At 49.6% G+C, this 144,179-nt stretch overlaps 1 protein-coding gene across 1 annotated transcript; it reads left to right on the plus strand.

The window, feature by feature from the left end:
• The first annotated feature begins 39,661 nt into the window (after positions 1–39,661).
• LOC144269695 (antigen WC1.1-like) lies at positions 39,662–96,623 on the plus strand. Its single transcript, XM_077825508.1, has 18 exons — positions 39,662–39,667; positions 45,553–45,631; positions 51,053–51,367; positions 58,349–58,663; positions 73,429–73,748; positions 73,984–74,293; positions 80,127–80,444; positions 80,524–80,838; positions 83,402–83,716; positions 84,271–84,333; positions 84,409–84,723; positions 85,147–85,177; positions 85,546–85,688; positions 87,977–88,072; positions 89,532–89,615; positions 94,298–94,387; positions 95,026–95,163; positions 96,382–96,623. The coding sequence occupies exons 1-18, from the start codon at positions 39,662–39,664 to the stop codon at positions 96,528–96,530; spliced, it is 3,402 nt and encodes a 1,133-aa protein (XP_077681634.1). The 3' UTR covers positions 96,531–96,623.
• Positions 96,624–144,179: the final 47,556 nt, after the last annotated feature.

Consider the following 144,179-nt stretch of genomic DNA (forward strand, 5'->3'; position numbering starts at 1 on the left):
TTCCTAAACTGAATTCAGATTTGAAACTTTCATTGAATCCAAGGAGATCAATGGGAAATTCTCCCTGGGTAATTCACACCTGAAATTAAACAAATGCTGAAAAGAATTACACATTAGCGATAAATACAGAGGATGAATATTTCTGCTCTGATGATAAATTAATTTTATAGACAATAGTGACAAGGGGAAGGTTAATCAGAGTCTGGATTTCCACTGAACCAATAAGGCTACAACAAGTAACAAGTTACTGAGTTCTCACAAGAAACCCCATTAAAACTAATCATCTTCGCACAGTGGCATGTTCATTTCCAGCACAATCTACAAATACAGTTTAAAATCAATGCTGAGCCGAGTACTGACCAGTGCAGAAGCCAAAAGTGTTTGAATTAATCCTCAGTGAAATAAATACCAGAATGCTTGCAGAGTACATCGCTATTTCAAAGAGGTGTCTGTCTCTCCCTCAGCACAGATCCTGCATTCAGCTTGGACACCTCATCTGTACACGGACACAATGGAAATAGAAAAGGTCCAGTTGAGAGTCAGGGCTGTTCAGGCCGAGTGTCTGGGGTGCCTCTCCAGTCCAATCTCTAGTCAAGCAGGAGGAAGACTTGTCTGTGCCTGCCATGGCTCAGATCCCACCTCCACTGGCCCTGGGCAACACAAGTCCTCCCCTCTGTGCCTCACAGGCCCTGCTGTTACCACACAGCTTAGAGGTAGGTGTACACCAAGCCTTGTGCTCTCCAAGCCTCTCCCTGCAGTGTCCAGCTCAGTGGCAGATTTAGAGTTAGTGGGGGCCCCCACCCTGTGTTCAGCTTCATTTTGGGGGCCCCTCCTTGGGACCCAGCCAAGAAAAAGGACATTCTCTCTTATCTCCCTCCCATCCCCTTTTTTCTTCATCCTCCTCCTATAAGTAACAGGAAGTAAATGAAAATAAAGTGAGGTACCTTGATTGTTTTTGTAGTCTAACTTATTTTTCCACAGGCCACTTTAAAATTGCAGAGGGTCTCAACGGACCACTTAATGATCTTTCTAAATATTGTTTGTACCGTTAGCTATTGTAAAGCGCTTTGGATAAGAGCGCTTTATAAAAAATAATGTAAAAAAACATTGGGGTGCGGGGTCTGGCCAGGACTTAGGGTGCAGGAGGAGGCTCAGGGCTAGGGCAGGCGGTTGGGGTGTGGAGCACTTACCTGGGACAGCTGTTGTTTGGTGCAAGGGGTACAGGTGGGGATGTGGGGAGGGTGCAGGAGTCAGGGTGGGCAGGGGGCTGGGGCTGTGGGGGGCAGGTGTGTGGGGGGGTTGCAGGAGTCAGGGAGGGTAGGGGGAAGCGCTGGCAGGGAGAGGGAGGGGCGGGACCGCAGCATGCTCAGGGGAGGAGGTGAGAAAGAGGCGGGGGAGGCGGGAGCTTGGCTGCCGGTGCCTACAGAGTCTGCAGCAGGAGTCGGCAGGACCAAGTTTCTGCCCCCACAGCTGCCTGGCCCTGGGGCCCCCTGTCATTGGGGGGCACCCTGTGTTTTACTGTATATCTTCCTCTTATTCTGTTATTTACCTGCCCTTTAGCAGACTCTGAATTCAGCCGGCTGGGCTGGAAAGCTGCACAGCAGCAAGGAGATTGATTCAGGTCACTGGGATCAGGCAGGTGTTGAGATGCTAATGGCTCATGCTGCTGAAACTCATGCAGGAGGCTCTAGCTGTCTGCCACATCAGCCATCTCTCCTGCAGGGAGCTGAGACCCTGCATTCACTGTGGCACTAACCAGCTGTTGGCATTAGCACATCGGTGACACTGGACTAACACTGTGAACTTCCTGAGCCCAGCCGGGCTCTGTGCTGTTGGTCACATGCACGGGAGGGGAGGAGTTCTCCAAATGCAGCCAGAGAGAGAAAATCATGATAAAAAAGGCTCACAAATGCTGAACCCCTTGTGGGAATTAGGCAGGCAGTGATGTAGTGGTAAAAAAAGGAGGTGGGTGAACTCCCAAACTAAACTCCATATTCTCCAAATGAGACGTGGATAAACGCTGTTTACCCTCGTTTACTCCCAACTACACGACTGCAGGCCGGTGCCGAAGGATCAACTTGGACGCCTAATTCAGGCTGCTGGTTTTGAAAACCAGGCACTGAGCGTCTTCCTCACAGAGTTTGCAGGCCAGGGACTCTCTTTTATTATGTATTTGTTCAGCCCACAATGTACAATGGGGCCCGAATCCTGACTGGGGCTGTTGCCCCTTTTCCACCCGAGCAGCTCATCAGTGTTTGGGGCTCTGGGGCTGTTCCAGCTGAAAGCAGAAATTGTTGGTGTCTGGTATTTTCCTTGGTGCAATCTTGGTTGTTTCCAAGGAATGTACAAAGTCTGAACACAGGAGGGACTAAGAACAGAAGGAGCCGTTTTTTAGTTTACTAGCCCTCAACTTCCTTAGCTGACAGACCCAAATGCTCTCCTTAGCACAGGGGTCTGCTCTACGAAGGGCCTGTCCAGCCAGGGAGCAGGAGGCTCTGGCCTAAGGAGAAGCTCAGCAGGCAAGTGTAGGGAGCCAGCTGATCCAGCTAAGCAGCAGCTAATGAGTGGCTCCAGTTCCCAGCTGGAAGAGGTAAGGGAGGACCCAGGCCTGGGGGGAACAAAAGACAAACGCTTCCCTGAGGAGGAGGCTGTAATACTGCAAGGCCCTGTAGCCCCCTGAGGCTAAGGGAGGGCTGTGACCCTTGAGCTATTGGGGCTAGAGGACCCTGAAGTATCAGCGCAGGTCAGGACTATCACTTGTGTTACTTTTCCATGTGCCTTGTCTTTGTGTGGCAGAGGAATAACAGAGGTGACTAAAGCAGAGTTGGGTGGGGCTGGTTGTTTTGCCCCCAGGCCGGTGGACAGGCCCAGCGGAAGGGTGGAGAATGCAGGCTGTGTCTGCCACTGCCCAGGAAACCATGGATCTTGAATCCTCTTTACAATGGAGGGGGGAGCAACTGTAGCTACAGCATCAGCAGCTGCAGCAGATTGTGACCCAGCAGCAGCAGTTACACCAGAAGCTTCAGTTACAACAACAACAGTGCCAGCAAAAGCAGCAGGGAGCAACAGTGATTTATGCTTCATCTGGAGAACTGGAGCCCACAGGTGAGTGCAGGGCTGTGGTTTCCTGTGTGGGAGGGAGAAGCCCTCACCAAAATGGGGACAGAAGATGTTCTTGAGGCCTTCCTAGGGACTTTTGAACAACTGGCCAGGTCATACTATTGGACCTGGGAGGAGTGGGCCACTAAGATTGCTCCCTACACAGCAGGAGAGGCCTAAGCAGCGTGTCATGACCTGGGGGTTGAGATGGCAAAGGACAATGGGACACTGCAGCAACCCTACTAGCCTGTCTAGGACTTAGTGGAGAGGGCTATCATCATCCATTCAAACATGAACCCATTGGCTCTAGATTCCCACCGAGGGCTGCAGCCCAACGCTTCCAGGATTTGTGTTCTCTCTGGCTGAAATCAGAGACTTATTTGCCAGTGGAAATGGTGAGGTTAGAACAGTTTTGCCAAACTATCCTGGGGTGGCCCAAGTTGTGGGTTGGCTGCCACCGGGTGACTTGCCTGGAGGAGGCAGTCTGCCTCGTAGAGAACTTTCTGGAGACTGAATTGGAGTGTGAACCTCTGGGAAAACCTTGGCAATCAAATGCCCACAGATGTCTAAAGGGGCCAAATTGGTCTATGTAGAGTGTATTCATCGGGATGTTTGGTCCTACCCTGTGGCTAAAGTCAGGTTAATGGTCTGGAGCAGCAGATTGAAATGTCAGTGGCGGTGGCCTGACTCCTAGCCTACCTGATGGTACTGGGCTGGGACAGGGGACCTGTGGGGACCTGTAACCAGTCTTGTGAGGGTAGCTGGGAAGGCGGAGTTGGCACTTAACCTCCTCTTGGCATCCCAAGTTAAGCTTAAAGAAATGTTCCCCTTTTCTGACCCTGAGCTGTTCGGTTCCAAACCAACGTGCTGCTGGGAGCAGTGTCAGGCCTGAAGGGTCAGGGTGCAGTGTAGTTTGGAGCTCCCTGAAGAGCAGCCACAGGCAAAGCCTCCTCCTAGGGACAACCCACTGGCCTGAGAGGAAGGGCCCAACTTCATCCAGAGTCAGAGGGAGGAGCCAGTCTTGAGTCTTCCGTATGGCCGGTTCACTTGGTCACATGTATTGTTGGTTGCTCCTGACCAGGATGCCCAGTACCCCCATTTTGAACTAAAAGGGGATCTCTTGGTGTGTGTGATCCGGGACAAAAAAACCAGGGCCTGCCAAACCCAACTCCTGGTCCTTAAGTTGTATTGGAACTAAGTGTTAAAACTGGCCCAAGATGTACCGTGGTCCTGTCACTTGGGAGTGGAAAAGACCCAAGGGAGGATTCTGGCCCAGTTCTTTTGGCCCTTGGATTATTGCAACCTGAAAAATTATTGTTCATCCTGTCCAGAATGCCAACTGGTGGTCCCACAGCCAGCCCACAGGGCCCCTCAGTCCTCTTCTATTGCTGAGCAGCCCTTTTGCCACCATTGGGGTCGACCTCTTGTGGTCCCTGGAACCAAGTTCAATCTGATGTCAGTTTATGTTGGTGACTGTTCATTATGCCACTTGGTAACCCGAGCCATAGCCCTGTGCTCGGCAGTGTCCCAGACACAATAGCTACCCAATTAATGGATGTGTTTGCAAGGGGCGGGTTTCTAAGAGTTCTCCTGACAGACCAGGGCACAGCGTTCATGTCCCAGTTAATACCTCAGTTTTGTGGTCTCCTGAAAATGTACTCAGTTAAAACCTCTGTTGCCCGCAAACAGACGCTTTGGTCGAGCAGCTTAACCCTACATTAAAAAAGATGTTTCAAAAATTTATAACTAAGGTGTAACACTCTGCACCCTATAGTCACCACAGTAATATCATTATGAATATGGTTATGATACGATTGTGATATGTTTTGGACAAAGTATGGCTTGCGAGATATTTAAAAAGTCTTCATCGGTTACAATTTAACAGGATATTAATGTTTCTGTGCTATCATTATATCTAGAGTTATGAAGTTTTGCTCAGCATCTGTCACTGAAATATGTTGTGAAGTTAAAAACACCCAAAACCAGCCTTTCAAGTACAACAATGAAAAGGCCAAACAGCGTTAATGGCCTATTGAGGGAAATACACTCACAAGAATTACCCCAGGGACCAGGTACAATAGAAACCTCTCAGAGATAGCACTACGCAATGAGGACTGTTTCAGTCAGGTCACAGCAAAAGATCTTTCCAGGAAGATGGAAGAAGCTGTAAAAGGGGGAAGTGATATCACTATGGGGCCTAACTCTCCCCCTACAGCACAACACCTGGAAACACCTGAGGAACAAAGACTGCACTGGGGAAGGGGGGTCCCAGGCAGGAAAGAAGGAAGCCTGCCTGTGTATGGAAGCTTGGTGCACTACTTGTACTATCCAACAGGGTGAGACGCAGCTTGATTCAAATCCTTTCCAGTTTAGAGAACTTAGATTGTGTTTTTTGTTTGATTTCCTATGGTAATCTACTTTGATCTGTACGCTATTACTTATAACCACTTAAAATCTATCTTTCTGTAGTTCATACATCAATTTTAAACTTTACCTAAAAACTGCGTGGTTTGAATGAAGTGCTTGGGGGAAGATCTCAGCTCAGTTAACAAAGGTGTGTGCATTGTCCTTTCCACATCGAGGGAGGGGTGGATTGGGTAATAAACTCATATACTGATCAGGCTTCTGCCCAGATCAGGACAGTGTAGTTCAGGGGTTCTCAAACTGGGGGTTGTGACCCCTCAGGGGGTTATGAGGTTATTACATGGGGGGGGTCACGAGCTGTCAGCCTCCATCCCAAGACCCCCTTCACCTCCAGCATTTATAATAGTGTTAAATATTAAAGAAATGTTTTTAATTTAGAAAGGTGGTCACATTCAGAGGCTTGGTAGGTGAAAGGGGTCACTAATAGAAAAGTTTGATAACCACTGGTGTAGTTCATGGGGCAAGGCTGGGGAGCTGGGGGTATTCTGGCTGGAGTTTCTCGCTATTGTTAATTCATGAGTGTCTCTGGGAGCATTTATGCAATCTAGCTGGGTATGGGGCTCCACATGTTGTTGTGCCGAGTGATAGTAGCACCTGGAGGGGTCTACTGCTTGTCACTAGCAAGGCATTATGAGAGATAGTCCAGGCTGGAGAGTTAAGGGAGCACAGCGGTACCCCAGTTCCAGGCTGCACCATGGGAAAGCCCATCACAGAAGTAATCCCAGAATTGGGATAAAATGTCCCTTTATACGTAGTTTGCAATTCAGGAGGTCCCACAATCCTCTACCAGCTTTTCACCCTTTCAATTGCTGTACAGCAGACAACCCTGCGGGGGGGGAGGGGTAGTCGATCTTTCACAGGAGTCTTGTCAGGAGCCAGAGAGTAATCCAGCGTGTCCTCAAGTTGAGAGAGAGATTGGATCTGGTCGGGGGCTTTACCAGGGAGAAGCTGAGAGTGTCGCAGCACTCCCAGGAACAAGAGTGCAATAGAAACAGCAGCCTCTGGGTTTAGCAGCCAGGGGATGGGGTTCCCCTGCTGCTGCCTCTGCAGAATGCAAACTGCTGGGAAAGGGGCAAGGGCCTTTTGAGATAGTGTGGGGTGAGCTACAAGTTTCAATTGGTGGGCAAGCACCAGGGTCCCAGATATATCATGCCACGCTGCTGAAATCCTGGAGGGCCCAGAATGAATGTCTTGCCCACATCCCAACAGCAGAGGCAAAATTGGGTCCCTAGGGGTTTTAATAAAATAAAACTGGGTCTTGCACAGAGATGCCTATCGGGGAAAACCTGTTCCTGGCACACCAGGAGGAGGCCAGAGAACTGGCCAAGCGTTTCACAAATGTCCTTACTACTAAACCAGGGTGGACCCACCTAATCAAACACCCATACATCTGAAATCTGAGAGCTATGTCCACAAGGACTGCTTCCAGGAACAGGAGAGGTTAAAGGACACAGCCAAGAAGGAATTACAAATTGTGTTGCAATTGGGTGTATCTGAGGAATCAAAGAGCGAGTGGTGCAGCCTAGTTGTGCTGGTCCCTAAGCCAGACCACAGCATTCGCCTTCACATTAATTTTCACAAATTAAATGGAGTGTCAAAGTTTGATGCCATCCTATACCCCGGATCAGCGAGATGCCTGAAGGCCTGGGGAAGGCTCATTACATCACCGCTCTCAGCCTTACAAAGGGCTATTGGGAAATCCCCTTGTCACCTGACTCCAAGGAGTTAACTGAATTCACCACGCCCTGTGGACTGTACCACTTTCAGACCTTCCCATTCAGGCTCTATGGAGCTCTTGTGACACTTCACAGACTCATGGATAAAGTACTTCAGCCCCACAAAGCATATGGCACTGCATACGTAGGCCATGTCTGCACTTACAAGCTTACAGCAGCACAGTTGTACCGATTCAGCTGTGGTGCTGTAAAAGCATCCGTGTAGCCTTGTTATGCTGATCAGAGAGAGCTCTCCTATCGACTCAATAAAACCAGCTCAAGAAGCTGTGGTAGCTGTGTTGGAGGGAGACACGAGTGACATGAGGGCTTATGCAGGCTAAACTTTTTTCACTCGGAGGGGTGAGGGAGGGAGAGTGTGTTTTCACATCCCTGAGCAACAAAATTTTTGCCAACAAAACATGTAGACATGGCCTTACATGATGTAATGATCTATTTCACCGCGTGGGCAGTGCACCCACATGGTGTCAGTGCAATACAGTAACTCCACACTTAATATCCTCTCACTTAACATTATTTCGATCTTACATCCCTGCTCCATTACAGAACATGCTCCATTTTAAAGTTTGTGCAATGCTTTGCTATAACGTCGTTTGGCCGCCTGCTTTGTCCACAGCTGGCAGCCCCCCATCACCTCCCATATGCCCCCCCACAGCACCTCCCACCTGCTGTCAGACCCTGTGGATCAGCACCTTCCCCCACCTCCTGCCCATGGCAATCGGCTGGCTTGCGGCATTCAGGAGGGAGAGGAGGAGGAGCAAGGACTCGGTGCGCAGGCTTCCCCCCCTCCCCTGCCTGCTGAACACCGCAAACCAGCTGATTGTCGTGGGCAGGAGGCTGCGGAGGGAGGGGGGAGGCTGCGCACTGGGTCCTTGCTCCTCCCTTCCCTGCCCCCTGAGCTCTGCAAGCCAGATGATTGCCATGGGCAGGAGGGAGGGGGCAGGAGCGAGGATGCGGTGCTCCTCCCCCCTCCCTCCTCTGCCTCCTGCCCGTGGCAATCAACTGGCTTGCAGTGTTCAGGAGGCAGGGGAGGGAGGGGGAGCCTGCGCGCCATGTCCTCACTCTTCCCCACTCCCTCCTGCAAGCCGCAAGCCAGCTAATTGCCCCAGGCAGGAGGCAGGGGAGGGAGGGAGGAGGAGCAAGGACGCGGCGTGAGGAATGAAGAGGCGGGTTAATGGTGGAGGTTTGGGGGTAGGGGTGGACTGGGTGGGCCAAGGGTTGAGCTGCCCGCCACTGGGGCTTGCAGAGATGGGGAAGCTGCTGCTGTTCAACATGCTTCTCCTAGCCTACAGCACCTTCAGCCTCCTTGTCTGCCTCATCTCCATTGCCAGGGGGCTGTGCCTGTGTGGAGTAAGGTGGGGGACCTCCCAATTATAGTACTGTACTGTATGGCAAAAAAAATTCCCTGGAACTTAACCCCCCAATTCACATTCATTTTTATGGGGAAATTGGATTCGCTTAACATTGTTTCACTTAAAGTCGCATTTTTCAGGAACGTAACTAAAAGGTTAAGTGAGGAGTTCCTGTACTCCCGTCCCTTTGAGCTGTGAGTCTCACAGCCAACCCGACCAAGTGCCAGACTGGCTGCACGGAGATGAAGTACCTCAGCTATACACTGGGGAATGGGAGGATCTAACCCTTAATAGGGAAGGTAAAGGCCCTCATAGAATATCCCCTCCCCACCACAAAGTGGCAAATAAAATCTTTCCAGGGGTTGGCTAGGAGCCATCAGTGCTTCATACCCCACATTGCTATGATTATAGCCCAACTGGCATAGCTATTGTGCAGCCAGGCACCCCAAAAGATGCTGGGAACCTCTGCGTGTGCGGCTGCGTATGGTGAAATAAAGCCAATTCTCTGCAGTGCCCTGGTACTTCACAGCCTAGACTTTAATAAAGAGTTCATCTCACAAATGGGTGCATTGGAATGGGACCTGGGGGCTGCACTCTCACAGGAATTGGAGGACAGAGACCACCCCATTTTGCACTTGAGAAAGAAGTTGCTGCCCCAACAACAAAAATACACAGTGATAGAGAAATAATGCCTTGTGGTAAAGTGGGCCACCCAGGACCTTCGATACTGTTTATTTGACTCTCATCATAGACCATTCACCTTGAAAATGGCTGCATGCCAGGAGAGACACAAACCCCAGGTTGCCCCGTGGTACTTGGCTCCGCATCCTGATGTGTTTACACTTCGCCATCGAGCCGGTGCCACACATATGAATGAGAATTTTTTTCATGAGATAGGGGAGGGACTGGTAAGATCAAGAGAAGTCTCCAAGTCCATTCCAGGGGGAGGCATGTAGCAGGGCAGTCTGCCCTTTAAGGGGCTGAGGAGCCAGGGAGCAGCGAGCCCTGGCCTAAGCAGAAGCCGAGCAGCAGATGTTGGGAACCAGCTGATCTAGATAAGCAGTAGTTAATGAGTGTCTTCCATGTCCAGCTGGAAGATATAAGTGAGGAGCCAGGTCTGTAAGACGGGGGCACCAGGACAGACAAACACTTTCCTAAACAACAGCAGGGCAGGCTGGCAGGCCAGCTCTGTGGTCCCCCTGAGGCTAAGGGAGGGCTGTGAGCCGTGAGCTACTGGAGAGTAAAAAGAAAAGGAGTACTTGTGGCACCTTAGAGACTAACCAATTTATTTGAGCATAAGCTTTCCTGAGCTACAGCTCACTTCATCGGATGCATCCGATGAAGTGAGCTGTAGCTCACGAAAGCTTATGCTCAAATAAATTGGTTAGTCTCTAAAGTGCCACAAGTCCTCCTTTTCTTTTTGCAAATACAGACTAACATGGCTGTTACTCTGAAAACTGGAGAGTAGAGGACCCTGCAGTATCAGTCAAGGTCAGGACTATCACTCTTGTTACTTTTCCATTTACCTTGTGTTTGCGGGGCAGAAGAATAACAGAGCCTGTGCAGAAAGCTAAAACAAAGTTGGGTGTGGGTGACTGTTTTGCCCTCCACCTGATAGACAGACACACCAGACTACACACTCTCTTTGGATTTTGCCAGGGTCACATTCTTCTCATTCACAGACTACTGCTTGGCGCTCTTGCGTTTTCTTTCTGCCTATCCCACTCTTCTTGTCTGTTCTCAGTTTCTAAGTGAACTCTCTTCCCCCACTGCCCTTTATAAAACACTACTCAGCCAAAAGCTACTGGGTGGTGTGATGATGCACTCCATATGCTTTATGACAATATTCTTATGAATGTGAATATGATATAACTGGAATATGCTTCATGCAAAAGGTCTCTTGTAAGGTATCATTACAAAGCTTATAATCTACTGAGTGTGGTCATCCTATGTGTATGCATGTATCCTTCTTGTATCTGAAGCTAGAAATATGAAGTATAACTCTGAGTTCCTATTGTAATTATGCAAAGTGTGGACCATTAATGGTGGTTTAGAATCTTGATGGCTTCCATTGACTAGGACAATTGGTTCCCAATGGCTCTGTTTACTTGCAGACCTTCCTGGGGATGTGCAGGCCAGCCCAGGAAGAATCTAGGCTGGGGTCTCACAGCATATGTGATCATGCCACCTGATACTGGAATCCATCTTAAATCTGGTACTTTTCCATTTAGAAGGAGCGGTGGGGACCCAGAGAGATAAAAGATTCCCGCCTTGTGCCAAAGCTATAAAAAGGGGTAGAGCAGGACAGAGGGAGCTGCCAGTCATGAGAAAGCCCATGCTTTCCACCTAAGATGTTTGTGGGAACTAACAAAGACTGTAGCAGGGGAAAGGATTGGGCCCAGACTAGAAAGGAGTCTAGTCTGTGATAGAAGCTTATTGGAGCATCCCTGAGGGTGAGACCGAACACATGACAGGTGGATTCACAGACACCTTTTGTCTGAGATGGGGGCTTACGCTGACATTTATGTTAACTGAAACATGAGTTCATACTTATCAGTGTCCAGGGGGATTTAACTCAACCCATGATAAGGTTTCATGCAGTTCATATGAAGGGCTTTCTGAACACTACACTAGTACAAATAATGATAAATAGAATGCCTCATTTTAAAGAGCTAGGGATAGTCTACAGCTCCGACTGTCTGGCCTATCTCAGTGCAATGGGTTTTGCACATTTTCATAATTTATACATCAAATACAATAGAGCCCCCCCTCCAACACTGCAATATCTTGGGTTGCAACATCTGTCACATCCATTCTGTGAATTCCCAGAACTAGGCAAAATCCAGACATTTTCTCTGTGCTGTCTAAGAGCACATCTGCAACCAACATCTGCTAAACATCTAGTGTCTGCACTATATCCCAGAAGTACTGTTGGTGGTGAGGATAAGGTGGTTTGCGGGTTGTTTTTTGTTTGTTTTGGGTTGTTTAATAATGGTATAAATATATCATTTCTTTTTGTGCTCACAAACGGCTGACTCATTTTCACTAACAACAAATGTAAAACACCTTAAGTAGAGACCAATTGTGGAAGAATTCAGCCTGAAACATAAAAAGCTATAAGGAGCTGAAAAGGGACGCTTTCAAATGGAAATGCTCAGGCAACATTGACCATAGCCTGCAGCTCAGGGGTTGCTCGGTGCTCCATCTACAATACACACAGCATGACAGCTATCCCACCATACAGTTGGATGTGGCTATCAAAGGTCAGCTCTTGGAGTGAATTCACTCAGTTTTGGCAATTCCTGGGATAAATTTGATTCACTAGATTTGGTGACCTCAGTGACCTTAATTTCTCCCAAGTGGAGGCTGCATAGTGGAACTGTTTGAATAAGGAAAAAGATTTACATATCATCTCAGACAAACAGCTCCAACTCCATTTGCTGTTATTCATGAGGTCAGGCCACTATTCAGGTGACTGCTTGGGACTCTCTCAATTACTTTCCAATCTCACGTATATCATGAATTTGTCCTGGAAATACATTATTGGCAGGGCCATTCTCAGAATTTATTGGGCCCCTACGCAGTATTATTAAACTGGTGCCCCTATGCCTGAGGGTAACCCAGGCTCAAAACCCCACAGGGGGGCGGGAGGAACGAGGCAACAAAGGATATCGAGCTGCCCAGCCCGCCTTACGGGGGAAGAGAGTCACATTTCCCCGCAGAGACGCCAGTACCCTCTCCCTCATGCAGAATGTGCAGCACCGACGCATACCGCTCTGTGAATATGGTCCCTGCCGAAGGAGACTACAGTGAGCACTGGGTGTGCGGGAGCCGACCTGCTCTTACCTGCTGTCATAGGTGGTGGGTGAAGCTGCCGCTTGGGGAGGCTAGCTCCCCAGCCCACCTCTTCTGCCCATGGCCCCGCCCATACTCCACCCCTGCTCTGCCCAAGGTCGCACCCAAGCTCTGCCCAGGCCCCGCCCTCTCCCCACTGTCTCCCGCCTCTCTTCCCTCCCCATCCCTGTTCACCCCCTTCCAGCCAAACCCCTGAAAAACCCAAATGAAGCAAATGACATTTGAAAAAAAACACTCTTCTGCAATTTCTTTTAAAAGAAAATGAAGCATGTTTGCCACTGCATGCCAGAAGGTGAAGCCTGGACATGCAGAAGGTACTAATTAAAAGCACTAAATTTGGGAGTAAAAAATGTCAGTACTGAGCATTTTGGTATACTCTGAAGTTTGTCAGAGATTTATCTGCAAAAACTGTGTAGTAAGGGCGAGTCAGCTGCCCTGCTGAATACAACATTAAATATTATGGAATACGTGATGCAGCTCTTCTCTGTTTTACATTTTCTTAATCAGTATTTCTAAAATGATTTTATATTTTAAATGTACTCTTAAGCCTTCATAAAGTAATCATTCCAGATTGCTACATATTTAACTCACTGAAACAAAGAGATTATTTTAAATTAATCAGTCAGAGAGGTTTAGTGTGTTCATAACAAGGTTCATTGCTTTTAGAAAAAGGGAACACTAATGTACTTTGTGTGATCTCCATAACGATAGACATGTTTATGAAATGTCACCAACTTTAAAAAATATGTTTCCAAAGATTTTTGGCATAACGAAGGATTTTATATCTTACTAAGGTACTGATTTTGCTGGAGGGTTCTCTTAAAACTAGTTCAACAAATAGTCCGAAGTAAAGAAAGGGAGACTCATTTGTCCAGCTATCTGTCAGGAAAGGGGTGTTGTCCCTTTAAGGGCTCTCTTCAACAGGAGGGTGAAGGGAGAAAGGTATGGACAGAAAGGACAGTGTTACAGGGAGGCCCAAGTTTCCTTCTCCTTGTCCCTGTGCTTGGGCTGGCCAAAGAAAGGGTCTCAGACATCTCTTGCAGGTGCTTCACCCGTGTTCTTTTATTTACAGTGGCGGTACAGTCCCACTCCCCCCAACACCTGTCCCCGCTCCAACCTCTCACTGGGTCATCTGGCCTTTGAGGCTTGTGTCAGCCAGCAGAGTCAGAGCCTCAACCTTCCTATCCTCCTTCCTGGCTATCCCCCTCCCTGAGCTTTTCCCTGGGTTTATACGCCTGCCCACTCATCAACCTAGCTGGTTCCACTCAGCTCAGCAGATCACCCTGAGCCTGCCCTCATTAGGGCCTGCAGCTGGGCTCCCTGCTAAGGGTCTTGGCCCACACACCCGGCCACCCTACAGGAAACAGGGAGAAGCCGGGTCTTTAGCAGGGCACCCAAAGGCTTTATACCTCTCCCCTGCGACAGACAGAATTACTTCTCTTGTCTTGCTTACAATACTCCTGCTAATACAGCCCAGAATGATGTTTGCTTTTTATGCAATAGCATGACACTGTTGACTCCTATTTAGCTTGTGATCCACTATGACCTCCGGATCCCTTTCTGCAGTACTCCTTCCTCAGCAGTCATTTCCCATCCCATTTTGTATGTATGCAACTGATTGTTCCTTCCTAAGAGGAGTGCTTTGCATTTGTCCTGATTGAATTTCATCCTAAATACTTTGTTACCAGATTTGCCTGTTACTTTGGGGTATGCTCATTTATTAGGGTTACTCTTCTTGGAGGGGCAGGGGGGTGTTTCTATAATTCTATTAATGTCCTGTTTGTGTCACTTGTGTTTTTATATGGAGCTGTATCTTTTCCTTCTGCAAGTCCCCTCCCAATGGAGCCATCTCGCAGGACCTAGGTTCCCCAGGGCTGGGTTCCTCCAGCCCCAGAACCGGATGAACACACACACACACACACGTATTAACAGAGTAAATCTGAGCGGACCGGGTCAATCAGCACTTTCAAGCTGTCACCCTTATATGTCCCTGGACTCAATGGGACCACCAGGTCACTGTGCTCTGGAACTACCCTCCGGCCCTCAAGAGAAACTTAATCCAGGACATGCAAGTCCTCCCCCCACTTCCAAGTACAAATAGTTACATGCCACGGATAGGGCCAAGCTGATTGCCTCCCAGTGGGCTCTGATCAATTCCAAGGCTACTGATAACTTCATAGATGCTAAAGTTGCTCAAGTGCTACAAATCCCTCTCTGTTTAAAGCTTACAGCATTTCTCGTAGAAACAATATACGTGCCCCTCCTGTCTTCAGGGCCAGTGATACAGGAACAGTACTGCTAGAGACCATAATTCAGAGCCATTGGGAAGTGCTACAGTTCAATGTGATCTATTCTCCACTCCTCCCCCTAATTCTCTGCATCACCTGACTGGAGCAGCATAAGCCTTGCATCTCCTGGTGAGAAAAGAGGATCAGCTTCCTCTCTGAATACTGCCAAAGGGTCTGACTGCATGCACCTAGCCCCAGCCTTCTGGTCTGGGTCTCCTGCAGCCAATTTGAAGCATCTGTGTGGGAACTCCAGTTCATGGTGTCTAGACTGAAGTGGTCACTTCCAAGCCTCAGTCCCCATATCCCTGAAAAGAACTGGGATTATGCAGAGATTTTTAAAAGAAGAATACAGACATGCTACCTCTGAGCTGGGACTATGACGGCCTCATAGACCTGCATCCCACGGCAAATGTCCCTTATGGACAAATCTATGCGATGTCTGAGCCAGAATTAGCAGCCCTTCATGTGTACATCCAGGACAAACTGGCTAATGGCTTCATCTGGTGCTCCACCTCCCGAGAAGGGGGGCCAGAACTTTGTGTTAAGAAAAAGGACCAAAAGTGACATCTTTGCATCGTCTATCAGGCCCTAAACTGAGTGACAGTCTGAAACCTGTATCTCCTGCCCTTAATCTCGGAGTGTGCAGTGTGCAGATAGTATGCAGCATGCCTGAATTTTCACCAGACTGGACCTCTGTGGCACGTAGAAACTAGTTTGCATCAGGGCAGGAGACGAATGGAAGACTGCCTTTTGATCCCTTTATGGGCACTTTGAATATTTAGTAATGCCATTTGGGCTGACCAACAATCCCACGACCTTTCAATACTTCATGAATGACATATTTAGAGACGTCTTAGACCGGTGGGTAGTCATCTATCTCAATGACAACTTTGTGTTTTCACATAATCCTGAGCAGCATTGTTACCATGTTTGTTCCATCCTGGAAAGACTACAGAAGTATGGCCTCGGAGAAGGGATCCAGATGGACCCCCAGAAAGTAGAGGTCATCCACAGCTGGGCCATGCCCAGGTCCCACAGGGAGTTACAGCACATCCTGGGCTTTATGAATTTTTACGAATGGCTCATTCCAGGCTTCTCAGCGCAAATAGACCCCTGGACGAACATCCTCCTCTAGGCAGATACGTTTGTTTGACTACCAAAAGCTTACAATGCTTTTGAACAGCTCAAGACTGCTTTCACCACCGCTCCCATTCTAGCATACCTGGACCCGGGCCAGGCATTCATAGTAGAAGCCGATGCCTCTAATGTAGCCATTGGGGCCATAGTCTCTCAGAGCCATGGTGCACAGCAAGTATTGCATCCGTTTGTCTACTACTCCTGAAAACTCATCCCTGCTGAGTAGAATTAGGATCTATAAGGAACTACTCACAATTAAATTGGCCGTCAAAGAGTAAGAAAATTACCTCAAGGGAGCCCAACACACAGTGCAAGTCTTTTCTGACTGTAAGAACCTTGAATATCTGCATAAGGCTCAAGCCTTGAACTAAAGACAGCTCAGGTGGGCATTATTCTTCTCTTGGTTTGATTTCATCATCACCTATCACCGGGAACCAAGAATGGGAAAGCCAATGCCTTATCCTGAAAGGGGGAGTGCTACCAAGAGGGTGAGGAGCCTAACAAAGAACAACCCTGTCTCTTAAAACCTCACAACTTCCTTAGTGCCACAATATACTAAGACCTGTGTCAAGGTTCCTTCCCCACTCTGAACTCTAGGGTACAGATGTGGGGACCTGCATGAAAACCTCCTAAGCTTACTTTTACCAGCTTATGTTAAAACTTCCCCAAGGTACAAACTATTTTACCCTTTGCCCTTGGACTTCCACTACCAAACTTTATCTGGGTTCCTGAAAAAACATAGTTTGGAAACGTCTTTCCCCCCAAAATCCTCCCAACCCTTGCACCCCACTTCCTGGGGAAGGTTTGGTAAAAATCCTCACCAATTTGCATCGGTGACCACAGACCCAAACCCTTGGATCTTAGAACAATGAAAAAGCATTCAGTTTCCTTACAAGAAGACTTTTAATAGAAGTAAAAAAGAATCACCTCTGTAAAATCAGGATGGTAAATACCTTACAGGATAATTAGATTCAAAACATAGAGAATCCCTCTAGGCAAAACCTTAAGTTACAAAAAAGACACACAGACAGGAATATTCATTCTATTCAGCACAGTTCTTTTCTGAGCCATTTAAAGAAATCATAATCTAACACATACGTAGCTAGATTACTTACTAAATTCTAAGACTCCATTCCTGTTCTGTCTCCGGCAAAAGCATCACACAGACAGACACAGACCCTTTGTTTTTCTCCCTCCTCCCAGCTTTTGAAAGTATCTTGTCTCCTCATTGGTCATTTTGGTCAGGTGCCAGCGAGGTTACCTTTAGCTTCTTAACCCTTTACAGATGAGAGGACTTTTCCTCTGGCCAGAAGGGATTTTAAAGGGATTTACCCTTCCCTTTATATTTATGACAACCTGCTTGATCTAATCTGATCTGCTTCGTGGGGAAGTCCATTATCGCAGGAGGTGACAGAATCAAAATGCAATATTCCACACATGATGGGATCACTTATCTTGATGGGTGCATATTCATTCCACCAGGATGCCCCTGGCTAGAAGTGCTCCATCTCTGCTCTGACATTTCATTGGCAGGCCACTTTGGCTATCTTAAGACTTTCCACCCAGCTTTTCATTTCTTCTGGTGGCCCCAGAATCTGCAGGTCATATTGTGAGCTGAAATCCGTGATGACATTGATTTTTGTGACCTGTGTATGCACTCCCAGCTCAGTCAAAGAGGAGCTGCTGGGAGCCCAGAAAGCAAAAGAACTCAGCTAGCGCACAGCCCCTAGAAAGAGGGCCGTGAAACCCTAATCTAAAGGGGTGAAATTACAGGCTGGAGAGGATTTGAACCACACAACCCCAGAAGGCAGACTGTGGAAACTCTGACCCAAGGGGCTCAGAGACCCAAAGAGAGGAGGACTACTGCTTTGAAGACTTCTTGCTGTGAGTGGATTATTTTGGGGAATCACAAAGGAAAACTGAAGGGCCACTCGAGACCACAAAAGGGTGCCCTGGGACAGCACCTGTCTGTAATCCAAATTTGAGATGGGATATATATTCTACATTTTGAAAATTTGCAGGATGGGAAAGCTGTTCCCCACCCACCAGCTCTACTATTTAGATTTGCTTGTTTCCTGTGTCCCTGTAACAGGGTCGCTGCTTCTGAGCACCCATCATGGCTTGGGATGGTTCTGCAGGTGCCTCTGCCTCAGTTTCTCCTCATCAGGTTTTTCCTTCTCTCCCAGGAATTCACATTGCTCAGTCCTCTGGCCAGGTCACTCTCAGAGTTCAGCCCCATTCAGGATACTCCAAAGTTCAAAATAAACACCACCTTCTGCAATAGTCTCAAGTTTTTCTCACTTTCATGGGAGCACTGACTCTCTGGGCTTTTCCCCACCGGGAGTCCAAGTACAAAACAAACAGAAACAGTCTCCTGTGCTCTCCTGGGCTTCACACTCTACTTAAACAAACATTTTCTTACTCCTTACCACAGCCTGACTCCCAGGGCTTCTCCTGGAGCCTGGCCTCTTCTCTGCCTTGGCAGGTCACTCCCAGCATGACCTAGCAAGAGTTCTTTTCAGGGCCTCCTGCAGGAACCTTTTTGCTTTCTGCAGTTCCTGCAGCTGTTTACTACTGCCATTCCCCCTTTCTGCTCATGCTGCTGAGCTAAATGAGGCCAGATTGTGTCATGTGACCCTCTGTCATTGTCCCCACCTGGAGAGTGTCACAGGTGGGGCTGGGCCCATTTCCCTTTTAAGGGGCTAGTCATTCTGTGACAATCCCATTTTCTTGTCACCTGTTGTTTTCATGGAGAAGAGGTGGGAAATATGACCTGCAGATTCATCCCTGGAACTTCACTGATTATAGACATTTGCCTCCTGTACACAATTCATAGATTCAGAGATTATAAAGCCAGAAGGGTCCATTGTGATCATCTAGCCTGACCAACCTAACACAGGCCACTGGAATTCCCTGAATGAATTCCTGTCTGAATAGAGCTTAACTTTTAGAAAAACATCCAATCATGGTTTAAAAATTTCTTATGATGGAGAATTCACCACTGAACTTTGTAGGTCGTTCCAATGGTTAATTGTCCTCATTATTGAAAAATAGTGCCTTATTTCTAGCCTGAATTTATCTCCCTTCAACTTCCAGCCACTGGATCTTGTTAAACCTTTGTCTGCAAGATTTAAGAGCCCCTTATCATAGAACCATAGAGAGACCTTAGGCGTTCATCTAGCCCAACCTATTCTGCAGACTAAATAACCCAGTTCCCTCAGCCTCTCCTCGTAAGTCATGTGCCCCAGCCCCCTCATAATTTTGTTGCCCTCCGCTGGACTCTCTCCAATTTTTCCACGTCCTTTCTGTAGTGGGGGTCCCAAAACTGGATGCAATACCTGAGATGTGGCCTCACCAGTGCCAAATAGAGGGGAATAATCACTTCCCTTGATCTGTTGGCAATGTAGGTTCTTTGATATTTCTTCTTAAATATTGGGCACCAGAATGAGACAGTTTCTCCAGTAGTGGTCGAATCAGTGCAAACGACAGAAGTAATTTAACCTCCCTGCTCCTGCTCATTGTTTCCCTCTTTATACATCTGAGCAATAATTCTTTTAGCCCGAGCATCACACTGGGAGGTCATGTTCAGCTGATTATCCACCATGAGCCCTACGTCTTTCTAGGGTTGCCAAATGTCTTATCATACAAACCCAAACAGCCCTGCCCCTTCCCCGAGGCCATGCCCCTGCCTTGCCCCTTCTCTAAGGTCCCACCCCTGCTAAATCCATTTCCCCTCCCTCTGTCACTCGCTTTCCCTCACCCTCGCTCACTTTCCCCGGGCTAGAGAAGGCGGTTGGGGTATGGGAGCGGATGCAGGCTATGGGCTGGGGAGTGGGGCCGAGGAGTTTTGAGTGTGGGAGGGGCTCTGGGCTGAGTCTGGAGCAGAAGGGAGTGAGTCATGTGGGCGCCAGGAGGGAGCTTGGATGCAGGAGGGGGCTCAGGGCTGGGACTGGCGGTTGGGGTACAGGGGGGATGTGGGTCTGGGATGGAATTTGGGTGAGGGAAGGAGCTCGGGGCTGGGGCAGGGGTTTGTGGTGCATGAGGGGGCGAGGGGTGCAGGCTCCGGTAGGGAGTTTGGGTGCTGGAGGGGGCTTAGGGCTGGGGCAGGGGGTTGGGGTGCAGGAGGCGGTGAGGGGTGCAGGCTCTAGCTGGGCAGCGCTTAAATCAGGTGGCTCCCGGAAGTGGCTGGCATGTCTGGCTCCTAGGCTCACGGACGGCCAGGTGGTTCTGCGCGCTATCCCTGCCTGTTAGGCGCTGCCCCCAACACTCCCATTGGCCGCAGTTCCCGGCCAATGGGAGCTGTGGAGTTGGTGCCCCAGGCTGGGGCAGCATGCAGAACCCCCTGGCCGTGCCCCTGTCTACGAGACTGCCTGCCCCGCTGCACTGATGGACTTTTAGCCACCTAAAATCTCCTGGATTGGCTTCAGTAGCCTCCAGGAAATCGAGCCCACTTCTGGGAGACTCCTGGCCAATCCAGAAGGGTTGGCAACCCTAAGTCTTTCTCAGTGTCACTGCTTCCCAGCAAAGGTCCCCCATCCTATAAGCATGGTTTACATTCTTTGTTCCTAGAAAAATAACTTCACATATAGCCATATTAAAATAATATTATATGCTTTACCGGTTTACCAAGTGATCCAGATCATTCTGTATCAATTACCTGTCCTTTTCATTGTTTAGTACTCCCCCAGTCTTTTGTCATCTTCAAACCTTATCAGAGATGACTTTATTTTTTCCCAGGTCTTTGATAAAAAAGGTTAAATAACATAAGGCCAAGAACTGATCCCTGTGGGACCCCACTGGAAACACTCCCACTCAATGATAAATCCCAGTATACAGTTACATTTTGAGACCTGTGTTGACCTGTAACACTGACCTAATCTGAGTGTGCAAGATTTGATTATATATCACATGTTAAAGCATATTCAAATGCTTGAAGATCGTAAAATAGAAGCTATTAGAGCTGTAATGCAAGACTTGCTAGTAGGTTTACATAGGAATCTGTGTAACAACTAAGGAGGGCTTAACAATAAGCTGAGGCCTAGGGGGTCTCTTCGTAGTCATGACAGCCTATGTAGGAAAGGAGTTAGCATGACAGCGTAACCTAACGTTATAAGATTTAACAATAGTTCACAATACGTAGCTTGGGATACACAAGGACACCACAGAAGCTGGAAGTAATGGATTTCTAGGGAATGTATGGTGATTTGTAACATGGAGAAACCACATTTATGTATTGCAACCACTGAAAAAAGAATGACACCAAAAGCGCTAATGCTAGCAACCAGAATCTAAATTGTGGGACCCGCAATGACAAATATGGACAGTGGGTGGAGACCTAAATCAAAGATGTGTGGGGGATGTGAGGAAAATGGTATAAAAAGATATTTGCAGATAAAGATATTATCTCACCTATCTCACTCCTTTTATAAACAGATGGTCAAACCAACCCTTGAGACATCGGGATGACAGTATGGTGGAAACAGACTGTCTCTGCCAACTTTGGGGGCTCTCCACTTACTGTTCTCTTCATATTTATCTCTAATGGTCTCCATAAGATTTCAAGAATGTGAGCTGTGGGGGTGTTGTGTTATATGTATTTGTTTTCATATAATTATGCTTGGATTTAATTGGATTTTAAATAAATGTAAATAAAATCTTCCTATTTCTATTTGTCTGATTCACCAATATCACTTGATAATAATCTTAGATAGGTCCCTGAGTAAGGAATCTGTTATTAGTGACCTGTGCAATTTGCACCTTAAACTTATCAATGGCTCCACTTGTCAGGTAGCCAGTTTTTAATCCTTAACCACGATGATGCTATTTATCAACAAAACTTGTAGTGTCACCAAAAAGAGATATCAAGTTAATTTGACAGGATCCATTTTCCATAAACCCACGTTGATTCACATTAATTATATTACGCTCATTTAATTGTGTCTTAAATGAGTTCCATATTAGAAGTTCCATTATTTTGCCTGCAGTCGATGTAAGTCTCACAGGCCTACAATTACCTAGGTCATGCTGTTCAGCCTTTTTAAATATTAGCAAAACATTAGCTTTATTCTAGTCTTGTGAAGCTTCCCCAATGTTCCAAGAGTTCCTGAAAACCAATATTTATGATTCAGACAGCTTCTTGGCCACTTCTTCTAAAACTCTTGGTTAAAAGTTATCCAGACCTGCTGATTCTAAAATGTCTAATGGTAGCTGCTGTTTAACATTCTCCTGAGTTGTTTCTTCATCATCATCCTTATCTTCATGTGATATGACCACATCATCTGACTTTGTCCCAAATATGGAATAAAAATATATAGTGAAGACTTCTGGTTTTTTTCTGCATTGCTACTGATAATTCTACCATTTCTGTCTAGTAAATAGACTGATACCATTTTTAATATTCTTTTTGTTGCTAGTATACTTTACAAATTGCTTCCAATTGTCCTTAATTCTGCTGGCTATAGATTTCTCCTTGTATGCCTTTGCTTCTCTTATCAATTTTCTACAGTTCCTGACTGCTCATATATACTCATTCTTACCATATACATAATTTTAATAAAAGCCTTCAATTCCCCTCTAAGAGTATTTATACACTTCAAAATTAGTTAGATTTTATAGAAGTTGGTTTTTAGACAGGTTGGTTTATTTTTAACTAGTGCAGCCTTCTTCTTCTTTCAACCTCTTGGTAATAAAGCAGGAGGTATATTAATTATTATTAATAATCAAATAGTTATTTCATATATATTATTGTAGCACCCAAAGGCCCATTCAGGTCACAGATATAGACACACTCCAAGATCCAGAAAGCTGACAGTTTAAAACACTCAAGAAGAGATGTAGGATTAGATATGGGAGAAATAACAAACGATCAAATTCACATGGTGATGATTGGTGAGTAGTATAAGGGCCCTACCCCCAATGAAATGTTAGCCCCGCCCCTTGACCCCTTAACTCCCGCCCACCTGTCACAGGAAGTCCTGCCCCTAGGGGTATTACTTCTGGGGTCAAGCTGGAAGCAAGGTGTGTCATGTGAACCCTCTAAGAACTCCTCCCACTGCCCTCTACCAATCAAGAGGGTTTTCAACCACTGGGGACCACCCCTGAGAGGAGATTTGACCAATCAGGGGGAGTTCCAGGGTGGGGTGACCCATTTGGAAGTGGTTCATGTGACCCCTCTAAGAATTCCTCCCACTGCCCTCTACCAGTCAGGATGGGTTTCAGCTGCAGAGGACCGCCTGAGAGCAGATTTTACCAAAATAGGGCAGGTTGTGGGGCAGGATGAACCACCCAGAAAAGGGTCGTGTGACCCCTCTAAGAACTCCTCCCACCACCCTCTGCCAATCAAAGGGCGTCAACACCACCCCATAAGTCCCAGAGCCTGGCAGAAGAGACCATCCCTTATCTAGAATGCGTGTTTTAGAAATCATGGAAATGGGATTTCTGAGAGGAAACATGGACTCCTTCACCACCCCATGAGAACTTCAGACTTTGTTTTAGCCCCGAGCACTTTTGGACTTGCGTGGAGAAAGCGCTACATCAGCGAAAGTTCCAATGAGGGCCCTTTGACTCAACTGTTGATGGATATGCCGGAACCCAACCCCAAAACCCTACCCCTAAACCCAACGGCTCGTGAGGAAGACCGACGAGCATGACGGCGTCTCATTGTCCACCCCTATGGAGGAAGGCGACCCCGGCTCGGGGGCGTCACTGGTGGACAAGGTGAATGGAAAAGATGTCACTCAGGTAAATGAACAATTAAGAAGTAATGTTAGAGGATTTGTGAGTGTAATGGGGTTAGGAACCACGGTTACGTAAATCTAAAACAAACAGTGGGAACTTACACTGTTTCTTGTCTGAAAATCTCTTGAGAGCTCGACTATGCCTTTCTAGAGGCCTTTGCGAACTTACACATCGGTAGCTCTGTGGGGGTAAATTTATCCTGTGTCAGCTGTTTTTGCTCCTGCCTGAGACAGGGACCTGGACAATCCCAAAAAGAACAAAATGGAGGAATGAACCAGCTCAGACTCCCTAATGGTAGAGGTCATGGCATCCATTTTTGCAGGTGGCTGTGAAAGGTCGTGTTAAACGAAGCGATTAACAAAATTTATTTCAATGTGTCAATGTGAATGTGTCTCCGCTCCACACTCGTGTTAGTAAAAGGTGACACAAGTAACAGTCATACCTACGCATACGGCTCTGTGAAAGAAAATATATTACACCCCCAAAAGAAGTTGGGAGCTTCAATGGGGTGAACCCTCTTTTTCAAGTGGCCAAAAAGCATATTAAAAGTTTAAATAGAAGACAGGTAACAGCTTGGCTTTCAGACCAGGATGCTTACACTCTACACAAATCGGCTTGAATACGTTTTAAAAGAAACAAGACCATTGTTTCAGATGTGGACGTGCAGTAGTAGGCAGATTTGGCGGACTTGCACCGGTTCTCCAAACACAACAGTGGTTTTAAGTACATCTTAATAGTGATAGACATTCTATCCAAATATGACTGGGCCTTAGGCCTTAAAGACAAAACGAGTGGTGAGGTATCCAAGGCTTTAAAACTATTTTCAGTGAAAGTCGTGTGCCTCAAAAATTACAAACCGATCGGGGGAAAGAATTTTTCAACAAACATTTAAGCAGACTGATAAAACAGCATGGCATTCCCCATTTTGTTACTAATAACAAAGTCAAAGCAGGGGTTGTGGAGCGATTTAACAGAACTTTTAAAATGTGGATGTGGTTATTTTACAGCCCATCACACCTTTTGCTACATTGACATGTTACCTGACTTTATAAAGAGTTACAACCAGAGCTTTGACAGAACTTGTACGAACCAGACCCACTGATGTTAACCCTTCAAATTCTCTGAAGGTATGGAAAACAGTTTATGGAATCGGTTTTAAAATCAAACTGGTTGTTGCCCCTTTTAGAAAAGGCGATGACGTGAGAAAGGTTATGAACAGATGTTTACTGATGAGATATTCATAGTGGATGAAGCCTTAACCAGGGGCCAGAGACTTGTTTACCGATTAAAAGATTACAAGGGTGAGACAGTTACTGGATCTTTTACCCTGAAGAATTACAAAAAGTAAACCCCAAATGAGACAGGATTTACAGGATTGAAAAGTTTCTCGCAGAGAAAGGAAAAGGGAGAAAAAAGCAGCTACTGGTGAAATGGTTGGGATGGCCTGGTAAGTTCAACATCTGGGTGGAAGCGTCTCAACGCTGTGACATTTAGACACGAATAAAAAAGATTCCTCCTGCAAAGACAGAGAGGGAGAGAAGTGAGCGATGGTGGGTTTTACATCACTTTGCCCAGCAATACCAGCTCTGAAACTTTTCCCCAAAACACCAGCTCAAACTTTACAATGCAGCTAATTAAGCCCTTTGATCTCCCAGGTGCCTGGGAGGTGTGGTTAGTGGAAATACAATACCCGCACAGCTGGAACACGATCAATGAAGACACCCCTTTCGAAATCACCTTTGGAGATATGACGTGGAGTTTCATCCTGTGACGAGGTTATTACTCATCCATACCCAAATTACTGGATCATGTGAACAATACCGTGGCTTGTCACCCAGGATCGCCTGAGGTAATCATGAACTATGACCCTGTGGGTAGAAAAGTTCAACTTAAATCCATCGATTTTACTGATATGTTTTGTACCGGCGATAAACCTCATTACGTCCCTGTCAGTAAACACCACAATGACACCATCACCATTGAAATAAAGACAGATCAGGAGAAACACGTCTCATTTCCCTTCGGCAAGGTGATCATCAAGCTGCACCTGCATCCACGGATTTTTCTAAAAAGTAAAACACTATTTTGGTAATCCTAAAAAATATGGTGACCCCACCAACTACAGAAACTATTCCAGAGTTCAGGCTGGATATGCTCTACCTGGATATCATGGGGCCCCTGTGATGTACAGGGCTTGCATGGGCGGAATATTCCATAACGTCTTTCGAAAAGCCTTACCGCTTTTGAGGAGGGGGATAGAGATTATTAATCCCTATGTAAAAACCGCCACTCAAAACATAGCTAGAGACGGGGTAGGCCATGTCTCCCGTGCTGTTCTGGAGAAGGTGGGAAATCCAGCTTCACAGGAGGGATCGGGGCTGATGTACATTAAAAGGGGGAAGAGAAAGAGAAATGTGTCATACCCACGACGCATAGGTCCCCCAAAACCCTTTAAAAGAAGTGCTTTGACGCGCAGGGCCAGCCATAAGCGAAAGTCCAAGAGGCAGCCTGGTAAAGAGGAGACGCTCTCCTCCTGGTAAAAGAGAGATATTTTAATCAACATGGCTTTTGTTCACTGCAGGTCTGAAGAGTGCACCAAATCTGAACTAGACTTGTTTCAAATAGCCCCTACACAGACCAGCATTGAGAAAAGCATCTACATCGAGATGCCACCTCTATCGGCCGTTATGGACAGTGGAGTAGCTGGTGGGGGAGCGGGGCAGCGGCCGCTCCCCCGCTGAGCACAAGTGGCGCCTTGTGAATGTCTTGGCGCCTTTTCAGTTTTCCCCTGTTGAGGGAACAGGGGGAGCGATCCATCTTACCCACCAGTCGGCGCTCTGGGTCTTCGGCGGCGGGACATTCACTCACTCCGGGTCTTCAGCGGCACCTGAGTGCCGCCGAAGACACCCGGAGCGAGTGAGGGCCTGCCCCCGGAGCACCACTGGGTGAGTAAACGCGCTGTAGCGGGTGGCCCCTTTTTTTGGATCGCTCCCCCTGTTCCCTCCACCTGGCTACACGGCTGGTTACGGAGTCTGCCCCCATTGACGTTTTATAGCAGGGAATGGCATCGATTTAAACAACATGCTGTTGTACCTGTGTTGCAAGATTGTAGAAGGAGACGGAACTGGACTTGCCAGGGACGCCGAGGTGGGGCCTGGTGAATTACCCAGTGTCCTCTATTTTTAGCCAGTTGGACGTTCCACTGGGAGACCCCCTAGTAAGCCAAAGCAACAACTGTCACCCTGTAACGATGCGGCCTCTGGTAGGACGCAACTGAGAGTATCAGTTCAGGACAAATTGCTTGGAGTAGGGCAGTTACAGCCCAAGGCTGGGTTTCCTTTATTATCAAGGCACACCAAACCAGCCAAACAGAGAGGACTTCGCTCTCACCACACTGGCTAACCATAAGTCATACAAGCAATTCCCTTCGACACTCCAGTTTCCCAGTATCGCCAAATCTACTCTTTATGGGGACGAATGGTTGTGAAAACCAATACCCCAGTAAAAGAAAAAAGGTTCTCCCGATCCCAAAGGACCAAGCCCCAGACCCAGGTCAATATACAAGTCGGATCTGACCCACAAATCATGCTGTTGCCAATCCTTTAGAGTCTAAAATCTAAAGGTTTATTCATAAAAAGAAAGAAATTTAGATGAGAGCTAAAACTGGTTAAAGGAATCAATTACATACAGTCATGGCAAAGTTCTTGGTTCAGGCTTGTAGCAGTGATGGAATTAACTGCAGGCTCAAATCAAGTCTCTGGAGAACATCCACAGCTGGGATGGGTCATTCAGTCCTTTGTTCAGAGCTTCAGTGTAGCAAAGTTCCTCCAGAGGTTAGAAGCAGGACTGAAGACGAGATGGAGGAGATGCAGCAGCCTTTTATAGTCTCTTGCCATTTGGCCTCTGCTTCCTTTGTTCCAAAAACAAGCTATCCAGCTCATGGCATGGAAAAACCTTAGAGTTCTGTCCATAGGCATGTCCCTACATGCCTTGCTGAGTCACAAGGTGTATCTGCCTTCTCTCAGTGGGTCACTTGTATAGCTGATGGTCCTTAATAGGCCATCAAGCAGGCTAGCCAGTGCTGACGCCAACTTGTCTGGGCTGTCACCCAGAAGCATAGCACAAGTTTGAAATACAGACAGTTTAGAGCCAATACTTATAACTTTAAATACAAAAATGATACATGCATACAGATAGCATAATCATAACCAGGAAACCATAACCTTGTCTTAGATACCTTATTTGACCCCCTTTATACAAGATTTGGTGCCACTACAGGACCTTGATTGCAACAGTGATTTATATATTCCCAGTTTTTGTCAATAATGTCACATACCCTTACAGGGCCTTTATGGAATCGGTGCTTAATTACAGTTACGACACCGTCGCCACGCAATTTTCTGCCAGCCTGTTTTACAAAGACACTCCTGGACAAAGAAAGAAAGGGAGTTGGATGGCGGGACTCTAAGGTTTGTGAGGCGTGGAAAGCTGATGGCCCAGAGCAGGATGGTGGAGCTATTGGGTCATTTACACAGTGACCTGTTTTTTCAAGAAAAACTTTTGTTGAACAGAGTGTATGTAAAAATTAAACTGACGCATAGCAAAGACGCCTTCTGTTTAATGGTTGATGTGGCCGAAGGCTTTAAACTGCCCATTTTATCAGCGTCCCTTTTTTTTGTGAAGAAATGGCCCAGGGCATCCGTCTGGGGCACACAGAGGCACTGCTTACCGCTAATGCTAAATATCCCACGGACCGTGTGGGAATGAAAGTGTTTAGCATCCCCACGGGCAGCAGGGTCAGTAACCAGGAGAATCTGTTTTGGGACAGTTACCCAAAATGCTTGTTCTAGGTTTTGTGGATAATGATGCCTTTAGCGGAAGTTACACTAAATCCCCTTTCATTTTAAACGTTACGATATTAATTTTGTGGCCTTGTACGTGGATGGTGAAGAGATACCAGCCAAACCTCTGCAACCAGACTTCGAGGCCAGAGGCTGTGTGAGAGAATACATGAATCTGGTACAGACGGCTGGTAAACACATGAAAGATCATTTTCTGTTAATCAACCATGAGGAGTTTGCACAGGGTGACACCTTGTTTGCCTTTGAGCTGTCTCCAGACCAGGAATGCGCCAATCACTATTCCCTGATTAAAAGCGGGAACCTGAGAGCAGAAATACGTTTTGGGACAGCTTTGACGGTCACTGTCAAGATGATCGTATATGGGGTTTTTGATAACGTCATAGAGATAAATCAGAGGAGAAACGTTCTATTTGAGTACAGGTGAATATGGACACCATGCAGCTCTCACGTGTCTTATCAGTGGACTCTTACACAAAAAAGAATTTCTTAGATGTGTTCCCTTGTGATTGACTCCCTTGTGGCAAACTGTCTCAGAGACCCCGAGGTTTGGTGGTCAACACGCATCTGCACAACCAACTGGCTAAACACTGGCTCACCTTGTATCTGGCGGAGCGCAACCATGGAGAGCTTTAGACTCATACAGGCATCCCCCAAACAGTGTGTTGTTTCCTAGAAGCATTATGTATTTTTTAAACAAAAATGCCACTGACGTGTTTCACAATAGACAATTACAAGACCCCTGCTTCATCGCCTGTGGCTATCACTGGGTGTTTTTCTTTCATCATTGTAGCAAGCGTTAATCTTTTGATCCGATTTTAAAATTGTATTCTAACGATTTAGTGCAAAACAACCAGATGGTGGTGAATTGTGTAAAAAATATAAAATGTAAATTCTCGGGCATGCCTAGCCTTGCTCAAAACATGTTTCAACAAATCCAGACGTGTGTATCCTGCAAGGATTTTCATAGTCATGTTACCCAATAAAGCACCCCAGGTGAGGGGTTTAAAGACAATTAATGTTTGGTGGGGTTTTGTTCTTTTTTTTTTTTTTTAAAGAATATCCAGTTCAGAAAATTACACGTATATTTTTTTTAAAAAAAAGTATAGAAATGTTTTATTTAAAGCAAAACATTACCAGTTTTAAATATATATTTTTTAGAACATGAAAAACATTACACACTGAGCCATTTGGGTCTTTTCGCAAATTTTTGTTGTTTAGATCGCAAAAAAGGGGTCACTGTTTCTCGATCCACCCCCGGTGTTGGCAGTCAAGGCCTCTGAGCATTCCAAAAGATCTCTGTTGGCCATGTTGCCCATGATGGAAGATGATACATTCAGTTCTGCCATGGCATTCATAAGCACATCGCATCCTTTAGGTACATGTCTGCTCGGAACAGAGTGCATCTGGGTAATGGCCCGAAGTCGAGCATGTTAGAACCATTAACCATAGAGCCTTTGCACACAAAAGCCCCTTTATCGTTCCATGAAGAGATATTTTTATCCTGGCCCATTTTATTTAGCAATACTAATGCATTTTTTCTTATTCACATTATCCAGCACCTCCTGAGCAACAGAGTCTGAGGACTTTGGTGTTTCTGGGGGTTTGGCAGTCACACTCTGTTCCTGTTCCCATAGAAACAGACTTATTTTCCCTTTGTCCACATCACTCTGCTTCACATATGTTAGGTACCTTTGAAGCACGGCGCTGTAAAGTTTAGCCTTTTTGCATTCGGCTAAGTCAGTTCTTTGAAGAACAGATTTCATTTCAGCATCCAGGAAGTGAGTTGCGGTTGTTCTGATATTTTCCTCCACAGGAAGGGGAGCCCTTAATTGCGCCAACTGGTGGCTGGGCACCAGGTAAATTTTTTTTCCATACTCCATGATCGATTAGTCAAAAGCCCCGTTCTCAGAGAGGTAGCAAAACTTAACAGAGGTCCAATAAACCCCCCACACTACTTCACCAGATGCTTCTTTCTTTTAAGTGAAACCCTTTGATTACACAGAGTTTTTATAAGCATACTTGATCTTGTGTCAAAGGTACATTTCCTTTTAAGGTATTGAGTGCTCTTTCTGAGATGGCCTCCACTAAATCGACAGAGGCCGAACACAGTATAGCCCTCCTTTGCTGCGGGGACGATTTGCTAAGTAATTTTCAAAGGACCAGGTTTCTCTTCACACAGCTAGACATGTTTTCGGTCAGCAACCCTGGCTGTTAAAAAGGGGCCTGCTTATAATTCATCTCTTTTTATACCTGGCTGTTGTTCTTTACAAAGTACAAGCCTCCGGCCAGTCTGGAAGGAAAACACCGGTTCTTAGTCTCTACGCTTCTGGTGTGGAAGCGTTTAAATCCACCACCAGGTAGCCATAAGGTCTTTTGGTAGCATCCTCAAAAGCTTCCAGAAAGAACTGAGCTTTACCGGGGTACAATTACCGAGCTAGCAAAGCAATTTGTAATTCATCCCTGGGGTTTTTGAACAGAACCATGTACTTTGTGTTTAGGTTAATCGTACGACTCTTTTTTCCCTGACAAAATACGTTCTGGACTAAATACATAATGCTCAGGTTCCTGTGTTGCATGTACTTGGTAAAGACTTTCTCGATTTCATTGCTTTCACAAGCAGAGTTAATCAGATCATCCATGATAATCATATTTACTTTATTGGTAGGAAACAAACGGTCATCCTCAAAAGCATCAGGTAGCCCCTCCACAAAATTGATAAAGGGATATTTACAGAGCAGTTCTTTATACAGAGGTTGCCAACAACTGTAACATCGCACAGTAGTCTGGAGGGAGAAGAGCTACCGTGTTAGGCTTCAAAAACATAAACCTGTACATAGCCATGCAGACAGTTGCCAGCATTATGTACCGGAAAGGATCTAGACACAGTTTTATCTCGGTGAATTTACCAGGGCCTCTCTCTACTATATTTCCCATCTCCATCATTTTCATAATCTCTTTTCTGAATGTAATCCTTCTGCCTGTCAGAGTTGGCAGCAACAAGGGCAAGGTTCAGTATCTAGGGGTTCTATTCCAATAACACAATGCAAAACCGGCTCGAACCCCCACCCAGTGACCTGGGACAAATATATACCACCCCCGCTGGGCGCCTCCAAGAGGCAATACTTCCCCTCTCGGAAGCACATAGTCTGAGTGTAGCAAAAAGCCTTTTAATAACAGAGAGAAACAATGTGGCATTATGTTTCAGAAACACCACCAACAGGATTCATAACAAAACCCATGAGCAAAAAACCCACCACGAGCAAATTGGGGAATGTCCTTTCCCTTTGGTTCTTGAGTCCAGCAACCCCAAATCACCCAAAGTCCCAAAAGTCCAACGACCCAAAAGTCTCTGTCCCTGGTCAGGGCAGCCCCAGAGTTTGAAAGTTTATCTACAGAGTTTTAAGTCCCAACCTGGGTGGAGATTGGGGCGGGGGTGGTTTAAGGGGCACTTCATGTTGTCCAAAGCTGATGGCCCCACCTCTCCATGGGGCTCCGCTCTACCAACCACCCCATGAGCTGCTCTAGGCTTCCAACAAACTGCTCTGCTCCACAAACCGCTCTGCTCGCCATCCCACAAACTGCTCTACCATATATTTTCAGGCTCCCCCACTACTTAACACAACACTCAGTGATTTCAGCTCTTAGGTGAATTCAGCTTGTAGGAGGGGAGTCTCAGTGCTGCTTCACCATTAACCCAAAGTGAATTCAGCTCAGCAACCTGTAACTAAACTTCTAATACAATCAAAATTAGCTCTAATATTCCACAGTAAAGAGAGAAGGAAGCACAATTAGCATACAAGGCTCTCACAAGAAGGCACATGCCAGCAAATATTAATACCTGTCCCCAGCTTTTCTCCATTCACAGAGAATTAGAACCCATGTCCCTTGCCTAGCGAGTGCTACTTAGTTGATGGCGAGTCCCTCCATCATAACAAAAGGCCAAGTACAGTTCCACTGTCCTTGATTCCCATAATCAGGTTAATAACAATTTATTCTTCCTGCACCAATAACAGAGACACTGGGGATCCCACTGCAGCCAAAGTGACCATTTGGGCAGATATGGGCTAATTCTAGGCGGGGTGGGTGTGCCTATGCAAATAAGATCAGCCCCTGAAGTTCTTTTCCACAACTTGCCACACCTCACCACCAGATGTCAGGGTGGAGCTCATCCTGACTCTGCTTACATGTATAGGATACAGGCCTGTCTCAAAATTTTGACATCCTGCTGACAAGAATACATGGGCTCTTTCTGCAAGTCAAATGTCTCATATCTGTGGTCCTGATACCAGTCGAGAAACTCTGCTTTCTCCCTTGGCATTATGCTTTCTATACCATAGTGCTCAACACTGGGCATAGGCGTAATTTTGATTTTCTAAAGTGCTAAAAAAAGTGGAAAATACCCTTTACACCCTTCAAACGCCATCGCCTGCGGGAGCTTGCTAAGCTTCATGGGCAAGAAGTTTATAGAGTCTATAAAACCAGTGCCCAGTGCCTTAACTTCTACAGACGTTAGTTTACTACCCTGAGTGATGAGTTCTATGCACATCTTTTCCTTCAGTAACTGTCTAACGACAAAGTACACATCATAAACTTTGGAACTGTGCGCTAGGAATGTGTAGTCCCGGAACTCTTTGCCAATAAAGGTCTTAACAAAGATAGAAAGACACTCACAGCCCTTAAATTCCCAGGATTTTTTCGGCTTTAGGGACATAGCAAAAATGTAATTGGGCACATGCAACTCCGTCTCCTGCATGCATTCAAAATCGTAAAAAATATACTTTTGGGCTTTCTAATGCGATCCATAAAACAGAGGTGGCTGTGTACATCACCAGTGATCAAACCCTGACACTGCTTACAGCGCCTCCCTTTACACCCGTGCCGCTTGTCCACGTAAGACTGACACTTATCACACAAAGTTTTAGACAGGCATTCGACTGGTTTTTTCGATGTACAGTCAACGTGTCCGTCTAAACTCTCCTTGGACCGACAATACAGTCGCCAGCTAGGACACCTCAGCGGCATACCAACGCTGTCCGAGCATGTTACACTCAAGCAGAGGCGGCAACGATACCTGCAAGAGTAGTCGTGACTGTACACTGTGTGGGAAAACTCACAATAACTTATTGCACCCAACAACTTTTTCACGCCCAGAACCCCATAGTAATGCTCATCGTACAACAGGATCAAAAAAGTCTTGGGGTACACAGGGCCCCCCGGTTTAAAAAAGCCCCATCCCCCTTTTGCCGCATAAAGCACCACCTGTATGTTGACTCCTAAATGCTGTTCAAACATTGCTACGTCACTGAGCAGAACCCTTTTTTGATGTGACCGCCCCAGTTTCTCGTGCAACTTTCTCGGCCCCGCTAACAATTCCGTGTCCATAGGTTTATGGTCAGACATGACTGCCAAGAGCCCGCCCACAAAACACAGGTTGGTACCGGTGTAAGTCAGGTCTACTAAACATTGTCTCTTTTTATGGACGATTTGAGTACTGAGGATAGAATTTAAAACTCTACGAGCACCCCCGCCATGTTTTTACAACTGTCACAACGAGATGCAATGTCCCATCGACATGCAACTCTCTATTGCTCTGTAGCAGCTTTGAGGTCTCATTGGAGAAATCCTCAGCAGACAGCTCATCCCTAGTTCTGACCAAGAACAAAGGGTTAGTTAAATTACGGCTGTAAACATAACTGAACATAATCATCTGGGCCTACCCGACCATTAACGTCATCGAGAACTAACTGTATCCTCCTGTGTATGGCTTCAACAACCTGCTGAGCTGAATTTATTCGCTCAAGATTGACAGAACGAAATTCCTCACAATACACTGACCCCCCAAATCTAGGTCATTCACGTTGCCAACTTCTCACTCTCTCCCTATATACCTCTGCATTTTCAGGGTTACTTGGGGGTTCCTCTACAGGACCGTCAGTGGCATCTTATACATCACATGCTATTTGAGAGTCAGATACCTAGGGGCCTCCATGAGGGTCATCAGGAGTAGACGGGGACCCATCTAGAGAGCCTTCTGGGGAATTTTCTAAATCAGACTCTGTGTGAGAGTCACCACCACCCCGCAGGTCAGATTCCATCTCCCCATTTTCAGACAAGCCAGTCTGAGAGCCTCCAGTAGGGGACATCTCTTTGTTTTGTATTTTTCCTCATTACCTCTTTAGCCTTTTTAAAATTTTTACAGTGACCCTGGCCTGGAACTTTTTGGCAGCCATCTGTTTATCCCCCCAGCACTGTGCCCCCTTTTGGTCACACCTTAGCTGATGTGTACCCTTGAGGGTGCCTCTTTTACCCAAGCCCCTTTCCACGAATAGTCAGGCCTGCTCAGAGCCACGCTTTGGAAAAATCGAAGTATTTTTCAAAAAGTCACTCACAAGAGCTTTCGGATTTTTGATGTAGTTTCCAGCCCTCCCTTCTTTTAGAACCCCCAAGGATACAGCGTCCACCAGTTTTCTGAATGAAGCGTCATATTTTCCCCAAATCTTTTTAGAATGCCGTTCTTTTAGAACCCCTGAGGATACAGCGTGTCACCAGTTTTCTGAATGAAGCATCAAACTTTTCCCAGATACTAGAAAATGGGGGAGCTTATGGTGTTGGGAGAATGGATTGTCTGTCCTTGGTTTTTTATTCACAACCCCTAGAGTGTGTGCTCCATGTTTGTGAATGTGGGTGCTTTCGCTCACAGTTTTCTGAGGCTTGGTGTGATGGTGATCACTGAGGAACTGGAGTTGTGTTTGCATGGTTGCAATACCTCAGCATCGCAGCTTTCAGTCCTTGTTTTTTTAATTCACAACCCCTAGAGCGCGTGCTGAAGGTTTGTGAATGTGGGCGTTTTCACTCACGATTTTCTCAGGGCTTGGTGTGGTGGTGGCCACTGAGGAACTGGAGTTGTGTTTGCGTGGTTGTTTTTTACCCAAGTCTTTTGTTTTGTCCTTGGGTTTGACGTATATGAGGTTTGGACTGCCCTGATGCTTCATCTGCACTCTTGTGCTGTTTTGTGTTGGTGTTGGTAAAGGTCTCAAAGCAGATTCCTGGTTCTTTGTCAGTTCTGCAGGAGGAGTCCCTCTAGCTCTGACTACAGCATTGTCAGGAGAGCTGCACATTCCTGACTGGGGGAAAAAAACTTAACTTTACCATCTTTCTCACCCACCCCTATGTATTTACTTAAAATACACAACCTCATAAAACAACCAAACCAATAAGCAAACTATATTTACTGGGCTTCATCCATCCATCAGTCACTGATGTTGGTGAATTTTCCTTTTCAGCTGGCTCTTCCCTTTTTCTTTTGAGCTTGTTTACCCTCTGGTCTAAGGATCTTTCATGTTTTGACCGTACTGTGGAGCAGACAACATGATTATTATAAAACACATGAAACTGTCTTGTAAACTTAAAAAATAAAATACTCATTAGGGTGTTTTTCTATTTAAAAAAAGTCATAGCTTTAAAACAAAATAATCCATTTCAGGCTGTACAACAAACACAGGTTTTGAGTTTATTTCTACCACTTTAAAATACATCTCATTTTGGAGAAAAAAACCCAAACTGCTTTAAAAACCAATTTTTAAAATCTATTTTAAAACACATTTTGCACAGAAACTCCTGTTAGTTTGAAACACACCAAACCAATACTTTGCAGCCATATGCTTTTTTTAAAAAAAAACACCTACATTTTGCACAAACTCAGACACACACACACACCCCAGCAGTTCAAAACACCAAACCAAATACCTTTTTAAACACCCACACTTATCTCTAGCTTAGGCCCCTGAATCCCTAACAATTTAAACATTAAAGCCAACTCTTTTAAGATGACAAACAACCCCATTTAAAAAAAATCTTATTTTTTTGCAGAATAAAAACCAAACTGCTTTTAAAAACCAACTTTTAAAAACCATTTTGCACAGAAAAACACTCTGTTAATTTGAAACACACCATACCATCAGCTTGCAGCCATAAAACCCCAGCAGTTTAAAACCAACAGTTTGCAACAATATACTTTTCAATAAACTCATATGCATTTAAAAGCCAATTGCAAAAAAATTACCTTCTACCACAGGATGAAGGGTTGCTAGCACATGGTTGTTCTGTTTTCCCCCATGTGTCTTTGGGCCTTTGGGTTAAAGAACAAGTAAAAATTTTAGTTCGTATTATTCCCGAAATGCATCAACCCCCCATAAAATCTGTGTAATACCTGAAGTTTTTTAATTTAACAGTATTAAGCACAACTTTTGTTAAAAATGGTTTTTGGCTTTTACCACCTTGGCCTGGTGGTGAAATCAGCTTAAAGTTACTAGTTCTATGCTAAACAGATCACACTGCAATTAAGATAGGTACCATTTTTTAGTAAGGACAGCATGGCCAAAGAGTGACATTATATATGTAACCCTTCTGCCCACCTGATTTGGCAGCAACAAGGACCAGATTCAGTATCTAGGGGTTCTGTTTCAATGACACGATGCAAAACCAGCTTGAGCCCCCCCCCCCTGCCCCCCAGGGACCTGGGACAATTACATACCACCCACCCACTGCACCTCTAAGAGGCAATACTTCCCCTCTCACAAGCACAGAGTCTGAATGTAGCAAAAGCCTTTTAATAAAGGAGGGAAACAATGTGGCATTATGTTGGGGTAACATCACAAACAGGATTCATACCACAAATCATGAGCAAGAGACCCACCCCCAAGTATGTTTGGCAGCATCCTTTTCCCCTCAGGGTCTTAAGTCCAGCAACCCAAAAGTCACCCCACCCACAGTTTCTGTCCTTGGTCAGTGCAGCCTCCAGAGTTCAGAAGTTCATCTGCAGAGTTACCTCCCAGCCTGGGTGCAAGTGGAGGGAGGTAGGGGGGGCATCTTACATGTTCCGCTGCTCAGGTCAATGGCCAAGTACCACGCCTCTCCATGGGGTCCTGATGCAGTCTTCACCTCTCTGCTGCTATCCGCTCTGCACGCCTCTCCACCACCCATCCTGCTGTCCACTCTACTCTGTGTGTCTCTCCACCAACCAGCCTGCTGTCCACTCCTCTCTGCCAGCCACCCTACTATCCGCTCTGCATGCCTCTTCACCAGCCGCCCTGCTTTCTGCTAGCCACTCTCTAACTTGTCCTCACACCACCCCGTTTAACACAGTTCTCAACAAATTTAGCTAATAGCAGGAAAGCCTCAATGCCCGTGCACCACTAGACTAAAATCAATCTAAAGCTTAGACCTAGGTATTAGTGGTTTCAGCTCTACAGCATATAACAGGACTTCTAATGGACTCAAAATTAACTCTCTTATTACACCGCAGAAAAGAAAGTTACAATAGTGTTTGAGGACCTCAAAAAGGCACCCACACTATCCATTACACTTACTTATCCACAATATTTCTCAAGTCATTTGGCTTTGGAACCCAGGTCCCTTGCCTAGTGAGTACTACTTAGTGGAGGGCGAGTCCCTCCATCACATAATGCCAAGTACAGTTCTACTGTCCCTGATTCACATAACCAGGATAACAACCCTCTATTACTCCTGCCCCAATAACAAAGAGATTGGGGATCCCACAGCAGCCAAAGTGACCATTTGGGCAGGCAGTCCATCGTGCTAGGCAGGGTGGGTGTGCCCATGCAAACGATATCAGCCCCTGAAGTCCTTTTCCACAGCTCACCACCAGATGTCAGGGTACAGCTCATTCTGACTCTGCTTACATATAATATATATTTTCAGAGTTAAAAACAGGCAACATACCTCCTCTTGCAGTCCAGCAGCAATTCAATTCAAGATAGTTTCTATTGAAAGAGGACAGTCTCCAAAAAAATTACTGTTTTTATACCATCCTAACTCTTTGTTTCAAACAGACTTCAAAAGTCTGCAGTTAGCAGGTTGATTTGATCACCACAACTCTGAATTAATAGATACTTAAGGACTTTAGGCCTCCCCCCGGCCCCAAACATTCCCTTTTGTGATCTGGTGTGGGGGAATTAAGTTCTCTACACAACTGGGCTGCTTTTGGCTATTTTTTTTCTTTTAGTTAAAATACATTTTTTTGTTTCAATGAAAAAAACAGTAAATCACCACATACAACAATCCTTAATGTTACTGTACCCCATTCCCAAGTTGAGGCCCCTTGCAGATATCAGTGAATATCTTAGGGCTTGTTTGTTTTTTAAACATGTTTCTTTCATGCTTAAAGTTTGGGGGTTGTTTTTGAAATAAAATGGCTGTATCACAACCATAGTAAGCACCCTACAAATACCCAGAGCTTTTAAATGTTTGATTGTCTTTAGAGCACATGCTTGTTCTAAAGGATGGTGGAGGTTTGTGAGCCCTTGAAACATTTCAGTTTTGGGTTAGACCCTTGTTTATTTTTGTGAATATATTATTTTAATGACTTTGAGTTGCTAGAAAGAGTGACCCATAGAGTTCAACTAACTCCTGGGTTATATTTAAGCTGTCCAATAGCATCTGTGAATTTCTGAGGTTTTATTTAATTTCATATTAATCAGAGCTCTCCATCCTCACCCACCTACCTCCCTTACTGTGTGTATACACCCGTCAAATTTAATTACTGATCACTAATATGATTAACCCTGATGGCAACAAGGGTGGGTAATCTCAGTCACCCTGACTATTCCGTGGGGGGTTGGTTAAAACCATTCAGTTCAGTGCGGTGTGTCAGCTCTATTGTACTCAAACACATGTCTGAACCATCCCTGTTTTTTTTTAAATTGGAAATATTACCCAAAACTGAGCCAGCTAGTAAGCTTAGGGAGGACTAATGACCCACCAGAGTTTAGCAGAAAGCAGCACGTTTATTATACTGGTTTCAGAGTAACAGCCGTGTTAGTCTGTATTCGCAAAAAGAAAAGGAGTACTTGTGGCACCTTAGAGACTAACCAATTTATTTGAGCATGAGCTTTCGTGAGCTACTGCTTTCGTGAGCGATGAAGTGAGCCGTAGCTCACGAAAGCTCATGCTCAAATAAATTGGTTAGTCTCTAAGGTGCCACAAGTCCTCCTTTTCTTTTTGTTTATTATACTGATAGCTAAGCTCAAAAGAAGGGATGGGGGGTGGGGTGTCACACTCACACTCGCATACTCATGCTCCCAGGACAGGCACGGCACTGGAGATGTCAGGATCCTTCAAGGTAAGTGTCCCACAGTGCAGCGATGGACGGTGCGATGAAGGTAAGTCTTCCCGAGGCATGATGCAATGCAACACGGTGAACCACTGGCCAGGCGGTCTGGGTGAAGGGCCTTCACGGGAGGTCCAAGCTTGTGAGTGCACTCCTGAGCACATGAGCCCTTCCCATTTCAAGGACCTGCTCCTCATGGCCTGCGACTAGAGATGACTTGGCTGCATCTGGTTGGTCACACTCCACCCAAGCCATTGTCCATGTAGCGTCCATGCATTGGGTGTGAGAGCGCTGCCTAATTAGAGTCCCAGACACCTTGTCTACCTGGGAGCTCTTCTGATCCTCCAGCTGTTCAACCAGCCCATTCATCCCACAAGCATTCCAGGAGGGACGGGGAGGGGGAAAGCCACTTCACAGGTATTCAAAGAGGGAGAGGAGACAAAGGGGCCGGGGGGAGTGTAACAGACCTTTTGAGCATACAGGTTATATGTAGCATAGCCATACAGAGCATACAGATCACTGCTGCCCCTACAACAGTAAACACATTTTTAGGGTCCCCCTCCCACACACAAGATTCTACAACATACATTTCAGCTTTTTGCTGTAAATGGGTCTCTTTTACACAAAGACACAAGAGCTAAGTTCTCACAAACTATTTTTTTTTTATTTAAAAGACATACAACTCCTTGAAAACAAACCAAGATGCTCCATTAAAACTATTAGCTCACGCAAGGGCCACAGAGACCTTCTAACAGAAACACAGATAGCCCCAAAGCCCTTTTCAATAGATTTTTTTAAAATTTACAGCTACCAAGTTTTATATGGCATGTTTGTCCTCTCACCATTCTCTAACTTAATGCTTTTAGATTTCTTAAGCAGGGTTCTGTAACTTTTTGTGTGGACCAGATGATCAATATATATATAAAACACATCTTCCGGTTTGGTCATTGTCTTTAAAACACTTCAGGGTCTCCACTGAATTGCACAGCATTTATCAAGGTCACCCCTTGCACTAAATATTCTTGAGTTCAGCACAGACAGACATGTTGGCAACAAGAAGAAAGCCAAGGAAAGTGTGGGCCCCTTAATGAATGAGGGAGGCAACCTAGTGACAGAGGATGTGGAAAAAGCTAATGTACTCAATGCTTTTTTTGCCTCTGTCTTCACAAACAAGGTCAGCTCCCAGACTGCTGCGCTGGGCATCACAACATGGGGAATAGATGGCCAGCCCTCTGTGGAGAAAGAAGTGGTTAGGGACTATTTAGAAAAGCTGGACGTGCACAAGTCCACGGGGCCGGACGAGTTGCATCCGAGAGTGCTAAAGGAACTGGCGGCTGTGATTGCAGAGCCATTGGCCATTATCTTTGAAAACTCGTGGCGAACGGGGGAAGTCCTGGATGACTGGAAAAAGGCTAATGTAGTGCCCATCTTTAAAAAAGGGAAGAAGGAAGATCCTGGGAACTACAGGCCAGTCAGCCTCACTTCAGTCCCCGGAAAAATCATGGAGCAGGTCCTCAAAAAATCAATCCTGAAGCACTTACATGAGAGGAAAGTGATCAGGAACAGTCAGCATGGATTCACCAAAGGAAGGTCATGCCTGACTCATCTAATCGCCTTCTATGATGAGATTACTGGTTCTGTGGATGAAGGGAAAGCAGTGGATGTATTGTTTCTTGACTTTAGCAAAGCTTTTGACACGGTCTCCCACAGTATTCTTGTCAGCAAGTTAAAGAAGTATGGGCTGGATGAATGCACTATAAGGTGGGTAGAAAGTTGGCTAGATTGTCAGGCTCAACGGGTAGTGATCAATGGCTCCATGTCTAGTTGGCAGCTAGTGTCAAGTGGAGTGCCCCAGGGGTCGGTCCTGGGGCAGGTTTTGTTCAATAGCTTCATAAATGATCTGGAGGATGGTGTGGATTGCACTCTCAGCAAATTTGCGGATGATACTAAACTGGGAGGAGTGGTAGATATGCTGGAGGGCAGGGATAGGATACAGAGGGACCTAGACAAATTGGAGGATTGGGCCAAAAGAAATCTGATGAGGTTCAATAAGGATAAGTGCAGGGTCCTGCACTTAGGATGGAAGAACCCAATGCACAGCTACAGACTAGGGACCGAATGGCTAGGCAGCAGCTCTGCAGAAAAGGACCTAAGGGTGACAGTGGAAGAGAAGCTGGATATGAGTCAGCAGTGTGCCCTTGTTGCCAAGAAGGCCAATGGCATTTTGGGATGTATAAGTAGGGGCATAGCGAGCAGATCGAGGGACGTGATCGTCCCCCTCTATTCGACATTGGTGAGGCCTCATCTGGAGTACTGTGTCCAGTTTTGGGCCCCACACTATAAGAAGGATGTGGATAAATTGGAAAGAGTCCAGCGAAGGGCAACAAAAATGATTAGGGTTCTGGAACACATGAGTTATGAGGAGAGGCTGAGGGAACTGGGATTGTTTAGTCTGCAGAAGAGAAGAATGAGGGGGGATTTGATAGCTGCTTTCAACTACCTGCGAGGTGGTTCCAGAGAGGATGGTTCTAGACTATTCTCAGTGGTAGAAGAGGACAGGACAAGGAGTAATGGTCTCAAGTTGCAGTGGGGGAGGTTTAGGTTGGATATTAGGAAAAACTTTTTCACTAGGAGGGTGGTGAAACACTGGAATGCGTTGCCTAAGGAGGTGGTGGAATCTCCTTCCTTAGAAGTTTTTAAGGTCAGGCTTGACAAAGCCCTGGCTGGGATGATTTAATTGGGGATTGGTCCTGCTTTTGAGCAGGAGGTTGGACTAGATGACCTCCTGAGGTCCCTTCCAACCCTGATATTCTATGATTCTATGATTCTATTGCATAGCACCACCTATGGCAATAACAGTGTTTAAGAAGCTTTCCAAACACAGTTCAGCACACAAGCCCCAGAGCTTGCAGTTGATATCCATTGAAGTCCAGGCTACACAGTCCTGATGCCGCTGGCCTCGCATGTCTATGACAAAGCTCTCACAATCTTCGAAAATCTTTCCCTAAAACAGTGATTAAGGACAGCATAAACTGCAATGCGTACATTAAAAGTATGTCTTTTTTATGCTCACGACGTGGCACTGGCTCAATTAGTTCCATGCAAAGCCTCCTCTTAAACTCCTCATAGCCGTCATCCTCGGAGTCCTCTTCAACAATTTGTACTGTTGTTGAGCAAAAACAAGGTGGGCCTGGTTCATCTTCATTGTTTGATGCAACACTGTCGAGGGCCTCCAGGGCCTCTAGAAAGGCATCGTCAAGCTGTCGAGAGACTTTCAGAAAAGAAACAAGTTTAAGTTCCCACTGCTTGTTTTTAGATTTACACAACACCAGTTTCTAACACCTTTACACACATACACACACACAAATCCTCTAATGTTACTTCTAAATTGTTCATTTACCTGAGTGATGCATTTTCTGTTCACCTTGTCCTCCAGTGACTCCCACCAGCTGCGTTCGTCTTCCTCCTCCAGCGGGTGGACGACAAGAGGCCAGCACACTTATCGGGGTGTCTCATGAGCAACTAGGTTTCAGGGTCAGGTTCCGGCATATCCATCAACAGCTGAGCCAAAGGGCTCCCCTTGGCTGCTCCCTTCTCCTCCTCGGAACTCTTGCTGATGTAGCTCTTTCTTTGAGGATGCTCGAAGGCCCTCAGTGCTAAAACAAAGTCCAAAGTTTTCATGGGGGTGGTGAAGGAGTCCATGTTTCCTCTCATCATGTCCACGATTTCTACAACACGCATTCTTAGTAAGAGATGGCCTCTTCTGCCCACTGCTGGGACTTATGGGGTGGTGGTGCTGCACTCTGATTGGCAGAGGGTCGTGGGAGGAGTTCTTAGAGAGGTCACATGACCCTCTGCTGGGCAGTTCATTCTGCCCCAGAACCTGCACTATTTTGATCAAATCTGTTCTTGTGGTGGTCCTCTGTGGACAAAACCCATCCCAATTGGTAGAGGGTGGTGGGGGGAGTTCTTAGAGGGGTCACACGAACCACTTCCGGATGGGTCACCCTGCCCCAGAACTCCCCCGATAGGTAAAATATCCTCTCAGGGGTGGTCCCCAGCAGCTGAAACCCATCTTGATTGGTAGAGGGTGGTGGGCGGAGTTGTCAGAGGGGGTCACACAACCCACTTCTGTATGGGTCAACCCTCCCTGGAACTCCCCCTGATTGGTCAAATCACATCTTGGGGAAGTCCTACCAGGGCAAAACCCATCCTGATTGGTAGAGGGCAGTGGGAGGAGTTCTTAGAGGGGTCACATGACAGACCTGGCTTCTGGTCATTTGTCCAGATTCACCCCGGAGGTAATACCACATAGGCGGGACCTTTGGTGACAGGTGGGTGGGATTTAAGGGTAAAGGGGTGGGGTTAAAGTTTGATTGATGGTAGGCCCCTTATACTACTTTGGTGCCATTTCCTTTTTGTCATTACTGTTTGTTTAAGTAGTGGGAAGGGAGAGTGAGGTGGAATGGAAGGGTTGGGGCTCAGTGTTTCTTAAAAATAAGGAGACAGAAGGAAGGGGAAGAGTCACATAAACACCGCCCAAGCAAGTCACTCACTGTCAAGTGTTTTTCCGGAATCACAACAGAGCAGAGTCTCAAAGAGGGATTCAAAGGAGGATTAGGTGTTGGTTGCACAGATTTTCTCAGGGAGTTTTCTCCATACAGATAGGGCAGCATGGGAGAAAAAGTTAAAAAGTTAAAGATGTTTCCCTTAATCCAAGTATTTGTAACTGTTCTCTTGAGGAAGAGCAGGAGTTAGGTGTGGTGCCAGCCAGTCATTATTCTGTGCTATTCCCTTGCCTTGTGCCTGTTCCTTGAATTGTCTGTGTCCCATGAATCAAGTAAACTTGTTTCCAAGGAGCCCTCCTGCTGCTAATAGCACTGATGGGCATGGTGTGTGCAGGACCTCCTGCTACTGCAAGAGAGGGTCCTGGCCTACTCAGGAAGCCCTATGCTCTGCCTCTACCACTACGAATCATGGTCTAGACAGGAAATCCCAAGGCCGGGGTGAAAGTAACATAAAGCCCTTACCGATACAGGGGCCTTACTTTGGGTCCCTGGAAAGGGCGGGGCCTTGGGCAGAAGGGGCGGGGCTGAGGGGTCAGCCTCCCCCAGCCAGCCCATCTGCGCTCCCTGGCCTGTACTGCCCGGGGCTCTGTCGGTGATTTAAATTGTAAATTGCTGGCCCCGGGGCAGCTGCCCCTTTTGTGCCCCCTTTGGCAGCCTGGGTGTGGGGGCAATGATGTTAAAGCGCTGCCCTGGCTGTGTACGGGCCGCTACCAGCAGCCACTTTTTACTGGTATGTTGTAGTGGCCCACTTTCACCCCTGCCCCAAGGCCTCTTAGTGGAAGAACTGTCAATATTTCAGATGCTGCTGAGTAATTCTTCTTCTATAAAGCTGATCTGAGTGACACAACCTGGTTCTAGTGAGTTGTCCTTGTCTGTAATTGGCCATGTCCTACACTGGGAATTGGTCTTGTAATGATCACCTTTGGCACAAGAGATTTCTTTCCTAGTTTATAAAATAGCCTGCCTCTAATGTCTCCCAGTTCATGTTTAATATGATATAGAATCTATCAGGGTGAGAAACAGCATGGATACAGTTTGTGCAGAACTTTTCCTTCCGGCACCAGGGATTGGGGGTTACCCAATGATCTGAGGCTGTGGTAAACCTGACATCAGTAGGGGGCTCATCACTCATATATGGTGATGTTTGTTGCTTTCAAGTTTTATTGGACGTTTTAGCTGCATAAAGTCACAGATAAAACCACTGATAATAACTAAAAAGGCAGATGGGTTTGCTATTGGTTCCTTCCCACAGCTGATGCCAGTCTCTGAATCTATATATTTCCCTTCCACTGCTTTGTTGTCACTTGTCAGACACAGAGGAGCTCTGGCAGGTGTTTAGAGGCAGCCAGTGCCGTGAGTGGGGGGACAGCAAGTCAGGCTGGCAATGAAGGGCCATCTCTCCACTCTGGTGCTGTGGCTTCTTCTCCTCACAATTCAGGACAGTGCAGGTAAGTCTCCTCTGTGCTTCACCAGGGGAGCTGGGTTAACTGGAAAGAGGGTGGTAACTTTTATAGTCCGCTTTTTACCATCCATGTCTGGCTTGGAGGTTGTGACTTTTCCTTTCGGGATTGGACCTTGCCACTGTTATCAAGGTGTTTGTAACCTTGAGATTGGACTATTCAAATGACCCTAATGTGGGGCTGTACCTTAGAACCATTCAGAGAACGAAGTTGGTGCAAATAGCAACGACTCACTGATCAGCACATCTCGCTGGGAGCATGTTACAGCCGTGCTGGAGGGTCTGCACTAGCTGCCCATCTCTGGGTGGAGGTTAAGGTGTTGGTGATGATTTATAAAGTCCTGAATGGTCTGGGATCAGCCTCCCTGAGAGATCCCCTCTCTCCCCGTGATGTACTGCCACAGCTCTGGTTAGCGGGGGCACCTGAGCTGGTTCCCCCTTTTTATAAAGGAGAGGGGTGGCTGGCAGGGTGCTGTCTGTGAGGCCTCCAGGACTCTGAAACTTCTTGTCCCCTTTGGGCCAAAATAGCCCAAAGCTGGTGACTTTCTGGGCACACTGCAAGAGACAGTTGTTTGGGGGTGCGGGTGGGAAGGACCCAGGCTGTGCATCACATAATGAGAAAAGGGTGGGAAGGAGTTTCTGTGGGTGTCTGTCTGGCTGAGTTCCTGTTGAAATGGTCACTTCATGCTGCAGGGATTTGAGTGTTATCCATGCCGTCCGCATGCCTAGAGCCTTGGCTGGTCATCGCTTTAGTAAATTCAATCCCGATAAATACATCAATAATTTGGGATCCAACAGAAATGTCTGTTTGGTCCAGAATCCAACAGCTCCAAGGGCCAAGTCCTGGCTCCTCACTCCCCCATTCACTCACTGAATCCAGAAGAAGTTTTGCAATTTTGAAGTGAGCAGGATTTATCCAAATAAACCCAGAGCTGATTCCTCCCAGAGAAGGGGTGTGTGCATGTGTTGGGGTGGAGTGTGCAATGCCCTGTTCCCATGGGGGGTATCGGAAGCTCTGCCAGCAGGAAGATTTATCCTGCAGGAGCCCTGCCTACCTCCCCCAGGGTTTCTGCCGGAGCAGAGAAGGTTTGAATCCTAGTTGGAGACAAGAGAAGCTCAACCAGCACAAGCTGCATGGCAGAGGTGCTGCATCAGGGCCTCTCACGGACACATGGGTTTCATTCCCTCAAGGCCGCCCCTGCCCAGTTTCAGGGCTGCTCTCATTCCTCCAGCACAGAGGGGGCTGCAGGCTCCTTGCCATCCAGTGTCCCAGCTCCAGGAAGACTTCACAGCAATGAGGGAGGGGGGAGCAGATCATGAGGTACATCAGCATGTGCTGGTGCGTCTTAGGGAGTGAATCTGGCCCAAAGACTCCAAAACTGATCAGCAATAGGATTCAAATTGAAGGTGGGACCCAGATATGATTCAAATAATGCAGTGATTGGAACCTGTTGGGCTGGTGTTAGCAGCACAAGAATGATCCATGTGTCTGGCAGGGCAGTGAACTGCTCAGCAGTAGCTGGTTCATGGGAACCCGATGTGCTGCTGCGCCAGCCTGAGAAACTGACCCTGACCTTAATAATCAGCAAGGTCAGTCTAAATTATTGTCTTCGAGAAAAACCTGCCCTGATGTATATTTCACAGCTCAGTAACTGTGCGGTGAGTAGGGGGCTGGTACCCAGAAAATCCTGACAAAACCAACCATCTACCAGGTGACTTGGACTTTATATTTCAGATTCCCAAGAAGTTCCTATATAATGTGCTGGGATTAGAGCCCATAACACAGCTGTACATGACCGGAAAGCATGGAATTCTGTAGTGACTTCTGCTGATCAGACTGACATTACAGGGGATGGACAATTATTACCACGTGAGGGATAAATTACTGCATGATTGTGGGATGGTGTCATATAGTGATGCCAAGCACATGTTCAGCTCAGTGTATTTTTGTTGGATTTATGAGCAAATGTGCATCATCCCCTGAATATTTTTTATTTTCTATGGGAAATTTGACTGCTTCACATGATGCAGACACAGTGACATGGGGAGCATAAAATACTCTCCAGCTATTTGTGGGATAACGTCATATAGTGATGCCAAGCACATGCTCAGCTCAAAGTATTTTTGTTTGATTGCTGAGGAAATGTGCATCATCTCTTTCATATTTTATTATTTTCTATTGGAAATCTGAGTTTGCTTCACATGACACAGACACAGTGATGTGGGGGAGTTTACAATATAGGGGATATGACCATGTAGCTACTCTTCTGTTTCCCTCAGTGTCCCAATTCTCCTCCTTGAGCTCTAAGAAGAGGCCAGGTCAATCTTTGCCAGAAGATCGTGTTTCATAATTATTGACCTCTTTACATTGTGCAGGAAAACAAATTTGTAAAATTCAGTGGGGTTCAGGCCAACAAATGAGAATATATCAGGGATGGGCCAAAGCTGCAGGTTTCACTCCCAAACCCAGATCTGAACTTCCCCAATGTTCAGAGTGCCGGGTAGGGTCATTATTCGAAGTTGGGTCACAGAAGTGGAGCCAGCATATGAGAGGTGCAGTATGTAAATGTGATTGTTATCCTGAAAGGTGCTGATGGCTGCCATTGGGGAGTCTTCGATCCTAAGACAATCACAGACCTCATGAAAGCCAATGGCAGGGCGAGAACTCTCTTTTAGGCTCAACAGACGGAGCAATCAAGATCCTTTAGGTAGTAAAAACAGCTGCAGACAGTGGGGGCTACTGCCAAAGGCACTGGGCACATGGGCAGGGCAGAGCTAAGCCAAGGGTTTCCATTGTTGCCAATGCAGGGGCTAGGATACTGGTCTCAGACTGTGTCTGGTGAGGGGAGAAGCCAGTAGAAGGAGTTGTGACCGGGATCTTGGAAGCAGAAAGGAAACAAAGCCAGGTGGAGCTCACTGGAGGAGCAGGCTGGGGGATTTCTGAGCAAGGAAACTGCCGGCTGTTCTTAGTTTCTACTGAGTGCAGGGAAACAGAACTGTGTGTGCACTTAGCTAGAGCAGAGTTGCAGCCTTGGGTCCTGTCACAAGTGAACATCACGGAGTTAATTCCAATGAAAAAAATCCCCTATTTTTCTCAGTGCGGATCAGGCCCCATGTGTTGCCTGTGGGACTGCACTGAAGTGAGCCGTACCTGAATAAATGCCCCTGTGGATAGCAGCAAAGTGAGTGTTTTGTATTTCCTTGGCATTAAATGAGGAGGATGGTCTGGCCACGTACTGGTGTGAACTGCACTGTTCTCTGAGCTCCATGGAGGCTCCATAAACATGGTGTCCCTGGCTCAGCCATCCACCGCTGCAACCAGCCTGTTCCAGGGGTCACACTGGAACTCTGCATGTAGCTGTAACTCCTGGGCGTTGTAACGAAGCCTGCACCTTGCTCCCAGTCTCAGTGACAGTCCTGGCTTTTCACACGCTGTCCTGTGGGCCAGTTCTCCCAGGCAATATCCCAGGATTGTGTGGCAGGCAGTGGCCCCTCCTCAAATTCCCTGTTAACTGCCTCCCTCCCAGCAGCCAGCTTTGCCTTTTCACAACCCCCAGAAATGCAAACAGCTGTAGAGACAACTTAGGGCAGGGGTGGAGCTCAGAGCTACTGGGAGAAAAGACAGTGTCGGGGAGTCAGGGCAGAGTCTGCTTCTCATGTGGGGAAAGAGCAGCCTGTACATGCAGGGCAGAGAGGCCAGATAGAAAGGGGAGAAGAGGAGGGGGAAGACCCCAGGGGAGGCGGGTGGGAAGAGACCAGTGGAAGATGGAAATGTGTGGGGAGGTGGGGAGAGGAAACTCCTGTGGGGAGCACAAGACTGTAATGCCAAGCGCCACAGAACAAAAATTACGAGGTTATAAAAACCATCCGGTCATGATACTCAGGCTGTCTCTGAACGGTCAAACCCCCCTCTATTCCTCTGCCAGCTTGGGAGTGAGAACTGCAGACTGAAAAGTCACCATTTAATGCACCCAAACGGCACAACGCCCCCTGGCTGCCCAGCTGGAGACTGTGCTTACCCTCCCCTCACCCCTGAGACACGAACTGCCGGCCATTGCCCAGCACTGCCTTCGCTCTCCCCTCCTGGTTCAGTTCCTCTGAGAGACCAAGGGCTGACTGGGAAATAGCTTGACAGCCACTGAGCTAATTCATGCAGCTTAGTTCACACTCACACACAGAACTTCTGTTACTGTTCAGGGGCGAGTTACAGATATTGGAGACCGTCACACTGACATCAGCCATTCACATCTGCTATAATGTCACCGTAACAGGGCAGGGTTGATTTAGCCATTTGCAAACAGCAACACTTCCAGGCTTCCCCCACCCCACCCCTGCAACTTCTCTGCCTGAGGCGGGAAAGCACTGCCCCCGTTCTAGAGCCCCCTCCCCTTCTCTCTTTTGCTCCTGCCCCCTCCCACTCCTGACGCCATCCCCTGCCTACTCCAGACTCCATTCCCCTCCCCAATACTCCCTCCTGTCCCCCTGCTCCAGAACCCCTCCCCTCCCTCCTGTCTACCAGCACCAGACTCCCCACACTCCATCCCGATTCCTCCATCCTCCCCAATTCTCCCTCATCTCCCCCTGCTCCAGGCTACCTCCCCTCCCTCCCATCCTCTGCTCCACTCCCCTCCCCTCCTCACCCTCTTGTTACCCTGCTTCAGAGTCCCTCCCTCCCCTACACATGATTACCCTTCCCCACCCCTACCTCCTTCTTTCCCCCTTTTTAGAACCCCCTCTTCTCCCCATGCCTCCTTCTGCCCCCTCTCTGCTCCATCCCCCTCCCCCTCTCTCCCTCCTGCCCGATTCCTCACCCCCTCCTCACTTCTCACTCCTGTCCCCCACTCCAGACCCCTCCTCTCTCCACCTCTCCATGCAGACCCACTTCTCTAAACCCCCTTCTCCTCCCTCCTGCTCAATAACTACTCCAGCCCAATGCTCCCTGCTCCCCCATCCAGACCACCCTGTGCTCCATCTCCACTGTTCCCTCCTGCCCCACTTTCAGATCCCTGTCCCCTCCCTTCTGACTTTCTCTCCTGCCTCCCTGTTACCCCACTGCAGACCATCTCCCCACCATCTCGCTGGCTTCAGCCCCAGTGACAGTGACAGGAGATGGCACCATTTGGAGTAAGGGAAACTCCATGAGTTGGCGCCTTCCATCATGTTCTCACGAGACAGGTAAAAACTCCCCAAACTACCAGAGTGGGGATAAATGGTGAGAGCTGCAGCAGTGACAGCCCAGAGTGCGAGGCCCTGAGACGTGAGAAGGTGGCGCCATGAGGCAGCTCTGGGCAGGTCCCATTCTCCTGGCTCTGGGCGCGGATCCCCTGCTGTCGAGCGCGGACTCTGCTGTGATAATGCTGAGGAGGGGGCTCCCTGCTGCTCTGACCCTGTTCTGTGTCTGTCTTTGAAGGTGCTGAGGAGCTGAGGCTGGCGGATGGAGGCAGCCCCTGTGCCGGGAGAGTGGAGGTTACACACCAGGATCAGTGGGGGACGGTGTGTAGTGATTGCTGGGACATGACAGATGCTGGGGTTGTCTGTAAGCAGTTGGAATGTGGAGCTGCTGTCAGTGTCCATCGTAATGCTCATTTTGGAGCAGGATCTGGACCAATTTGGCTTGATGACGTTGCCTGTGCTGGTACTGAGCCTGCTCTCTGGCAGTGCGGGAACAGGGGATGGGAAGTGCATAACTGTTATCATGGCCTGGATGCTGGAGTGACCTGTTCAGGTAAGAATCAGCCACCTCTGTCCTGAAAAGCAAATGGGCTTGAACCCACAGCGTGTTGTGTGCCTGTGACCCTAATGAGAAATGAACAAAAAGCAGAGCAAGTCCTGTAATTATTGTTATTACTGAACTGTAATTATTACTGTTCATGTCTCTGGCCACTGGGGAGCCCCCTGTGTGACTGTGAAGTGTTTTCATTATCTCATTTCCAGTTGCTTCAGTGCCACATTGTTCCTTTCCCTCTGAATGGGTCTAAAAATGCAGATAGGAGAGAAAATGGAAAAGGAAAATGTCACGTAGGCTCCTAAGTCACTGAGGCACTTTTGAAAATGTTACACTCATGCTAAAATCCAGACCCAGACACCCAACCGCAGAAGAACAGAGGCTGGGGCATGTATGTAGCCCCTTTGCCACCCTCATAGGGTGACCAAGGAAGGGGCAGATTCTCCCAGCTTGGCCAGAATTAGATTTTGCCGAAATCACTCCCCTGTCTGCTCTGTTACTTCTCACATTTTGGACCAAACAGTAACAGAAAATTTCACAATCTCTGATACCCTGTAGATCTAGAGTAGAATAGAGAGCTCAGCCAAAAATATACCTCAACCCTACACAGCACAGGAATATGATATTATGGAGGCATTTGTTGTAACTGAATAGTTAACATTACAGCTACAGACCCATTATAAGTTTTATTTTTAAGTTCTCTCTTCTTAACATTTAGTAGGAATAATATCTTCCCCTGAAATAGCACAAGGAAGAGTAGAATATTTTCCTATAGTTCCAAAAGTTTTAGCAGCTCTCCCTGGAAATGGGAGCTCAGGGGAGGGTTTAATCTCAACCCTTTCCTGGATTTTGAGTGTTTCAGTGACACACCTCAACATTCTCTTCACATGGTTAGCGGGGGAGTGGAGGGGGGGCGGTGCGGTGTTATATGTATCACCCTTCTGCCAGGTGGAGCCAGCAGCAACCAGGGCTTGGTTCAATATCCAGGGGTTCCTTTTCAACAATATGGCACAGAACCAGTTTGAGCCCCCTCCCAGTAATCTGGAAAATTACACACCACCCTGGGTGCCTTAGAGAGGCAATACTTCCCCACTTGCAAGCAGAGTCTGCGTGTAGAAAAGAAACTTTTAATGAAAGGAGGGAAATCACGTGACATTAATTAGGGAAAATGCTGCAAGCAGGATTCATAAACATAAAACTGTGAGCAGGGCACCCACCCCAGCGTGCGTGGGGCAGCACCTTCCACCTCATGTTCTTGAGTTCTACAACCAAAAGTTCCTTTTCTGTGTCCCTCTCCGCTCCTTCATCACACCCCACTTCACACCATCTGTGAAACCCCACTCACAGTGGTTGTCCTTGGTCAGTGAGGACCCAGAGTCCAGAGGTGCATCTGTGAAAGTTCACCTTCTACCCGGGGAAGAAGACACCTTGCTTGCTATACCATCTGAGCACTTGCTCTGGCTGGTTAACTCACCAGCCACTGTTCCTCTTTGCTGGCCACCTAGCCTCTCTACCAGCCTTGTTACTGAGACCTATACATATCAGTCTCTTGAGAGTCCACGCAGCTTCTAGTGATTGTCAGCTCTCAATAAACCAGGCTGGACAGAAATACTATCCCACCACAAGTGTTTTCAGTTCTAATAAGCACTTAACATGGTTAAAAGACTACCAATACAACCTATTTAGCTCTATTTTTGAACAGTGGGGAGAAAGAGATTAAACCAGACCGAGAACCCTTAGGAAGAATCCACACCTTCTCGCTAACATACCCATCTTAGATTTACAGAGGTCTAGCATTCAAGTCCCTGACTTAACAAGCTCTTTTCAGCTGAGGATGACCCCCTCATTTGGGACAGGTTAAGCACAGTTCTGCTCCCCTTTACTCATACAGTAAAGACAACAACACTGATAACATTTCACTACCTCTGCATTCAGTACCAAGGTGATTTGTAACCCAACACTTGCCAAGTTGATCACTTTGGGCAACACGGATCTATCTGCTGATATCTAGGCAGAGGAGTTGTGTTCAAGTAAATACAGTTTGCTCCCAAAGTATCTCCTCCTCCCAGCAGCTGTCAGGGGAGAACTCATTCAGACCCTGCTTACAGCTGCCATTTCCTAGTATTTTTAAACAATAAAAAGATGGGTTGGGCAGGAACTTTACAAAAATGAGCTTCATTGTCAGGACTTTGCAACTCTGCAGAAAACAGATCGACCTTCACCAATGTAACCCCCCTAACCTGGAAATAACAACGGCACAATGCCTTGTGCTGCCCACCTAGCAAGTGCCCAACAGAGAGTTTTTCTTCTCTGAACTTCACTGGGAGGAGGGAGCTGTACACAAACAAAGGGGTAACAGAGCAAAAGTTCTTTCTGTATAACTGCACCTGTATCTCAGCTAGAGCTACATGTTTGTAGTGAGAATAAAGTTCAGGTTTGTAACAGGGCCCCTGAAAGGCTAGGCTGCCTAGTGGTTGGTGCTCCTGATCTCCAGTTCCTTGTTTAGAAGATCAATTTCCCTCAATCTTTTAGGCAATGGGGTAGGGAAACCCAGGCCTTCTTTCTCTACCAAGTCCCAGCCCAGGACTCTGAATGCATCAACCCCTGAATAGGGGTGGTCTCTTAGCAGGGAGTCTAAATTCTCTGCTCTGGGCTGCTTCCTACCAGTGTCCTTTTTGTTTGGAGCCTGGTGCCTCTAGTCCCATTTGCTGGGTGGCTTGCATCCAATAGCACCCTTTTGTGGATCTTGGGTAGCATCATGCTTCAGTCTCAGGCTCCTTCAGATGGGGAAGCTGTAAGTTTGGTGAGACTGAACCCCACCACATCTCTGGGCTTCAGGGACCCAGTTACCTTAGTTGCTGGAGGCTCCTAGGTCTCCTCCACAGTCCCCCTTGGCTGGGGAGACAGAGATTATGCCCTGATGGCTGCCCTGGCTGGCAGGTTAGTGACCCTTCCCCTCAGGTAGGGATGGGAATAGCTCCTGCCTCTTCTCCAGTCAGCCCTCAACTGAGCCAGGCTCTCTCCTTTTCTAACCCCCAAGCCCTGGCATTGGCTGCAGGGTACAGCAGGGTGGGGCTAGCTGGGTCCAAAGGCTCCCTTTAACCCCTGCCGTGCTGGCAGGGTAGTTCCACAGGGGCTTATATAGTCTTTCTCTTGTGGCTGGAAACCCCCTTGTCCTCCTGTGTAAAATCCCCTCCACAAGATGGAGTTTGCAGTCACCTGGGCAAGTCATGTCTATGAATGATTCAGCTTTTTGCAGGCAGACTGCCATTGTTTACATGTTAGTTTGAATGTTCCCAGGAAAGCTCAGATGTGGATTGATGTCTCCCAAAGTCCATTGTCAGTTAAGTGTTTCTTGATTGGGCACTTACTGAGAATAGTCGTTTCTCCAGAAGCCGACCAAATGCTTCGCTGAGGCTACTTAACATCAAATAAGTACATAGCCAATATTCATAACTTCGAATACAAAAATGTCATATAGTGATGCCAAGCACATGTTCAGCTCAGTGTATTTTTGTTGGATTTATGAGCAAATGTGCATCATCCCCTGAATATTTTTTATTTTCTATGGGAAATTTGACTGCTTCACATGATGCAGACACAGTGACATGGGGAGCATAAAATACTCTCCAGCTATTTGTGGGATAACGTCATATAGTGATGCCAAGCACATGCTCAGCTCAAAGTATTTTTGTTTGATTGCTGAGGAAATGTGCATCATCTCTTTCATATTTTATTATTTTCTATTGGAAATCTGAGTTTGCTTCACATGACACAGACACAGTGATGTGGGGGAGTTTACAATATAGGGGATATGACCATGTAGCTACTCTTCTGTTTCCCTCAGTGTCCCAATTCTCCTCCTTGAGCTCTAAGAAGAGGCCAGGTCAATCTTTGCCAGAAGATCGTGTTTCATAATTATTGACCTCTTTACATTGTGCAGGAAAACAAATTTGTAAAATTCAGTGGGGTTCAGGCCAACAAATGAGAATATATCAGGGATGGGCCAAAGCTGCAGGTTTCACTCCCAAACCCAGATCTGAACTTCCCCAATGTTCAGAGTGCCGGGTAGGGTCATTATTCGAAGTTGGGTCACAGAAGTGGAGCCAGCATATGAGAGGTGCAGTATGTAAATGTGATTGTTATCCTGAAAGGTGCTGATGGCTGCCATTGGGGAGTCTTCGATCCTAAGACAATCACAGACCTCATGAAAGCCAATGGCAGGGCGAGAACTCTCTTTTAGGCTCAACAGACGGAGCAATCAAGATCCTTTAGGTAGTAAAAACAGCTGCAGACAGTGGGGGCTACTGCCAAAGGCACTGGGCACATGGGCAGGGCAAAGCTAAGCCAGGAATTTCCATTGTTGACAATGCAGGGGCTAAGATACTGGTCTCAGACTGTGTCTGTTGCGGGGAGAAGCCAGTAGAAGGAGTTGTGACCGGGATTTTGGAAGCAGAAAAGAAACAAAGCCAGTTGGAGCTCACTGGAGGGGCAGGCTGGGGGATTTCTGAGCAAGAAAACTGCCGGCTGTTCTTAGTTTCTACTGGGTGCAGGGAAACAGAACTGTGTGTGCACTTAGCTAGAGCAGTGTTGCAGCCTTGGGTCCTGCCACGAGTGAACATCACGGAGTGAACTCCATTGAAAAAAAAGCCCCTATTTATCTTAGTGCAGACCAGGCCCCATGGGTTCCCTGTGGGACTGCACTGAAGTGAGCTGTACCTAAATAAACAACCCTGTGGACTGCAGCAAAGTGAGTGTTTTGTATTTCCTTGGCATTAAAGGAGCAGGATGGTCTGGCCATGTACCTGTGTGAACTGCACTCTTCTCTGAGCTCCACGGAGGCTCCGTAAACACGGTGTCCCTGGCTCAGCCATCCACCGTGGCAACCAGCCTGTTCCAGGGGTCACAGTGGAACTCTGCATGTAGCCGTAACTCCTGGGCGTTGTAATGATGCCCATACTTGCTCCAAGTCTCAGGGACAGTCCTGGCTCTTCACACCCTGTCCTGCGGATTAGTTCTGCCAGCCAATATCCCAGGATTGTGTGGCAGGCAGTGGCCCCTCCTCCCATTCCCTGTTAACTGCCTCCCTCCCAGCAGCCAGCTTTGCCTCTCCACAACCCCCAGAAATGCAAACAGCTGTAGAGACAACTGGGGGCAGGGGTGGAGCTCAGAGCTACTGGGAGAAAAGCCAGTGTCAGGGAGTGGGGGCAGAGTCTGCTTCTCATGTGGGGAAGCAGCAGCCTGTACATGCAGGGTGGAGAGGCCAGGTAGAAAGGGGAGAAGAGAAGGGGGAAGAGCCTAGGGGAGGTGGGTGGGAAGAGACCAGTGGAAGAGGGAAATGTGTGGGGAGGTGGGGAGAGGAAACTCCTTTGGGGAGCACAAAACTGTAATGCCAAGCTCCACAGAACAAAAATTATGGGATTATAAAAACCATCCAGTCATGTTACTCAGTCTGTCTTTGGACTGTAGAACCCCTCTCTATTCCTCGGCCAGTGTGGGGGTGAGAACTGCAGACTGAAAAGTGACCATTTAATGCACCCAAACTGCACGACTCCCCCTGGCTGCTCAGCTGGAGACTGCGCTTACCCTCTCCTCACCCCGCAGACAGGAACTGCCGGCCATTGCCCAGCACTGCCTTCGCTCTCCCTCCTGGTTCAGTTCCTCCGACAGACGAAGGGCTGACTGGGAAATAGCTTGACAGCCACTGAGCTAATTCATGCAGCGTAGTTCACACTCGCACACAGAACTTCTGTTACTGTTCAGGGGCGAGTTACAGACAGAGATACTGGAGACCTTCACACTGACATCAACCATTCATATCCGCTATAATGTCACCGTAACAGGGAAGGGTTGATTTAGCCATTTGCAAACAGGAACACTTCCCAGGCTTCCCCCACCCCACCCCTGCAACTTCTCTGCCTGAGGCGGGAAAGCACTGCCCCCATTCTAGAGCCCCCTCCCCTTCTCTCTTTTGCTCCTGCCCCCTCACACTCCTGACCCCATCCCATGCCTACTCCAGACTCCAATACTCCCTCCTGTTCCCCTGCTCCAGAACCCCTCCCCTCCCTCCTGTCTACCAGCACCAGACTCCCCACACTCCATCCCGATTCCTCCATCCTCCCCAGTTCTCCCTCATCTCCCCCTGATCCAGGTTACCTCCCCTCCCTCCCATCCTCTGCTCCACACCCCTCCCCTCCTCAGCCTCTTGCTGCCCTGCTTCAGAGTCCCTCCCTCCTCTCTTACACATGATCACCCCTCCCCACCCCTACCTCCTTCTTGCCCCCTTTTTAGAACCCCTCTTTTCCCCATGCCTCCTTCTGCCCCCTCTCTGCTCTCTCCCACTCCCCCTCTCTCCCTCTTGCCCAATTCCTCACCCCCTCCTCACTTCTCACTCCTGACCCCCACTCCAGACGCCTCCTCTCTCCACCTCTCCATGCAGACCCGCTTCTCTAAACCCCCTTCTCCTCCCTTCTGCCCCCTGCTTAATAACCACTCCAGCCCAATGCTCCCTGCTCCCCCATCCAGATCACCCTGTGCTCCATCTCCACTGCTCCCTCCTGTCCCAATTTCAGATCCCTGTCCCCTCCCTTCCGACTTTCTCTCCTGCCTCCCTGTTACCCCACTGCAGACCATCTCCCCACCATCTTGCTGGCTTCAGCCCCAGTGACAGTGACAGGAGATGGTGCCGTTTGGAATATGGAAAACTCCATGAGTTTGCGCCTTCCATCGTGTTCTCAAGAGACAGGTAAAAACTCCCCAAACCACCAGAGTGGGGATAAAATGGGGAGAGCTGCAGCAGTGACAGCCCCAAGTGCAAGGCCCTGAGATGTGAGAAGGTGGCGCCATGAGGCAGCTCTGGGCATGTCCCATTCTCCTGGTTCTGGGCGCGGATCCCCTGCTGTCGAGTGCGGACTCTGCTGTGATAATGCTGAGGAGGGGGCTCCCTGCTGCTCTGACCCTGCTCCGTGTATCTCTTTGTAGGTGCTGATGAGCTGAGGCTGGCGGATGGAGGCAGCCCCTGTGCCGGGAGAGTGGAGGTTAAACACCAGGAGCAGTGGGGGACGGTGTGTGATGACGGCTGGGACATTACAGATGCTGAGGTTGTCTGTAAGCAGTTGGGATGTGGAGCTGCTGTCAGTGTCCATCTTAATGCTCATTTTGGAGCAGGATCTGGACCAATTTGGCTTGATGACGTTGCCTGTGCTGGTACCGAGTCTGCTCTCTGGCATTGCAGGAACAGGGGATGGGAAGTGCAGAATTGTGGTCACACAGAGGATGCTGGAGTGACCTGTTCAGGTAAGAATCAGCCAACTCTGTCCTGAAAGACAAATCCCCTGAGACAAAAGGGCTTGAACCCAGAGGGCATCGTGTGCCTGTGACCCTATTGAGAAATGAATACAAAGCAGAGTAAGTCCTGTAATTATTGTTATTACTGAACTGTAATTATGACTGTTCATGTCTCTGGCCACTGAGGAGCCCCCTGTGTGACTGTGAAGCATTTTCATTATCTCATTTCCAGTTGCTTCAGTGCCACATCGTTCCTTTCCCTTTCCCTCTGAATGGGTCTAAAAATGCAGATAGGAGAGAAAATGGAAAAGGAAAATGTCACGTAGGCTCCTAAGTCACTGAGGCACTTTTGAAAATGTTACACTCATGCTAAAATCCAGACCCAGACACCCAACCGCAGAGCTACAGAGGCTGGGGGCATGTATGTAGCCCCTTTGCCACCCTCATAGGGTGACCAAGGAATGGGCAGATTCTCCCAGCTTGGCCAGAATTAGATTTTGCTGAAAGCACTCCCCGCTCTGCTCTGTGACTTTTCACATTTTGGACCAACCAGTAACAGAAAATTTCACACTCTCTGATACCCTGTAGATCTAGAGTAGAATAGAGAGCTCAGCCAAAAATATACCTCAACCCTACACAGCACAAGAATATCATATTATGGAGGCATTTGTTGTAACTGAATAGTTAACATTACAGTTACAGACCCATTATAAGTTTTATTTTTTAAGTTCTCTCTTCTGAACATTTAGTAGGAATAATATCTTCCCCTGAAATAGCACAAGGAAGAGTAGAATATTTTCCTATAATTCCAGAAGTTTTAGCAGCTCCCCCTTGCAATGGGAGGTCAGGGCAGGGTTTAATCTCAACCCTTTCCTGGATTTTGAGCGTTTCAGTGACACACCTCAACATTCTCTTCACAGGGTTAGCGGGCGGGTGTGTGTGTGTGTGTGTGTGTGTGTGTGTAAGCAGTGTCAGGATGAGCTCCACCCTGACATCTGGTGGTGAGGTGTGGCAAGTTGTGGAAAAGAACTTCAGGGGCCGATCTCATTTGCATAGGCACACCCACCCTGCCTAGAATGAGGCCATAGCTGCCCAAATGGTCACTTTGGCTGCTGTGGGATCCCCAGTGTCTCTGTTATTGGGGCAGGAAGAATAAATTGTTATTAACCTGATTATGGGAACTGTGCTTGGAACTGTACTTGGCCTTTTGTTATGATTGAGGGACTCACCATCAACTAAGTAGCACTCGCTAGGCAAGGGTCATGGGTTTTAAAACTCTGCAAATGGGGAGAGGCTGGGGATAAGTATTAATACTTGGTGGTATGGGCCTCTGGGTGAGGGTTTTGCATGCTAATTGCACTTTTTTTGCTCTCCACTGTGGAATATCAGAGCTAGTTTTCATTCCCTTAGAAGTCTAGTTACAGGCTGCTGAGTTCACTTTGGGCTAATGGTGCACCAGCACTGAGGCTCTCCTCCTACAAGCTGACTTCACCTCAGAGCTGAAATCACTGAGTGTTGTGTTAAGTAGTGGGGGAGCCTGAAAATATACTGTGGAGCAGTTTGTGGGATAGCTGGAGTGCCTTGTGGACATGCTGGTGGAGTAGTTCATAGGATGGTGGGAGCTGCTGGTGGGATGCGGAGCGGAGCTGAGTGAAGGAGTTCATGGGGCGGCTGGCAGAGCGAAGCGAAGGCCTATGGAGCTGTGGGGCGGTCAGCTTCAGATCATGTAAGGTGCCTCTTACCCTCGTCCCATCTCCACCCAGGTTGGGAGGTAAAGCTCCGCAGATAAACTTTCAAACTCTGGGCTGCCCTGACCAGGGACAGAGACTTTTGGGTCATTGGACTTTTGGGACTTTGGTTCTTGAGTCCAGCAACCCCAAATCACCCAAAGGGAAAGGGGCATGCCCCAATTTGCTTGGGGTGGGTTTTTTTGCTCATGGGTTGTGTTATGAATCCTGTTGGTGGAGTTTCCCCAACATAATGCCACATTGTTTCTCTCTGTTATTAAAAGGCTTTTTGCTACACTCAGACTATGTGCTTGTGAGAGGGGAAGTATTGCCTCTTGGAAGTGCCCAGCGGGGGTGGTATATATTTGTCCCAGGTCACTGGGTGGGGGCTTGAGTCAGTTTGCATTGTGTTATTGGAATGGATCCCCTAGATATTGAACCCGGCCCTTGTTGCTGCCAACTCTGACGGGTAGAAGGGTTAAATGTGCATGTGTCACCCTTCTGCCAGGTGGAGCCAGCAGCAACCAGGGCTTGGTTCAATATCTAGGGGTTTCTTTTCAACAATAGGACACAGAACCTGTTTGAGGCCCCACCCAGTAATCTGGAAAATTACACACCACCCCTGATAGGTTTCAGAGTCACCACCCCTGGGTGACTTAGAGAGGCAATACTTCCCCACTGGCAAGCAGAGTCTGCGTGTAGAAAAGAAACTTTTAATGAAAGGAGGGAAATCAGCTGAGATTCATTAGTGAAAATGCTGCAAGCAGGATTCATAAACATAAAATTGAGCAGGGCACCCACCCCAGCGTGCGTGGGGCAGCGCCTTCCACCTCATGTTCTTGAGTTCTACAACCAAAAGTTTCTTTTCTGTGCCCCTCTCTGCTCCCTCATCACACCCCAGTCATAGTGGTTGTCTTTGGTCAGTGAGGACCCAGAGTTCAGAGGTGCATCTGTGAAAGTTCGCCTTCTACCCAGGGAAGAAGGCACCTTACTTGCTCTGCCATCTGAGCACTTGCTCTTGCTGGTTAACTCACAAGCCACTGTTCCTCCCTGCCAGCCTCATTACTGAGACTTCTGTATATAAGTCTCTTGAGAGTCCACCCAGCTCCTAATCATTGTCAGCTCTCCATAAAGCAGGCTGGACAAAAATACTACCCCACCACAAGTGTTTTCAGCTCTAATAAGCACTTAACATAGTAAAGAACTTTTAAGAGAACCTAGTTAGCTCTTTGAACAGGAAGAAAAGAATAGGTTAAACCAGACCAGGAACTCTTAAGAAGAATCCACATCTTCTGGCTAACACCCCCCTCTTAGATTTACAGAGGTCTAGCATTCAGGTCGCTGACTTAAGTTCTTTTCAGCTGAGGGTGACCCACTCATTTGGGACAGGTTAAGCACAGTTCTGCTCCCCTTTACTCATACAGTAAAGACAACAAGATTGATAACATTTCACTACCCCTGTGTCAAGGTTCCTTCCCCACTCTGAACTCTAGGGTACAGATGTGGGGACCTGCATGAAAACCTCCTAAGCTTATTTTTACCAGCTTAGGTTAAAACTTCCCCAAGGTACAAATTAATTTTACCCTTGGATTTCCACTGCCACCACCAAACTTTATCTGGGTTTACTGGGAAACGTAGTTTTGACATCTTTCCCCCCAAAATCCTCCCAACGCTTGCACCCCACTTCCTGGGGAAGGTTTGGTAAAAATCCTCACCAATTTGCATAGGTGACCATAGACCCAAACCCTTGGATCTTAGAACAATGAAAAAGCATTCAGTTTCCTTACAACAAGACTTTTAATAGAAGTAAAGGAATCACCTCTGTAAAATCAGGATGGTAAATACCTTACAGGGTAATTAGATTCAAAACATAGAGAATCCCTCTAGGCAAAACCTTAAGTTACAAAAAAGACACACAGACAGGAATATTCATTCTATTCAGCACAGCTATTTTCTCAGCCATTTAAAGAAATCATAATCTAACACATACCTAGCTAGATTACTTGCTAAAAGTTCTAAGACTCCATTCCTGTTCTGTCCCTGGCAAAAGCAGCATACAGACAGTCCCAGACCCTTTGTTTTTCTCCCTCCTCCCAGTTTTTGAAAGTATCTTGTCTCCTCATTGGTCATTTTGGTCAGGTGTCAGCAAGGTTACCTTTAGCTTCTTAACCCTTTACAGGTGAGAGGATTTTTCCTCTGGCCAGGAGGGATTTTAAAGGGGTTTACCCTTCCCTTTATATTTATGACACCCTGCATTCAGTACTAAGGTGATCTGTAACCCAACACTAGACAAGCTGATCACTTTGAGCAACAGGGCTCTATCTGCTGATATCTAGGCAGAGTAGGTGTGTTCATGTAAATACAGTTTGCTCCCAAAGTCTCTCCTCATCCCAGCAGCTGTCAGGGGATAACTCATTCAGACCCTGCTCACAGCTGCCATTTCCGAGTATTTTTAAACAATACAAAGCTGGGTTGGGCAGGAACTCAATCAGCTCCATTGTCAGGACTTTGAAACTGCAGAAAACAGATCGACCTTCACCAATGTAAACCCCCTAACCTGGAAATAACAACAGCACAATGCCTTGTGCTGCCCACATAGCAAGTTCCCTATAGAGAGTTTCTCTTTTCTAAATCTCACCAGGAGAGGAGAGCTATATATAAACAAATGGGCTATCAGAACAAAAATGTTGTTTATGTGCCTTTCTGTAAAATTGCACCTGCATCTCAGCTGGAGCTGCATGTTTGTAGTGAGAATAAAATTCAGGTTTGTAATAGGGCCCTTGAAGGGCTAGGCTGCTTAGTGGTTGGTGCTCCTAATTTCCAGCTCTTTGTTTTGAAGGTCAATTTGCCTTAGTTTTTCAGGCAAGGAAATCTAGGTTTATCTCTCTCCACCAGGTCCTAACCCATGGTCCTTCATTTTTCAACCCCTAAATAAGGGAGGTCTCCCAGCAGGGAGTCTAAATATTTTGCTCTGGGCTACTTCCTACCACTGTTATTTTTATTTGGAGCCTGGCCCTTCCAGTCCTATTTGCTGGGTGGCTTGCATCCCATAGCACCCTCTCGTGGATCTTTGGTGGTATCATGCTGCAGTCTCAGGCTCCTTCAGATGGGGAAGCTGTAAGTTTGGTGAGACTGAACCCCACCATGTCTCTGAGCTTCAGGGACCCAGTTACCTCAGTTTCTGGAGGCTCCTAGGTCTCCTCCACAGTCCCCCTTGGCTGGGGAGACAGTGATTACGCCCTGGTGGCTACCCCAGCTGGCAGGTTAGTGACACTTCCCCTCAGGTAGGGAGGGGGATAGATCCTGCCTCTTCGGCAGTCGGCCCTCAACTGAGCCAGGCTCTCCCCTTTTCACCCCCCCCAGGCCTGGCATTGGCTGCATGTACAGCAGGGTGTTGCTAGCTGGGCCCAAAGGCTCCATTTAACCCCTGCCATGCTGGCAGGGTAGTTCCACAGGGGCATATATTGTCTTTCTCTTGTGGTTGGAAACCCCCTTGTCCTCCTGTGTAAAATCCCCTGCACAAGATAGAGTTTGCAGTCACCTGGGCAAGTCACGTCTATGAATGATTCAGCTTTTTGCAGGCCGATGCCATTGTTTACATGTTAGTTTGAATGTTCCCAGGAAAACTCAGATGTGGACTGGTGTCTCTCAAAGTCCATTGTCAGTTAAGTGTTTCTTGATTGGGCACTTACTGAGAATAGTCCTTTCTCTAGAAGCCGACCAAATGCTTCACTGAGGCTACTTAGAATCAAATAAGTGCATATCCAATATTCATAACTTCAAATACAAAAATGATACACACATACAGGCAGCATAATCATAACCAGCAAACTACAACCTTCCCCTAGACAATGATCTATATGGTCACAGTTCATGGCAATAACGTCACAACTGTAATGTGAGTTTGTTTCGTACAGACTGAGTCGAAACAGAATAAAGGGCCCATTCAGAATTATTCCAGAAATAACTAGTCATCTCCCTACAAACTGCCCTGTGGACTAGATATCACTGAGAACAAACACCTACGGGAGCTGTGATGGTTCTGCACCAAGCGATTTTTCAGAGATGCTGACCTGACAGAATACTAGAAAACTTTCCCAAAAGTGACAGTCGTCTTCTCATACACAGTGTTTCTGTAGCCGTGTTAATCCCAGGATATTAGAGAGACAAGGTGGGTGAGGCAATATCTTTTATTGGACCCACTTCTGTTGGAGAGAGAAATGTTTGATCTGACAGAGAAGAGCTGTGTGTAAGCTCAGAAGCTTGTCTCTTTCACCAACAGGAGAGGGTCCAATAAAAGCTATTACCTCAGCCACCTTGTCTCTCTCAATCCCTTCTCGTCCAGTTTCAGTTTTCATTTCTGGTTGGATTAATACCAAACTTTGCCAAAACATTCTCCTCTGCCAAGGTCCTTGCCTCAGTCAGTGCACAGGCTGGATGGTGCCCAGGGAGTGAATCAGAGATGCACAGTGACAGAGGCTGTTGTCTGTAGGCCCACAGCCTCATTGGTTGCAGCAGCAGCATCGTCATCATTGGCGAGCCCTCCATTCCAGGATGATCTCCACCACAGATTTACAGATGGGTCCTGAGAGGACTCAGGAGTCCGATCCTGGAACCATAGATCTGCCCGCAGTAGGTACAGATGTTTCCTGACGGGTCAGCTGCCTGCTGGGAGAAAGTTCTTTTTCTTTCCTTCCTTCCCTCTCTCTTTTCAACTTCGAGGGCAAGGCACTTCTCCTCAAAGCGGGCCACTGCCTGTTGGAGGATGTAGCATCACTGAGATTGGTTGGTTGCTTGCTCCTCCCAGCTTGTGATGTGTTTTCTTGAGATACGCTTTCAGTGTCTCTTTGTAGGGTTTCCTCTGACTACCATGGGATCTCTGACCATGGGTGAGCTGAGAGTAGAGGGCTTGTTTTGGGAGGCGAGAGTCTGACATCCGCATACAATGTCCAGCCCAGCGGAGTTGGTGAGTGAGGATCATTGCTTCAATGCAGGTGACATTTGCTTCAATGAGGATGCTGGTGTTAGTGCAGCGATCTTCCCACTTGATGCAAAGGATCTTCCAGAGGCATCGTGGGTGGTGCCTCTCCAGACTCTTGAGGTGCTGTCGATAGGTCACCCAGGTTTCGCATCTATAAAGGAGAGTAGGAATAACAATTGTCTCGTAGACCTGGATCTTGGTGTCCTTCCGTAGGTCACAGTCTGTGAAAACGTGCCAGAGCAGTTTCCCAAAGGAAGCACTTGCACACTGGATCCTGTGCTGGATCTCACTGTCAGTTTTTGAATTTTGAGAAAGTTGGCTACCGAGGTAATAGAGGTCTTCAACTCTCTCCAAAGTCTGTCCCTCGGTGGTGATTTGTGGTGGCTCATGTGCAAGGCCTGAAGCAGGCTGATGGAGCACTTTAGCTTCCTTGATATGGAGTGAGAGTCATAGGCTTTGGTAAGTTTGTGCAAAAAAATCCAGTGTGGACTGAAGGTCATTTTCAGTGTGCGTGACAATGACACAGTCATCAGCATTTTGAAGATCAGTAATGGCAACCCTGAGGACTTTAGACTTTGAGCAGAAATGTCAAAGATTAATAAACAGCCTGTTCATTCTACATTTAATGTCAACTCCAGTGGGGAGGAGGTCTTTATCAAGGACCAAAATGACTGCTAAATACATGGAGAACAGGATTGCAGCAATAACACATCCTTGCTTAACCCCAGTTTTGACGATGAAAGGATCCATCTCCAGGCCATTACAGAGAACGTGGCAGTCATCTCACCATGAAGAAGCCTTAGGCCCTTAATAAATTTTGGAGGGCAGCCAAATCTGGCCAGCACCTACCACTGGGCTTCATGATTGACAGAATTGAAGGCCTTTGTCAAATCAATGAGATCCAGGTACTGGTCCTGATTTTGCTCGCAAGACATTTCCTGGATTTGGTGGGCAAGAAAGATCATATTGGTTGTCCAGCAGGATGATCTGAAACTGCACTGAGATTCAGGAAATATTTCCTCAGCAAGGGGAAGTAATCGGTTTAAGAGGATATGGGCAAGAATTTTCCCTGCTGCAGATAGCATGTCAAAGCCACGATAATTTCCACACTCCAATTTATCTCCTTTCTTAAAGATTGTAACAATGTTGGCATTTCTCAAGTCTTCCGGAATCTTCTCAATATACCAAATTTGAAGAAAAATGAATCTCCCGACAACATAGCTCTGAGGACAATTGGAGCACCAAAGCCCCTTCACCGCAAGAAGATGACGGTCCCCAAAGAGGGGTTGCAGCCATGGCAAGATATGTAACCAATAAAAGTATGCTGAAATTGTGCTCCTGGCTGCTGTGGGCCAGAATGACACCAGGCACTAGAATGGAGATGAGGGAGACTGTATCCACCTATTGGGCCCAGGCAGTGTGGGGAGGAAGCTACCCGAATTGAATGCAGATTGGGTTGGCAGGGGAAAGTAGATGAGGATAAGGATGCAGGGGGAATATTCTGAGTCCGGAGGCTGGTGGATGGAGAGAAACTGGGATCAGGAGAGAAAGCGGGAGATGGGGACTGGGTGGGCAAGGAGACTGGGACTGGGAGGAGGGGGAAAGAGACTAGGACTGGCTAGGCAGGGCAATTAGGACAGGGAGTGGGTGGGGAGAGACTGATGTGCTGAGCAGGGAGCTAGGGAGCTGTGGGAGACTGGGACTGACTGGGGAAGGAGTCTGGGACTGGGAACCAATGAGGAGGAACTGGAGGTGGGTGAGGAAACAGACCAGATGAGGAACCAGGGTGTCAGGGGAGTCTAAGACTAACTGGGCGATGATACTGGAATAAGTAGCCAGGGTGGGGTGTGGGAGACTGAGAGCAGATCTACATGAACATTTAGTGCATGGCAAGCTGGGGTGTAAATCTACCCTGCACTGTCCTGCCATGCACCGAGTGTCCATGTGGACGGTGTGGCTAAGCACTGAGGCCTTGTCTACACTACAGCTTAAGTTGATGTAAGTTACATCGCTCAGGGGTGTGAAAATACCGCCTTCCCCCCCAAGCAATCTAACTTACATTGACTTAAAGCAGTGTTTGCATTGCACTATGTCAGCGGAGCTTCTGCCTCTCGATGAGGTGGACTAATTATGTGGACAGGAGAGCGCTCGCCCATCGATGTAATGCGTCTTCACCAGATGCATTAAATCGGCGCCGCTGCATGGCACTGATTTAGAGTGGGAGCGAAGAGAAGCCCTAGCAGTTCCCTTGTGTGCTTTGATCTCTCCCATTTCCAAGCACTAGGGAACGGTTAGTGTGCAGCAGCAGGCTCCACAGGGACACTGAGTGTGCAGCGGGCTAGTGCGAGGTAAATTTACACCCCAGTTTGACACAAGCTAAGTGTGTGTAGAGAGAAACCCTGAGACTGCATGAGGCATCCAGGAAGAGAAACAGGGGCTTGGGGAAGACAGGACAACTCAAGGCAGGGATAAGTGTGAGAAACAGTTCAGCTGAGGACCCCAGAGGGGAGGGACAGCACAGAGAACAGCGGGGAAATTGGCAGGGGAAGCCAGAGGTGAAGTCTAGGACTGGCTTGTCCAGGAGACTGGGCCTGGGGATGAGAAGCTTGAGAAGTGGAGACTGGAACTGGGTAGAGAAGAAGAATGGGACTAGGACACAGAGCAAGGGATGGGGAAGAGACAGGACTGGGACAGGTTGGAGGGGAGGGGGTTGAATGGGTTAGTCTTAGGGGAACAGGGGAAGAGGGGTCTGTGACCAATAGAGAACAGACTTCTCCAGACCTAGAATGGAACCCAGTATCCCTGAGTTTTGCCATTCCCCTGCTTTCAGCAAATATTTGTCAAACCCTCCAAAAAAATCTTCTGATTCCCCTCTAGTACTGGTCCACGCAGAGGATGACAACCTACTACTGCTGTCAGTTACGCCATTAGCTCAAGTGGCAGAGGTTTGGGTGGCAGATCTAAAGGTTCCAACCCTGCTGACGATCCACGTGGGTGTCAACATGATTCCGCATCTTGGAACTTCTGATTTTTCTGTTTGTTTTTTCAAAAACCTCAGAAATTATTCAGAAAACATTACTTTTAAGGAACATTAATTTTGCAGAGTTGAGCTGTAAAAAATAAGGAAAAGGCAGAATTAAAGTTATCTTTGCAACTCTAGTTTGGCCCACTTGTGCGTATGCGTTAAGGTACAGTCTTTCATTACCTGATAACATGCTATTTTCTCCACAGAATAGACAGTGCTCTGAATCAGGGCTGTGGTGTGAAGGAGGTGGTTGTCTGTAGCACCCCTGCCTCATTTGTTGCAGAAACTGTGAAGCATGCTGTGTGTGAGGCAGGCGATTGCAGAAAGAGAAAGGATGGTCTCTTGTTAAGGCAGGTGAATGCTGCTCTGGGGAATTGGATTCTATCCCTGCCTCTGCCACAGAGTTTCTATGTGATGCTTGGCAAGTCCCTGAAACCAAATCTTTCACAGGTGGTCATTAATTGTGTGTTCCTCATTTTATGGGTGGCCCCCATGAGACCATGAGCGTCCAATTTGAAGAAGAGCTGAGCATGCGCTACTGTCAACTGAAGGCAGTGGGAGCTGTGCTAAACAAGCCTAAGTCTTCTCAAAAGCCAGGACGTGGGTATCTCAAGTTGGGCACCCAAAATCAGTGGACCCTTCTGATACTTTTGGCCATAGAGTGTCTCTGGGCTTTGGTTCCCCATGTGTAAAATGGTGATAATAACAGTTCCCTACCTCCCAGGTGTTGTCAGTTGTTGGCTGTGCGTGTTTTCTCTCTGTGTGTGTTTTCAGCTGTGCGCAGATAGCTGATGCAGCAGGCCTCGATCGAACTGCCCGAGAAGACCACAGACTCGGTTCAGTGGCGAATGCTCGTTCAGGTTTATTGCTGACGAAGGACGGTACTAGCTCCCCGGATCAATGTCTACAGTTACACTGGCACATGTAGGCCCCTTACAATGGGCTTGGCTCAGTGAGTGGCGAGACTTTCCACTCCCTCCCCTCACCCGAGGCCAGAAAAAGACACACGCCCCCTCCGTGACCTGTCTTTTATACTGTGATAAAATCAAGTTACACATTGCCCCTCTGACCTGTCTAGTAACCACCCTTGACCTTGTCCATGTTGGTTTGACCAAAATATCTCTATCCATCACCTTGTCACCCTGACCTTATCTTTCGGAGGGAGTAAATGTTTTTCTTTCATCGTCTTTGGGGAGTGTGTTTACACCATAACCCTGTGTCAGGGGTTCTGGTCCCACCCTTCTGGAAGGTGTTTATGCACGTGCCAGTGCCGAGCACTTCTCATGAGTGTTTGTGGTTTTGCAACACCAACCATGCCTTTGCCAGGTTCATGCTCTGGACAATGGACCCGCACGCACAGTCACAAAAGGGGCTAATGAAGGTTTCACAGGCAAGTACAAGTCTGGCATTCTGAATGTTTGAGTGCTTCGCTCTGTAAACTTTAACTTTCTTTCTGATTCATAGCTGTATAGATTTTAAGGCCAGAAGGGAGCATTAGATCTAGTCTGACCTCCTGGGTAACAAAAACTATAGAATTTAAACCAATTACTCCTGTACTTCATCTGAACTTGTGTTTGGCTGAAGCATATCTTCCAGAAAGGCATCCAATTTTGTTCTGAATACTTCAGGAGGTGGAGAATGTTCTGCTTCTTTTGGTAGTTTGTTCCAATGTTTCATCAGTAGTACTTGAAGCATGTATGCCTTGGGTCTAATAGGAATGTGTCTGTCTTTAACTTCCATCCATTGGTTCTTGTTATGCCTTTCCCCACTAGATTGAGAAGACCTTTAGTATGCAGTGTTTTGTCCATGTGAAAGTATCTAAACACTGAAATCAAGACACGTCTCGGTCATCTTTTTGATAAGCTAAACAGATTGACCTCCTTAAATCTCTCACTGCAGGCACATTTTGAAGCCCTGGAATCATTATTGTGGATCTTCTCTGCACCCATTCCAATTTTTTAACATCCTTCTTACAATGTGGGCACTAAAAACAGATGCAGTATCTGTCTCCCCGGTGCTGTACACAGAGCAAAATCACCTCCCTACTAGAGCTGGTTGGAAATTATCTGGCAAACTAGAGTTTCATTGGAAAATGCCAGTTTGTTGAACTCAACATTTCTCATGAAAGTGAATTGGGGTACAATGAACTTTCTCAAAACCACAAGCATTGTCTGGTGGAAATGTCCATAGTTCCCTGCCAGGTTCCCTGGTGGCTCCTGTTAGTCCTGCCGTGCAGATTGTCCTGGGCTGGGTATTCCAGTCTTCTATGATCTGCAGCTCTGGGGCAGCCCCACCATACAGATTGCTCCAGAATTGGAGATCCTAGTCTTTCTAGGGTGTGGGCTCTAGGGCAGCCCTGCCAGTGCTTTCAGGCTCTCTGCCATGGGATAAGAACCTGCTTGCCCTGGAAGCCCCTGCTCTAACCAAGGCTCGGCTCCAGACTCTGCATCAGGGATCCTGGAAGTCCCGGGATGGGTTCCGGTGTCCCAGGGTCTGTGGCAGCCCTGCCTTGCAGAATATCCTGGACTGGGCTATTTGCCTATTTAGGCTGCCAGCTGGCCAAGGAGTCTGGAAGCCCAGGGGTCCCCAGTCCAGGGCAGGCCACATGATGAGGCTGCCCCAGAGCCCCAACAGTGGCTCTGAGAAATTGACATGCTTGTCCTGATGTTAACAGTGGTGAAACAGCATCTGTTGGGGTTCCTGGGAGCAAATTTCATTTTGGGTACACCGTTGGCTGGAGTTTCCAAAACAAACTGTTAGCCGGATTTCCAATTCGCAGGAAATTTTAAAATAGTGACATTTCCTGTACACTGGAAATCCTGCATTTCAGCCAGCTGCACTCATTGCTCCCCTCTTTATACATCCAAGGATCACCTTTGCTGTTTTTCAGCAGCATCACACTGGGAGCTCACGTTCAGTTCTTTGTCTACTATGACCCCTGCAAAGAACATGGGCTATATCTGTACTTCTGTGAATATTACGTGTACCTCAGTTCCTTTTATTGCTATTTTCACATTTCCTTCAGGGGTTCAAAGGGCAACCCCCGTCTGAGCTCCCCACATGTCCCAGGATGGCAGACAATGGTTTCATAGAACCCAGTTACTGGTACTTAACTGACAATACAGGTGTCAGGGCTTTTGAGCTTTTGCATCTGCCCAAGCTGAGCACAAGCCCCCTTCCTTGGGATGGGCCCCTGAGGTGGAAAATCTTAAACAGAGAGCCTGGGAATTGTTAACAGGGGAGCCCTGAGGAACAGAGGGGGTGAGGCAGGGTCTGCAGGGAAGGAGACTGAAACACAATCCCCAGAGGCAGGGGTTCCTGGGATAAGCTGAGTCAGCCCAGGTTTTGAGGGAAAAGGTGAGCTTTAGGTAAGACATAGCCCTGTAGGTCATCAGTTGCTTTATTCTTTTCCCTGTGGTTGCTGTGTTCCTATGGATAAATAAACAATAACACTGTCCTGCATGTGGTACTATTCAATATTTTCATAAATGACTTGGATGATGGAGGAGAGAATACACTGACACAATTTGTGGATGACATGAAGCTGAGAGGGGGGTCACAAGCTCTTTGGAAGGCAGGGTTAAAATTCAAAATCATAGAATCATAGATTCATAGAATATCAGGGTTGGAAGGGACCTAAGGAGGTCATCTAGTCCAACCCCTGCTCAAAGCAGGACCAATCCCCAACTAAATCTAAAATTAAAATGATCTAGATATAATGGAGAATTGGTCTGAAATCAGTAAATTGAATTTCACGAAAGACAAGTGCAAAGCATTAGACTTAGGAAGGGAAAATATGGAATAACTGAGTTGGCAACAGTTCTGCAGAAAATGATCTCAGGGTAAAAGTGGATCACAGACTGAAATGGGTGATGCTGTTGTGAAAAAGGGAAATGTCATTCTGAATTGTATTAACAAGCATGTCATATGTAAGACACAGGAGGTAATTTTCCCACTCTACTTAGCAGTGATGTGGCCTCAGCTGGAGTACTGTGTCCAGTTTTGCTCGTCACTGTTTAAGAAAGATAAGGACAAATTGGAGAATGTCCAGAGGAGAGCAACAAACAGAGTAAGAGGTTTAGAAAACATGATCTGTGAGGAAATGTTGAAAGAATTGGACATTTTAAGTTTACAGAAGAGAAGACTGAGAGGTGAACTGATAACAGCCTTGAAATAACTGAAAGATTGTTTCTCAATTGCTGTCCAGATCCACCAAGGGTAGGACTAGACAATCATTTTAGATTTCAGCAAATGAGATTCAAATTAGATATTAAAAAAAAAAAAAACCTTTCTAACTATAGGGATAATTAAGGACTGGAACAGGGTATTTACGGAGGTTGTGTAATCCCCATCATTGGTGACTTTGCACAACAAGTTAGACAAACGTCTGTCCGGGTGGCCTAGGTATACTTAAACCTCCCTTGGTGTGAGGAGATGGACTAGATCACCTCTTGAGGTTCCTTCCAACCCTACATTTCTATTATTCTGTGGTTTTATCAGCTATTCAGACCTGCTGATGTGAAAAAAAAATGTTGATCCCTGATAAATGCCATTTAACATGCTCCTTAGGTACCAATAGATTGAAGAGAGATTCATTCTCTTCAGAGATATGAATAGACATCCTGCTGCTGTCCAAAACCAGAAATGTGTATTGAACACCTCTGCCTTTTCTCCCTCATTATTAACAATTTTACCATCTCCATTTCTAATGGGCCTATAGTATTGTTAGGATTTGTTTCTTTGTTTGTTCCTAATATACTTAAAAAACTCCTTATTTGTCATAGTTCTCCCAGTCACGGAGTTTATCCTGATGTCTTTAGCTTCCCTTATCAGTATTCTTCATATAATAACTTCTAAAGTATATTGATTTGCTCTAATTCCCACTATTTCCATTTTTTAAAATATATTGCCTTTTTATTTGTATTGCTGCCTTCACTTTGCCACTGACCCAGAATGAGCTTTTAGGTAATGTTTTATACCAGTGGAGCACTCCAACTCCCAAAGCCCCCTTTATAATTTTCAGCCTTCATTGACTTTCTAGGACACATTAAGCCCCAGCTGGTTGGAGGAGACAGTGCCTGCTCAGGACGTGTGGAGATAAAACTTGGAAACACATGGACCACAGTCTGTGATGCACACTTTGATCTGCAAGTTGCCAACGTTATCTGTAATGAACTACAGTGTGGAATAGCTGTATCTACCCCAGGAGGAGGTCACTTTGGAGAAGGACAAGGGTTGATCTTAACTGAAGAATTTCGGTGTGTGGGGAATGAGTCTCTCCTATTCTCCTGTCCCAGGATATCAAAAATGAATCAGACATGCTCACACACAAATGATGCTGGTGTCATATGCTCACGTAAGAATTCAGCACAATGTCTTTAAAATCCCAATTCTGTGTATTCTAAATTATAGTGAAGCAATGTACTAATCTAACTGTGTAGGGATCTGGGTTTGATAGGGTTGGATCAAAACCCCAAACAAGCCAAGATAATGAGAAAGGGATCAAGTGCCCCTGACTTTCCTTTCTTTTACTATTTGCTATAAAATATCTTAAATGCTCCTTCTCTAAACTCCTTCTCCCTTCTCCCCTGGGCACACAGGGTTCCGGCTGGTGAACGGCAGCACAGCGTGCTCAGGGAGGGTGGAGATCCAGGTTCTTGGTGCCTGGGGAACCCTCTGTGACTCACGCTGGGATTTACCAGATGCCAACGTTCTCTGTCGTCAGCTCAACTGCGGCTTCGCTGTATCAGCCCCAGGAGGAGGGTATTTTGGGAAGAGAACTGGCTCTGTCTGGACAGACACATTTCACTGCAAAGGGACTGAAACCCATTTGGGCCATTGCCCTGTTACTGCCCTGGGGGCCTCTCAGTGCTCACACAACAATGATGCCAGTGTGGTTTGCTCAGGTAAGTGCAAGAGAGATGCTGGATTAAGGACACCTGCCCCTCAGTGTGTGATGCTGCCCTAGAGTAGGGGAACCTCAGGACACAGCAAGGGGAGGGGGAGCTAGGTCCTAAAGCACAGAAAATAACAGTAAATATATTAAAGAAAACATTTAAGTCAATAATATCATCACAAAAGAACAGTTGTGACTGGGGAAAGCCCTGGATACTCCAGTAAAAACATCAGCAACTCTGTCCTGACGCAGGGCAGCGGAGCAGGGTCAGCACTTTGTCCTTCGGGTTACATCAATGCCACCAATTCATTGTCCCCAGCCTTCTCCAATAGCAATTAGAGGGGGAGTTGGTAGTGACTCCCAATGTGGAGCTTGCTTCACACTTTCTATTATAAAATATTCTTGGCACCTTCTTGAGAAGCTCTCGCACCTTCCTTGATTGCTGGAGCCTTTGCAATTTGGGAAGGGGTCAGTGCTGGGGCCAGGGAGATGCCTTCTCCTTGTGTAGTCAGATTCCTCCAGGTTTGGCTGAATTATAAACTGCTGAAAATCAGCATTTTCCTTCTCTCACGTGAGTTCCTGGGGGTATTTTTGGTAGCCCACCACAGAGAAAGTAGTGCTTTCACTCACTGAGGTTTTTTTTTCTTTTTTCACACCTTTCCAATTGAAAAAACTCCAAAGATTTTTTCCCCTGCTTTCTTACTTTCTTACACATTTTTACCTTTTTCTAACTTTTTACAGTGGAAGAAAAGATGAGCAGGGGATTGGACTAGATGACCTCCTCAGGTCTCTTCCAATCCTAATATTCTGATTGTGTGAAAATATAGGAAAGGGGAGGAAGTGGCAAACCTGTACATCCAAAATCTGGAAAGGAAAATTGAATGTTTCATTTTCCAAAAGTTGGAATGAATCGATATATTAGTGAGAGTCTAAACAAAAATTTTCATTCCATTTCCACATCCCAGTATCTCAGATCTGTTTAAAAATTGAAATACTGCATTCAAAAAACATCACAGGAAAAATTTTGAGTTGCTGACCCGCTCTAATATTTAGCTTTTATAAAAATAAATAAAAAAATAAACAGCATTATTTAGTTCATTTAGTCAAAGGCACAAGAATTAGAAAATACCAGAATTAAGGTTATCTATGTAATGTTAATTCAGTCCCCCACCCTCACTTCTGCATATATATTATGATACAGTCCAATTGCATGCACATATTCTATTATTCTCACCTACCCCCAGCTCCTGCCTCCTTCAGTGCACAGGGAGGATGGTGCTCAGGGGATGGAGGAGCTGTAGAATATTTCTTTTTATCCTCATCATTCAACCTGTGACCCAGGGCCTTATTCTCTCTACAGACCGTACAAACACTGCACTGAATACAGAATTATTAATTTCTTCATTGGCTTTTCTATTGTGCTCGTTACAGTAGTGTGAGAATGCACCACAAACATTAATGAATTTGTCTTCATAACACCCCAGGAGATAGCAGACTCTTATGCGGTCCATTTGAAAAGTGACTTAGGCACTTAGAAGCCCAAGAATAACATTTTCAAAAGGCCTAAGTGACTTAGAGACTTAAATCCTATTTTCTCTAGTAACATAGGAGCCCAAGAACCATACAGACTTCCCCCTCTTGCTGCCTAAGTCACTTATGAAAATGGCACTTAAGCTCCTACATCATTTAGCTGCATTTGAAAATTATACTTACAACAATTAAAGCCCAAATTCCCAACTCACGACTAATTTGGGGTGATTGGGCTGCAACCTGAGACCCTCAGTGCCTGATTCTCCAGAGTACTCACCATTTCTGCAGAGTTTTATGTGTTCAAAGTACTCTCCAGACATTAATAAACCTCACCAAGCTCCAGGGAAGTAGGGGGGTAAGTATTATTATTAGCTCCTGTGACAGGTTGGATCACGGACACCCCTTGGGGGCTGCCACCTGATGTGCCAAGACTACTTCTGCCCCTGCTTTCCCTGCCAGCTTAGGACTCCAGCACCCTGTCTAGCTGAGCCAGACATGCCAGTCTGCTCCAGCAAAGACCCAGGGTCTGAAATACGTGCCCCAAAGCTGCAGACTTAACTGAAAGCAATTTAGGAAGCATTCTTGCTTTTAACACTCAGATGTCCAACTCCCAATGGGGTCCAAACCCCAAATAAATCCGTTTTACCTTGTATAAAACTTATATAGGGTAAGCTCATTAATTGTCCGCCCTGTATAACACTCGGAGAAAGATATGCACAGCTGTTTACCCCCCGTCCCTGGTATTAATACATACTCTGGGTTAATTAATAAGTAAAATGTGATTTTATTAAATACAGAAAGTAGGATTTAAGTGGTTCCAAGTAGTATCAGACAGAACAATGTGAATTACCAAGTAAAATACAATAAAACATGCAAATCTAAGCCGGATACAGTAATAAAACTGAATACAGATAAAAATCTCACCCTCAGAGATGTTTCAATAAGTTTCTTTCACAGACTGGATGCCTACCTAGTCTGGGCACCATCCTTTCCCTGGTACAGCTCTTGTTCCAGCTCAGGTGGTAGCTAGGGGATTTCTCATGATGCCTGCCCACTTTGTTCTGTTCCACTCACTTATATATCTTTTGCATAAGGCGGGAATCCTTTGTCCCTCTCTGGGTTCCCACCCCTCCTTTTCAATGGAAAAGCAACAGGTTAAAGATGGATTCGAGTTCAGGTGACATGATCACATGTCACTGTCAGACTTCATTACCTGCTTGCCAGCATACAGGAAGACTGAGAAGTAAAACAGAGCCATCCACAGTGAATTGTCCTGGTTAATGGGAGCCATTAAGATTCCAAACCACCATGAATGACCCACACTGTGCATACCTACAATAGGACCTCAGAGTTATATTTCATATTTCTAGTTTCAGATATACGAGTGATACATTTATACAAATAGGATGACCACACTCAGTAGATTATAAACTTTGCAATTATATCTTACAAAAGACCTTTTGCAGGAAGCATATTTCAGTTACATTATATTCACACTCATCAGCATACTTTCATAAAATCCTACAGAGCAATGTCACAGCTCCATTTTACAGACGGTGAAATGGAGAGAGAAAAGCAAAGTGACCTGCCCAAGGCCACCCAGTGAGTCAGCAGCTGAGTCAGGGGTCATACAAGCAACAGCCTCACGCTGCACAACCCCGATTTATCCATCCTGGGCACTCAAAGTGGCCAGGGTCCTGCGGGAAAATAATTCACTAGAAAATTAATTTTAATGGCCAGTCAATCTGGTTCCCTTGTGCCTAAATGGAGCCCGTCTTATGGGTCTATAGATCCATAGAGTTTTAAGACCCAAAAAGGCCATTATGATCATCTGCTTCTCCCCTCACCACAAGGACCCCTCCTGCTTAATGAAGTTTCAGCTCCCCTTTCTGCTCCATCTTCAGATCCATGTACAGAGTCTCCATAGGGCTTCTTGCCTGGCTGGAACTGGGGTCCTTACAGAGAAACCTATTGCAGAAGCCCCGGATTTCAACCTTCTTCCTAATAATGGACACGTAGCTTCCAGGACTGACCCCCACAGAGCCCAGAGTCACTGGTGCCGTTACACACCATGACTAAGCCTATGTGGCCCTGCCCAGAACTCTCAACAGACATCTACTCTCCTCTTTACAACTGATATCTTTGTACCTTGGGGGCAAAAAACCTCGCAGTTCTCCTGCTTCTCACAGAGGCTGCTACCGGCATTCCTTACTGAATTCCCTGCAGCCCTGCCCTGCCTCTCCTAACCAGCTACCCAGCCCAGACCCTGGTTCTTGGAGGGAACTCCTCAGCATATGAAGATCCTGATTTCTCCCTACAATTGCTGGAAGGAGAATCCCTTCTAAGGAAAAACACCTGGTCCCTTCCATACGAGCTCCATCTGCCATGATCCCATCCGGCCTTCCTGAGGGGCTGTGGTACCCAGTTATATCCATGAGCCTCCTCGGAAAGCCCCAGATCTACTCTCTACCCTCACACTACACTAGCGGCATACCTAGGACAGGAAACTTGGGTGGGCCCCAGCTTTTGGGGGGTGGGCAGTGACAGGAGTAGCAGAGGGAGGGGTGCAGGAGGAATCCAGTGCCCTGGGAAGGGGACAGGAGGTAGGGGGGTTCTCCTCCCTTCACCCCTTCCAGCCGGCCCTTACCGCTCAGCAGTCACCCCAAGCTGAGGCTGCCCGGGGCACACAGGCTGCGGGGCATGCCTAGGGTAACCAGATAGGAAATGTGAAAAATTGGACAAGTGGTGGGAGGTAATAGGCGCCTACATAAGAAAAAGCCCCAAATACCAGGACTGTCCCGATAAAATCGGGACATCTGGTCACCTAGGTGTGCCTTTTGGGCAAAGTGGGGTCCCACCAGGGCTCAAGCTCTGCTCACCCTTCCCGACCCTGGCTCAGTGTCCGTCAGCCCAGCCACGTCCCTTTCCTGCCGGTGCCGGGAGCTGCTGCCCCGGTCTCTGGCCCCAGCACTAGCCCCACCCAGACCTGCCCTCAAGAGGCACACCCCCTGTGGGGCTAGTGCTGGGGTTAGAGACCAGGGGAGCAGCGCATGGTGCTGGCAGGAGAAAGATGCGGCCAGGCTGACGGACACCAAGCTGGGGGTGGGAGTCCCAGCCTGTGGATTCTGGGAGCTCCGGCTCTGATTTGGGTGGGCCTGGATGATCACTGGGTGGGCCACAGCCCACCTGTGGTTACATCCCTGCACTACCCTAGCTGCATGCAGGGAGGTCCAGTCTTAGGGTGAACTCCTGGCTCTGTTGAAGTCAATGGAGGTTTTACCATTGCCTTCAGTGGGGCCAGGATTTCACTCTTACCCTTGAAATGTTATTTGGCTACCAAGATCCTTGAGCTGGTTGGATCCAGTGCGCACACACTGCACCCGTCAGGTCGCCATACTAGTACATACTGTACCCGACACAGCCAGTGGGTGTGCCCTGCACTGACTCTGCTGTTGATTTTAACATAGTCAGTCTCTCTTGGCTGCACCTGGGTCTGAACTCGGGGAGTAATTCCTAACTTACCATCTTGCTGTCGGACTCTCGGATTCTGAGACACACGTAAAGACTGAGATTCACATCCCAAGGGAGTCACAATATTCACCAGCAGAGCATGTCCCCTTCCCCGCCCCACACACAACCTGCTTCTTCTGCAATGAATTGACCAGCTGGAATCTCACGTTGGACTCAGAGATGACACCACACTTCAGGGGACAGCTCCAGTTAGAACCACCAGTGCAGGGAACTATCTAACATGAGGAGCTCCTGCACTGGATCTATGTGAACCAAGAAAGTTGCCACCTACTGAGCAAAGATCAGAGGGAACTAAGGGAATTTACCAACAATAACCTGTTCCTGACCACCATGAACCATTGGCCAAACTCCTTCAAGGCAAACTTGCCTAAATCATTCACGACCCACCTGCTAAGTGCTTGTGCAGACACCGTTCACTGGCTTCCAGGCATTTAAGCCTGGATAAAGTGACTACAAACCTCAGCAGCCATTCCACCACCACACACAGAGACTATTTTCCCAATCAGTAATCTGCAGGAATTCCCTCGCTCACTCATTTAGAGAGTCCGTTGGCAAGCCCTTGTGTCAAGCTCAGAGTTTTACAATCCTCATAGCACCTTCCACTTATAGATTCATAGGAATAAGTGTCTTCTGACAGAGGTTGTTCCCTTTAACACTGTGACACACTCTGATCACTGGCTTATACCTTCTTATTGAGAAATAGTCCACAATTTCATGTGCATTATTTCTAGTGTATAAGAGAGAATGTTATTCAGTGTGTTTCCCATCTCTCCTGAGCCCAGGTCATTCTGAATCACTCAGACTCCTGAATGGAGAGAGCCGGTGCGATGGGAGAGTTGAGATTTCCCTCCGTGGTGTGTGGGGCAGAGTGATGGATGACCAGTGGGACATGAACGATGCCAGCGTGGTGTGCAGGGAGCTCCAGTGCGGAGTCGCTGAGAAAGCTTTTATCCCCCCGAAGTCTGAGAATGGAACGGGCCCTGTGGGGCTGAGAAGGGTCCAGTGTGCAGGAAATGAGACTCGTCTGACTCTCTGTGACATCTCCACATCTGAGACAGCCCAGGCAGGAATTGCTGAGGACGTCGGTGTCCTTTGCTCAGGTGATTCATTTCCAAATCTCACAAACATTTTCTGTTCAGTAGGAAAATACATATTAACAGCTGCGATCTATCCCTGCAGGGAGCCGGCGGATCAGACTGGTGAATGGGACAGGTCGCTGTGCCGGGAGAGTGGAGATTTATTACAATGGCAGCTGGGGGACAGTCTGTGATGATTCCTGGGATGTTTCAGACTCCGATGTCGTTTGCAAACAGCTGGGATGTGGACGCGCCATCAATGCAACTGTCTCTGCTCATTATGGGCAAGGATCCAGGCAGATCTGGCTGGACGATGTGAACTGCTCTGGGAACGAATCCGATCTCTGGGCGTGTCCTTCCGGGGGCTGGGGCCAGCACAACTGCAGACACAAAGAGGACGCGGGAGTTCTCTGCTCAGGTCTGTTCTGGGAATGCTCACGTGAGCCTGGTTACCAGGGGATTAAATGGAGGGGGCAGATGTTTAAGGAGATTGCTGAGAGTGACACTCTCCCTGACTGTCTCTGCCTCCCTTTCCCTTCTGTAACTACCTACCAGGGTCACCATTAGAAAGTCCTCAGCTCCCACCCAGAGGTGTTGGAGATATTGCAAGATTTCCCTTAGAATGCTACAAGGCTGCATCTCAGGTATCTAAAGGAGATTGTATCATGGAAAGCAGTGACTGAAAAGAAAGTAGGGTCCAAGTGGAGAAATAAGTAAACATAAGCTCCCAGTGCCGTGAATGGCAAAACGGGCTAATGTGAACCTTGGATGTATAAACAGGGGAGTAGTGAGTAGGAGTGGGGACTAAATTTTACTGTTGTACTTGGTACTGGGGAGACAGATACTGGAATACTGTGTCCAGTTCTGATATCCACAAAAATTGGAGAAGAGAAGAGCCAGAAAACTTATCTGATGAATAAAAGCCTTACGGTGAGAGATTTCAGATGCTGAATCTCTTTAGCTTGTCAAAACGATCAAGAGGTAACTTGATTGCAGGGCATAAATCCGCTCACAAGGAGAACATACCACTTACTAAAGGGCTCTTTAATCTAATGCAGAAAGGCAGAACAAGAGTCGATGGCTGGAAGCTGAAACCAGACAAATTCACCTCAGAAATAAGGCCCAGGTTTTTAACAGGGAGGGTGATTAACCATCGGAACAAACTACCAGGGAATGGTTCATTCTGCATCTCTTGAAGTCTTCCTGTCTAGACTGGATGCCTTTCTGGAAGCTATGCTTAAGTCAAACTCAAGTTATTAGGCTCTATGCAGCTGTTTTACAGACAGTCAAATTATTTGATCTCATGATCCCTGTCACACTGTCTGGAGAGGCTCACGGCACTGAGTGCCCACCTCAGGGCAGATGGTGAGAAAGGCAATACCCCAAACTGCTGGTGTGTTTTATAAGTAGATTTCACCAAGCCAGGAACAAATGTGAACTCCTGGACCAATGTTCCCTCTACTTTTTACATCCATGTGCGGAATGAATTTTGTTATGTGCACCAGTCTAGAGGTGATGTGTGGTGGGGTGGGGCTGAGGGGTTCAGAGTGTGGGAGGCAGTTCAGGGCTGGGGCAGAGGGTGCACAGGGTGAGGGCTCTGGCTGGGGGTGCGAGCTCTGGGGTGGGGCCAGGGATGAAGGGTTTGTAGTTCTGGCTGCCCTGGGGCTGTGGCAGGAAGAGAGGACTCCCCCAAGGCCTCTCTTGCTGCAGCAACCTGGGGCCAGGGGAGAGGCACCTCTCCCCACTGCGGCAGCTCCGGGGCTGGGGAAGAGGTGCCTCTCAACCCTAGGCCCCTGTGGCTGCGGGCCTATGCGGTCTTTGATAGCCTTCTGTGCGTCCATATGGCCATGCAGCTCAGAGGGAACTTAGTCCTGGATCACTGTATCTATCTTACCATGGAGTCACAGACAGTCCCCTTAGACTCTCCAGTCTATTGTCACCCAAACAAACTGGACTTCATCATAAGTGGTCACTTACACCAAAAATCACATCACATTCAGGTTTCTTTCAATCCCAAGAGACCAGTCACTTACTCAGATCACTTTGTACCCTGGATCTTACACCAAAGACAATGCCTGTAGCCAATCCTGTAATAAAGTATGTACAGGTTTATTCACTAGGAAAAAGAAATAAAAGGGTTGTTTACACGGTTAAAGCAAGCAATCATCTACACACAAATGAGTTACCATTTATATCCTCGGAGTGACAGAGTTGTAGTGATCTGTCAATTCCAAATGTCCTTCAGCGCTGACCCAGGGGTAACCCCTTGGGGTCTCGGCCTTCAGTTTGGTTTCTTTAGCCCTGTCACAGTTCAAACAGCCAAAAAGATGAAAAATCTTCCCATCTATTATTTTTATTTCCCTCTTCCAGCCTTCAAAGCAATGGGATAAGACCTTCTGCATGTACTACATGCAGGGGATGGGCGGCGGGGATCATTCCCGTGCCTGAGTTCACAAGTTCAGAGCAAACATTTTCAGTTATAAAGCAAAACTTGCATATGTTCTTGTAGCATGGACCATAGACATTACAAGTGAGATTAATGCCAGCAGCAACTAACCAGCATTTCATAAAGTCTAAACACTCAATACATTCTTCCAAGACTAATACCTGTTTTCAGCAAAAGTAACACACATGTGACCCTGCCTGGTCTCCAGCTACAAGATTGTAAGTTCTCAGCTAAGGCCTGCAGCCTGGGCAAGAGCTGGCATCTGACCTGCCAATGTCACAATCCTTCCCGGCCTTCATCTATTACAATCTGTATGTAGCTGCTGCTAAATGGTGGCCTTCCAGAGATGCCCACTGTATTTCGAAGGGGCCTGTGGTGTCTAAAAGAGTCTCTTACTCCTGGAGTAGTTCTCTAGCAGTTGCTCCTGCAGAATGATGCACAGGATTGTTAGCAATCACTGGGATTTTACTCTTCACACCCCAGTTCATTTCAGAATCAAATGATTTAAATTCCCTTTTTCTGCACTTCCTTCTAGAGTTCACAGATCTGAGGCTGGTGAGCGACAGTGACTGTGCAGGGAGGCTGGAGGTTTTCTACAATGGGACGTGGGGCAGTGTTTGCTCCAATGCGATGTCTGGAGTCACCCCAGCAATTGTCTGCAAACAGCTGAACTGTGGGGACGGAGGGCAGATTGCAAGTGACTTTGAATATGGACCAGGTTCTGGTCCCACGTGGCTGGACCACGTTGCATGCAGTGAGCAGCACAGCTCCCTCTGGCAGTGCCTGTCAGACCCTTGGGATCCAAAGTCATGTGATAACCGAGCAGAAGAGACCCATATTTCTTGCACTGGTAATTAGGAATCTACCTGCATGCGCGTGTGCAAACCCACATATACACGATGTGTTTAATTAATTGAAAGGTTAGGATAGAACTGTTGTTGTTGTTCACATCTCAGTGTAGGCAGATTTAAATTCTCAACACAAGATACAAACATATTTTCATGATGTTTTATAGGAACAACCATTTGTCTGATTAACAACAAACATGGAAGTTAATCAATTAATTTTAAAAGAGACCGGTGTTGGACACTGCGATAAGGTAGTCTGAGAGCCGAGAAAAGCCTCTCCCTAGAGACCGTCATGAGACAGCTCTGTGGTTATTAATCCTTTTGGGATGAACACTCAGAGGTGGGCCCAGAACTGGAATCCCCCACAAGTCTGGGTGCATGTCGGCCTGTGTGTCTGAGTAACAGTTGAATAGCAAATTAGTTAAGTATTAAATGACCCAGAGTTCACATTTCAGTTCACACAGTGCTGAAATTAGGGGTTTAAAATACAGATAAATTCTACTCCCACATCACACACACAACCCAGTGCATTCACCTCAGCTTTTTCTCTCCATAGGGAAAAAAACAAAACCAACTCAGACCCTGTTTGCCGAATGCCCGAACTCTCCAAGCTGCACAGGTATCTCTGCTTCTCACTGTCTCCCTCTTGGTCCCTAAGTTGTCCCAGTAACATGTGAGGTTTCTGCATTTCTAGACCAAGAGAAGTTACGCGTCGTGGGAGGAGAGGACAGATGCTCGGGGAGAGTGGAGGTTTGGTACCGTGGCTCCTGGGGAACAGTTTGTGATGACTCCTGGGACATGGCGGATGCTAACGTTGTGTGTAAACAACTGGGCTGTGGATCTGCTCTATCTGCCCTGGGCGAGGCTGCTTTCGGCGAGGGGACTGGTCCCATCTGGGTGGAGACGTTGAATTGCAGAGGGACAGAGTCATCTCTCTGGGACTGTCCTGCCAAGCCCTGGGGTGAGAGCAACTGTGGTCATAAGGAAGATGCTGCCATGAATTGCTCAGGTGAGTGACAGGAGATGTTTCTGCTACATGCTGTAATATTCAGGGAAAAGGATGGTTTAGCTCACCCATCCTCTTTGGTCTCAGACCAGGCCCTCCCATCTCCTGAGTGCCGGAGCATCCTGGATGTTGAGGGGTGGAACCTTTGTGGGGTCAGATTGGCTCAGGCATCAGCCCACATAGCCCCTGCATTCATCACAGGCCCCACTGTGCTGGTTTGTTATGAGAGTCCTCATTGCTGCACAGAGCACAAGGGACTTGGGCCCTAAATCACTAACAAACAGGTCCTGTGCTGCTGTGAGGGAGTTCGTGGAGGTGACAGCTGGAGACAACCAGGGACTCTCAGAGGTGAGGATGCCCCTCAGGAACAAACACGTCACCTCCCCCTTACTACAGGTTCCAAGTTTCCTCCCTTTAATTTTGCAGGTCTGACAGAGATGACAGATTTTCCAAATACCCCAGTTAAAGCATCTCCTTCCTCCCATCTAGGGTTAAATTTCCCTCGTGCTGGGTCACAGTGGAGGAGCTGCAAGCTGCAGCCTGAGGGAAGGAGCTCCTTTCCATGGCTTGTGACATCTGAGGGCCAATGACACCGGGGTGGGAGCTGCAGGCCATGCTGAGCCAGAGGATTCCTGTCTGCTGGCTCCAGCTGACCGGGCAGGGCCCATGATTTAAACAGCATCCTGTGAGCTGCCCCCATGGTGCACAGACTGTGTCCCAGCCCATTACCCTGCTGTCCTGGGCCCTGCAATGAGTGACTGGGGAGCTCCCTGGGGGCCCCTGACTCTCACAGGCTAATCTCTCCCTGTTGCATGTTCATTTCCATCCAGCTCCCCCACGCCGCCCTCCGACCGACAGTGGGAGAGTCACGGTGCCGGTGGTCATCTGCATTATCCTGGGGGCCCTGCTCTGCCTGGTCTTAATCATCCTGGGGGCGCAGGTGCGAAGTGCCAGGGCACAGCGCAGAGGTGGGTCCTGATTGGTGTCACTGTGTGAAATGCCTCTGCAATAGCAGGGGGGATGCAGGGTGTCAGGGTGAGGGGCGATACCAGGCTGGGTGGGGTGGCCAAGGGTGCCTGTTAACTCCTCTCTCATTGAATATTTCATTAACTGTCTGGCAGTGGAACAGTCCAGCCATGAAATCTGGAGATGATACTGGCTAGGGACCTTTACAGTTTCAGAGAAACGGCATCTGTATCCCCACCCGCCCCCACCCTCCGGTGATCCACTCCAGGAATGCCTACTCAGGCCTCCAGCCCTCACCTGTCTCTGGGTGGGAACCCCCTGTCCCATCTCCATGTGGCCAGGGGTTTTTAAGACTGCACAGCCCCCTGCCTTCCACTGTGATACACCCAGCAAACCAGTCTGCCTACAGGCCAGCCCCCATGCTGTGCTTTCTCCCCAAGGGCTAGGAGCAGCGCATTGCCAGCAGTTACAAGTTACCACCCAGCTCTCTCTCAGCAGATGACACCTTATTCCTAGGATAAAAGTGTCACAGAGAAAACATTAAAAACAATAAAAATTCCTCCACACTTGCTGAACATACCAGAATTCACCCATCTTCCTCATGGGCAGCCTGGTAGACCAACATCCCTCCTACGATTCAGTGTTGGGATCCCCATGGACAGAAGGTCCTGCCCATTTGCAGAATCAAAATGAAGGCCCTGAGTCTTTTTAAACTCAGCCTTTCATATCAGAAGTCCTCCTTTGTCTCTTGGTCTCTGGTAACCCAGTTTGAACCAGTCTGTATAAACCACCCTGAAGGTTGTTACCTTTCTGGAGTTTTTTACAATCTCAGTGATTGACCTTAATCATCCCCCCACCCCACCCCCCGACACACACACTCAGTGTTTTTTCTTTCTGGAGGAGCTGTGGTAACCCTCCGACATGCAGTAGAACATAAACCATTCATAGCTTTAATACAGTGATTCCCAAAGATACTGCCTGGAGCTGCAGTATCTGCCACAGGGAGGGGATCTGAATATCATGAGGAGAGACATCATGGAAAAGGGACTGAGAGAAATTGGAAATATTGTCAAGGAAAAAAGGTGTATAAAAATAGAGCTGTGGTAAATAGTTGTGAAGAGAGTGATCCAGTAGAAAAGACAATCTTAGGAAGGAGAAGTGTGGGAAAGGAGCATTTTACTGTCTTGTACTCAAAGCTGGCACTTGTAGGGGATTTTACATCTATAACAGACTTTATACAAACATTAGCTACCAGCTCCTTGGCAAGAAGATAGAGCACGGGACTGCCATCAACATACATGTAACAGTCACAACTTTGCAGTAAGACAATGACTATAATCAGATCTCATGCTTCAGGGCTTCAGCCAGTCTCCTGCAGGGGTCAGGAAGGAATTCTGGGAAGCCCCCATCTTTGTGTTTTGTTTTGCTTCATTTTGTTTCTTGCCCTTCTCTGAAGCATCAGGCATTAGCTACAGAGGGATATGTGTCACTGGATGGGCTGGACCAGTCCTCTGAGGTGATACAGAGAAACCTCTTTCAAAGATAGGTGGGTGGTGTGTCTTTTCCACATGTTCAGGGTCAAACCAATTGTCAGATTTGGGGTCAGGGAGAAATTTCCCCCCAGGTCAGATTGGCAAAAAGGGACCTTGGGGGATTTTCCTCTTCCTCTGAAGCATGGAGCGTGGATCACCTGCCAGGATTATCAAGGCATCTCTCAAGTAATCAGTTCCCTGCCATTGCAGGGGCCTTGGGCATTGGTGGCACCTTACTCGCTCCTGCTTTCTGCCTGTGGCACACAAGAGTTTATTCTCCTGAGGACTGAAATGCTTTACTCTAAGTGCATCTTTGGGCTCAAACCTAGGGGTATCTGGGTGAAATGCAATGGCCTGTATTATACAGGAGTTCAGACTAGATGTTCTAATAGTCCCTTCTGGCCTTAAACTCGATGAAAAAAAAGAGGTTCTCACCATTTTGCAGAGAAACACCTGCGTGGGGGAAGAATTATTTAAGCTGCTCCAAAGGGGAATAGCCAGAAATAATGAGATGAGATTAAAAAACATTTAAGATGAATGTGAGGAAGCTTCCTGACAGCGATCTAGCCCTGGGAACCATCATCAAAGGGCTGTGGTGGAAAGAAACCCTGTCACCTGGCTCATTTAAATTCCAGCACTGGGAATGTGCGGAAGGGTTCAGGATCGCACTGGGCCCATGGGGAGAGGCTGGATGATCCCATAGTATTTCCCATCTCTGGTTTCAATAACCCTGTGCAAACCCTGCCCTTTGTTTTCAGGCTCCAGAAGACCCTTGGATCCCTTCTCTGAGGCCGTGTACGAGGAGATTGATTATAACCTGATGAGAAAAAAGCAGGAGATGTTCAGTCGCTCAGGTGTGTGGGTCTCACTCTTAACAGGCAGCAGCTATTAAATGCCCTGTCCATCTGAGGCCCTGACCCAGAGTTAAATCACTGTAGCTTCAGCCCTGTGAGCTTGTCATTGGAGCTGGGCACAAGTCTCCGTTATGAAATGTTTTGGTGAAAAATGCAGATTCAGAGACACTGAAACATTTCACAAATTCCTGTCAATTTCACCCAATTGTTCCAAATACACACAGAATGATTTATTTCATTTCAACACTTTCTAAAGAAAACATTTTGTTTTTTCAATTAGATATTACTTTTCCATTCGAAATTTCCTTTAATATTATCGGAAAGAAAACAAATCAACAAAAATTAACGAATGTCCAAAAGAACACCAAATGGTGTCATTCAACATTAAACTTTTTTTTTTACTTTTGCATTTCCCAAAAATTGACAAAAAAAGTCATTTTGGGCTCAACTCAAAACAATCTTATGTTTTGCTTTTTTCCCCCAATGGTCAGAAAACCGAACCACCTGGTTTTTTTACCAAGCTCTAGCTGTGGGAGCTGGGTTTGTGGTGAGAGCAGCAGTTACTCATGTCGACTGAGAGAGATGGATTTGCTTCCCACTGTACACTGAGTGTCCCAATTCTAGGAACAATTAATTTCCCATCTGCCTGTCCTGCAGCCTTGGCGTGTAACCAGTGAGGGGTCAGGAAAGCGACTGGGGCAGGCTAAACTATCATTTGAAAACTTCTTTGGAGCAGGGGATGTTCTTTGCCCCCCTCCCACCGCAGCCACTGGTCTGCTGTGTCAGCTCCCTCCTGCCCCCGGAGCAGAGAGATCAGCCCAGGAGAGCCTCATGAGTTTGAGTCCCGGCCCTTTTATCCTTTGTGCCATTTTGTCTCAATGTCTGATGAGAACATCCTGCCCAAGGGCTCTGCTGTGGTGGAGCTCTGAGAACATGCTCAGGGCATCCCCCAGCATCACTGCCAAGATGGTTACAGTGAATGACAAAAAGAAAAGGGGTACTTGTGGCACCTTAGAGACTAACAAATTTATGAATCACAGACTCTGCTTTGGGCCTTTCTTGGTTTAATTTGGAAACACCATGGAGGGCTGATCGACTGATTCATGGGGGAGGTGGGTATTTACCCTTAAGAGGGAGGAGTCCCCTCTGTGGCTGAGGAGGCCAGGACAGTTGTGCAACTTCCCTGGACCAGCAGCCAGAGACTTACCTTTCACTCACCACAGCATCCTGCAGGTCAGATTGCATCATCCCCTCAGTCACATTTACCACAATAACATGGAGATTTCTCTTGGGGAGTCTGTGTCAGACTCTCACTGCTCGGAGTTGCTGTGAGTCACCACGTCCTGTAGAGGAAGGTACAGACTGAGACTGGAAATCCTGCTCCAGGCCCCGGATATGTTCCCAGTCCCACAATTCTGCTGTTCTCACTGTGATGAATTTCTGGTTCTCGTCTCTCCAGTCTCCTATTCAGATGATTCAGTGACGAAGCTGCAGTATTACACCGGGGACAGCGAGGGGGAAAATGATCCTGGATCAGAACAAGGTAATGGGGGAGGGGCAGACTCAGGCCAAGAGACCCAAATCTGGGCAGAGAAATGAATTTCTATCACACTTTCTGCAATCGCAGCCATTTCCCCTCACACGGTTCCCATTTTACACAGTCGGGTCTCATCCCATTGAACAGGATTTCTGTCAGAATCTCAGGATGGGAACATGTGACCATCTCCTGAGCACACTGAGTGGCTCCCAGTGACCTCCCCAGGTGAGGAGCTGGAGGAGATGGATCAGTCTCTTTGGGTGGAGGCGTCAGTGCCCAGCAGGGCTAGTCTCTTGTCCCCAAGAGAGAGACGAATTAATCATAGAATCATAGAATATCAGGGTTGGAAGGGACCTCAGGAGGTCATCTAGTCCAACCTCCTGCTCAAAGCAGGACCAATCCTCAACTAAATCATCCCAGCAAGGGCTTTGTCAAGTCTGACCTTAAAAATTTCGAAGGAAGGAGATTCCACCACCTCCCTAGGTAACACATTCCAGTGTTTCACCACCCTCTTAGTGAAAAAGTTTTTCCTAATATCCAACCTAAACCTCCCCCACTGCAACTTGAGACCATTACTCCTTGTTCTGTCATCAGCTACCACTGAGAACAGTCTAGATCCATCCTCTTTGGAACCCCCTTTCAGGTAGTTGAAAGCAGCTATCAAATCCCCCCTCATTCTTCTTTTCTGCAGGCTAAACAAGCCCAGTTCCCTCGCCTCTCCTCAAAAGTCATGTGTTCCAGTCCCCTAATCATTTTTGTTGCCCTCCTCTGGACTCTTTCCAATTTTTCCACATCCTTCTTGTGGTGTGGGGCCCAAAACTGGACACAGTACTCCACATGAGGCCTCACTAATGTCGAATAGAGTGGAACAATCATGTCTCTTGATCTGCTGGCAATGCCCCTACGTATACCTCCCAAAATGCCATTGGCCTTCTTGGCAACAAGGGCACAGTGTTGACTCATATCCAGCTTCTCGTCCACTGTAACCCTTAGGTTCTTTTCTGCAGAACTGCTTCTGAGCCATTCGGTCCCAAGTCTGTAGCGGTGCATGGGATTCTTCCGTCCTAAGTTAAGGACTCTGCACTTGTCCTTTTGAACGTGATCAGATTTCTTTTGGTCCAATCCTCTAATTTGTCTAGGGCCCTCTGTATCCTATCCCTACCCTCCAGGGTATCTACCTCTCCTTCCAGTTTAGTGTCATCTGCAAACTTGCTGAGGGTGCAATCCACACCATCCTCCAGATCATTTATGAAGATATTGAAGAAAACCAGCCCGAGGACCGACCCTTGGGGCACTCCACTTGATACCGGCTGCCAACTAGACATGGAGACATTGATCACTACCCATTGAGCCCGACAATCTAGCCAACTTTCTATCCACCTTATAGTCCATTCATCCAGCCCATACTTCTTTAACTTGCTGGCAAGAATACTGTGGGAGACCGTGTCAAAAGCTTTGCTAAAGTCAAGGAACAACATGTCCACTGCTTTCCCCTCATCCACAAAGCCAGTTATCTCATCATAGAAGACAATTAGATTAGTCAGCATGACTTGCCCTTGCTGAATCCATGCTGACTGTTCCTGATCACTTTCCTCTCATGTAAGTGCTTCAGAATTGATTCCTTGAGGACCTGCTCCATGATTTTTCCAGGGACTGAGGTGAGGCTGACTGGCCTGTAGTTCCCAGGATCCTCCTCCTTCTCTATTTTAAAGATGGGCACTACATTAGCCTTTTTCCAGTCTTCCGGGACTTCCCCCGGTCGCCATGAGTTTTCAAAGATAATGGCCAATGGCTCTGAAATCACATCTGCCAACTCCTTTAGCACTCTCGGATGCAGTGCATCCGGCCCCATGGACTTGTGCTCGTCCAGCTTTTCTAAATAGTTCCAAATCACTTCTTTCTCCACAGAGGGCTGGTCACCTCCTCCCCATGCTGTGCTGCCCAGTGCAGTAGTCTGGGAGCTGACCTTGTTCGTGAAGACAGAGGCAAAAAAAGCATTGAGTACATTAGCTTTTTCCTCATCCTCTGTCACTAGGTTGCCTCCCTCATTCAGTAAGGGGCCCACACTTTCCTTGAGTTTCTTCTTGTTGCTAACATACCTGAAGAAACCCTTCTTGTTACTCTTAACATCTCTTGCTAGCTGCAACTCCAGGTGTGATTTGGCCTTCCTGATTTCACTCCTGCATCCTCGAGCAATATTTTTATACTCTTCCCTGGTCATTTGTCTTATCTTCCACTTCTTGTTAGCTTCTTTTCTGTGTTTAAGATCAGCAAGGATTTCACTGTTAAGCCAAGCTGGTCACCTGCCATATTTACTATTCTTTCTACACGTTGGGATGGTTTGTCCCTGTAACCTCAATAAGGATTCTTTAAAATACAGGCAGCTCTCCTGGACTCCTTTCCCCCTCATGTTATTCTCCCAGGGGATCCTGCCCATCATAGAATCATAGAATATCAGGGTTGGAAGGGACCTCAGGAGGTCATCTAGTCCAACCCCCTGCTGAAAGCAGGACCAATCCCCAATTAAATCCTCCCAGCCAGGGCTTTGTCAAGCCTGACCTTAAAAACTTCGAAGGAAGGAGATTCTACCACTTCCCTAGGTAACGCATTCCAGTGTTTCACCACCCTCCTAGTGAAAAAGTTTTTCCTAATATCCAACCTAAACCTCCCCCACTGCAACTTGAGACCTTTACTCCTTGTCCTGTCCTCTTCTACCACTGAGAATAGTCTAGAACCATCCTCTCTGGAACTACCTCTCAGGTAGTTGAAAGCAGCTATCAAATCCCCCCTCATTCTTCTCTTCTGCAGACTAAACAATCCCAGTTCCCTCAGCCTCTCCTCATAAGTCATGTGTTCCAGACCCCTAATCATTTTTGTTGCCCTTCGCTGGACTCTCTCCAATTTATCCACATCCTTCTTGTAGTGTGGGGCCCAAAACTGGACACAATACTCCAGATGAGGCCTCACCAATGTCGAATAGAGGGGAAAGATCATGTCCCTTGATCTGCTTGCTATGCTTCTTTTTTGTGTTTAAGATCAGCAAGGATTTCACTGTTAAGCCAAGCTGGTCACCTGCCATATTTACTATTCTTTCTACGCGTTGGGATGGTATACATCCCAAAATGCCATTGGCATTCTTGGCAACAAGGGCACACTGTTGACTCATATCCAGCTTCTCGTCCACTGTCATCCCTAAGTCCTTTTCCACAGAACTGCTGCCGAGCCATTCGGTCCCTAGTCTGTAGCTGTGCATTGGGTTCTTCCATCCTAAGTGCAGGACCCTGCACTTATCCTTATTGAACCTCATCAGATTTCTTTTGGCCCAATCCTCCAATTTGTCTAGGTCCCTCTGTATCCTATCCCTGCCCTCCAGTGTATCAACCACTCCTCCCAGTTTAGTATCATCCGCAAATTTGCTGAGAGTGCAATCCACACCATCCTCCAGATCAGTTCCCGGAGGGAGTCAAAGTCTGCTTTTCTGAAGTCCAGGGTCCGTATTCTGCTGCTCTCCTTTCTTCCCTGTGTCAGGATCCTGAACTTGACCATCTCATGGTCACTGCCTCCCAGGTTCCCATCCACTTTAGCTTCCCCTACTAATTCTTCCCAGTTTGTGAGCAGCAGGTCAAGAAGAGCTCTGCCCCAGTTGGTTCCTCCAGCACTTGCACCAGGAAATTGTCCCCTACCCTTTCCAAAAATTTCCTGGATTGTCTGTGCACTGCTATATTGCTCTTCCAGCAGATATCAGGATGATTGAAGTCTCCCATGAGAACCAGGGCCTGTGATATAGTAACTTCTGTGAGTTGCGGGAAGAAAGCCTCGTCCACCTCATCCCCCTGGTCCGGTGGTCTATAGCAGATTCCCACCATGACATCACCTTTGTTGCTCACATAAGATTGTCCTATGTTATAATTACAGATGGGCTCAGACCAACTCACTGATCCAAACCCACCAGAACTTTGTGGGAGGGGGAATTTGCAGATTCTGACCCCAGCTTCGGATCTCAGTTTTGGGGCCGGCACCTGTCGCTATAACAGGCTGAAGCAAAATCCTGGACCTGAACTTCCCAGCCTGGCCCCATCTTTAATTACAAACAGGGCGGCATTACTACCACAGCTGCTCTCAAGGGAGTCCATGATTTGGGCCCTGTGGGAGTTTAACCTGTGGCTGGGTGGGGGAGACACTGAGCAGATGAGCCAGTTGTGCTGAGAAGCTGGAGCGCTGCCAAGTTGAGCCCTGGGCTGCCTGAAAGGCTAGTGGAGAGCAGGAGCTCACAAAGGATCAGGCCAGTGACCTCCCAGTGGGAGCTTTAATTCCTGCAGAGGAGACATTCCGCCCCCCAGTGAAACAGGAAAATTCAAACCTGTCTGCAGAGATCAGCTGGATTCACACTGGCCGGTTCTGGCCTGGCAGTGCCCATGTTCCAACCTGTTATCTCAGCACAACCCAGATCCTGCTCCCACTGAAACACATAAAAGAGCTGCTGTTGGATTCTGCAGGGACAGGATTGGCCCCTTGTTATTTCTGGGACTCCTGTTTCACTGTAGTTCTCTGACTTGTGCCCTTCTTCCCATGGGCCCCTGCGACTTCCCCTCTCACGTGCCATGATACACAGCTGTAGTTAGAAGGGCCACCTGCACTGAAGAGACGCTGCTGGTGCCCTGGGCTGAGTGTGGTCTTTGCTGTTCCAGAGGGAGTTTCCCCAGGGGGGTCTCAGTTGGATTACGATAACGTGCAGGAGCCTGCCTTGAACGACGTCCCCCAGACTCCAGAAGGCCGAGGTGAGCAGTGAATCCGCCTCCTGGAAGCAACGTCACTCTGATAAAAAACTAACTGTATTTCTCAGTAGGGACAATAGTGGTTTGTTAAGAAAACCAGGAAGTTCACCCACCAGTATTGTCTATTGGCGTAATGCTGGGGGCGCTGACCAGGTGCATGACAAGAGCTGTGTGGAGGCCCAGGTGTAGGGAAGCATGTGATGTCCAAAGGCATAATAAAGGCCCATAGCAGGGACTGAAGGAGCAGTCTGCTCAGGAGCTGCCCACGCTATAGTTGGCTCAGGTCACTGTCCCAGCTTATATACGTCTGTGTCAGACATGCTGTGCTGGGGGGGACATAGAGATTTTACACCCAAGGACCCATGTTCCAACCTTATTAGTTGGCTCCCTGCCCCCCCACGCTTGTAATCTAGGAGCTCTAGGATCCTCTCAATTAGCTCCTGAAATATATCAAATCAATGTGATATGTGAAATCCCCCAGTCTGAGGGTTTCAGAGGAGGGCTTCTCTTAATGCCCTGAAGGTGGAAGTTAAGTGCTGAGAGATCCCCAGGGACCAGTGAGGCTGATGCATCTGCAGCAAGTAGTTTATTTCTGTCTTCACTGTGCATATTCTCTTAATTACTTCCCATCTTCACGTCAGATGCCCCTGCTCTGCCTGGAGATGTCCCAGGGACTGTTTACGATGATGCCAGAGAAGTGTCTGTCCCCGAAGGTGACCCTGGCTTGGGGCAGAATGATGAAAAAGGCACTGGGGCGAGTGACAGGGATGCACAGACAGGTGAGTGGAGAACTGTTTGCACTTCACAGTGTCTCTGCAGAGTCGGGTAGCTGGAAATGTGGGGTACACAGCAAGGGAACAGCCCTGGCCAACCCAACGCCTGTGAGAAAACCTCTCCTTCTCTCATCTCTCCATTCCCTCAAAGAAGAGGCTTCAGTGCCTGAAATAGAGAGAGGAAAAGTAGGATCTGATCTGGGTGGTACTTCCTGGTCAAACCAGCAGGATAGCTCAGATTCCCTCAAGCTCTAGGTTCAAATCCTTGTGTGGCTGCCCTACTCTTGATGTACTGGATTCCTACCTATTTACTGAACGTGTATCTTTTGGGCAGAATCTTATAAACCAAAGTCATGTTACTGCTGCACAAATGCTAAAGAGCCCATGACACTTCCTGTAAAAGTCGGGCTTAGCCCATTATCCTTGGCCTAAGTTTCCACTCCCCTCCCTGTTGTGCCATGAGCAGAGGAGGTGCAGTGGTGATGAAATGTGCATTGCTTAGTACTTGATGCTTATCTTCATTGTTAGGGCAGAGTGAAAGTTCTGATGTCCTTAAGTGCTCCTGGCTGGTAAGTGCTTGGGATTTTTTTCACCAATGTACAGGTAGCTATAGCTGGCACTGGGCAGTGTTAGCTGGTCTGGAAACCAAAGGTTTTAATTTCTAGACTGTGTATCGAGATGATGGATTAGAACTTGTTCTAGACCAAGCCAGAAGACTGAAGGGGGAACAATTCCTAACCCACACCATAGAGCAAAGGTTCTCAAACTGTGGAGCACAGAATGTATTCTGGGGCAGCATGAGAAGCCAGAGCAGAGAGCAGCAGCTACTTTCCAGGTGCCCAGCTTCGAAGGCAGCGCTGCAACCAGCAGCAGCGCAGAAGTAAGGATGGCAGCGTATGGTGTTGCCACTCTTACTTCTCTGCTGCTGCTGGCGGTAGTCCTGCCTTCAGAGCTTGGCAGCCGGGGAGCTATGTACTTACATGGCTCTTTGTGACTCAATGCCCGACTGCTTTTCATATTTAGTGAGAGTTGCATGTTGATTTTTGTAAATCGGTAGATGTACTTGTGTGGTGGGGGTGGGGGGCATCAACTACAATGGACACAAAGAAGGGGGATGATCAAATAAGTTTGAGAACCACTGCTGTAAACTCTGCCTTGCTCTGCTGCTGCCCATCACCGTAGAGGGGATCCACTGACTGTATGTGTCTCCCTTGGTATTTTCAGGTGGGAGTCTGCACTCGCGAAGGAGTGAAGGTGTATCTGGGATGGAGAAGGAAACCCTGTTCCTGCCTCTGGGAGACACTGGTTATGATGATGTGGAACATTGTGACTCTGGGGGATCAATATCAGAACAATGTGATTGGACAAAATAACCTTGTGCTGATGTAAACGCTTCGCCTCTTTCTCTTAGAAATGCTCCCCCTGTTATGATGGTCCAGAGACAGTCCCTTCCAGTCTGATAGACAAAGCAGGTGTTTTTATAAGATTTGTATGAAGTTGCAAGAAATACAAGTGTGAGAGGGAAAAGATTCATAAACTTTCTTTGTATAATTTTCCATTGTTTCAAGGGGTGGAAGTTTCCTGCTTTTTTATGCCTGTAATTTCTTCATCTTGAATTTGTGCCTTTTTGCATATTAAATCCTTTCTGAAAGTCTTCCCTGTTGTGGAAGTGTTTCTTGCCAGAAGAATTGTTCAGTTTCCAGGGTTCATCACAGGGAGAGGCTGAGATACAACAAACCAAGAGACAAGTGCAGGCCACCTCTGGGTATGGACGGCTGTCTGATGGGAGGTGAGTTTACACTGAATGTTCTATCAGGCATGTGGTAAAAGTGAGACACCAGCAAGAGAACATTCTGAGATGAGCAACATGGTTGTTCCTAAACCTAATTCAGATCTGAAACTTTCCCTGAATCCAAGGAGATAAATGGGAAATTATATCTGGGTAATTCACACCTGAACTGAAGGAAACGGTAAAAAGAATTCCCCATTAGCGATAAATACAGAGGATGAATATTTCTGCTAGGACAAAAAATAAATTTTATAGAAAATAATGACAAGAGGAGGGTTAATAAGAATCTGGGTTTCCACTGAAGCAGTAAGGCTAAAACAAGTAACAAGTCACTGAGTTGTTACTAGAAACCCCAGTAAAACCGATCGTTTTCACACAGTGGAATATTTATTTCCATGACAATCTACAAATATAGTTTAAAGTCAATGCTGAGCTGAGTACTGACTAGTGGAGAAGCCAGAAGTGTTCTCTGGATGAACCCTCAGTGAAATCAATACCAGAATGCCCACAGAGTACATCACTATTTCACAGAAATATCTTTCTTTCCTTTACCACCAATCCTGCTTGCAGTTTGGTCACTTCATCTGTAGAAGGATAGAATGGAAATAGAAATGATGAGAGAAGGAGTTTCCAATCATCTGCATTCAACAGGGTCAGGGGTCATATGAAGACGCAGAAATAAGCAATTTACTTTCAAAAAGAGAAAAATTAAAAAGACATAACTGAGACATGTCACTGACCCGTGGAGACTGAGGAGGGAAATCTCAGGGGCTGTGCTACCCTGTTCCAGGGCAAAGAGAGGAGGAGAACTCCCCCAAAAATGACACCTGCAGATCCTGGAGAAAAGGAAAGAGAACAGGGACAGCAGTAGGTGAAGGTGACTGAGTAGGGGATTCCCTTGTATAAGTGGGGGATGTTATAGAGATATTGTGATCTAGATCACTTGGGTCCATTCAAACACTGAGCGTTAATAAAATGCAAGGTCATATTTCTGTGACTCGGAAGAGGATTTAGGTGTCATAGCAGACAAACAACTCAGCATGAAATCCCAGTGCCATGCTGTGGCCAAAAGGACCAACGCCATCTTTGGATATTTTCATGGGGTCAACTCACTGCACGTGGTGCCTCCTCCTGGCAGCTCTGGCGATTAGCTCTTGCCAGGCACTACCCTTCTCTGATGGTATCTCTACCCGTCATCTCTTTCACCCTATGGCCCCTCTCACTCTTCGAGCTGCAGCTTCCTTTTAGTGACCTGGCCAGAGGACTGGGCCACGAAGGTTCTCCCCTTCCAGGGAATTCAAAGTCCTTGTGGACGAGCTGTCCAGCTGGCATCCCCAGCACCCTGGGCCACTTCCCAGTGGCTGATAGGGAACCCGGGCCTGCCTCTACACTGACTTCCAGCCATGCAACCGTCACACAAGCATCCAAGGGCTGTATGGTCCTACTCTGTGCTGCAGTTTCCCTGGGCTTCTTCCTACCTATCTGGATTCCCCCTTTCTGGCTCCTACGCGTAGGGGCAGCTAGGGGGCTCTGCACACTGCCCCCGCCCCAAGCACCACCCCTGCAGCTCAACATTGGCTGGGAACTGTGGCCAATGGGAGCTGCGGGGGCAGTGCTCCCTGGCTGCTCCTATGCACAGGAGCCAGAGGAAGGACATGTCACTGTTTCTGGGAGCTGCTTCAGGTAAGTGCGGCTCAGAGCCTGCATCCCTGACACACTCCCATGCCCCAACCCCCTGGCCCAGCCCTGATCCCCCTCCTGCTCTCTGAAGCCCTCAGTCCCAACCAGGAGCACACTCCTGCACCCCAAACCGCTCATCACCAGCCCCACCCCAGAGCCCTCACTCTGCCCCCCCAAACCACTGTCCCAGTCCTGATCCCCCTCCTGCTCTCTGAATCCTTTGGTCACAGCCCATAGCACCCTCCTACACCGCAAATCCCTCATCCCTGGCCCGGCAACAGATCCTGCACCCCCAGCTGGAGCCCTCACCCCTCTTGCATTCCAACCCACTGACTCAGCCTGGAGCCCCCTCCCGCACTCTGAACTCCTCATTTCTGTCCCCACCCTGAAACCCACACCCCAGCTCCCTGAGCCAGCCTGGTGTAAATGCAAAGTGAGTGAGTGAGGGTGGGGAAAGTGAACGACAGAGTGGGGACAATGACAGGATGAAGTGAGTTGGGGGCAGGGCTTCAGAGAAGGGGGGGCAGGGGACAGGGCAGGAGTGTTAGGTTTTGTGCGAGTAGAAAGTTGGCAGTCCTATTCTTCAGGCACAGCCTGGGAAGTTAATTGTCCTGCCTAGCCACTTTAGCCCCTCAAGACCTTGTGTGGGGTGGGCACCCAATCACAGATAGATATAGATATATCTATATAGATATAGATAGATATGTATTGTGACAAAGTTCCTGCTCTACCTTGGTGGGTCTTGCACTTATTGGCAGATTTGCTCGCCTTGGAGCTTAACGGAAGCCCTCAGCTTGGCCGTTTTTCTGAACCGACAGTCCAGGTTGACTCCTCCTGTGTCTGACCAAGAGTTGGGAGGATTTGGGGGGAACCCGGGCCCGCCATCTACTCCGGGTTCAAGCCCAGGGCCCTGTGGAGTGCAGCTGTCGAGAGTGCCCCCTGGAACAGCTGTGCGACAGCTACAACTCCCTGGGCTACTTCCCCATGGCCTCCTCCCAACACCTTCCTTATCTTCACCATAGGACCTTCCTCCTGGTGTCTGATAATGCTTGTACACCTCAGTCCTCCAACAGTCCGCGTTCTCACTCTCAGCTCCTAGTGCCTCTTGTTCCCAGCTCCTCACACCACACCACAAACTGAAGTAAGCTCTTTTTAAAACCCAGGTGCCCTGATTAGCCTGCCTTAATTGATTCTAGCAGCTTCTTGATTGGCTGCAGGTGTTCTAATCAGCCTGTCTTAATTGTCTCCAGAAGGTTCCTGATTGTTCTGGAACCTTCCCTGTTGGGAAACGGAACGTCTTTTGCTTGCTCCTCAGCTATTTGCTTTCTGTTCTTTTCTAAAGCCCCCTGGCCCGGATTTTTCTTACTTTTTGCACCTGCCTTAGTCCCCCCCCGACCGGGCCAGACGCTTTTTTTGTTTTTTCTTGATTCTTTGTTTTTTTTTCCCCGTCTACGTCCTTCGCCAGCACCCGCCGCCCCCCACGCCTGCTTTCGGGCGCAGCTACTTGCCTCAGCTGAGCCCCCGGAGGAGGGGGGGGAAGATTGCTGATTTTGCTGTCCGGAGGGGGGAGTGAAAACCCCCAGACCCAGCCGTTTTGCCAGCAGCTCGGACCTTACAATATTCTTAACATGCCGGAAGCCTTGGAACACAGCCAACACAGCCGGAGAAGAAGATTCAGCAGACAGACGAAATAATATAAATCATCGTGAGAGGGCCGTAAGACTGAGTAATTTTCTGAATTACACTCTCGTGGGGGGGAGTTTGACTGTGATTACTCGCGTTTGTGGCGGCACAGGGGGTGTGGCGTGGAGACCCCCACCCCCGATCCATCGGTGCCCCCACCCCCCCCATCGTTATTACAACTGTCACGGCCCCCCGCCGTCTGTCCCTGCTGGCAACCTGCCATCTCCCTTCGGATCCAGCTGTTCGCTTTGGACTTTGCCTTCCGGACCGGACAGAACAGCCGACCAACCGAGACTCTTTGGACAAACGTGTGTGGGTCTGCACCCGCCCCCCCCCCCCCCCCCGGATTGCTTATCCCACAGCTTGCCCCTATTACTGGACCCCGATTTTGTTTCCCTCCCCTCCCCCAGTTTAACCCCCTCAGTATTTCTCCCCTCCCTGCCCGCAGCCTAGCGGAAGGAGGGGCTACCTCGTCTTCTCCCCTCCCCCCTCCTCCTTCCGGTGTCTTCCTGTCTCTCCCTGCTTACAATGGCGGGGAACGAGAGGGGCGAGACTGCTTCAACAAACCTAGTTGTCCCTCCCCCACCACCACCCCTGCCCGATCCCCAAGGTCCCCCTCCACCACTATTGTTAAGATATTTGCCACCCCCCCTGCTGGGGCACCGGTAGCAGGAAGCACCAGGGTGATCGCTGCTGCTGCTGCACCCACTGCCCCCCCAGATTCTAGGAAACTCCCCCCGGTTCGCCGGAAGGGCCAGGGCGGGTGGAAAGGAAAGGGCCCCGCTAAAACCACTGAGCCCTCCATGGCAGGGGCTGCCCCCAACGCTGTGGCCTCGTCATCAACCGTGGCGCCCCTCTCTGCGTTTCCCTCCACCAGCTCTGCGATTGTCCCTCCCCCGGCCCCCAGGACGTATGCCCGGGCGGCAGCGGACTCCCCCCTGCCTGCCGCCTCGTCATCTCGCCCCCCCCCCGCCTCCGCCACCATCACCAGCGGCCGAGGCCCTTTCCCCGCCTTGACCAGGAGGCACGGCGTCCGTTGCCTCCTGGTGCCCGCCTCGCCCCACGTGGAGACCTACGTGCAGGCGTTGGCGAAGGTGGTAGGACCCACGGCTATTGTGGCGGCCTCCAAGATGTATGGGAAGGTCGTCTTCTTCTTAGCCTCGGAGGATGCCGCCCAGGAGGCGGTAGAGAGGGGCCTGACGGTGGGAGGGGTGTTTGTCCCCCTAGAACCGTTAGAAGATTTGGGCGTTCGCCTCGTCCTTACCTCCGTTCCTCCCTTCCTACCCAATGCTGCCCTGTTACCCGCTCTTTCCACCCTGGGGAAACTTGTTTCTGTCATCAGCCCTCTCCCGTTGGGCTGCAAGGACCCCACCCTCCGTCACATTTTTTCTTTCCGCCGGCAAGTGCAGCTTCTACCACCGGCAGGGGCGCGTGACGAAGAGGCGCTTGAGGGGTCCTTTCTAGTCCCCTACCAGGGAGCCCGCTATCGGGTCTTTTATTCTACCGGAGAGGCCCGGTGTTACCTCTGCCGTTCAGCGGGGCATGTCCGCAGAGACTGCCCTTTGGCCCGGGGGGGAAGGGCACCCGAAACCCCCGGGACCCGGCAGGACATCGGCCCCGTCGCTGCCGACGCCCCTGGCTGCCCAGCACCTGAAACAAACCCTCCTCCTACTCGACCCATCGCTGCTCCCGTCCGGGCCCAAGAGATACCTTCCCTACAACGCCCGGGCGAGCAAGGGAGTTCCACCCTTGCTAGTACCACTCCAACAGAGCCCATGGAGGAGGGTGTAGCAAGGATATCATCGGGTATAGGAGAGAGCCCTCCCCAAGGAGAAACCCCCGCCCCTCATGTTGCCTCACCGCTGCCTCCCCGAACCCCTAAACCATTGCCTCCGCCCCCCGACACGACCCCTGCTAACCAGCCCCCAGATGACGCTATGGAGGGCTGGACCTTAGTCCAGGGGAAACGAGGCAAGCGGAAGGCTCGAGCTCCGCTGCATCCACCCGACGCGGAAGCCCCCCGGAAGACCAGGAAAGGAGGCACTGCTATCGAGCCTCCCGCCACGGCCACGAGCGAGATCCATCCGCTGGTGTCGGGAGAGGAAGACGGACTGGCATCAGAGGGTAGAATCCCCCCTCTACGGGAGACCCTCCCCTCCGAGACTTCTGAGGACCCCCCTGCTGCCTGGACATTACCCGAACCCCTCGCGGACCCCGGGGCAACCGTCGAAGCGGGCCCTAGAGGAGAGGCCCCCGGGGTGGCAGGAGTTGGCCTCTCCCCCGTGTACGCGGAGATTGAGGCCCTAGATTTGACCCCGGTCACCCAGGGAGGGGATGATCTGCTGCCGGCTGGCCTTGAGCTGGGCAGCCTTACCCCAGCCTCCCTTTCCCCATGCTCCCTCCCCCTAATTGCCTTCCCGGGTGAGCACCCTGCAGAGGGCGGTCCACCACCTGATGCCATGGCCGCTAAGACCACCATGGAGCCAGCACCTAGCATTATTGGGAGCCCCCTCCCTTACCCCTTAACCCTTGACTCTGCTCAGGAAGCACTTTTTTTTAGCTGCTTGCCTCCTGCACCCCAGAGCCTTACCCCTGCCCCTGCCCCCACCCCTGCCCAAGTTCCCTCTTCCTGCAATGTTAATGCCGCCCCTGGGGTTATTTCTTTTCCGCCTTTTGCAGATTCCCCCCAGGGAGCAGTCTTTGCACTTTCTAGCCGCGACCCATTAGGAGTGGCAATTTTTCCCCTGCCATCCCCCTCCACCCCAAGGCGTGAAATGAATTTAATAACTCCAGCCTGTCAGACGCCCCGTCGGTGGTCCGCACCCTGTCTACCTGCCTTAGCGGACCACGAGGCTGTATTAAGAAGCCCATCAGGGAACACCTCGGGAATTGTAACCCCACCCCCCCATGAGCTGCGGCATGCGCTACGGAAGTTCCTAGAGCACACCCGTGGCGCCCGCGATAGGGCACAGCTGGCTCTTCAGCTGTGGGGGGACTTTGATCAACTCCTCCAGGCCACAAGGGCCCTTATAAAGGAGGGCAGGGGGCAAGGAAGGCGCGGTGCTGCGGCCTACGAGCGAGCCCGCAGCTTCCGACGCGATCTACTCACCCACGGGATGGGTCACGGGTTGCTGGGCAACCCGCCGGGGGCCCTGAACACCCCCGCCGATACGAGGCCCCCACCCCCCCAGCCCTCCGCATGACGCCTCTTATTATTGCGACCCTGAATACCAGGGGCTGTAGGATGGCTCTCCGCAGGTCCCAGGTGCTCTCTTACCTTCGGGAGGGGAGGTACTCTGTAGTTTTCCTGCAGGAGACCCATACGGACCCGGCCGCCGAGGACAGGTGGCGGCTGGAGTGGGGGGACGGGGTATACTTTAGCCACTTCGCGACCTGGCAAGCTGGAGTGGCGACCCTTTTCTCCCCCGACCTACGGCCTGAGGTGCTAGGGGTCAACGAGGCCGTGCCGGGCCACCTGTTGCACCTTCGAGTCCGTATGGAAGGGCTTGTTGTTAATTTTGTTAATATTTATGCCCCGCAAATGAGCTCCAGGAGGCCACAATTTTATCAGCAGGTGTCCGACTTTCTCGGCACCCTGGATTCGCACGAGTGCCTGGTCCTGGGAGGGGACTTTAACACCACCCTCGAGGAACGGGACCGCTCAGGGGCCGAACCGAGTCCGGCCGCTGCGAATATTCTCCAAGGGATAGTTGACCATCACTCCCTAGTGGACGTCTGGCGTGACCATCACCCAGATGACACCTCCACGTTCACCTTTGTCCGGGTGGAGGCCCATCGGTCACACCACTCTCGTTTGGACCGTATTTATTTATCCCGTTTCCATCTTTCACAGGCCCACTCCTCCACCATTCGGCTGGCCCCATTCTCCGATCATCATTTAGTCACCGTAACGGTCTCCCTTCGCGCAGAGAGACCGGGGCCGGCCTATTGGCACTTTAATAACAGCCTGTTGGAGGACGAGAGCTTTGTGATGTCCTTCCGGGAGTTTTGGCTGGCCTGGCGAGAGCAGTGGCGTGCCTTTCCCTCGGTGCGGCGATGGTGGGATCTCGGGAAGGTGCGCGCCAAGCTCTTCTGCCGTGACTACACTCGGGGCACCAGCCGACGGCGAAATGCGGCGATCGAGCAGTTGGAACGGGAGGTCTTAGAGATGGAGAGGCGCCTGGCCGCCGATCCCGAGGACCCGTCCCTCTGCGGAGCATGCCGAGAGAAGCGGGAGGAGCTCCGGGCCCTTGAGGACCACCGGGCCCGAGGTGCCTTCGTTCGGTCCCGCATCCGCCTCCTTCGGGAGATGGACCGTGGCTCCCGCTTCTTCTATGCCCTGGAGAAAACGAGGGGGGCCAAGAAACACGTCACCTGCCTTCTTGCGGACGACGGCACCCCCCTCACGGATCCGGAGGAGATGTGTGGGAGGGCCCGTGACTTCTACACAAGCCTTTTCTCCCCGGACCCGACCGATCCTGACGCTTGCGAGGTGCTCTGGGAGGAACTCCCCACGGTCAGCATGGGCGACCGAGACCGACTAGAGTTGCCTCTCACCCTGGCCGAGTTCTCGGAAGCCCTCCGCCGCATGCCCACCAATAAATCTCCGGGCATGGACGGGCTGACCGTGGAGTTTTACCGCGCGTTCTGGGACATTCTCGGCCCAGACCTAGTCACCGTCTGGGCTGAGTCCTTGCAGAGCGGGGTCCTCCCTCTGTCATGCAGGCGAGCGGTGCTCGCTTTGCTGCCGAAGAAGGGGGACCTCCGCGATCTACGAAACTGGCGTCCCGTCTCACTCCTTAGCACGGATTACAAAATCGTAGCGAAAGCAATCTCGCTGCGGCTAGGGTCCGTGATGGCGGACGTGGTCCACCCAGACCAGACCTATACTGTCCCGGGTCGCAGCATTTTCGACAACCTCTTTCTAGTCCGAGACCTTTTGGAACTCGGGCGGAGAGATGGTCTATCGTTCGCCCTCCTGTCTCTTGATCAGGAGAAGGCGTTCGATAGAGTAGACCATGGGTACCTCCTGGGCACTCTGCAGGCGTTTGGATTTGGACCTCAGTTTGTGAGTTTTCTCCAGGTGCTGTATGCCTCCGCGGAGTGTTTGGTTAGGCTCAACTGGACCCTGACTGAACCGGTCAGCTTCGGGCGAGGAGTGCGGCAGGGGTGCCCCCTCTCGGGCCAGTTGTACGCTCTGGCGATCGAGCCTTTCCTCTGTCTCCTCCGCAGGAGGATGACAGGGTTGGTGCTGCGGGAGCCGGAGCTGCGGCTGGTCCTGTCGGCGTACGCCGATGACGTACTCCTCGTGGTCCAGGACCCGGGCGACTTGGCGCGAGTGGAGGCATGCCAAGCCATCTATTCGGCAGCCTCCTCCGCCCGAGTCAACTGGGTCAAGAGCTCTGGCTTGGCGGTGGGGAACTGGCGGCAGGTAAGCTCCCTCCCATCCGCACTTCAGACCATCCGGTGGAGTGCGGGTCCACTGCTCTATCTCGGCGTTTACCTTTCCGCCACGCATCCTTCCCCGCCGGAGAACTGGCAAAATTTAGAGGGCGGGGTGATAGAGCGGATCCGGAGATGGACGAGGCTCCTCCGATGTCTCTCCCTCCGAGGGAGAGCACTGGTGCTTAACCAACTAGTCCTGTCCACGCTCTGGTACCGGCTCAACACCCTGGCCCCGGCCCCGGGTTTCCTGACCCACCTCCGGAGATTAATTCTAGAGTTCTTCTGGTCAGGAATGCACTGGGCCCCTGTTGGAGTTCTTCATCTACCCCTGAAGGAAGGAGGGCAGGGCCTGAAGTGTCTGTACACTCAGGTCCGCGTTTTCCGCCTCCAGGCCCTGCAGAGGCTCTTTTATAGTGCAAGTAGTTCGGCGTGGAGCATACTGGCGCATGCCTTCCTGCGCCGTTTTCAAGGGCTTCGCTACGACCGGCAGCTCTTTTACCTTTCTCCGAGGGGTTTTCCGCGAGACCTCTCCGGGCTGCCGGTCTTCTACCAGGACCTCCTCCGGACCTGGAAACTGTTTCTAACGACCAGGTCCATGGCGGCCACCGTGGGAGCAGATCTCCTCACAGAGCCCCTGCTACACAACCCCCAGCTCTGTGTGCAGGTGGCGGAGTCCCGCTCGGTGCGCCAGAGGTTGGTCCTGGCGGAAGTCACGAGGGTCGGAGACCTCCTGGACTATGACCGGAGAGACTGGTTGGATCCCCTGACGCTCGCTCGGCGCATGGGGCTCTCCAGCCTCCGTACCCCCCGGCGCGTACTTCAGGAGGTGAAGGCCGCCTTGACCCCCGCTGCTCGGGCTTACGTTAGCCGAGCCTTGTGCGAGGGCGCACCCCGCCCATCCCTTACCCCAGGCCCGCCGGACCTTTCCATCGGGCCCCTACCCCGTAGATCCCAGCAAACCCCTCACCCTTTCACTGCAAGCCGGCTGCACGAACTGCAGCCGGTTAGCTTTCACATTGCACCACGGAAATACTTATATACACTTACACTTCACACCCTTCACGCCCACACCCTGGTGTCCCGCCCCGATACAAAGTGGCGGGATCTCCTGCCACCTTTGGAGGGTGAGCAACCTCGGTGGGCCAGCCTGTATTCCACCTTGGTCCCAAGGCCCGTCGGGGACATCAGTTGGCGGCTCCTTCACGGAGCTGTGAGCACGGGCGTGTTTCTGACACGGTTTACCCCAATTCCGGATACTTGTCCTTTTTGTAATGTGAGGGAAACCCTGGCGCACGTGTATTTAGAGTGTGCCAGATTGCAGCCCCTTTTTCGGCTCCTCACAAATCTTCTGTTACGCTTCTGGCTTCATTTCTCCCCTCACCTTTTTATCTATACACTTCCCATCCGTGGCCCCACAAAGTCGCGGGATCTTCTGGTCAACCTCCTCCTAGCTTTGGCTAAAACAGCCATTTATAAAACCAGAGAGAGGAGGTTGGCCCATGAAACGTCCTGCGATTGTGGGGCCGTTTTCCGATCCTCAGTACATTCACGTATCCGGGCGGAGTTCCTCTGGGCAGCGTCCACCGACTCCCTTGACGCCTTCGAGGAGCGGTGGGCGCTGTCTGGGGTTCTCTGCTCGGTGACCCCGTCCGGTTCCCTCCGTCTGACCCTTTGATTGAGGGGAAGAGCGAGAGACGCCAGCCCCAGCCGTTGCTGCTGTGGATACCATCCTTTCTGTTATCTAGGAGGGGTCCTATAATACGTGGGTGTCTACCCCCCCCCACCCCTAAACCGCCCACCCCGCAGCCGTGCCCATCTTACCGGGCACTCTCAGGAGAGGGAGGATCGGTGACACTGGGCGCGGCACTGGGTAACTCGAGGGGGTGGAAGACCACGAGTGTCGAGGAAGCCCCCCCGCTCTAGGCCACCAGGTAACTCAGGAGGGTGGAAGACCACGAGTGTCGAGGAAGCCCCCCCGCTCTGGGCCCAGGCTAGCCTGAACACTTCTCCCTCCTGAAAGCTGCTGTGTTATACCTTCTGATTGCGTTGTTTTGTTGCACAGTTGTTTTGTTTTCTTTGGTAATTCTGTAAGCGTTACCAATAAACTTTCTTTCTGTTTCAAAAAAAAAAAAAAAAAAAAAAAAAAAAAAAACCTTCCCTGTTGGGAAACGGAACGTCTTTTGCTTGCTCCTCAGCTATTTGCTTTCTGTTCTTTTCTAAAGCCCCCTGGCCCGGATTTTTCTTACTTTTTGCACCTGCCTTAGTCCCCCCCCGACCGGGCCAGACGCTTTTTTTGTTTTTTCTTGATTCTTTGTTTTTTTTTCCCCGTCTACGTCCTTCGCCAGCACCCGCCGCCCCCCACGCCTGCTTTCGGGCGCAGCTACTTGCCTCAGCTGAGCCCCCGGAGGAGGGGGGGGAAGATTGCTGATTTTGCTGTCCGGAGGGGGGAGTGAAAACCCCCAGACCCAGCCGTTTTGCCAGCAGCTCGGACCTTACAATATTCTTAACATGCCGGAAGCCTTGGAACACAGCCAACACAGCCGGAGAAGAAGATTCAGCAGACAGACGAAATAATATAAATCATCGTGAGAGGGCCGTAAGACTGAGTAATTTTCTGAATTACACTCTCGTGGGGGGGAGTTTGACTGTGATTACTCGCGTTTGTGGCGGCACAGGGGGTGTGGCGTGGAGACCCCCACCCCCGATCCATCGGTGCCCCCACCCCCCCCATCGTTATTACAACTGTCACGGCCCCCCGCCGTCTGTCCCTGCTGGCAACCTGCCATCTCCCTTCGGATCCAGCTGTTCGCTTTGGACTTTGCCTTCCGGACCGGACAGAACAGCCGACCAACCGAGACTCTTTGGACAAACGTGTGTGGGTCTGCACCCGCCCCCGCCCCCCCCGGATTGCTTATCCCACAGCTTGCCCCTATTACTGGACCCCGATTTTGTTTCCCTCCCCTCCCCCAGTTTAACCCCCTCAGTATTTCTCCCCTCCCTGCCCGCAGCCTAGCGGAAGGAGGGGCTACCTCGTCTTCTCCCCTCCCCCCTCCTCCTTCCGGTGTCTTCCTGTCTCTCCCTGCTTACAATGGCGGGGAACGAGAGGGGCGAGACTGCTTCAACAAACCTAGTTGTCCCTCCCCCACCACCACCCCTGCCCGATCCCCAAGGTCCCCCTCCACCACTATTGTTAAGATATTTGCCACCCCCCCTGCTGGGGCACCGGTAGCAGGAAGCACCAGGGTGATCGCTGCTGCTGCTGCACCCACTGCCCCCCCAGATTCTAGGAAACTCCCCCCGGTTCGCCGGAAGGGCCAGGGCGGGTGGAAAGGAAAGGGCCCCGCTAAAACCACTGAGCCCTCCATGGCAGGGGCTGCCCCCAACGCTGTGGCCTCGTCATCAACCGTGGCGCCCCTCTCTGCGTTTCCCTCCACCAGCTCTGCGATTGTCCCTCCCCCGGCCCCCAGGACGTATGCCCGGGCGGCAGCGGACTCCCCCCTGCCTGCCGCCTCGTCATCTCGCCCCCCCCCCCGCCTCCGCCACCATCACCAGCGGCCGAGGCCCTTTCCCCGCCTTGACCAGGAGGCACGGCGTCCGTTGCCTCCTGGTGCCCGCCTCGCCCCACGTGGAGACCTACGTGCAGGCGTTGGCGAAGGTGGTAGGACCCACGGCTATTGTGGCGGCCTCCAAGATGTATGGGAAGGTCGTCTTCTTCTTAGCCTCGGAGGATGCCGCCCAGGAGGCGGTAGAGAGGGGCCTGACGGTGGGAGGGGTGTTTGTCCCCCTAGAACCGTTAGAAGATTTGGGCGTTCGCCTCGTCCTTACCTCCGTTCCTCCCTTCCTACCCAATGCTGCCCTGTTACCCGCTCTTTCCACCCTGGGGAAACTTGTTTCTGTCATCAGCCCTCTCCCGTTGGGCTGCAAGGACCCCACCCTCCGTCACATTTTTTCATTCCGCCGGCAAGTGCAGCTTCTACCACCGGCAGGGGCGCGTGACGAAGAGGCGCTTGAGGGGTCCTTTCTAGTCCCCTACCAGGGAGCCCGCTATCGGGTCTTTTATTCTACCGGAGAGGCCCGGTGTTACCTCTGCCGTTCAGCGGGGCATGTCCGCAGAGACTGCCCTTTGGCCCGGGGGGGAAGGGCACCCGAAACCCCCGGGACCCGGCAGGACATCGGCCCCGTCGCTGCCGACGCCCCTGGCTGCCCAGCACCTGAAACCAACCCTCCTCCTACTCGACCCATCGCTGCTCCCGTCCGGGCCCAAGAGATACCTTCCCTACAACGCCCGGGCGAGCAAGGGAGTTCCACCCTTGCTAGTACCACTCCAACAGAGCCCATGGAGGAGGGTGTAGCAAGGATATCATCGGGTATAGGAGAGGGCCCTCCCCAAGGAGAAACCCCCGCCCCTCATGTTGCCTCACCGCTGCCTCCCCGAACCCCTAAACCATCGCCTCCGCCCCCCGACACGACCCCTGCTAACCAGCCCCCAGATGACGCTATGGAGGGCTGGACCTTAGTCCAGGGGAAGCGAGGCAAGCGGAAGGCTCGAGCTCCACTGCATCCACCCGACGCGGAAGCCCCCCGGAAGACCAGGAAAGGAGGCACTGCTATCGAGCCTCCCGCCACGGCCACGAGCGAGATCCATCCGCTGGTGTCGGGAGAGGAAGACGGACTGGCATCAGAGGGTGGAATCCCCCCTCTACGGGAGACCCTCCCCTCCGAGACTTCTGAGGACCCCCCTGCTGCCTGGACATTACCCGAACCCCTCGCGGACCCCGGGGCGACCGTCGAGGCGGGCCCTAGAGGAGAGGCCCCCGGGGTGGCAGGAGTTGGCCTCTCCCCCGTGTACGCGGAGATTGAGGCCCTAGATTTGACCCCGGTCACCCAGGGAGGGGATGATCTGCTGCCGGCTGGCCTTGAGCTGGGCAGCCTTACCCCAGCCTCCCTTTCCCCATGCTCCCTCCCCCTAATTGCCTTCCCGGGTGAGCACCCTGCAGAGGGCGGTCCACCACCTGATGCCATGGCCGCTAAGACCACCATGGAGCCAGCGCCTAGCATTATTGGGAGCCCCCTCCCTTACCCCTTAACCCTTGACTCTGCTCAGGAAGCACTTTCCTTTAGCTGCCTGCCTCCTGCACCCCAGAGCCTTACCCCTGCCCCTGCCCCCACCCCTGCCCAAGTTCCCTCCTCCTGCAATGTTAATGCCGCCCCTGGGGTTATTTCTTTTCCGCCTTTTGCAGATTCCCCCCAGGGAGCAGTCTTTGCACTTTCTAGCCGCGACCCATTAGGAGTGGCAATTTTTCCCCTGCCATCCCCCTCCACCCCAAGGCGTGAAATGAATTTAATAACTCCAGCCTGTCAGACGCCCCGTCGGTGGTCCGCACCCTGTCTACCCGCCTTAGCGGACCACGAGGCTGTATTAAGAAGCCCATCAGGGAACACCTCGGGAATTGTAACCCCACCCCCCCATGAGCTGCGGCATGCGCTACGGAAGTTCCTAGAGCACACCCGTGGCGCCCGCGATAGGGCACAGCTGGCTCTTCAGCTGTGGGGGGACTTTGATCAACTCCTCCAGGCCACAAGGGCCCTTATAAAGGAGGGCAGGGGGCAAGGAAGGCGCGGTGCTGCGGCCTACGAGCGAGCCCGCAGCTTCCGACGCGATCTACTCACCCACGGGATGGGTCACGGGTTGCTGGGCAACCCGCCGGGGGCCCTGAACACCCCCGCCGATACGAGGCCCCCACCCCCCCAGCCCTCCGCATGACGCCTCTTATTATTGCGACCCTGAATACCAGGGGCTGTAGGATGGCTCTCCGCAGGTCCCAGGTGCTCTCTTACCTTCGGGAGGGGAGGTACTCTGTAGTTTTCCTGCAGGAGACCCATACGGACCCGGCCGCCGAGGACAGGTGGCGGCTGGAGTGGGGGGACGGGGTATACTTTAGCCACTTCGCGACCTGGCAAGCTGGAGTGGCGACCCTTTTCTCCCCCGACCTACGGCCTGAGGTGCTAGGGGTCAACGAGGCCGTGCCGGGCCACCTGTTGCACCTTCGAGTCCGTATGGAAGGGCTTGTTGTTAATTTTGTTAATATTTATGCCCCGCAAATGAGCTCCAGGAGGCCACAATTTTATCAGCAGGTGTCCGACTTTCTCGGCACCCTGGATTCGCACGAGTGCCTGGTCCTGGGAGGGGACTTTAACACCACCCTCGAGGAACGGGACCGCTCAGGGGCCGAACCGAGTCCGGCCGCTGCGAATATTCTCCAAGGGATAGTTGACCATCACTCCCTAGTGGACGTCTGGCGTGACCATCACCCAGATGACACCTCCACATTCACCTTTGTCCGGGTGGAGGCCCATCGGTCACACCACTCTCGTTTGGACCGTATTTATTTATCCCGTTTCCATCTTTCACAGGCCCACTCCTCCACCATTCGGCTGGCCCCATTCTCCGACCATCATTTAGTCACCGTAACGGTCTCCCTTCGCGCAGAGAGACCGGGGCCGGCCTATTGGCACTTTAATAACAGCCTGTTGGAGGACGAGAGCTTTGTGATGTCCTTCCGGGAGTTTTGGCTGGCCTGGCGAGAGCAGTGGCGTGCCTTTCCCTCGGTGCGGCGATGGTGGGATCTCGGGAAGGTGCGCGCCAAGCTCTTCTGCCGTGACTACACTCGGGGCACCAGCCGACGGCGAAATGCGGCGATCGAGCAGTTGGAACGGGAGGTCTTAGAGATGGAGAGGTGCCTGGCCGCCGATCCCGAGGACCCGTCCCTCTGCGGAGCGTGCCGGGAGAAGCGGGAGGAGCTCCGGGCCCTTGAGGACCACCGGGCCCGAGGTGCCTTCGTTCGGTCCCGCATCCGCCTCCTTCGGGAGATGGACCGTGGCTCCCGCTTCTTCTATGCCCTGGAGAAAACGAGGGGGGCCAAGAAACACGTCACCTGCCTTCTTGCGGAAGACGGCACCCCCCTCACGGATCCGGAGGAGATGTGTGGGAGGGCCCGTGACTTCTACACAAGCCTTTTCTCCCCGGACCTGACCGATCCTGACGCTTGCGAGGTGCTCTGGGAGGAACTCCCCACGGTCAGCATGGGCGACCGAGACCGACTAGAGTTGCCTCTCACCCTGGCCGAGTTCTCGGAAGCCCTCCGCCGCATGCCCACCAATAAATCTCCGGGCATGGACGGGCTGACCGTGGAGTTTTACCGCGCGTTCTGGGACATTCTCGGCCCAGACCTAGTCACCGTCTGGGCTGAGTCCTTGCAGAGCGGGGTCCTCCCTCTGTCATGCAGGCGAGCGGTGCTCGCTTTGCTGCCGAAGAAGGGGGACCTCCGCGATCTACGAAACTGGCGTCCCGTCTCACTCCTTAGCACGGATTACAAAATCGTAGCGAAAGCAATCTCGCTGCGGCTAGGGTCCGTGATGGCGGACGTGGTCCACCCAGACCAGACCTATACTGTCCCGGGTCGCAGCATTTTCGACAACCTCTTTCTAGTCCAAGACCTTTTGGAACTCGGGCGGAGAGATGGTCTATCGTTCGCCCTCCTGTCTCTTGATCAGGAGAAGGCGTTCGATAGAGTAGACCATGGGTACCTCCTGGGCACTCTGCAGGCGTTTGGATTTGGACCTCAGTTTGTGAGTTTTCTCCAGGTGCTGTATGCCTCCGCGGAGTGTTTGGTTAGGCTCAACTGGACCCTGACTGAACCGGTCAGCTTCGGGCGAGGAGTGCGGCAGGGGTGCCCCCTCTCGGGCCAGTTGTACGCTCTGGCGATCGAGCCTTTCCTCTGTCTCCTCCGCAGGAGGATGACAGGGTTGGTGCTGCGGGAGCCGGAGCTGCGGCTGGTCCTGTCGGCGTACGCCGATGACGTACTCCTCGTGGTCCAGGACCCGGGCGACTTGGCGCGAGTGGAGGCATGCCAAGCCATCTATTCGGCAGCCTCCTCCACCCGAGTCAACTGGGTCAAGAGCTCTGGCTTGGCGGTGGGGGACTGGCGGCAGGTAAGCTCCCTCCCATCCGCACTTCAGACCATCCGGTGGAGTGCGGGTCCACTGCTCTATCTCGGCGTTTACCTTTCCGCCACGCATCCTTCCCCGCCGGAGAACTGGCAAAATTTAGAGGGCGGGGTGATAGAGCGGATCCGGAGATGGACGAGGCTCCTCCGATGTCTCTCCCTCCGAGGGAGAGCACTGGTGCTTAACCAACTAGTCCTGTCCACGCTCTGGTACCGGCTCAACACCCTGGCCCCGGCCCCGGGTTTCCTGACCCACCTCCGGAGATTAATTCTAGAGTTCTTCTGGTCAGGAATGCACTGGGCCCCTGTTGGAGTTCTTCATCTACCCCTGAAGGAAGGAGGGCAGGGCCTGAAGTGTCTGTACACTCAGGTCCGCGTTTTCCGCCTCCAGGCCCTGCAGAGGCTCTTTTATAGTGCAAGCAGTTCGGCGTGGAGCATACTGGCGCATGCCTTCCTGCGCCGTTTCCAAGGGCTTCGCTACGACCGGCAGCTCTTTTACCTTTCTCCGAGGGGTTTTCCGCGAGACCTCTCCGGGCTGCCGGTCTTCTACCAGGACCTCCTCCGGACCTGGAAACTCTTTCTAACGACCAGGTCCGTGGCGGCCACCGTGGGAGCAGATCTCCTCACGGAGCCCCTGCTACACAACCCCCAGCTCTGTGTGCAGGTGGCGGAGTCCCACTCGGTGCGCCAGAGGTTGGCCCTGGCGGAAGTCACGAGGGTCGGAGACCTCCTGGACTACGATCAGAGAGACTGGTTGGATCCCCTGACGCTCGCTCGGCGCATGGGGCTCTCCAGCCTCCGTACCCCCCGGCGCATACTTCAGGAGGTGAAGGCCGCCTTGACCCCCGCTGCTCGGGCTTACCTTAGCCGAGCCTTGTGCGAGGGCGCACCCCGCCCATCCCTTACCCCAGGCTCGCCGGACCTTTCCATCGGGCCCCTACCCCGTCGATCCCAGCAAACCCCTCACCCTTTCACTGCAAGCCGGCTGCACGAACTGCAGCCGGTTAGCTTTCAAATTGCACCACGGAAATACTTATATACACTTACACTTCACACCCTTCACGCCCACACCCTGGTGTCCCGCCCCGATACAAAGTGGCGGGATCTCCTGCCACCTTTGGAGGGTGAGCAACCTCGGTGGGCCAGCCTGTATTCCACCTTGGTCCCAAGGCCCGTCGGGGACATCAGTTGGCGGCTCCTTCACGGAGCTGTGAGCACGGGCGTGTTTCTGACACGGTTTACCCCAATTCCGGATACTTGTCCTTTTTGTAATGTGAGGGAAACCCTGGCGCACGTGTATTTACAGTGTGCCAGATTGCAGCCCCTTTTCCGGCTCCTCACAAATCTTCTATTACGCTTTTGGCTTCATTTCTCCCCTCACCTTTTTATCTATACACTTCCCATCCGTGGCCCCACAAAGTCGCGGGATCTTCTGGTCAACCTCCTCCTAGCTTTGGCTAAAACAGCCATTTATAAAACCAGAGAGAGGAGGTTGGCCCATGAAACGTCCTGCGATTGTGGGGCCGTTTTCCGATCCTCAGTACATTCATGTATCCGGGCGGAGTTCCTCTGGGCGGCGTCCACCGACTCCCTTGACGCCTTCGAGGAGCGGTGGGCGCTGTCTGGGGTTCTCTGCTCGGTTACCCTGTCCGGTTCCCTCTGTCTGACCCTTTGATTGAGGGGAAGAGCGAGAGACGCCAGCCCCAGCCATTGCTGCTGTGGATACCATCCTTTCTGTCATCTAGGAGGGGTCCTATAATACATGGGTGTCTACCCCCCCCACCCCTAAACCGCCCACCCCGCAGCCGTGCCCATCTTACCGGGCACTCTCAGGAGAGGGAGGATCCGTGACACTGGGCGCGGCACTGGGTAACTCGAGGGGGTGGAAGATCACGAGTGTCGAGGAAGCCCCCCCGCTCTAGGCCACCAGGTAACTCAGGAGGGTGGAAGACCACGAGTGTCGAGGAAGCCCCCCCGCTCTGGGCCCAGGCTAGCCTGAACACTTCTCCCTCCTGAAAGCTGCTGTGTTATACCTTCTGATTGCGTTGTTTTGTTGCATAGTTGTTTTGTTTTCTTTGGTAATTCTGTAAGCGTTACCAATAAACTTTCTTTCTGTTTCAAAAAAAAAAAAAACCGCCCCTGTTGGGAAACGGAACATCTTTTGCTTGCTCCTCAGCTATCTGCTTTCTGTTCTTTCCTAAAGCCCCCTGGCCCGGATTTTTCTTACTTTTTGCACCTGCCTTAGTCCCCCCCCGACCGGGCCGGACGCTTTTTTTGTTTTTTCTTGATTGTTTGGTTTTTTTTCCCGTCTACGTCCTTCGCCAGCACCCGCCCCCCCACCACGCCTGCTTTCGGGCGCAGCTACTTGCCTCAGCTGAGCCCCCGGAGGAGGGGGGGGAAGATTGCCGATTTTGCTGTCCGGAGGGGGGAGTGGAAACCCCCAGACCCAGCCGTTTTGCCAGCAGCTCGGATCTTACAACATTCTTAACATGCCGGAAGCCTTGGAACACAGCCAACACAGCCGGAGAAGAAGATTCAGCAGACAGAAGAAATAATATAAATCATCGTGAGAGGGCCGTAAGACTGAGTAATTTTCTGAAGTATACTCTCGTGGGGGGGAGTTTGACTGTGATTACTCGCGTTTGTGGCGGCACAGGGGGTGTGGCGTGGAGACCCCCACCCCCGATCCATCGGTGCCCCTACCCCCCCCATCGTTATTACAACTGTCACGGCCCCCCCGCCGTCTGTCCCTGCTGACAACCTGCCATCTCCCTTCGGATCCAGCTGTTCGCTTTGAACTTTGCCTTCCAGACTGGACATAACAGCCGACCAACTGAGACCCTTTGGACAAACGTGTGTGGGTCTGCACACCCCCCCCCGGATTGCTTATCCCACAATTTGCCCCTATTACCAGACCCCGATTTTGTTTTTTTCCCCCCCTCCCCCAGTCTAATCCCCTCAGCATTCCCCCCCTCCCCGCCCGCAGCCTAGCGGAAGGAGGGGCTACTCCGCTTCTCCCCTCCCCGCCCCCTTCCGGTGTCTCCCTGTCTCTCCCTGCTCACAATGGCGGGGAACGAGAGGGGCGAGACTGCTTTAACAAAATTAGTTGTCCCTCCCCCACCACCACCCCTGCCCAACCCCCAAGGTCCCCCCCACCACTATTGTCAAGATATTTGCCACCCCCCCTGCTGGGGCACCGGTAGCAGGAGGCACCAGGGTGATCGCTGCTGCTGCTGCACCCACCGCCCCCCCAGATTCTAGGAAACCCACCCCGGTTCGCCGGAAGGGCCAGGGCGGGTGGAAAGGAAAGGGCCCCGCTAAAACCACTGAGCCCTCCATGGCAGGGGCTGCCCCCACCGCTGTGGCCTCGTCATCAACCGTGGCGCCCCTCCCTGCGTTTCCCTCCACCAGCTCTGCGATTGTCCCTCCCCCGGCCCCCAGGACGTATGCCCGGGCGGCAGCGGGCTCCCCGCTGCCTGCTGCCTCGTCATCTCGCCCCCCCCCGCCTCCGCCACCATCACCAGCGGCCGAGGCCCTTTCCCCGCCTTGACCAGGAAGCACGGCGTCCGTTGCCTCCTGGTGCCCGCCTCGCCCCACGTGGAGACATACGTGCAGGCGTTGGCGAAGGTGGTAGGACCCACGGCTATTGTGGCGGCCTCCAAGATGTATGGGAAGGTCGTTTTCTTCTTAGCCTCGGAGGATGCCGCCCAGGAGGTGGTAGAGAGGGGCCTGATGGTGGGGGGGGTGTTTGTCCCCCTAGAACCGTTAGAAGACCTGGGCGTTCGCCTCATCCTTACCTCCGTTCCTCCCTTCTTACCCAATGCTGCCCTGTTACCCGCTCTTTCCACCCTGGGGAAACTTGTCTCTGTCATCAGCCCTCTCCCATTGGCTGCAAGGACCGCACCCTCCGTCACATTTTTTCATTCCGCCGGCAAGTGCAGCTTCTACCACCGGCAGGGGCACGTGACGAAGAGGCGCTTCAGGGGTCCTTTCTAGTCCCCTACCAGGGAGCCCGCTATCGGGTTTTTTATTCTACCGGAGAGGCCCGGTGTTACCTCTGCCGTTCAGCGGGGCATGTCCGCAGAGACTGCCCTTTGGCCCGGGGGGGAGGGGCACCCGAAACCCCCGGGACCCGGCAGGACATCGGCCCCGTCGCTGCCGACGCCCCTGGCTGCCCAGCACCTGAAACCGACCCTCCTCCTACTCGACCCATCGCTGTTCCCGTCCGGGCCCAAGAGATACCTTCCCTACAACGCCCGGGCGAGCAAGGGAGTTCCACCCTTGCTAGTACCAATCCAACAGAGCCCATGGAGGAGGGTGTGGCAAGGATATTATCAGGTGTAGGAGAGGGCCCTCCCCAAGGAGAAACCCCCGCCCCTCATGTTGCCTCACCGCTACCTCCCCGAACCCCTAAACCATCGCCTCCGCCCCCCGACACGACCCCTGCTAACCAACCCCCAGATGACGCTATGGAGGGCTGGACCCTAGTCCAGGGGAAGCGAGGCAAGCAGAAGGCTCGAGCTCCCCTGCATCCATCCGACGCGGAAGCCCCCCGGAAGACCAGGAAAGGAGGCACTGCTATCGAGCCTCCCGCCACGGCCACGAGCGAGATCCATCCGCTGGTGTCGGGAGGGGAAGACGGACTGGCATTGGAGGGCAGAATCCCCCCTCCACGGGAGACCCTCCCCTCCGAGACTTCTGAGGACGCCCCTTCTGCCTGGATACCACCCGGACCCCCCGCAGACCCTGAGGCGACCGTTGAGGTGGGCCCTAGAGGAGAGGCCCCCGGGGTGGCAGGAGTTGGCCTCTCCCCTGTGTACGCAGAGATTGAGGCCCTAGATTTGACCCCGGTCACCCAGGGAGGGGATGATCTGCTGCCGGCTGGCCTCGAGCTGGGCAGCCTTACCCCAGCCTCCCTTTCCCCATGCTCCCTCCCCCTAATTGCCTTCCCGGGTGAGCACCCTACAGAAGGTGGTCCACCACCTGATGCCATGGCCGCTAAGACCACCATGGAGCCAGCACCTAGCATTATTGGGAGTCCCCTCCCTTACCCCTTAACCCTTGACTCTGCTCAGGAGGCACTTTCCTTTAGCTGCTTGCCTCCTGCACCCCACAGCCTTACCCCTGCCCCTGCCCCCACCCCTGCCCCTGCCCAAGTTCCCTCCTCCTGCAATGTTAATGCCGCCCCTGGGGTTATTTCCTTTCCGCCTTTCGCAGATTCCCCCCAGGGAGCAATCTTTGCACTTTCTAGCCGCGACCCATTAGGAGTGGCAATTTTTCCCCTGCCATCCTCCTCCATCCCAAGGCGTGAAATGAATTTAATAACCCCAGCCTGTCAGACGCCCCGTCAGTGGTCCGCACCCTGTCTACCCGCCTTAGCGGACCACGAGGCTGTCTTAAGAGTCCCACCAGGGAACACCTCGGGAATTGTAACCCCACCCCCCCATGAGCTGCAGCATGCACTACGGAAGTTCCTAGAGCACACCCGTGGCGCCCGCGATAGGGCACAGCTGGCTCTTCAGCTATGGGGGGACTTTGATCAACTCCTCCAGGCCAGAAGGGCCCTTATAAAGGAGGGCAGGGGGCAAGGAAGGCGCGGTGCTGCGGCCTACGAGCGAGCCCGCAGCTTCCGACGCGATCTACTCACCCACGGGATGGGTCACGGGTTGCTGCGCAACCTGCCAGGGGCCCTGAACACCCCCGCCAATACGAGGCCCCCACCCCCCCAGCCCTCCGCATGACGCCTCTTATTATTGCGACCCTGAATACCGGGGCTGTAGGATGGCTCTCCGCAGGTCCCAGGTGCTCTCTTACCCTCAGGAAGGGAGGTACTCTGTAGTTTTCCTGCAGGAGACCCATACGGACCCGGCCGCCGAGGACAGGTGGCGGCTGGAGTGGGGGGACGGGGTATACTTTAGCCACTTCGCAACTTGGCAAGCCGGAGTGGCGACACTGTTCTCCCCCAACCTACGGCCCGAGTTGCTAGGGGTCACTGAGGCCGTGCCGGGCCACCTGCTGCACCTTCGATTCCGTATGGAGGGGCTCGTGGTCAATCTTGTTAACATCTATGCCCCGCAAATGAGCTCACGGCGGCCACAATTCTATCAGCAGGTGTCCGACTTTGTCGGCACCCTAGGTTCGCACGAGTGCCTGGTCCTGGGAGAGGACTTTAACACCATCCTTGAGGAACGGGTCCGTTCAGGGGCCGAGCTGAGCCCGGCCGCCGAGAATATTCTCCGAGGGATAGTTGAACATCACTCCCTAGTGGACGTCTGGCGTGACCATCACCCAGATGACACTTCCACGTTCACTTTTGTCCAAGTGGAGGCCCATCGGTCACACCACTCTCGGTTGGACCGTATTTACTTATCCCGTTTCCATCTTTCACAGGCCCACTCCTCCGCCATTCGGCCGGCCCCATTCTCCGACCATCATTTAGTCACCGTAACGGTCTCCCTGCATGCACAGAGACCGGGGCCAGCCTATTGGCACTTTAACCCCAGCCTGTTGGAGGACAAGAGCTTCATGACGTCCTTCCGGGAGTTTTGGCTAGCCTGGCGAGAGCAGTGGGATGCCTTTCCCTCTGTGCGGCGATGGTGGGATCTCGGGAAGGTGCGCGCCAAGCTCTTCTGCTGTGACTACACTCGGGGCACCAGCCGACGGAGAAATTCGGCGATAGAGCAGTTGGAACGGGAGGTCTTAGAGATGGAGAGGCGCTTGGCCACCAACCCCGAGGACCCGTCCCTCTGCGGAGCGTGCCGGGAGAAGCGGGAGGAGCTCTGGGCCCCCGTGGACCACCGGGCCCGAGGTGCCTTCGTTCGGTCCCACATCCGCCTCCTTCGGGAGATGGACCGTGGCTCCCGCTTCTTCTATGCCCTGCAGAAAACGAGGGGGGCCAAGAAACATGTCACCTGCCTTCTTGCGGAAGACGGCACCCCCCTCACGGATCTGGAGGAGATGTGTGGGAGGGCCCGTGACTTCTACACAAGCCTTTTCTCCCCGGATCCTACCGATCCTGGCGCTTGCGGGATGCTCTGGGAGGAACTCCCCACGGTCAGCGTGGGCGACCGAGACCGACTACAGCTGCCTCTCACCCTGGCCGAGTTCTCGGAAGCCCTCCGTCGCATGCCCACCAATAAATCTCCGGGCATGGACGGGCTGACCGTGGAGTTTTACAGCGCGTTCTGGGACATTCTCGGCCCAGACCTAGTCACCGTCTGGGCTGAGTCCTTGCAGAGCGGGGTCCTCCCTCTGTCGTGCAGGCGAGCGGTGCTCGCCTTGCTGCCAAAGAAGGGGGACCTCCGCGATTTATGAAACTGGCGTCCCATCTCACTCCTAAGCACGGATTACAAAATCGTAGCGAAAGCAATCTCGCTGTGGCTAGGGTCCTGATGGCGGACGTGATCCACCCAGACCAGACCTACATTGTCCCGGACCGCAGTATCTTTGATAACCTATTTCTTGTCCGAGACCTTTTGGAACTCGGGGGTAGAGACGGTCTGTCGTTCGCCCTCCTGCCCCTAGATCAGGAGAAGTCATTCGATAGGGTGGACCATGGGTACCTCCTGAGCACTCTGCGGGAGTTTGGCTTTGGACGCCAGTTTGTGGGTTTTCTCCGGGTGCTGTACGCTTCCGCAGTGTCTGGTTAAGATCAACTGGACCCTGACTGAACCGGTCAGCTTCAGGCGAGGAGTATGGCAGGAGTGCCCCCTCTCGGGCCAGCTGTATGCTCTGGCGATTGAGCCCTTCCTCCGTCTCCTCCGCAGGAGGTTGACAGGGTTGGTGCTGCGGGAGCTGGAGCTGCAGTTGGTCCTGTTGGCGTACGCTGATGACGTACTCCTCATGATCCAGGACCGCAGCGACTTGGCGCAGGTGGAAGCTTGCCAGGCCATGTATTCGGCAGCCTCCTCCGCCCTGGTCAACTGGGTCAAGAGCTCTGGCTTGGCGGCAGGAGACTAGCGGCAGGTGAGCTCCCTCCCACCCGTGCTTCAGACCATCCGGTGGAGCGCTGGTCCGCTGCTCTACCTCGGCGTTTACCTTTCTGCCACACATCCCTCTCCGCTGGAGAACTGGGAAAATTTAGAGGACGGGATGATAGAGCGGCTCCGGAAATGGACGGGACTACTCCGATGTCTCTCCCTTTGAGGGAGAGTGCTCGTGCTTAATCAACTGGTCCTGTCCATGCTCTGGTACCGGCTCAAAACCCTGGTCCCGGCCCCGGGTTTCCTAACCAACCTCCGGACATCGATTCTGGGGTTCTTTTGGTCAGGAATGCACTGGGCCCCTGTAGGGGTTCTTCATCTACCCTTGAAGGAAGAAGAACAGGGCCTGAAGTGTCTACACACTAAGGTCCGTGTCTTCTGCCTCCGGGCCCTACAGAGGCTCCTTTATGGTGCAGACAGTTCGGCATACAGCACACTGGCGCACGCCATCCTGCGCTGAATCCGAGGGCTCCAATATGACCGGCAGCTCTTTTATCTCCATCCGGGAGGTCTTCTGCGAGACCTCTCGGGGCTACCGGTCTTCTACCAGGACATCCTCTGGACTTGGAAACTATTTTTAATGACCAGGTCCGTGGTGGCCACCGAGGGGGTAGATCTCCTTGTGGAGCCCCTGCTACACAATCCCCAGCTCCGTGTGCAGGTGGCGGAGTCCCACTCGGTGCGCCAGAGCTTGATCCTGGCAGAAGTCACGAGAGTCGGAGACCTCCTGGACTACGACCGGGGAGACTGGCTGGATCTTCTGACGCTCGCCTGGCGCATGTGGCTCTCCAGACCTCGTATCCCCGGTGCGTACTTCAGGAGGTGAAGGCCACTTTGCCGCCCGCTGCTCGAGCTTACCTCGACCAGGTCCTGCTCGAGGGCACGCCCCACCCACCCTCTACCCCAGGCCTGCCGGACCTTTTAATTGGACCCCTGCCCCATAGACCCAATCGACCCCCTCACCACTTCACTGCGAGCCGGCTGCATGAACTGCAGCCAGTACACTTCCAAACCATGCCAAGGAAACATCTGTACATGCTCGTGCTCCACACCCTTCACACCCTCACCCTAGTGTCCCGCCCCGACACAAAGTGGTGAGACCTTCTGCCACCTTTGAAGGGTGAGCAGCCCCAGTGGGCCAGCCTATATTCCACCTTGGTTCCGAGGCCCATTGAGGACATCAGTTCGTGGCTCCTTCAAGGAGCTGTGAGCACGGGCACATACTTGGCGCCGTTCAACCCCATCCCAGATACTTGTCCCTTTTGTGGTGTGAGGGAAACCCTGGTGCAAGTATATTTGGAGTGTGCCAGGCTGCAGCCACTGTTCCGGCTCCTCACAAATCTCCTACTACTTTTTTGGTTGCATTTTTTCCCTCACCTTTTTATTTATGCACTCCCCATCCGTGGCCTCACAAAGTCACGGAATCTCCTAGTTAACCTCCTCCTGGCCCTGGCTAAAACGGCCAGCTATAAAACCAGAGAGAGGAGTTTGGCCGATGGAGTTTCCTGTGACTGTGGGGCCATTTTCCGTTCCTCGGTCTGTTTACGTATCCAGGCGGAGTTCCTCTGGGCGGCGTCCACCGACTCCCTTGATGCTTTTGAGGAGTGGTGGGGGCTGTCCAACGTTCTCTGCTCAGTGTCCCCGTCCGGGTCCCTTTGTCTGACCCTTTGATTGGAGGAGTCAGTAAGGGACCCCAGCCCCAGCCAGTGCTGTTGCGGACACCACCCCCTTAGAGGGGTCCTTTCACACGTGGGTGCACGTGCCCCCCCCCGGATTGTCCACCCCACAGCCTGCCCCTTTTGTTGGGTGCTTTCAGAGGAGGGAATTGTTGGTGACACTGGGCATGGCGCCAGGTAACTTGAGGGGGTGTCTGACCTTGAGAGTCAATGAAGCCCCCTCATTCTGGACCACGAGGTAACTCGGAAGGGTGGAAGACCACGAGAGTCGAGGAAGCCCCCCTCTGGGCCCAGGCAAGCTTGAACACTTCCCTCCCCTGAAGCTAATGAGAAAACAATTGTGACTGGTTGCTGTGTTACACACTGCATATGCTGCTGTTTTTACTTTGTAAGTGTGTTATGCAAATAAAAACATCTTTTGCTTCAAAAAAAATTACTCTCCATATATATATATATATATATATATATATATATATATATATATATATATATATACAGGAGAATAGTGACTAGCAATAGGGAGGTGATTTTACCCCTGTACAGCATTGGTCAGACCGATATTGGACTATTGCATCAAGTTCTGGTGTACACATTGTAAAAAGGATGGTGCAAATTGAAAAAGGATGGTGAAAAACAGAGAAGGGCTACAAACATTCAGGAGCTGAAAAAATGTCTTATAGAGAGACAAAACAGCTCAACCTGGTCAGTGGATCAAAAAGAAGATCAAGAGGTGACTTGATTATGGTGCATAAATACCCTCAAAAAGAGAAAGTACTGAGTACTAAAAGGCTCTTTAATCTAGCACAAAAAGGCATAACAAGAACCAATGGCTGGAATTTAATGCCAGAGACATTGAAATCTGAATCAAAGCACAAGTTTTTAATAGCCTGATTAACATCGGAACAAATTACGGATGGATGGACTCTCCACCCCACATGGGGTTGGGGCTGAGGAAATACTCTGAAGTGGTATAGAAAATTATTTATCTCATGTGCTTAAAATCATAGAATCATAGAAGATTAGGGTTGGAAGAGAACTCAGGAGGTCTTCTAGTCCAATCCCCTGCTCAAAGCAGGACCAACCCCAACTAAATCATCCCAGCCAGGGCTTTGTCAAGCCGGGCCTTAAAAATCTCTTAGGATGGAGATTCCACCACCTCCCTAGGTAACCCATTCACCACGCTCCTAGTGAAATAGTGTTTCCTAATATCCAACCTAGACCTCCCCCACTGCAACTTGAGACCATTGCTCCTTGTTCTGTCATCTGCCACCACTGAGAACAGCCTAGCTCTATGGAACACCCCCTTCAGGTAGTTGAAGGCTGCTATCAAATCCCCCCTCACTCTTCTCTTCTACAGACTAAATAAGCCCAGTTCCCTCAGCCTCTCCTCATAAGTCATGTGCCCCAGCCCCCTAATCATTTTCATTGCCCTCCACTGGACTCTCTCCAATTTTTCCACATCCTTACTGTCGGGCCCCAAACTGGACACAGTACTCCAGATGTGCCCTCATCAGTGCCGCATAGAGGGGAAGAATCACTTCCCTTGATCTGCTGGCAACTCTTCGACTAATGCAGCCCAATATGCAATTAGCCTTTCTTGTCAACAAGGGCACGGTGCTGATTCATACCCAGCTTCTCGTCCACTGTAATCCCCAGGTTCTTAACTGCAGAACTGCCTCTTAGCCAGTCGGTCCCCAGCCTGTAGCGGTGCATGGGATTCTTCTGTCCTAATCTGCACTTGTCCTTGTTGAACCTCATCAGATTTCATTTGGCCCAATCCTCCAATTTGCCTCGGTCACTCTGGACCCTATCCCTACCCTCCAGCATATCTACTTCTCCCCCAATTTATTGTCATCTGCAAACTTGCTGAGGGTGCAATTCATCCCATCATCCAGAACGTTAATACAGATGTTGAACAAAACTGGCCCCAGGACTGACCCCTGTAGCACTCCACTTGATACCGGCTGCCAGCTAGACATTGAGAAGTTGACCGCTACCCATTGAGCCTGACAATCTGGCCAGCTTTCTATCCACCTTATAGTCCATTCATCCAATCCATACTTCTTTAACTTGCTGGCAAGAATACTGTGGGAGACCATATCAACAGGTTTGCTAAAGTCAAGGTATATCACATCCACTGCTTTCCCCATATCCCAGAGCCAGTTACCATAGAAGGTAATCAGGTTGGTCAGGCATGACTTGCCCTTGGTGAATCCATGTTGACTGTTCCTGATTACCTTCTCTCCTCTACGTGCTTCAGAATGGATTCCTTGAGGACCTGCTCCATGATATTTCCAGGGACTGAGGTGAAGCTGACCTGTCTGTAGTCCTCCGGATTCTCCTTCTTCCCTTTTTTAAAGATGGGCACTGTATTTGCCTTTTTCCAATCGTCCCAGACCTCCGCTGATCACCACGAGTTTTTACAGATAATGGCCAATGGCTCTGCAAGCATATCATCCAACTCCCTCAATACTCTCAGATGCATTGCATCCAGCCCCATGGACTTGTGCATGTTCAGCTTTTCTAAATAGTCCTTAACCTATTCTTTCACCACTGAGGCCTGCTCACCTCCTCCCCATACTGTGCTGCCCAGTGCAGCCGTCTGGGAGCTGACCTTGTCTGTGAAGACCGAAGCAAAAAAAAGCATTGAGTACGTCAGCTTTTTCTATATCATCTGTCACTATGTTGCCTCCCCCATTCAGTAAGTTTCCCACACTTTCCATGACCTTCTTCTTTTAGTTAACATACCTGCAGAAACCCTTCTTGTTACCCTTTACATCCCTTGCTAGCTGCAACTCCAATTGTGCTTTGGCCTTCCTGATTACACCCCTGCAGGCTCGAGCAATATTTTTATACTCCTCCCTAGTCTTCTGTCCAAGTTTCCACTTCTTGTAAGCTTCCTTTTTGAGTTTAAGATCAGCAAAGATTTCTCTGCTAAACCAACCTGGTTGCCTGCCATATTTGCTATTCTTTCTGCACATAGGGATGTTTTTTTCCTGCACCCTCAATAAGGCTTCTTTAAAATACAGCCAGCTCTCCTGGACTCCTTTCCCCCTCCTATTAGCATCCCAGGGGATTCTGCCCATCAGTTCCCTGAGGGCACGATCTGGGTATATCTCACCAAATCAATTCCCTGCCATTGCAGGGGCCTCAGGTATTGGTGCCCCTCAGTCCCTCCTAATCTCTGCATGTGCACACAATAGTTTATTCTCCTGAGGACTGTTACGCTTTGGTCTAATTCAGGTTGGTGGGCGCTGTGCAGGTGTAACCCTTCTGCCAGGTGGAGCCAGCAGGAACAAGGACCGGGTTCATTATCTGGGGTTCCTTTTCAACAATACAACACAAAACTCGAGCCCCACCCAGAGACTTGGGACAATTACACACCACCCCCTGGGCACCTTTAAGAGGCAATACTTCCCCTCTTGCAAGCACAGAGTCTGAGTGTAGCAAAAACTTTTAATAAAAGGAGGGAAGTAATTCAGCATTAATTTGGGAAAACACCACAATGAGGGTTCATAAACACAAACCATGAGCAAAAGACAAGAGCAAGTAAGTTGGGCAGTGTCCTTTTCCCTTCAGGGTCTTAAGTCCAGGAACCCAAAAGTCTCCTTAACGTGCCAGTCCCTTCTCTGTACCCCACTCACAGTTGCTGAGTTTACCTCCCACCCTGAGTGAAGGGGGCAGTGTAAGGAAGCACCTTACAGACTCCACCACTCAGGCACTTGCTCATTGCCCCAACAGCCAATTGTCGCACCTCTGTGGGGCTCTGCTCTGGCCCTCTCCACCAGCCACACCTCTCTGGCAGCTTCCCACTCACCAAGATGTCTTCAAGGCCCCCATACTTGACACAGCTCTAAATAATTTCAGCTGTTAGTGGGGGAGCTCACTGCTAGTGCTCAGTCTCTTGCAAGAGAGACACTGTCCCAAAGCAGGTCTAATATTTAGACCCAGATATAACCGATTTCAGCTCTACAGCATGAAACAAGACTCTCAACAGAATCTAAAAGAGCTCTTTTATTAGACCCTGGGCAGATGAAAGAGAGAATCCAAGTCCCTCTCTCAACCCATTGGCCTTTGGAACCTATGTCCCCTGCCTAGCGAGTGCCGTTTGTTGAGGGTGAGTCCCTCCATCAGGGTATGCCAGGTACAGTTCTGCTGCCCTCAGTTGGCTCAACAAGAATAAGAAGGCTTTATTGCTCCTGCCCCAATAACAAGGAAACTTGGGATCCAACACCAGCCACAAGTGATCATTTGGGCAAGTAGTCCCATCATGCTGAGCACGTAGGTAGGGTGGGTGAGTCCGTGCAAACAAGATCAGCTTCTGAAGTCTTTTTCCACAGCTCAGCACTAGAGGTCAAGGGAGAGCTCATTCAGACTCTGCTTACACAGGGAAGACTTTGGTGGCCAGTGATATGTGTACAGGGGTTAGACCAGATTATTTAGTCATTCCAACTGGCCTTAAAATCTGTGGATCTATGTCAGTGGTGGGCAACCTGTGTCTTTCGGGAGGCCCGCGGCCCATCAGGGTAATCCACTGGCAGGCCGCGAGACAGTTTGTTTATATTGACCGTCCGCAGGCATGGCCGCCCGCAGCTCCCAGTGGCTGTAGTTCACTGCTCTTGGCCAATAGGAGCTGCAGGAAGAGGTGGACAGCGTGTCCCTGCAGCCCGTGCCACTTCCCTCAGCTCTCATTGGCCATGAACAGTGAACTGTGTCAAAGGGAATGGCAAAGTCTACATCTTCCTTTTCAGCTTACTTCTGTACCTTTTAAATTACAAACTTTACATAACATAGTTTTGGGAACACACTGATTTCCTGTATTCTGTTACTGATTTAACCCCAAAGGATTATCATGAAATGTAAATTTGGGAAAGTGTTTGTGAAAATTTTCTTTCTTTCTTTTTTTTTTGTTAAAACCATCTCTTGGGTCAGTGGATCCTCGTCCAAGGACTTTCGGGCCAGACTGAAAACTGGGCAACTGAAGGGAATTGGATAGACAAATTTTCCCTCTCTCCCAGCAGCAAGATCAGCAAAGCCAGTGTCACATAAGCTGGCAGGGACCATGTCCAGGACAGGTAGGGTACATCTCCAAAACCTTGAAGACAGCGTGGCCTGAGGCTCAGTAGGACTGACAATCTGTAGACCTGAGTCTAAGAAAAGAAAAGGGACGGACACTGAACAACAAATCAGCACAACCCACCCCTTTTCACTCTGGGGTTTTCAAAAACCAAAAAGTTCCTCAATGTTATCGTTTTGGGTTTAGATTTCCATTGAAAAACAAAAAGTGTTTATGAGAAATTAAAAACACACACACACACAAATTTGATGGTTTTGGACATGCTCTCCTTCATAGGAAGTAAGGTCTTCCCATTTTCCGAAGAAGACTGTCTATAGTCTCTAAGGTCTATAGCCATCATTAGTGACTCTCCTGAAGACAGGCTCTGTCAGCGGGTGATTCCACCATCATGGCACATGCTTCACTTCACCATGTCTCTGTCGGCTGCAGGAGGTGGAAGCATGGTTGTGGAGAAAAGCTTGAAAACAGAGGGCCCCCTAAAGGCTCTGACACAGCAGGCAAAAGACAAGAACCCAAACGTATTGCTTTAAAACAGTGCATGATCTTTAAGCCAGTCTCATGATTCTGGGACCTGATTCCTGATGTTTCAACTATTGAAGTTGGCAAGAGATTCACCGGTCTCAGACAGGCTTGAGTTGCACATCATGTCCACAGGGGTTGTCCTACTAGAGCAGCTGCACACCACAGTGTGTTCCCAGGGGTTCCTGTAGGACTCTGAGGCCTGTTTCTACCTTCTCTCGTCCAGCAACTGCCTGCTAGGGACAGTGTTCTCTACCTGCAGCAGACAGAACAGCTAAAAGCTGAGAGATGGTTACAACCCTGTGTGAGAGGTTTCGAGCCATTGGAAGTCCGATTGTTTTGTCTCCGTGGAGAAATCAGGCATCTGGACTGGTCCAGAAGATCAAAGAGGGAATCTGCATATTGAGGGCTTTCATCACACCTAGAAGCATTTGGAGGCTTTTGTTTCAATGAAGTACTGCTCAGCAAATCATCTGCCTCTGAGGACTTCAAAGGGAAAACGTCATAAGGGGTAAAGAGGTCCTCTGCCAAATGAATGATATTCCTAGACACAGGTCAATGCAGAGCCAACATGACCAATGTCTCTTCACAGTAGTAAAGGGATTAGGGAAGTTAGGCCTGAAATTAATCAATAAGGGTGAGGTCTCAGAAAACAGGTCAAATCATTGATGGACAGAGGTCAGAGCAGACCCAGGAAATGTTCAAGCCATAACCCAGATGAGTGAGGCTCAGAATATCAGTGAAGTATATATATGCATATGAACCTCCTGGGGAAATGTCCATGCTGCCTGCAGGAGAAGTCAAAACCAGCTCCCCACTCCATATGTTCCAACCTGGCACATGGGGTTGCAGAACCACTCAGGGTCTGGCCCTGCTGCTCCTCCATAATTATGGAGGGGAGGATGAGCCAAACCTGACAGGTCATGCAACCCCATGTGCCAGCTCACAACACCCAGAGCAGGGAGCCGAGCCCAGCCCCATGGAACAGCAGCTGCTGCTGGCGGGGGCGTGAGGTGCTGGCTCACTCTCCAACCCTGGGGCTCCCCTATGCACCGGGCCAGGATTCAGTATTGTGATGCTGGGGTGGAGGGTGCAGATAGGTCACGGTGGGTCACAAGAAAAGTAAAATGCTGTTACTGGGTAGTCTTAGGAAAAAGTGGGGGAACCGCTGCTCTAATCTACCTAGCTCGGGTACCAGAGCAGTGAAGCTACATCAGCAGAAGCTTCAACACAGGCGAGTCCCAGGCTAGCACAGGGTTCTGGATGGGCTTGTACAGAGCTGATGAGGTGCCTGGTACTGTGGCTTCACTGCTCTGGTACCTGAGCTCGCTAGATTAAAGCTAGAGCCAGTGTGTCAGCTCAAGCTGTGATCACACCCTGCGATTACGGTGTAGACGTACTCTCCAAAGTGAAAGAAAAACCAAAGGCAGATGAATTGCAAAGTTATGACCCACTGCAAAGAGGTCTGGACAAAAGGGCAACATCGGACTTCTCAAGGAAGCTGCACTGCATGGTTTCTGGTGATCTTAGCCTAGACCCCAGGCTGTTTTTGAAGGGGTCCAGAATAGTCATCCCCAGAAAAACTGCACAGGGGCCACCAAGTCAACCCCAAATGCACAGAAACAGCTCAACAGTCAGTTCAGTGGCCTTGCCTGAGGAACAAGTACCAGAGAGAGATGAGAACTCTGAGATCTGCATTCACATGAGAACCAACCAACCACAACCATCGTTACCTTCCCTGCCCCAGACACACTATGGCGGAAAGATCTTCTCCAGCTGGCTAATGGAACGTCTCTTCTAGTCATTGGTTCCTTTTCAAGATTTATTGAACTAGCCAAGCTGCTGACCACTACATCACAGACAGTGGGATCAGGATGAAATCCATGTTTGGCTGCAATGGAATCCCACAGCAAGTCCTCTCTGATAAGGATCCTCAGTTTGTATCAAACTGTTAAGTTTGCACATCCCTGCAGTTTCACCCATGTGACATCCCAGTCTTTACAAAACCATGGGGAGGCAGAACTTTCAGTAAAAATGGTGAAACAGCTTTTTACAAAACCCACAGGCCTTATCTGGCCCTGTTCCCATACGGGCTAGCACCTTGACAAATAGATGTAGCCCTTATGAGTTGCTGAGTTGAGGTCCATCATCCCAACCATCACTTTACTTTTAGACCCACATTGACCTGAGTTTCCAGTGCTACCAAGGGAGGAAAAACAACCTAAAGCCGTCAGAAGAGAAACTTTGTCAGACATCACAGAATCAACCCCCTGAGGGAGCTGAATACAGGAGATCATGTCTCGTTGAAAGGCTCCCCAGAAGAAGGAATAGTACAGGCACAGCTGAACACCCCTCGATCTTACTGCATTTGAGTTCTGGAGTATCATCTGACACTTGGTTGTTTCAGCAGGTAAATCTCTGGAGCATTCAGATCCCGACCTGCAGGCTGAACCTGTGAGTAATGATCCCCCTGCTCATATAGACCAGCCACCATCTCCTCCAGAAACTGGGTGTGAGAAGAAAGCCGCCTAGATCTAACAGTCTCCCTCCTTTCTGAAAGGCTAGGTCAGATCTTGGGAACCTGAGGAACTCAGGGATTTAGTAGCCAGACATGTGTTTTACCTGGCAAAGACAATCTCCTGGCATGAGGCTGACGGGTCAGACAGTCTGTCCAGCCTTTACTGGGCTGGTTTTTTTTTATATTCTGTGCTGATGTTTAGAGAATGGTTGAATGAATGTTTTACTATTGTTCCCTCCTATTCTCTGGAGACACTTTTTAGACAGGCCACTAGGGGGGCATACTGAAGAAGTATAAAGCTGAAGGTAGCAGGAAATTAAGGTTGTTCTGTTATCCACCTTCCTCTTAGTGTCCTCTGTGAATTCAGCCGGCTGGGCTGGAAGGCCACAGAGCAGCAATGAGATTGATTCAGATCCCTGGGATCAGGCAGGCGTTGAGATGCTAATGGCTCACACTGATGAAACTCATGCAGGAGGCTCTAGCTGTCTGCCACATCAGCCATCTCTCCTGCAGGGAGCTGAGACCCTGCATTCACTATGGTACTAACCAGCTGTTGGCATCAGCACATCTGTGACACTGGACTAACACTGTGAACTTCCTGAGCCCAGCCTGGATCTGTGGTGTTGGTCACATGCACAGAAGGGGAGGGATTCTCCAAGTGCAGCTGGAGAGAGAAAATCATTATAAGGAAGTCTTGCAAATGCTGAACCCTTGTGGGAATCAGGCAGGCAGTGATATAGTGTTAAAAAAGAAGGGGGGCTGTGATGTTTCACTCTATATTCTTTATGAAAATATGCTTATGATATGAATAGGACATAACTGAGATGTACTTTATGCAAGGTGGGTCTTGTAAGATTTCATTGGAAAGGTTATAATTTACTGAATGCGATTATCCAATTTCTATGCCTGTATCATTTCTATATCTACAGTTAGGAATATTCACTATGCATCTGTATTTCAACTTTTTTACTTTGAGTGATGCCCACTGCTAACACTTCAGGTACAACAATGGAAAAGCCAGACAAAGTGGATGGCCCATCAGTGAGGACAATGGACTGCAAAAAGGCTTGGCCTTCCTTCCGATGCTCCATACTGCCACTGACTTCTAGACGCTGTGATACTACAGAGTCAGGTGGTCTTGTCACCGGATAATAAACATTACCTGGGACTTCTTGTATCTTTCCAATGGAAGGGAAGGGGGTCAAGTTTGGGAAACAAAGGATTCCCCCCTCATGTAAATCCTATTTAAGTGAGGGGAGGAAGGCAAATGGGACTCCTCCTCTCCATGGCCTGTCTGCCCAAGAAGAAAGACTGCTAAAGACACCTGAAGGGAAGGAAAGTGGAGAGTCCAGACTGAGACAGGGGTCCAGTCTGAAAAGAAATATAACTGGAACTCTAAACCACAGAAACTTTGCAACCTGCCGAAAATAACATTTAGGGTAAGAAATTACATTTTGTAATCTGTTTCTTAAGTATATTGAGCTTAGCTGGTGTACTTTGTTTTATTTGCTCGGTAATCTGCTTTGTTCTGTCTGCTATCTCTTATATTCACTTAAAATCCTCCTTTGGTAGTCAATAAACTCATTTTTTGTTTATAGTAAAACCCAGTTTATGTAATTTCTAACTGGCTGGGGGGGGCAAGAAGTGTGCACATCTCTCTTCACATTGAGGAAGATGGCAGAGTTTCATGCACTTGCACTGTGCAGATTTTTCTATACCACGCAAGACAATATTATTTTGGTTTTATCTCCCAAAAAGGGGTGTGCGTGTGAGTGCTGGGGGAGTCCTCTCACACAGACCTGACTTCAGTCTGTGTCTGGAGCAGGGCATCGCCCGACCTGTGTGTGTGTGTGCTGCAAGAGGCCAGAGAGCCTCATTCAGCAAAGCAGGGAGAAGGAGCCTAGGCTGATTGAGCAGGGGAGGCTCAATGAAATCCCAGTACATCAAGTGGCATCCCAGAAGGGGGGTCTAACCCATCACAGTGGTAACTCCCAAACTGAAGTCCATATTCCCCAAAGGACACGTGGATAAACTTTGTTTAGTCCCGTTTACTCCCAACTACACGACTGCAGGCAAGTACCTCAGGGTGGACTTGGAAGCCTAACTCAGGCTGCTATTGTTGAAAATCAGGCAGTGAGCATGTTCCTCACAGCTCTTGCTGGTGCCATCACCCAGACAGCATTTACCATGGAGTTAATTAACAACTGGCTGTTTATGGCAAGACTGGCAAGTCTGTCCGCCTGGTGAGCAGCTCTTAAACTCTATCACCACGAGATATGTTGCAGTGGACAAAGCACCAGGCTGGTAGTCAAGAGACCTGCTTTCTACTCCAGGCTCTGTTATCACTTCCCTGTGTGGTCTTCACATTGCCTTTATATGCCTCAGTTTCCCTGCCTCCTGAAATGGGAAATTTCAAAAGCATTTTTATTTCAACACAAAAAGAAATGTTGACATGTCCCATAAAACTCAGACAGTTTTGAATTAAAAACTGTAGAAAGGAAAAGTTTAGATATTTTCAGTATGAATCTAATGGAACATTGAAATCTCAGGTCAGCAGGGGCCCGTTGTGTGTATTTTCCAGTGTGTCAGTGGCATGGAAGGGAAGCGTGGACTGTCTCTGGCCTCCAGACACACAGACACAAAACCCCCCAAACCCAAAGCAATGTCACCCTCATAAACCCTGTGGATTGTGAAAGGGTTGGAAGTGGGGATGAGGGTGGGAGAGAAGAAAGAGGGGGAAGGGAAGGATAATGAGGAGAAGATGGGGAGCAGGGTGCATCCCAGCAGCCCTGCAGGGAACCCTGCTAGTAGATGGTCACCTTCCCAATGTAGAAAGACTACGCAGGACCCCTGGAATGGAAAGCCCAGCCAAGCAGCTGCAAATTGCAATGGTCAGAGAGACAATCACCAGCCCCAATCTTTTCCCTATGCCCAAAGATTGCGGCGGGGCAGGCGGGTGCAGCTCACCAGCACTATAGGGAATCCCACAAGCAGATGGTCAGTCATGTACAGTGTGTCAGCCTAGCCCCAGTATCATCACAGAGCAACAGTTCACACTGTGTGACATGGGGGTCAGCTGAGCCAATCACACGCTCTCCCACGATGTATGGGCACGTTCACCAAACATGGAACACCAGCTGGAAGCACGGCACAAAATTCAGTCACTAATCAAAAGAAAGAGAGAGAGAGACCAAAAAAAGTGTGAAATTTAAAACAAATGTAATATTTGAAAATAAAAATTAGAAAATGACACCAAAATTTCGTATTTGAAATTTTGTCATAAAAAGGAAAATTCCTCCAAATTTGCTTTCTTCAAAACAGGAATTTTGTTCTTATTATTCGCTTGAAAAATATTAGATCTGCTCTCCCCAGACATGCTTGGCTATTGTAAAGTTAAAACATTTCTGAATAACAATGGAAACTTTTGAAACAGACTCTTTGGTGTACATGGGAAAGCACACACGGACACACACACAGATCCAGAGAGATTTGTCTCAGGTGTATGATTGAAAACAAATATACCAACCTTCTCTTATTGGAGAGACAGATTAATCCTTTCAAAAGCCAGACGTAACTGCAGAAACCACAGTCCATAGTAACTCATCTATAGGAGACTCCTATGCTCCGTCCAGCAGGCCTGGGTTAGGAAGAAATTGGTTTCTCTCCCACCATTCATTTCCACTCAGACAATGTCACTTTTTCCTTTCCTGACTGTAAATTCTGCTATTAGCTCCAGCTCTTACATAAATATCATTATAAGAGATAAAAGCAGTTGAAAATCACACATGTGCACTTATACAAACCATACCATTATAAACAGAACTGTGAATCCCCTGTAATTTGGGTCTTGGGGTGGGGTGGGGTGCTCTCTGTCACTCAGACATTTCTTTACATTGCAAGAGTCTGCAGGACAGGGACTTTCATTACATATTTATACAGGCTTCAATATACAATGGAACCCAAATCCTGACTGGGGCTGTTGTCCCTTTTCAACGAAAGAATCTAGTCAAATTCAGGTGCCTAGGGATTCCAGCTGGAAGTAGAATTTGATGGAGTTTGGTATTTTCTTTGGTGCTATCTTAGGTGTTTTCAAGGAATGTACAAAGTCCTGCTACTCTGAACACAGAAGGGATGAAGAACGAAAGGAGCAGGTTTTTTTGTTTACAGCCCTCAAGTTTCTTTAGCCAACAGCTCCAAAAGCTCTGTGTAGCAGGAGGAGCTGCCCCTTGTGTCTACAGAGCAGGGAGCAGCAAGGCCTGACCTAAGGAGAAGCCCAGCAGCAGGTGTTGGGAACCAGCTGATCCAGTTAAGCAGCAGCTAGTGAGTGGCTCTGGTTCCCAGCTGGAAGATGTAAGAGAGGATCCAGCTCTGCGGGGGAAGAAAGACAAACAGGTATTAGCAGCAGCAGCAGGAGAAGGTTACAACAGGACAGGCTGTCCCTGTGGCTCCCTGAGAGCGGGGTGGGAGGAAGTTAGAGGATCCTGCAGTATCAGCCCAGGTCAGGACTATCACTTCTGTGACTTTTCCACGTGCCTTGTTTTTGTGTAGAAGAGGAGGCTAAAGAAGAGTTGGGTGAGGCTGGTTGTTTTGTCCAAGTTGGAGGACAGGCCCACCTGACTCGTAGACGTTGCCTGCATTCTCCACCACAGCCCAGGAGACCCATGGATCCTCAAGCCCCATTGAAATGGATGGGTGAACACCAATAGCTAGAACAGCAGCAGCAGCAGCAGATTGTGACCCAGCAGCTTCAGCTACAACAACCGTGCCAGCAAAAGAATCAGGGAGCAGCAGCGGTTTATGCTTTGCCTATTAACCCTGGAGAACTGGAGCCCCCAGGTGGGTGCGGGGCTGTGGTTACCTGTGTGGGAGGGAGGAGTCATCTTCAAAATGGGGCTAGAAGATGTCCTTGAGGCTTTGCTGGAGACTCTTCAGTGGGTGGCTGGGGAATACCAGTGGCCCCGGGTGGAATGGCCACAATGATTAAACTCTACATGTCAGGAAAGGCCAAGCCAGCATATCGTACCCCAGGGATAGAGGCAGCAAAGGACTATAGGACACTCAAGCTACCATACTAGTCTGCCTAGGGCTTGGTGAAGATGCTATTGTCAGCCACCCTGGCATAAACCACTGGCTCTGGCCTCCCAGCGGAGGGTAATAGAGCAACAACTCTGGGATTTGTGTTCTCTCTGGCTGAAATCAGAGACTTGTTCACCAATGGAAATAGTGACATTAGAACAGTTTTGCTGAGTTCCCCCAGCAGAGCCCCAGGAGTGGGTTTGTCGCCACTAAGTAGGCAGTATGCTTCGCAGAGAACTTCCTGAGTCTGACATAGAGAATGAGCATCTGGGGAAACCGGGGCAATCGAACATCCATGGTTCAGGTCCAATGGGGAAGGTGCCTCAGGCCTCAGAAAACCCCTTGTGAAGGGCTACATTGGGCCAGTGTGTGCACCTGTGGTATCCCTCGGGACTGAAACACAGGCCAAGCCCTTACAATGGGCCAGCTGTAACAAATGAGGGCCGACCACGGAAGGAGACCCGGCTGAGAAGATGGGGGTAGGGGGTCCCTAGATTGTTCCATTTTGGGTCAAGATGGCCCTGGGCACTAAGATTGCCCTTATAGACAGTGTGTCTGTGGCTATTTCTGTTCCTCAGAAATGTGTGGAGAACTGCTTGGGCTGAAGGCTTATGTAGTCCCTGTTACAGGGAAGGGAATAAGGTGCTGGGCTTGTCTGACACAGATTGGGGCAGATGTTCCTCCAAGAGCAGTTAATAGCTCTACAGATCTCTAGATATGTGCATGTAAGATGTATTCATGGGGACATTTGGCCCTATCCTAGGGGCAGGAGAGCAAAATATTGGTGGTCATGGCCCAACACCTAGCCTACCTGACAGTATTGGTGCAGGGCTGGAGTCCTGTAACCTGTCGTGTGAGGGTGGCTGGGAAGGCAGGGTTGGCACTCAACCTGAGGACTCAAGGAGCGATTAAGCTAAAAGAAATGTTCCCCATTTCCAGCCCCGAGCTGTCCAGTTCCAAACCAAAGTCCTGCTGGGAACAGTGACAAACCCATAGGATCGCAGTGCAGTGTAGTTTGGAGCTCCCTACGGAGAAGCCACAGGAACAGCCTCCTCCTAGGGACAACCAACTCGTCTTGGAGGAGGGGTTCAACTACATCCAAAATCAAAGGGAGGATCTAGTCTTCAGCCGGCTACATGGCTGGCTGACTAGGGCAAATGCGGTGCTGGTTGATCCTGACAATTATGTCCAGTATTCCCATTTTGAACTCAAAGTGGATCTCTTTGTGAGGGTGATGTGGGAGAAAAAAAATGGGGCTGACCAAACACAACTCCTGATCCCTAAATTTTATCAGAACCAGGTGTTAAAACTGTCCCAAGATGTACTGTAGTCTGGTCATGTGGGAGCGGAGAAGACCCCCAAAAAGATACAGGCCCAGTTGTTTTTGCAAGGGGTTTATGGTGACATCAAAGATCATTGTGCTTACTTTCCAGAATGCCAAGTGGTGACCCCCAGCCAGCCCCTGGGGCCCCCTCAGTCCTCTTCCATTGGTGAGCAGACCTTTTCACAGAATTGGGGTAGACCGCATGGGGTCACTGGACCCAACTCAAGCCACTGTTGGTTTATTCTGGTGATTGCTGATTACGGCAATTGGTACCCTGGAGCAGTAGCTCTGTGCTCAGCAACATCACGGACAATAGCTACCCAATTAATGCAAGTATTTGCTAGAATAGGATTTCCAGCATTGCTCCTGACAGGTCAAGGCAAAGCCTTCACATCCCAGTTAACACACAAGGTCTGAGTTTTCCTGAAATTTCAGTTGCTTAAAACCTCTGCTACACACAAACAGATGGCCTGATAGAGCAGCTTAACCATCCATTCATGTTGGAGATGTTGCAAAAATGTAACTTGAGAATCCCAAATTGTGACAAAACGCCCCTGTATTTGTTGCTCACAATCCAGGTGGTCCCACAATCTTCCGCCAGCTTTTCGCCTTTGGAATTGCTGTACATAAGATAACCCTCGAGGGTACTGGGTCTTTTACAGCAGTCTTGGCAGGAACAAGACACTTCTAGCCAGAACAGGGGCATAGACACGGGCGGGCTGCAGCCCACCCACTTGGCATCCAAGCCCACCCAAATCTGGGCAGGGGTGTAGTGCTGCCACAGCATCACTCGGACTCTTGAAATCCAGGACGGAGCTATGCACCCGCCCTTCAGAAAGCTCCTTTCCGGCTGCTCTACCTTGCCATTTTCTGAGCCACCCCATGCGTGTGCACAGCTTGGCAGGTGAAGCCCTGTGTCTGGGGGCACCAGAGCTAGGCAGAGTGGGTGATGTCGGGAGAGAAGCTGGGCTCGCACAGTCTGTCATTGCCCATCCACCCGTAAGTCGGGGCCCACCCAAATTTCCACTCCTAACTACACCACTGAGCCAGACTGTAATCCAGTGTGTCCTCAACTTGAGGGAGAGACTGGATTTGGTAGGGGGCTTTGCTAAGGAGAAGCTGAGAGTGGCACAGCACTCCCAGGGACAAAAATTCAATAGAAACACCTGCCTCTGGGTCTACCAGCTGGCGTAAAACATTCTCCTGCTGGTACTCTCTGCTGAATACAAACAGCTGGCAATGAAGGAAGAGCCTTTTGAGATCCTCCAACAAGTCAGGGAGTGGACTATGGGGTTAGATTGGTGGGCAAGTGACCGGTGTCACAGATCTATCATGAAGCCCTGAAGTACCCAGGAGGTGTGTCTTGCCCATGTCCTGACTCTGGAGGCAAAATCTGCCCAGGGGTCAGAGACTGAGTAGTGCACAGAGGTACCCATCAGAAAAAAATCCTGCCCCTGGCCCACCAGGAGAAGGCCAGAGAATTGGTTAACTGTTACATGGACGTCCTTACCACTAAACTGCGGTTCACAAACCTAATCAAACACCATGTACATCTGAAACCTGAGCACTGTGTCTTTTTCAGCATCTTGGTTGTAAAGTAGTGAGCAATAAAATTATTGCTTTGTGGGATATTGAAAGCAACAGCATGGGATTAGCTTTGGCTGAAGGTGGAAGCCACAAAATTACCCTGGCAGCCGTTTCCTCCCCTTCTTCCCCAGGTCTGACCCAAGATGGATTCCAAGTGGAGGAAAAAAATGTAAACATATGTCATAAATATAAAGGGAAGGGTAAACCCCTTTTAAATCCCTCCTGGCCAGAGGAAAAATCCTATCACCTGTAAAGGGTTAAGAAGCTAAAGGTAACCTCGCTGGCACCTGACCAAAATGACCAATAAGGAGACAAGATACTTTCAAAAGCTGGGAGGATGGAGAAAAACAAAGGGTCTGGGTCTGTCTGTGTGATGCTTTTGCCAGGGACAGAACAGGAATGGAGTCTTAGAACTTTTAGTAAGTAATCTAGCTAGGTATGTGTTAGATTATGATTTCTTTAAATGGCTGAGAAAAGAACTGTGCTGAATAGAATGACTATTCCTGTCTGTGTGTCTTTTTTGTAACTTAAGGTTTTTCCCAGAGGGATTCTCTATGTTTTGAATCTAATTACCCTGTAAGGTATTTACCATCCTGATTTTACAGAGGTGATTCCTTTTTACTTCTATTAAAAGTCTTCTTGTAAGGAAACTGAATGCTTTTTCATTGTTCTAAGATCCAAGGGTTTGGGTCTGTGGTCACCTATGCAAATTGGTGAGGATTTTTACCAAACCTTTCCCAGGAAGTGGGGTGCAAGGGTTGGGAGGATTTTGGGGGGAAAGGCGTGTCCAAACAACGTTTCCCAGTAAACCCAGATAAAGTTTGGTGGTGGCAGTGGAAGTCCAAGGGTAAAATAGTTTGTACCTTGGGGAAGTTTTAACCTAAGCTGATGAAAGTAAGCTTAGGAGGTTTTCATGCAGGTCCCCACATCTGTACCCTAGAGTTCAGAGTAGGGAAGGAATCCTGACAGGACCAAAGACCTATCTGGCTTCAAGACTAAACTTGATAAGTTTATGGAGGAGATGACATGATGGGATAGCCTAATTTTGGCAAGTGATTGATCTTCGACTACTAGCGGTAGATATGCCCAATGGCCTGTGATGGGACACTAGATAGGGTGGGATCTGAGTTACTACAGAGAATTCTTTCCTGGGTGTCTGGCTGGTGAGTTTTTCCCACATGCTCAGGGTTTAGCTGATCGCCATATTTGGGGTCAGGAAGGAATTTTCCTCCAGGGCAGATTGGCAGAGGGCCTGGGGTTTTTTCGCCTTCCTCTGCAGCATGGGGCATGGGTCACTTGATGGAGGATTCTCTGCACCTTGAAGTCTTTAAACCACAATTTGAGGACTTCAGTAGCTCAGACATAGGTCAGGGGTTTGTTACAGGAGTGGGTGGGTGAGATTCTGTGGCCTGCGTTGTGCAGGAGGTCAGACTAAATTATCATAATTGTCCCTTTGGACCTTAAAGTCTATGAGTCTAACCATTCAGCATTGGAATCCCTGTGGGCAGAAGGTCCTGTGCATTTCCTGTATCAAAATGAAGACCCTGAGTCTGTTTAAATTCAGCCTTTCATATCAGAAGTCTTTGTTTGTCTCTTGGTCTCTGGTAACTCAGTTGTAACCAGTCTGTGTAAACCATCCTGAAGATTGTTACCTTTCTGGAGTTGTTTACAACCTCAGTGATTCACCTTAATCAACCCCCACTGTTTTTTCTTCTTGGAGGAGCTGTGGTAAGCTTGCCACATGCAGCAGAACAGAATCGTACATAAACCATTCTTAGATTTATTATAGTGGTTCCCAAACATACTGTGTGGGGTTGCAATATCTGTCACGGGGCGGAGTCTGAATATCAGCGAGGAGAGATATAATGAAAAGAGACCTAGAGAGACTGGAAATATTGTCAGGGGAAAAAAGTGTCTAAAAATAGAGCTGTGGTAAATAGTTATGAAGAGAGAGATCTAGTAAAAAGGACAATCTTAGGAAGGAGAAATGCGGAAAAGGAGCATTATACTGTATTATACTCATGGATGGCACTTGGAGAGGATTTCACATCTATAAAACACTGTACAAACATTCACTACCAAGTCCTTGGAAAGAAGGTAGAGAACGGGATTGCCATCAACATACAGGTAACATTCACTACTTTGCAGTAAGACAATGACTGTAATCAGATCTCATGCTTTCAGGGCTTCAGCCAGTCATCTACAGGGGTCAGGAAGGAATTCTGTGAAGCCCCCATGTTTGTTTTTTGTTTTATTTGTTGCCCTTCTCTGAAGCATCAGACATTAACTACAGAGGGACCTGTGACCTTGGATGGGATGGAGCAGTGCTCTGAAGTGGTATAGAGAAACCTCTTTCTAAGATATCTGGCAGGTGTGTCTTTTCCACTTGCTCAGGGTCAAACCAGCTGCCAGATTTGGGGTCAGGAGGGAATTTTCTTCTGAGTCAGATTTGCAAAAATGGCCCTTGGGGGATTATCATCTCCCTCTGAAGCACAGAGCATGGAACACCTGCCGGGACACAGGGAAGAAAGGTAAGCAGCAGGATACGGACCCTGGACTTCAGGAAAGCAGACTTCGACTCCCTCAGGGAACGGATGGGTAGGATCCCCTGGGGCACTAACATGAAGGGGAAAGGAGTCCAGGAGAGCTGGCTGTATTTCAAGGAATCCCTGTTGAGGTTACAGGGACAAACCATCCCGATGTGTCGAAAGAATAGTGAATATGGCAGGCGACCAGCTTGGCTTAACGGTGAAATCCTAGCGGATCTTAAGCATAAAAAAGAAGCTCACAGGAAGTGGAAGGTTGGACATATGACCAGGGAAGAGTATAAAAATATTGCTCGGGCATGTAGGAATGAAATTAGGAGGGCCAAATCGCACCTGGAGCTGCAGCTAGCGAGAGATGTTAAAAGTAACAAGAAGGGTTTCTTCAGGTATGTTGGCAACAAGAAGAAAGCCAAGGAAAGTGTGGGCCCCTTAATGAATGAGGGAGGCAACGTAGTGACAGAGGATGTGGAAAAAGCTAATGTACTCAATGCTTTTTTTGCCTCTGTCTTCACGAACAAGGTCAGCTCCCAGACTGCTGCACTGGGCATCACAACATGGGGAGTAGAGAGCCAGCCCTCTGTGGAGAAAGAGGTGGTTAGGGACTATTTAGAAAAGCTGGACGTGCACACGTCCATGGGGCCGGACGAGTTGCATCCGAGAGTGCTAAAGGAACTGGCGGCTGTGATTGCAGAGCCATTGGCCTTTATCTTTGAAAACTCGTGGCGAACGGGGGAAGTCCCGGATGACTGGAAAAAGGCTAATGTAGTGCCAATCTTTAAAAAAGGGAAGAAGGAGGATCCTGGGAACTACAGGCCAGTCAGCCTCACTTCAGTCCCCGGAAAAATCATGGAGCAGGTCCTCAAGGAATCAATCCTGAAGCACTTACATGAGAGGAAAGTGATCAGGAACAGTCAGCATGGATTCACCAAGGGAAGGTCATGCCTGACTAATCTAGTCGCCTTCTATGATGAGATTACTGGTTCTGTGGATGAAGGGAAAGCAGTGGATGTATTGTATCTTGACTTTAGCAAAGCTTTTGACACAGTCTCCCACAGTATTCTTGTCAGCAAGTTAAAGAAGTATGGGCTGGATGAATGCACTATAAGGTGGGTAGAAAGTTGGCTAGATTGTCAGGCTCAATGGGTAGTGATCAATGGCTCCATGTCTAGTTGGCAGCCGGTGTCAAGTGGAGTGCCCCAGCGGTTGGTCCTGGGGCCGGTTTTATTCAATATCTTCATAAATGATCTAGAGGATGGTGTGGATTGCACTCTCAGCAAATTTGCGGATGATACTAAACTGCGAGGAATGGTAGACACGCTGGAGGGCAGGGATAAGATACAGAGGGACCTAGACAAGTTGGAGGGTTGGGCCAAAAGAAATCTGATGAGGTTCAATAAGGATAAGTGCAGCGTCCTGCATTTAGGACGGAAGAACCCAATGCACAGCTACAGACTAGGGACCGAATGGCTAGGCAGCAGTTCTGCGGAAAAGGACCTAGGGGTGACAGTGGACGAGAAGCTGGATATGAGTCAGCAGTGTGCCCTTGTTGCCAAGAAGGCCGATAGCATTTTGGGATGTATAAGTAGGGGCATAGCGAGCAGATCGAGGGACGTGATCGTCCCCCTCTATTCGACATTGGTGAGGCCTCATCTGGAGTACTGTGTCCAGTTTTGGGCCCCACACTACAAGAAGGATGTGGATAAATTGGAAAGAGTCCAGCGAAGGGCAACAAAAATGATTAGTGGTCTGGAACACATGACTTATGAGGAGAGGCTGAGGGAACTGGGATTGTTTAGTCTGCAGAAGAGAAGAATGAGGGGGGATTTGATAGCTGCTTTCAACTACCTGAGAGGTAGTTCCAGAGAGGATGGTTCTAGACTATTCTCAGTGGTGGAAGAGGACAGGACAAGGAGTAATAGTCTCAAGTTGCAGTGGGGGAGGTTTAGGTTGGATATTAGGAAAAACTTTTTCACTAGGAGGGTGGTGAAACACTGGAATGCGTTGCCTAGGGAGGTGGTGGAATCTCCTTCCTTAGAAGTTTTTAAGATCAGGCTTGACAAAGCCCTGGCTGGGATGATTTAATTGGGGATGGGTCCTGCTTTTGAGCAGGGGGT

The sequence above is a fragment of the Eretmochelys imbricata genome, chromosome 1 (assembly GCF_965152235.1).
Source record: "Eretmochelys imbricata isolate rEreImb1 chromosome 1, rEreImb1.hap1, whole genome shotgun sequence".
Lineage (NCBI taxonomy): Eukaryota > Metazoa > Chordata > Testudines > Cheloniidae > Eretmochelys > Eretmochelys imbricata.

What these genes read in the sequence shown, in the direction of transcription:
- LOC144269695 (XM_077825508.1), top strand. An exon ending in TGCTGGAGTGACCTGTTCAG is followed by an intron (nt 58,664 to 73,428) that starts GTAAGAATCAGC and finishes TTGACTTTCTAG; the next exon opens with GACACATTAAGCCCCAGCTG. An exon ending in CGCGGGAGTTCTCTGCTCAG is followed by an intron (nt 80,839 to 83,401) that starts GTCTGTTCTGGG and finishes ACTTCCTTCTAG; the next exon opens with AGTTCACAGATCTGAGGCTG.